The 140,588-nt window shown below is 44.2% G+C and overlaps 2 protein-coding genes across 9 annotated transcripts; one reads left to right on the plus strand and one right to left on the minus strand.

Annotated features, from left to right (window-relative positions):
• Positions 1–21,499: 21,499 nt before the first annotated feature.
• On the plus strand, positions 21,500–67,299 carry LOC130290404 (cytochrome P450 2G1-like). Of its 2 annotated transcripts, XM_056538000.1 has the most exons (9): positions 21,500–21,792; positions 25,670–25,832; positions 54,411–54,560; positions 56,475–56,635; positions 58,392–58,568; positions 61,126–61,267; positions 62,299–62,486; positions 62,772–62,913; positions 66,586–67,297. In XM_056538000.1, exons 1-9 carry the CDS (start codon positions 21,604–21,606, stop codon positions 66,765–66,767), a joined length of 1,494 nt encoding a protein of 497 aa, XP_056393975.1. In that variant the 5' UTR covers positions 21,500–21,603; the 3' UTR covers positions 66,768–67,297. The 2 variants fall into 2 exon arrangements, with proteins under 2 accessions (XP_056393975.1, XP_056393976.1); XM_056538001.1 differs by lacking the exon at positions 54,411–54,560 and having other exon boundaries at positions 66,586–67,299.
• Positions 67,300–96,866: 29,567 nt separating this feature from the next.
• On the minus strand, positions 96,867–140,169 carry LOC130290413 (cytochrome P450 2G1-like). Of its 7 annotated transcripts, none has more exons than XM_056538034.1 (10): positions 139,835–140,168; positions 130,561–130,784; positions 121,898–122,012; positions 120,348–120,497; positions 117,372–117,532; positions 115,812–115,988; positions 115,537–115,672; positions 112,415–112,602; positions 111,001–111,142; positions 96,867–97,413 (listed from the first exon to the last, which is right to left on the minus strand). In XM_056538034.1, the coding sequence occupies exons 2-10, from the start codon at positions 130,732–130,734 to the stop codon at positions 97,232–97,234; spliced, it is 1,425 nt and encodes a 474-aa protein (XP_056394009.1). In that variant the 5' UTR covers positions 130,735–130,784; positions 139,835–140,168; the 3' UTR covers positions 96,867–97,231. The 7 variants fall into 7 exon arrangements, with proteins under 7 accessions (XP_056394009.1, XP_056394005.1, XP_056394006.1 ...); XM_056538030.1 differs by having other exon boundaries at positions 96,868–97,413; positions 121,898–122,060; positions 139,835–140,167; XM_056538031.1 differs by having other exon boundaries at positions 96,868–97,413; positions 121,898–122,060; positions 130,561–130,781; positions 139,835–139,977.
• Between the last annotated feature and the right edge of the window lie 419 nt (positions 140,170–140,588).

Raw genomic sequence — 140,588 nt, forward strand, 5'->3', positions numbered from 1 at the left:
AAACTTAATGTACAAGACATATATAGACATCCGATAATCAAAGGTTGAAAAAACATACATGTTTTGCTGAAAGTGCAAGTAGTGCAGTGACTGTGATCCAAAATACCGGGTGTAGCCGTGTATGCCTTCCGGGGTCCCGCCACGAGGTTTCCTGATCTCAGGCGCCAAAGCGCCGTGTGTGCAATGTGCATCGTAGCAGAGGAGAAGTACTTCCGGGTCGGGAGAACGCGTCCTCGTATCCATAGAAACCCGACTCCGGAGTGAGCCGTAGCCAGCGCATGCTCAGAGAGGTCTGTGTGTCCGTACAAAATATACAAGCGCTTGTTGTAGAGAGTTCGTCTGAGGTAGGTGTAATCATAATGTATACACAAGAAGAGGTGTCGCTCCTGGGGACAGCATTATCGGATGTCTATATATGTCTTGTACATTAAGTTTTTGTATTATTGATTGCACAATATATCAGGATCGCTTTTGTTTATGTATGTAAATCATGTATATTTCTATGTCACATGACCCAGTGGGCGGTCTATAAATACCCACCTGTATCACTATTATTCACTTGAAAAAGCCAGTGTGAGACTGGTGAAACGTTGTCTATGCACATGATGGAATAAAATCACCTTCTTTGCTACATGTGGAGTGCTGCATCGTATTTACTTATCTGGATTAAGGAACCGGAAGGACCCAGGTTCCAGATATGCGGGCACCCCGAATTTTTTCTTTTTTACCCTGGATTTTGGTTGTGCCGTTTTTATTTGCATTGGATTTGAAGGTCGACAAACGAGCACCCTCATCTAAGAACCCTAACATGGATATAAACACAGAGACTGCTTCCGCTCCACCTTCCACCGATGTGTTTTCCTATAGCAAGGTTGATGCAGACCGCATTATGGGGAGTTTACCCAGCGACGCTTCTTTTGTACACAATCCATCCAAAATTGATCTCAGGAGGACCTACGAAAGTGAGACCAAGAAACTACTATCTGTCCAACTTCATTTGTCTACTATGAGCGAATACTACAGATCAAGAAAGATACCTAGAGGTATGAGAGCTCAACCTAGAGCTAATGCATTTACAAATGATTCTGACTACCGGACCTGCTATGAAGCTATCTCGAACAAATACTCTCTAGACCTCATACTACTAAACATAGAATTCCTCCAGCGAGATCTAACATCCATCAAGAACAAAATTTCAGAAGTGGAAACAGCTCTGAAAGCTTCTCTGACCGAGGAGGAATGGAGAGAACTATCAGAAAAACAACAAGCATTTTTACTTAAACAACGAACCCAAATCGAGGAGACCAAGAGACACAAATGGTTTTGTGATTGTCAGGACTACACCAGCGGACATATCTATACATGGGAAAATTTATCCACCACCAACAAACGATACGCCAATAGGAATAAAACAGAGGTACATGAAGATACAGAATCAACTAAAGCTGGACATCACCAAAGGAACCAGGAATCTTTTTTAGTGAATACGCCGTCCGTCGGGGGCGGCCTAGACGAGGAGGACGCAAACACCACAGGAGCAGGAAAAACAAGGGCACAGAGAGCTGGTCGGGCACAGAACCACAAAAGCACTCAACAGAGGAAGAAACAATAGAAAACGACACAGAGACTGTGGTAAATATCTCCTCATATATCCTTTCTAAAGAACAACTGTTATTGTTATCTAAAGGGTTAAGTTTTTGTCCAAGTACATACAATGATTGGTTCCAACTTGAAATGGATTTTGTAAGCTTTATCCGCAGGTTAAAACTCAAGGTGTGGTTTGATTCACATCCTGTGGAAAACCTTGGTGGACTATCTGTCCCTAACCAGGGTCCCCACAGGTTTGAATTCAAACAGTATAACCTACCTTCTTGTAGTGATTTTCAGCCTCCGGTTGAATCACACTCCATTGCCACATTTATAGACTGTGTTAAAAGAGACTTTGCACACATTAAAGACCAGCAGACTAGACTCAAACATCCTAATTTGACTCATGAGGAACTCATGGCTATGCAACAACTTGTCCATGACCACAATCTTATCATTAAACCGGCCGATAAGGGCGGTGGGATTGTGGTCATGGACAGGAGTACATACCTCAAAGAAGCATATAGACAGTTGGGTGATGAAGAGGTCTATAAAACACTGAAATATGATCCCAAAAATGATATGCAACAGAAAATCAACACCATATTAGAACAAGCATTGACTAATGACGTAATTGATGTTAAGCTTAGAGAATTCTTACAAGTGGAATTTCCCGTGACCCCAGTGTTATATCTACTGCCCAAGATACACAAACGATTAATTGATCCCCCAGGGAGACCGATTGTCTCAGGGAGGAACTCTCTATCTAATCACATTTCCATCTTTTTAGATAAAGTTCTTAGACCATTAGCAACAAACACTAAATCCTATTTGAGGGACACGATGCATTTTCTATCTATCATTCAAAATATTTACATTCCAGATCGTACAATTATTGCTTCCTTTGACATTGTATCTTTATACACGTCCATACAACATGATAGAGGCATTAGAGCAGTCCAGAAAGGACTGAAAAAACTCCATCTCAATTCACAACAATCCACCTTTGTCATGCAATTACTCACTTTTGTCCTAGAAAACAACTATTTTATCTTTAATGACAAATTTTACATTCAGTTACGTGGGACCGCGATGGGGAGTAACGTGGCACCCACGTACGCTAACATTGTGATGGCAGAATTTGAGGAGGATGTCGTCTTTGTATCCCACCACTCCAGGAAACTCCTGGGGTGGTGGAGGTACATCGACGACATCTTCTTCATCTGGACAGGTAATACAGATGAGCTTACGGATTTCCACAACTTTCTCAACAGTGTTGACCCTAATCTTCAATTTACATTATCTCATTCAGACAATACAGTGAATTTTTTAGACACCAAAGTTTCCATCTCCAACAACAAATTAACTACAGATCTCTATCACAAACCCACGGATTGCAATACTCTATTAAAATTTGAATCGTCACACCCTAGGTCTATGATATCTTCACTGCCATATAGTTAATTATTGAGAGCCAGTCGTATCACGGACACGGACAGTAAATTTGATGCGGCCGTCAATCAAATGGTCAAACAATTTAGAGATAGGGGCTACCCTAGAAGGATTATCTCCAAACATGTACAGAAGGTTAAGACAGAAAGACACACAGGCAAACCCAATACGTACAAGAAAGACCAATCCCTTAGGATACCATTCATTTCCACCTACAATGAAGTCTCCAACAATATATCTAGAGCTATTAAGAAACACTGGCATTTGGTCAAGGACAGCTATCCCCATATTAGGGAATTCCAGATTCCCCCACTCATGTCTTATCGCAGAGCACGCAACCTTAGAGACCATCTGGTCAAAGCTGATATCTCGGGACCAGGTCAACAACAGAAATACTTCTCTACAAAAACTAAGGGATGTTTTCCCTGCCTCCGCTGCATTACATGCAAATACTTACAGAAAGGAACAACATTCATACATCCCAAAACACACAAAGAATACCCCATTAAATTCTATTTAACCTGTGACAGCGACCATGTAGTATACATTCTTTGGTGTCCGTGTAAATTCTTATATATAGGCGAAACAAAAAACGACTTTCGGACAAGATTGAATCAGCACAGGTACTCTATCAGAAAAAAACGTGTGGACCTCCCTGTGTCCAAACACTTCATTGAAGCTGGACACACGGAGGCCGATCTCAAATGCATGATTGTAGACCATATTCCTCCCCCCAAAAGAGGGGGTGATAGAATAGCTCTCCTACAGGTCAGAGAACTCAAGTGGATCCACAATCTGAATACACTCAAACCCAATGGGCTCAATGTAGAGTTCACTGTGCTACCCAAAATGTTGAAGCGTTAATGGGTCTAGCCTCATATGTTGGGATACATCTACCCTGCTTAGGTGAATAGTGATCAATTCTTATCATTAATTTTTTATTATTAATTTCTCTTTTTTCTCCTTTAGTTCACATGCCTTCCGGGTACCTGCCTTGATGTCAAGCCGCGCCACAAGCCTCAATTTTTATACCATCGCACTCTGACTTTGACTCTTCCACCCCTGTGGAGACAGCATTTGACCATCCCTGTATACACTCTTCTCTTTGGGTAATTGACATGACTCCCCCTCCGTGCACCAATTTCTCCTTCCGTCCCCTGTGCCCTTCTGTGGACCTATGTATTCACAACTTATTTAGTGACAACTGATACTCCAGTATGTAAGAGTTGCATGCAGGGGCAAACTGATACAGGTCCCTGGATAGCGTGGGTCTTAGGGGTTACAGGACAGTTAACTACCCTATATACAGTTTGGGTACTGTCACAGGTGCAGGGTCAGTCCATGTCCATGGACAACACCCATAAGACACCCCCCGAAGTATGATCCGATACGCACAGGACCTTGTAATCCATGCCCCATGATGAATGATTGCGCTTGGCGGAGTTATTTGGTTACTCTAATATCTTTTTTCCTTCTCCAGTGATGTGCTTTACAGACCACCACCATACGGATATCGGTCCAAATACACCGATGCAAGTCTGGTCCACAGACGAGGACGAATCGTTAGCTCCGGTTCATGCACACCGGTAATCATGATATTTATGGAGAGTGGAGTTGGCCCATGCACGCCGACTGGAGTGAGTCATTACCCATTGGTCCATTTTCTTTACTTTATCTATATAGTTTGCTAACTGACCAGTCGGTTACCATGGGCAACCACAAGTTAGTGATTCCTCACTATCTGGCTCCTGCATCGAGAGAATGAGGACCAGCGACTGCAAACTGCTTTCTCTTCTGATACATCTATACATTCTACTGTGCTGTATGGTGCTGTCCCCAGGAGCGACACCTCTTCTTGTGTATACATTATGATTACACCTACCTCAGACGAACTCTCTACAACAAGCGCTTGTATATTTTGTACGGACACACAGACCTCTCTGAGCATGCGCTGGCTACGGCTCACTCCGGAGTCGGGTTTCTATGGATACGAGGACGCGTTCTCCCGACCCGGAAGTACTTCTCCTCTGCTACGATGCACATTGCACACACGGCGCTTTGGCGTCTGAGATCAAGAAACCTCGTGGCGGGACCCCGGAAGGCATACACGGCTACACCCGGTATTTTGGATCACAGTCACTGCACTACTTGCACTTTCAGCAAAACATGTATGTTTTTTCAACCTTTGATTATCGGATGTCTATATATGTCTTGTACATTAAGTTTTTGTATTATTGATTGCACAATATATCAGGATCGCTTTTGTTTATGTATGTAAATCATGTATATTTCTATGTCACATGACCCAGTGGGCGGTCTATAAATACCCACCTGTATCACTATTATTCACTTGAAAAAGCCAGTGTGAGACTGGTGAAACGTTGTCTATGCACATGATGGAATAAAATCACCTTCTTTGCTACTTGTGGAGTGCTGCATCGTATTTACTTATCTGGATTAAGGAACCGGAAGGACCCAGGTTCCAGATATGCGGGCACCCCGAATTTTTTCTTTTTTACCCTGGATTTTGGTTGTGCCGTTTTTATTTGCATTGTATCTGTATACATACACATGTCACTTCCGTGACATGTATGAGAAGCGCGCATTATTCATGCGCCTCTGACGGCACAGCAAGGACCAATCAGGTACATTTTAAGATACACACAAAGACGCATGACTATGATGTCAGGACAACACACCTCTTTCCTGACTGCCACTTTATTACGGTGTTTCCTATTGGCTACCTCTATCTATTTATACCTAACTTCCTCTGACCAGAGACACGCCCCCTGACGAAGCGACACGCGAAAACGCGTTCGGGGTAGGTGAGCTGTCCCATGATAGGGTGCATGACCAGAGTTTGCTTGTAATTATTGTTTTTTCTACCCTGTCATCTGACTTTATATTAACTACTGTTCCTTATGGTCTCATACCTATATACATTATATTATGTGCTTTCATGTTTTTATTATCCTAATAACTAAGTTATTATATTAGCTTGCTCTTTCTGAGTGTTGCTGTGTAAGACGGGGCGTGAAAGAGGAGTTTCAAAAACTGTGATTATCTGTTGTGCGGAGTGAATCTGTGGAGTGGGTGCGACTGCCTATAGGCCACATTCATATTTTGGGTAAGTTTTTCTCTTTTGCACATAGTGGGATAACTGTTAGAGTTTAAACACCCTTTTTCATTTTTTTTTTTTTTTTTTTTTTTTTCTCTGTTCCACCTCTAGGGGGAGGAGGAGTAGATTGGGCACAGGTGTATAAATCTTAGCTTGGGACTCTTATTGAGAGCTTGCTCTTTCTGAGTGTTGCTGTGTAAGAGGGGGCGTGAAAGAGGAGTTTCAAAAACTGGAGTTTGAAAGCAGGAGGTTGAGATCGCTGTGAGTTTTAATTTTTGAACCCACAAGGTCTACAAAAAATTTTAAGTGTAATTTTGACTGTCTGTTTTGCCCTATACATTTGTGAAATCCCCATAATTAGATGGCCTCCATGTTGGAAAATGCAGTCCAATGTACATCCTGTTCAATGTATGCAATCCTTGAACAACAGTTTGAGGGTGCATATTGTTGTGCGAGATGTGTGCTAGTTGTCCGTTTGGAAGCCCAGATCCTGCATCTAGAGGGGCGACTGGCAACAATGAGAAGCATTAACAACACGGAGAGGAGTCTCGTGCTCACTGAGCAGGCACTCTCGGGAATAGAGGTGGGGGAGGACAGTGGGACGGAGTTGCAGGACAGTCAGGCAGTTAGCTGGGTTACAGTTAGAAAGAGGGGTAGGGGAAAAAGTGTCAGGGAGGCTAGTCCTGAACTGGCACACCCCAACAAGTTTGCCCGCTTGGCAGATGAGGGGGATGCCATTACAGAGCTAGCAGAGCTGCAGCAGGATACCGCCTCTGACCGCCAGGGGGGTGTCTGCTCCAGTAAGGAGGGAGGGAGGAGTACAGGGCAGGCCAGACCGGTACTAGTGGTGGGGGACTCAATTATTAGGGGGACAGACAGGGCAATCTGTCACAAAGACCGGGATCGCCGAACAGTGTGTTGTCTGCCTGGCGCACGAGTTCGGCACATCGCGGATCGGGTTGACAGGTTGTTGGGCGGGGCTGCAGAGGACCCAGCAGTCATGGTACATATTGGCACCAATGACAAAGTAAGAGGTAGGTGGAGTGTCCTTAAAAATGATTTCAGGGACTTAGGCCGCAAGCTTAAGGCAAGGACCTCCAAGGTAGTCTTTTCTGAAATACTACCAGTACCACGAGCCGCACCAGAGAGGCAGCGGGAGATCAAGGAGGTAAACAAGTGGCTCAGAAGCTGGTGTAGGAAGGAAGGGTTTGGGTTCATGGAGAACTGGGCTGACTTCGCTGTCGGTTACCGGCTCTACTGTAGGGACGGGCTGCACCTCAATCTGGAGGGTGCAGCTTTGCTTGGGGAGAAGATGGCTAGAAGGGTGGAGGAGTGTTTAAACTAGGGACTTGGGGGGAGGGAACCTACAGCAAAGAGGGGGAAGATAGTGTAGATAGAGAGGTGGGAATTATAAATGTACCTGGGGGTGGAGCGGAGGGAGGGGTTAGAATAGTTAATAGGAATAAGCTTCATAGGAAAATAAAACTTACACCCTTGAATCCCATTAACCCCAATAACATAAAGGATGGAAATGTAAAGTGTATGTTCACAAATGCCAGAAGCCTAGCAAATAAAATGGGGGAGCTTGAGGCCTTGATACTGGAGGAACATATTGATATAGTTGGGGTCACTGAGACATGGCTGGACTCCTCGCATGACTGGGCTGTCAATCTGCAGGGGTTTACATTGTTTCGCAAGGATAGAATGAACAGAAAAGGTGGTGGAGTCTGTCTGTATGTAAGAAGTGGTATGAAAGTCAGTGTGAACGATGCCATAGTGTGTGATGATTCTGAGGATGTGGAATCATTGTGGGTAGAATTACAAAAGGAGGGAAATACTGAAAAAATAGTATTTGGTGTAATCTACAGACCCCCTAATATCACTGAAGAGATAGAAGTTCGGCTTCATAAACAAATAGAGAGGGCCGCCCGGGCAGGTACAGTGGTAATAATGGGAGATTTTAACTATCCAGATATAGATTGGGGTCCGGGGTTGGCTAAAACTACAAAGGGGCGACAATTCCTAAATTTATTGCAGGATAATTTTATGGGCCAGTTTGTGGAGGACCCAACAAGAAGTGATGCCTTGTTGGATCTGATCATTTCCAACAACGCAGAGCTGGTTGGTAATGTAACTGTGCGGGAAAACCTTGGTAATAGCGACCACAATATAGTTACTTTTGACTTAAAATGTAGAAAACAAAGACAGGCGGGGAAGGCAAAAACATATAACTTTAAAAAGGCAAATTTCCCTGGGCTGAGGGCTGCACTACAGGACATAGACTGGGGGGAGGTGTTGTCAAATACTGATACAGAAGGTAAATGGGACATCTTTAAATCAACTCTAAATAACTATACAGCTAAATATATACCAAAGGGGAACAAATATAAACAATTAAAACTAAATCCTACATGGCTGACACATGATGTTAAAAGAGCAATAAACAACAAAAAAATTGCCTTCAAAAAATACAAATCTGATGGGTCAGCTATAACATTTAAAAAGTACAAGGAGCTTAATAAAATCTGTAAAAATGTAATAAAAACAGCAAAAATTCAAAATGAGAGACAGGTGGCCAAAGAAAGCAAAACTAATCCTAAATATTTTTTTAGATATATAAATGCAAAAAAACCAAGGACAGAGCATGTAGGACCCCTTAATAATGATAATGGGGAGGTTGTCACAGGCGATCAAGAGAAGGCGGAGCTACTGAATGGGTTCTTTAGTTCTGTATACACTATGGAAGAAGGAGCTGACATTGGCCAGGTCAGTGCTGGTAACACATCATATAATGTATTGAACTGGCTTAATGTAGAGATGGTACAAGGTAAGTTAAGTGATATAAATGTAAGCAAATCCCCAGGACCGGATGGACTACACCCAAGAGTTCTTAGAGAGGTAAGTTCAGTAATATCTGTACCCTTGTTCATGATATTTAGAGATTCTCTGGTGTCTGGTATTGTGCCAAGGGACTGGCGCAAGGCGAATGTGGTGCCAATCTTCAAGAAGGGCTCTAGGTCTTCCCCAGGAAACTATAGACCGGTAAGTTTAACGTGCATTGTGGGTAAATTGTTTGAAGGACTTATAAGGGATTACATACAGGAATACATAGGGGATAATTGTATTATAAGTGATAGCCAGCATGGGTTTACTAAGGATAGAAGTTGTCAAACCAATCTAATTTGCTTTTATGAAGAGGTGAGTAGAAGCCTTGACAGAGGAATGGCTGTGGATATAGTGTTTCTGGATTTTGCTAAAGCGTTTGATACTGTCCCTCATAGACGTCTGACAGGTAAGTTAAGGTCTTTGGGTTTGGAAATTTTAGTTTGTAACTGGATTGAACACTGGCTCATGGATCGTACCCAGAGAGTGGTGGTCAATGATTCGTACTCTGATTGGTCCCCGGTTATTAGTGGTGTACCCCAAGGTTCAGTACTGGGCCCGCTGTTGTTTAATTTATTTATCAATGATATAGAGGATGGTATTAACAGCTCTGTTTCTATCTTTGCAGATGACACCAAGCTTTGTAGCACAGTACAGTCTATAGAGGATGTGCATAAGTTACAAGATGACTTGGATAGACTAAGTGTCTGGGCATCCACTTGGCAAATGAGGTTCAATGTGGATAAATGTAAAGTTATGCATCTGGGTACTAATAACCTGCATGCATCGTATGTCTTAGGGGGGATTAAACTGGCAGAGTCACTGGTAGAGAAGGATCTGGGTGTACTTGTAGATCACAGACTACAGAATAGCATGCAATGTCAGGCTGCTGCTTCCAAAGCCGGCAGGATATTGTCATGTATCAAAAGAGGCATGGACTCAAGGGACAGGGACATAATACTCCCCCTTTATAAATCATTGGTACGGCCTTACCTGGAATATGCTGTTCAGTTTTGGGCACCTGTCCATAAAAGGGACACTGCGGAGTTGGAAAGGGTGCAGAGACGCGCGACTAAACTAATATGGGGCATGGAACATCTTAGCTATGAGGAGCGATTAAAGGAGTTACAATTGTTTAGTCTTGAGAAGAGACGTTTAAGGGGGGATATGATAAACGTATATAAGTATATTAATGGCCCATACAAAAAATATGGAGAAAAACTGTTCCATGTTAAACCCCCCCAAAGGACGAGGGGACACTCCCTCCGTCTGGAGAAGAAAAAGTTTAGTCTCAAGGGGCGACACGCCTTCTTTACCGTGAGGACTGTGAATTTATGGAACGGTCTACCTCAGGAACTGGTCACAGCAGGAACAATTAACAGCTTTAAAACAGGATTAGATACATTCCTGGAACAAAATAAGATTAATGCTTATGAAGAAATATAAAATCTCATCCCTTCCCCAATATCGCGCCACACCCCTACCCCTTAATTCCCTGGTTGAACTTGATGGACATATGTCTTTTTTCGACCGTACTAACTATGTAACTATGTAACTACCGTATATACTCGAGTATAAGCCGACCCGAGTATAAGCCGAGACCCCTAATTTCAACCCAAAATCCCAGGAAAAGTTATTGACTCGAGTATAAGCCTAGGGTGGGAAATACCTCATCCCCCCCTGTCATCATCCAGACCCGTCATTAACATCCTCATCATCCCCTTGTCATCATCCCACACATCCCCCCTTCATCATCCCCTTGTCATCATCCCACACATCCCCTTATCATCCCACACATCCCCCCTTCATCATCCCCTTGTCATCATCCCACACATCCCCTTATCATCCCACACATCCCCCCTTCATCATCCCCTTGTCATCATCCCACACATCCCCCCTTCATCATCCCCTTGTCATCATCCCACACATCCCCCCTTCATCATCCCCTTGTCATCATCCCACACATCCCCTTATCCCACACATCCCCCCTTCATCATCCCCTTGTCATCATCCCACACATCCCCTTATCCCACACATCCCCCCCTTCATCATCCCCTTGTCATCATCCCACACATCCCTCCTTCATCATCCCCTTGTCATCATCCCACACATCCCCTTATCATCCCACACATCCCCCCTTCATCATCCCCTTGTAATCATCCCACACCCCCCCCTTCATCATCCCCACCCCCCTTCATCATCCCCACACCCCCCCCCCTTCATCATCCTCTTCTCATCATTCGCCCTCAGTGGTCTTCAACCTGCGGACCTCCAGAGGTTTCAAAACTACAACTCCCAGCAAGCCCGGGCAGCCATCGGCTGTCCGGGCTTGCTGGGAGTTGTAGTTTTGAAACCTCCGGAGGTCCGCAGGTTGAAGACCACTGCGGCCTTCAACATGCGGACCTCCAGAGGTTTCAAAACTACAACTCCCAGCAAGCCCGGGCAGCCATCGGCTGTCCGGGCTTGCTGGGAGTTGTAGTTTTGAAACCTCCGGAGGTCCGCAGGTTGAAGACCACTGCGGCCTTCAACATGCGGACCTCCAGAGGTTTCAAAACTACAACTCCCAGCAAGCCCGGGCAGCCATCGGCTGTCCGGGCTTGCTGGGAGTTGTAGTTTTGAAACCTCCGGAGGTCCGCAGGTTGAAGACCACTGCGGCCTTCAACATGCGGACCTCCAGAGGTTTCAAAACTACAACTCCCAGCAAGCCCGGGCAGCCATCGGCTGTCCGGGCTTGCTGGGAGTTGTAGTTTTGAAACCTCCGGAGGTCCGCAGGTTGAAGACCACTGCGGCCTTCAACATCATCCAGCCCCCTCTCACCCCCTTTAGTTCTGAGTACTCACCTCCGCTCGGCGCTGGTCCGGTCCTGCAGGGCTGTCCGGTAAGGAGGTGGTCCGGTGAGGAGGTGGTCCGGGCTGCTATCTTCACCGGGGGCGCCTCTTCTCCGCGCTTCCGGCCCGGAATAGAGCCGTTGCCTTGACAACGACGTATCTGCGTCGTTGTCAAGGCAACGTGACTATTCTGAGGCCGGGCCCGAAGCGCTTAGAAGAGGCCTCCCCGGTGAAGATAGCAGCCCGGACCACCTCCTCACCGGACCACCTCCTTACCGGACAGCCCTGCAGGACCGGACCAGCGCCGAGCGGAGGTGAGTACTCAGAACTAAAGGGGGTGAGAGGGGGCTGGATGATGTTGAAGGCCGCAGTGGTCTTCAACCTGCGGACCTCCGGAGGTTTCAAAACTACAACTCCCAGCAAGCCCGGACAGCCGATGGCTGCCCGGGCTTGCTGGGAGTTGTAGTTTTGAAACCTCTGGAGGTCCGCAGGTTGAAGACCACTGCGGGTGGGGGAGTTCACTCGAGTATAAGCCGAGGGGGGTGTTTTCAGCACGAAAAATCGTGCTGAAAAACTCGGCCTATACTCGAGTATATACGGTATATTGAAGGAGGCCATTTATCATCTATATCCTTTTTCATATATTGGGGACATTCTCATTGCTTTCACAGTATGTGTTTTATGACCACCGACCTCCTATCCCCTCCTCCTATCCCATCCTCCTATCCCGACCTCCTGACCAAACCTCCTATCCCTTCCTCCTATCCCGTCCTCCTATCTCGAACTCCTATCCCAACCTCCTATTCCATTCTCATATCCCGTCCTCATATGTCGTCCTCATATGCCGTCCTCATATCCTGACTTCCTATCCGACCTCCTGACCCAACCTCCTATCCCTTCCTCCTATCCCGTCCTCCTATCTCGACCTCCTATCCCAACCTCCTATTCCATCCTCCTATCCCGTCCTCATATCCCATCCTCCTATCTCGACCTCCTATCCCGACCTCATATCCCGACCTATCCCGACCTGTAATATGTGTACCAGGTATTGAAATATCTCCAGCCGTACGGAAGTTATGTGGGAACATACATTTTCCATTGATTTGCATGGGACTTTAAACAAAAACCCCGACCCTCACAAATGGGGGTAGTTAAGGATTAAATTAACTATCCTATATTTTAAGTGGACATATAAGTAACATGTGACCAAGTATTATCGAAATATCTCCAGTTGTTTGGAAGTTATGCAGTAACATATATTTCCCATAGACTTGTATGGGACTTTAAACAAAAACCCCACAGCTGAAAATGGGGGTGAGTAAGGGTTAAATCACCTATCCTATGTTTGTTGTTGACATATAAATAACATGTGACCAAGTTTCATGTTAATATCTTTAGCTGTTTGGACGTGATGCTGGAACATACATACATGCACACACACACATTGGCCTTCAATTACTACTAGCTGAGTACCCGGCATTGCCCGGTTTTTCCTTCCTCATCCTTGTTGGGGAGGAAAATCAACAAAAGAAGAAGCTTTTGACTTCATATCCCATCCCCATATATTGTTGTCATATCCCAACCTCCTATCCCGTCCTCCTATCTCGACCTCCTGTCCCGACTTCCTATCCCCTCCACCTATCTCGACCTCCTATCCCGTCCTGATATCCCCACCTCCTATACCGACCTCCTATCCCGTCCTCCTATCTCCACCTCCTATCTCCACCTCATATCCTGACCTCCTAATTCGACCTCCTATCTCAACCTCCTATCCCATCCTCCTATCCCCTCCTCCTATCTCGACCTCCTATCCCGATCTCCTATCCGTCCTCCTATCTCGACCTCCTATCCCGTCCTAATATCCTGACCTCCTATCCTGACCTCCTATCCTGTCCTCCTATCTCCACCTCCTATCCCGTCCTCTTATCCTGTCCTCATATCCCGTACTCCTAACTCGACCTCATATCCCAACCTCCTATCCCGTCCTCCTATCTCGACCTCCTATCCCGTCCTCCTATCCCATCCTCCTATCTCCATCTCCTATCCGTCCTCATATCCTGACCTCCTAACTCGACCTCCTATCCCGTCCTCATATCCTGACCTCCTAACTCGACCTCCTATCCCACCCTCCTATCTCGACCTCCTATCCCGTCCTCCTATCCCATCCTCCTATCTTGACCTCCTATCCTGGCCTCCTATCCCGACCTCCTATCCCGTCCTCCTATCTCCACTTCCTATCTCCACCTCCTATCTCCACCTCCTATCCCGTCCTCTTATCCCGTCCTCATATCCCGACCTCCTAACTCAACCTCCTATCTCGACCTCCTATGCCGACCTCTCTCCCGTCCTCCTATCTCGACCTCCTATCCCGTCCTCCTATCCCGTCCTCCTATCCCGACCTGCTATCCCGACCTCCTATACCGACCTCCTATCCCATCCTCCTATCCCGTCCTCCTATCCCGTCCTCCTATCTCGACCTCCTATCCCGACCTCCTATCCCGACCTCCTATCCCGTCCTCCTATCCTGTCCTCCTATCTCGACCTCCTATCCCGACCTCCTATCCAGTCCTCCTATCTCGACCTCCTATCCCGTCCTCATATGCCGACCTTGTTTCTATGTACGATTAAGGGTGATTAACACCTGAAATGTGTCACGTAAAACTGCACATTCTGCACTGGACCATTGTTCCTTTCTTCTGTTTGGGAAATGTTGTCTTTGAAAATTGGCCGGTTCGTTTTGGCCCGATCCTGGTAACACAGCGCCAATGCCATGTGAGGATAGGAGAAGAAATGAAGAACACATGGCACCATTTAAGAGTAGCAGCAGAAAGTAGGAATACAAATATGATGTCTGTGTACTCCAGAATTCTTTGCAACTAAGAAAATCACATGGCCTTAAAGGGGTACTACGCTACTCAACATTTGGAACAAACTGTTCCGAACACTGGAGCTGGCGCTGGGAGCTTGTGACATCATAGCCCCCACCCCTTCATGATATCACGCCCCCACCCTCTCAATGCAAGTCTATGGGAGGGGCGTGACAGCCGCCACGCCCCTCCCATAGACTTGCATTGAGAGGGTGGGATGTGACATCATGATGGGGCGGGGCTATGACGTCACGAGCTCCCGGCTCCAACGTTCAGAACAGTGCTTACCAAACGCTGAGCAGTGGAGTACCCCTTTAAGTTTGCCAATAATGGCTTGCATACAGCTTTCAGCCAATTAGGAGCTAGTGTAGGCATGGGTCAAAGTCAGAAAAAAATCTAGGTGTACAACTGCAGCTGCCACTTTAGGGAGAGGAGTTGAAAAAAGTCTCAGTAATGTACAGTGTGTTTGTTTAGACTATAGAGAAGCACTGTATTCCATTATTACACTACCAAAGCATTATAGAAGCTGCAGAGTGGGCTTGTGGGATGCCTGTTTATTTTGGCAGGGTCAGAAAAACATCTATTAGTGTTCAAAACCCAGAGGAAGAAAACACTCCCTGCTAAATACTGAAGCACTATACATATAGCAGCTGCATTGTGGGCTGCATATGTGTTGTCTGGGGAAGGCAAAATCTGTGTAAAGTGTGCCAGTTTTATGTGTGGTACACTAAGAGGAAGTGTGCAAACAAGGGTTTTGTGTCACATTTGGACACAGTTGTTGAAGCACAACTGTGTCCAACTGTGATTTTGAGTGTGACTCCATATCCAGACCTCCATGGGTTGATAAATTTGATTTCCATTGATAATTTTTGTGTGATTTTGTTGTCAGCGCATTCAACTATCTAAAGACGAAAGTATTTCATACGATTAGTTCATTCATTCAGATCTAGGATGTGTTAGCTTAGTGTTCCCTTTATTTTTTGGAGCAGTGTATATTCTTTTTTTTTTCTAAACTGTCGGGGATACACCCCTTTTCTGGGGCCACACCCCTTTTTCATATTGATCATGCCCCTTTCTCAGGTTATCTGAGTAAAACAGAGAGTTGATCAAATAACCTTTAGTAAAAGCATCGTGTATTTGTTGTAGATTGAAGGCAAAGAGACATAATTGAAGGAATTTGGTAATGCGGTGTTGTAGGTTTTCTTCAGACCATGTATTTTGTGGTGCGGCATCTAAATGTGCTAAATTCCGTTCCCGGCTAGCTCAGTGGGCTGATCGGGATTGCAGCGGCAAAACCGCGGCATCCCTATCAGCTAAGAGGATGCCAGGAGGACTCTTACCTTCCTCCCTGCTGTCCAATCTATAACATGCAATTTTTAGATTGCATTCACTGATCAATGCTTCTCCTTAGGAGAGCATTGATCATTTTTATATGGAGAAGCATTGATCAGTGAATGCAATCTAAATATTGAATGTTATAGCCTTCTAGGGGAATAAAAAAGTGTAAAAAATGTTTTTTTTTTAATTAATAAATGTGATTTAACCCCTTCCCTAATAAAAGTTTGAATCACCCCCCTTTTCCCATTTTTCAAATAAACTAATGTAAAAAAACAAACATAAACATATGTGGTATCGCCGCGTGCGTAAATGTCTGAACTAATAAAATATAATGTTAATAAAGAGTACCTGTCATAATCTTGTTAAATTTTATAATCCTTCCAGTTCACTTCACCCATCATGATAAACCACCCTCTGCCTTTATTTTTTTATTATTTATTTGTTTTCTACCTTGATACTGCTCTGTATTTTCTGCTCAGTCTCAGTCAGATTTACAGACTGGGAAGGGGCATTCCCCAGCAGGCGTGACATCATCTGAAGCCATACAGTTGAGGACTTCCTCCCTCACTTTGCTACAAACAGCCCAGAGCAGTTCAGTGTGTGATGAGCTATGATTGGCTAAGGCTGCATACACACCCCTCAGCACTCCAAACTGCATTTCCAGGTAAGCAAGAGTCCAAAGTCTGTGCAAGAGATGGGGGAAATGTGCTCTGGACAAGTAGGGAGACATCTAGTGGCAGCTTTTTTAAACACAAATAAAACATAGAAAACTACATTTTTTTTAAACAAAGTACATTAGAAAGATTTTTCATTTACCATAAGGAGTGCAATAGCAAACATTAGTTTTACTGAGAGTGCCTATTTAAATTACACAGTGAAAGGCAAAAGCGTAAAAAAAAATTCCAAAGTCCATAAATGCAAATTTTTTGGTCAAAAGAAACAAAATAAAATAAAACGCGATCAAAAGGTGCCATTAAAATAAAAATAGTCCCAATAAAACCTACAGATCCCTTTAGAAGAGGACACTTTTAAGCATACAGTGATCCCTCAGCATACGATGTAGATACGTGGTTTGAGCAAAAAAATTGAATTTGTTCGGTTCCAGCGCTACTGGGAAGTGATATTAAAGAAGTACTTGAAGCTGCCGTAGGTTACACAGGACTTTCTTTATTCGGTATTAATGGTAACAGGACAACGCATTTCAGCGCATTCCAGCACCTTCCTCAGGTCCACTTAAAATGCTGATAAAGATACATAGCAGAGTATATGCTTATAGTAAAGATAAGAATTTTTAGGACTAAACTCTATATACAGTGTATCCGTATCAGCGTATATGCCAGAAATCTATAATGTCATAATATCATGTAGAGCAGTTTTTCACTTTAAAAAAATGTATCTATCATTATGCTAAAAAAAAAAAAATTCTGATATAAATAAGCATTATAATTAAAAGGACCGCTTATAAAATTATTCTGCAGAAACAGTAAAATATACATATAAAACAAGATTTGTGGACTTTAATATAAGTGGGCTAAAAATATCATGAGCCGATAAGGCACTTTAGCCATCATGTGGTATAAAAAAACAAGTCAATAAATAACACATTGCTTCAATAGAATATCTGTAGTGGTAATCATAAGGTCATAAGTGGGGCCAAAAAGTTACCCTCACCTTTCTTTCTCCTAGAACTAACTAAGTTGCTACACCAGAAAGCGCCCCTGATTTTTCTTTTTCTCTTTGCCCTCTATCAGCATACGATGGTAATTTGTTCCAAATGAACCATCGTTACTTGAATCCATCGTATGTTGAGGGATCCGTGCAATAATAATATAGAAAGGTATACTCACATGTCCCTTCCGCTCCAGACCGCTGCGCGGGATCGTCGCTGTCATCACGTCCCCGGGGTGTCCTCGCTGCTCCGGACCATCACCGCTGCCCTGGATCATCGCTCTCCATCGCCGTCATCACATCTCTGCACATTCTGCTCCTATTGGATGACGGGACGGCGTGCGCGGCGACATGATGATGGCGGAGAGCGAGGGCCATGCATCGGAGCCTGAAGAGGACGGTCCGGAGCGGCGGGGACAGGTGAGTGATCAGATCAGCCATTTATGTGATGGCACCGACAAAAAAAAGCATCGTATGTTGAAATTATTGTATGTCGGGGCCATCGTAAGTCAGGGGATCACTGTACTAATTTTCGTACAAAAAGTTAGAATTTTTTAAAAGTAGTAAAATAAATAAAAAAAGCTATATAAATCGGGTATCATTTTAATCACATGGACCCACAAAATAAAGCTAAAGTATAATTTTTACCGAAAAGTGCACTGTGTAGAAACTGAAGCCGCCAAAATTTGCAAAATTGTGTTTTTTTCTTTTTTTTCGATTTTGCCCTACAAATAATTTTTTGTTTGTTTCACTGTACATTTAGAGGTAAAATTTTTGCCATATTGGATTGCATAATATTCTGCAAATATAGTTTTCACTAAAATAACTGGTCAAAACAATGTAAAAATTAGCACCATAAGGGGTCAAAACAATTGTGTGCTAGCCATGCTGCTTGGCCACCTGTATCGCTGCTTGCTGCTTTATTTACAAAGTACAATTGGTGATGCAAAAAACAAGCCCTCAAACTGGTCTTTAGATGGAAAAATAAAAAAGTTATGGCCGACATTTATCATTGTAGGTGTAAGTGAAGCATTTATCATTGTAGGTGTAAGTGAAGCATTTATCATTGTAGGTGTAAGTGAAGCATTTATCATTGTAGGTGTAAGTGAAATATTTTTCTACACCTTTTTTTGTGTGCTGTAATGTGTAGGAGCACCACATTTATTAGATGGTTGCAGAACATTTGATACATTTTGTGCAGGTCCCATTTTCTGAAATTTCACCAAAAAGCTAAGCTAAGTCTGGGCTGGTGTAGTTTAGAGACTTTTCAGTGGCTTTGCTCCTTTTTTGTGCCTTTTCACAAAAAGGCACAGTTCATAAAACCCTTTTATATCATATGTATCTCCAAAATCAGTGGATTGCAACTCAACAGAAATGTGTAAACCCAAAGACGGAAAAAAGGCGCAAAACACCCTACTTGCGGATTTTTTGCTCCTTTTCTGGACACAAAAAACAGTCTAAAGACAATGATAAATGTCGGCCTAAGTCTATTAGAAGGTGAGGAGTTAAAAAACAAAACCTCAAAAAAAAAAAAAAAAAAAGGCTCAGTCCTGAAAGGGTTATTGTATTGACTCTGCAATAATAGAAGCCAGAGTACCGTATATACTCGAGTATAAGCCGACCCGAGTATAAGCCGAGACCCCTAATTTCAACCCAAAATCCCAGGAAAAGTTATTGACTCGAGTATAAGCCTAGGGTGGGAAATACCTCATCCCCCCCTGTCATCATCCAGACCCGTCATTAACATCCTCATCATCATCCCCTTGTCATCATCCCACACATCCCCCTTCATCATCCCCTTATCATCCCACACATCCCCCCTTCATCATCCCCTTATCATCCCGCACATCCCCCCTTCATCATCCCCTTATCATCCCACACATCCCCCCTTCATCATCCCCTTATCATCCCGCACATCCCCCCTTCATCATCCCCTTATCATCCCACACATCCCCCCTTCATCATCCCCTTGTAATCATCCCACACCCCTCCGCCCCTTCATCATCCCCACCCCCTTTCATCATCCCCACACCCCCCCCTTCATCATCCTCTTCTCATCATTCGCCCTCAGTGGTCTTCAACCTGCGGACCTCCAGAGGTTTCAAAACTACAACTCCCAGCAAGCCCGGGCAGCCATCGGCTGTCCGGGCTTGCTGGGAGTTGTAGTTTTGAAACCTCCGGAGGTCCGCAGGTTGAAGACCACTGCGGCCTTCAACATCATCCAGCCCCCCTCTCACCCCCTTTAGTTCTGAGTACTCACCTCCGCTCGGCGCTGGTCCGGTCCTGCAGGGCTGTCCGGTGAAGAGGTGGTCCGGTGAGGAGGTGGTCCGGGCTGCTATCTTCACCGGGGGAGCCTCTTCTCCGCGCTTCCGGCCCGGAATAGAGGCGTTGCCTTGACAATGACGCAGAAGTACGTTGGCAATGAACGCACCTCTGCGTCGTTGTCACGGCAACGTGACTATTCTGAGGCCGGGCCCGAAGCGCTTAGAAGAGGCCTCCCTGGTGAAGATAGCAGCCCGGAACCACTATCCCACCGGACCACCTCCTCACCGGACAGTCCTGCAGGACCGGACCAGCGCCGAGCGGAGGTGAGTACTCAGAACTAAAGGGGGTGAGAGGGGGCTGGATGATGTTGAAGGCCGCAGTGGTCTTCAACCTGCGGACCTCCGGAGGTTTCAAAACTACAACTCCCAGCAAGCCCGGACAGCCGATGGCTGCCCGGGCTTGCTGGGAGTTGTAGTTTTGAAACCTCTGGAGGTCCGCAGGTTGAAGACCACTGCGGGTGGGGGAGTTCACTCGAGTATAAGCCGAGGGGGGTGTTTTCAGCACGAAAAATCGTGCAGAAAAACTCGGCTTATACTCGAGTATATACGGTATGCTGATCCTTTATTACCGTCTGGCCGGGCACTGAATTACAGTCAGCTTCCAGTATTTTTGAATCCCACTGGCCAAGCATTTCACCTGTCTCCTCTGATGGTTTAGTCTGTGATATGAATACATTTTGGCACTTTGATCGTGGTGGTCTCGCAGCTGTAACCCCCGCGATCTGTGTGCAGCACCCGGCGTTCTTTTAGAACTTTGGGTGAAGGCCTGGGGGGTAGTGACATAAAAGCCATGCCCCTCGTGATGCCATGCCACGCCCCCTCAATGCAAGTCTATGGGAGGGGGCGTGGTGACCATCACGCCTCCTCCCATAGACTTGGATTGAGGGGGCGTGGTGTGACATCATGGGGGGCTTGGCCATGACATCACGACCCCCCCGCCGCCCACTCCAAGCGTTCTGAACAAAATGTTCAGAAAGCTGGGGCAGCCGAGTACCCCTATAAGGGAAAGCAGGGATCCATCCCATATCCAAAAGTCATGCACAAGAGAAACATTTTTATAGTATATTGTGTTTACAGTATATTGTGTTTACAGCATATGTGAGAGGTGTGTGAAGCATATGAGCTTTGTGTCCTTTGTTGTCCACCTGATATAAATTTTGTGTTCTTGCCATCCTGCAGTATTTCACAATTTTAAAGAAAATAGCAATTTCCTACAAATGTACCAACAAAATGTGGTGGTTTGGATTCTTTTCTCAGATTTATACAAGTGCTTTCAGATTCATTCCCTTCCCATTCCTTATTTTTGTAGGTGCCCCATCAGACTCATTTATACTATTTTGTACATCACAATTAGCATTTTTGTCTATGCCTCCCCCCAAAGCCTGGAATGTAACCTCCATTAGTACCTCCCTTTTCCTATCTGTTCTTGTAAGAATTGGCAGTGAGTAGGAGGCGGATAATGGAGGACTCTGGTCTCTTGGCTCCCTTCCATGTAAACACAAAGACTGCAGCTCCGTTAACTGTGATCTACACGTCTAATGCCGACAGACATGGAGCCAGGATGCTGCACAATTCTGTTCTCTGCTATCCTGGGTGTTATAATATTTTATTTGCTATGGACTCACCTTTATAGGAGGCACAGGCTTCCCCCAGGTCCAACCCCTCTCCCACTAATAGGAAACTTGTTGGAGGTCAGAAATGGACAGACGGCAAAGACACTAATGGAGGTCAGTATTTATTTCCTTAAGAGATTACTTTTGTACTTACCTGGATATCCTCAAAATAAAAACCTAGGCCAGGGCCAACCTCTAGATGACGCTATTTATCGGCACACTCGTGGCCACCGTTATTTATAGTGAACACTAGTTCAAAATTTCTAGTTTACTACTTATGGTGAATACTTTAGTTTATTACTTTTGGAGAACACTCTACCTAACTCTGTGTTAAAGGGAACTCTGTGGTGATTACATAAGTGTGGGGGGGACGACTTTCTGCATTGTATATGGGGGAACTCCCTTTTTAGCTTAATGTACGTGAAGACATTTTCTGGCATTCCCTTCAAGATACTGTTTATGTAAATGTTGTCACTTTTATGTCGGAATCAGCATTTCTAGAGTAGAAGTTTGTGTTGTTGGGGCGAATAGGACATACTGCCAAAGAGGGTGCTCTACAAAACCATGGGAAAGCTGGATCTAGAGAGAGCCCGCATGTGGGTATGGGCCACATAAACCAGTCACTGTGTGGTTGTATTATTTATTCACTGTATTGTGGTAGTATTTAGTTGTTCAAACACATTGTATGTAGCCATCTTCTAATCCATATTCGATTTTCAAAACAACTAATCTGTGTAGGAAAAGCAACACTTTATTAGACTATATATCGATAATTCTCATTATTGAGAACATTGAGTATGTTTTTCTGTACAGCATTGACCTTCATGTATCTGTTCTGGACTGTTGACCCCAAACCACCTGACATGGCCCTTTTACCTGTGTGTGACCCCAGTTCTTCCTGGCCCCTGTTTACCCCTCCAGCAGGAGCATAGCTATAGAGATAGCAGTTGCTCCGGGGCCCTGGTGCATAAGGGGGCCCCAAAGCACATCTGCCCCATAAGAGAACAAGTATTTTAATTGGCATATGGGGCCCTGTTTGGGCTAGCCATGAATCACACCCACATATCCACACCTGCTTGGCCTAGAGACCTGGAACCCTCTAGCAGCAGAAGGTCACTTTCCACAACCTGTATCGGGAAAGAGGGTGAAAACCTTCTCTCTTGGCCAAAAGCGAGTCCACACCTGTTGCCTTATTACAGTTCTCTTTCCTCCTCCTCCTCCTCCTCCTCCCAGGAGCCGCTCTCCATGGAAATAAATGCAGAGAAGATAAGACTTTGAGGATTCACTTTCTTTCCTTTTATTACCATCATATTGATGCCTGTTGAGAAAGGCCCTTGTGGCTGAAACGTCCAGACTAGGTTTATCATCCATGGATGTAAAGTTGTTTGCATGATATACGGTTGGTGTGCAATTGTTTCCCCTATTGCATGTACTTTAGACAAACCAATCAACAACAACACCTGTCAAGAGTGGAGTGCACACTTAGTATCTCTGGTGTGTATGATAGGAGACAGGCAGTATGTGGATGACACAGCAGGGGTAGTGTCTAGTCCGCATCCCAAACCCCAGCTCCTCAGTCTTGTTTGCAACTGAGAGGCAGCCCCCACTTCTTAGTATGTTAGCAGCAGTCACTCTCTAGTGTTCTCCATTGTGTCACATGCTTTGGAATCTTCAGTCCTCAGTCATACGGTCATTGGAACCCAGAGACATTACTCCTTATTAGCTTTAAAGGGGTACTCCACTGCCCCAGCATTCGGAACATTTTATTCCAAACAATGGGTGCGGGCTGCGGGGGTCGTGATGTCACGGCCATGCCCCTTGTGATGTTACAACGCCCACACCTAGCATTCAGAACAAAATGTTCCTAATGCTGGGGCAGTGGAGTACCCCTTTAAAGACAGACATTTCCTTCACCAACCTCTCCCAATATAAAACTATTATAACATGGAAAAACTTGCCTCAATATTTGAAAATATTTTCCAGGGACACTTTAACTTTGACAATGAAGGTGTGGTTTACTATGGGTGGGGTTTATTGTAGGTGGGGTTTGTAAATCTGTGGCTTGTCATACAGTGTATTTTTGTTCCCTTGAATTTTCTTCACTGTAAGGACCCCCTCGCCGTAGGTAGGACCTACGATACATATACAGCACTCTGTGAGTGGCCCAATTCTTTGTAAAAATGTAGCTCTTCCCCCCTGTTCTCTCATGCCCATGTTCCCACTAGACGACTAACATGGCATCCTATGAAGGAGCATGCAATAATATACGTCAGTCTGATTCCTCTACAGGGTTACATTGAACTTAAAAAGTACCTGTCACCAAATAAACTTTTCTAAACTATCTCAGGCTATGTTCCCTGACTACTCCTAACACTTCTCCCACCCTTAAAAAAAATGTCAAAGCATTAAAAATCTCTGCATCATACCTTTATTCTTGTTAACATAGTGCAATATCCCAGCAGGAGAAAGTGGGTGTTTCACAGAAGGCATGACATCACTGAAGCCTGCTGGGGGACCACTTCCGCCCTCACATGGTTGCAGCGCTGTGATGAATAGAAGACATCAGGCTCTGTGCAGCAGATTTCAGTCTGTATATCTTTCAGTGAGGCTCTGTGCATCTTTCAGTGAGGCTATGTGCAACTGTCAATCAAGCTCAGTGCAGAGAAACACTTCCTGAGTTTGGACTCCTGCCAGGACGGGAGGAGACCAAAGTCACTGTATTCATTGCGGCAGTGAACAGAACAGAGCCACCCATTGGATGTTTTTTCTATTACATTTTAAACATATTATTTATGTTGATAATTTTATAAGCAAGTGAATGGGAAAGTGTTTGCTAATTACACAAGTAACAATATATTAAAAGTTTTATTTGGTGACAGGTACTCTTTAAGCAAGGAGCGCAGGCACAGTGGAGAAGGCAAAGTTAGGTGGCTTGTTACATGCTCTGCCATAGGGGGTCATCTTATGGATGGGGAAGTTGTCCAGCCAGCACATGGGCATGGGATAATGGGGGGTGGAACTACATTTTTATAGAGAATGGGGCAGCAGACAGAGTGCAGTATACAGGTATACACAATTGTCCAGTTGGGATGTTTTAATTGCCCGGTACAGGGTTCCAAATCCTGAAAGTGTCCCGATATAAACAGGACAATTGATCAACCTGGTTGATAGTAATATCCATGGTATAAAATTACCGGTATTTTTCTTATGTCTATGGTTATTATTTAATTCTTCTTTCCACTTCTGAATGTTTACAATCTACATTCCTTAAATCCTGCACATTTATTTCAGTGTAACAGCAACATATCATTGTTTATGGTCACAATCTGCTGCCTCTGAAAGCATTAACCCCTTTACTACACTGAAAATTAAAATCTTTGCCTTTTTATTTTTTCCTTCTCCAGAACTCTTTTATTTTTCTATCCACAAAGCCATATTTTTTTTAAAGGGCCCCACTCTACTTTGTAACAACACCCTTTGTTTTGCCATAAAATATATTGTTTTTACGCCATCCGGTGTGCAGTAAAATTGACATGTTATCATTATTTGTCAGGTCAGTACCATCTCAACAATACCCAGTTTGCATAGTATTTGGTATGTTTTTTATTTATTTATTATTATTTTTGCTATTTTTGAAAAACGACAAACTTTTTTTTTTTATTAAATGTCTTTAAATTGCCTTACTCTATTCTGACCCCTATATAACTTTTTTTTTAGTTTTCTATCTATGGAGCTGAATGAAGGCTCAATTGTAGCACTTTGATTTGAAGTTTCCATTGTTTCTCTTTTTTGGGTAGGATTTTATGATCTCTTTTTATAAAAAAAAAAAAAACACAATGTGTGTTAGTATTTTAGACAGCCTGTATCAATATCAAGATTCTGGCAGCCTAGCCTAATATTGTAATCACTTCTATAAATCATCACTACATTCACACATATATATTTCATTCCAGTGTTTCTGAATGCCTCATATTGTCCCTCTTCTTTGCAGCTGGGTAAGAAGTATGGCTGTGTATATACCTTTTACTTTGGGCCTCACCCTGTTGTTGTGTTCTGTGGCTATGAAGCTGTCAAGGAGGCTTTGGTGGATCATGGAGAAGACTTTATAGGTCGTGGTAGACAGCCCACCGTGGACAGAGTCTTTCAAGGATATGGTAAAAAGTCACTTTATTTTAGCATAAAAATAGAAAAATGTAACATTATTAGCAGGATGTATCCAGACATTGAAGTAGTGACTGTGTGGTAGCCACAGGTTGTTAGAATACCTGATCTCTTTGTGATGCCAGGGCACTGTTATCCTATACACGATCCGAGGTTGGAGACAGCTTCTCCTGGGCCAGACACTGGGAGTAAATGAACACGCTGATGTCAGGTTACGGATAACTGTCTTTACTGAGCTTGCTTGCTGATGGTATCACACCTACAGCTGGCTTTAGGTGAGAAAGTGCAGCGTAACCCCTTGGGAGCCCTGTTGCCTTGCTGGGACTTGTGGTGCTTACACCAAACAGATTAATACTGACTTGTGAGACAAAAGGATAAATCCTGGTAGCTAGGGTCCTGTCAAGGTACTGAAGCCTTCTCCGCAGGGGTTCCACCTTGTGAGTAATCCTTGCAGGATGACCAGTTGAGATTAGATTTGAGCTAGGCCTCTCTTCAGAGCACATGGCACACACACCTGAACCAAACTGTAGCTGAGACCGAATTGAACTCTGGGTAACTCCTCCTCTTACTGGACTACACAGAGGAGACTTTGGGGGTTCCCATTGGCAGGCAGGGTTACATGGGGTTCACTGCTCTCATTTAAGGGTACAGTAACACAGAAAATACCTACACATATATCAGTAACAGAATTAATGGGGTACTCCGGTGCAAAACTTTTTTTTTTTTTTATTCGACTAGTGCCAGAAAGTTAAACAGATTTGTAAATTACTTCTATTAAGAAATCTTAAAGGGGAACTCCGGTGGAAATTTTTTTTTGACAAATCAACTGGTGCCAGAAAGTTAAACAGATTTGTAAATTAGTTCTATTTAAAAATATTAACCCTTCTAGTACTTATCAGCTGCTGTATACTACAGATATACTACAGAGAAATTTGTGAATTTCTTTTCTGCCTGACAACAGTGCTCTCTGGTGACACCTCTGTCCGTATCAGGAACTGTCAGGTTAGAAGCAAATCCCCATAGAAAACCTCCTGTTCTGGACAATCCTGACATGGACAGAGGTGTCAGTAGAGAGCACTGTTGTCAGGCAGAAAAGAAATTCACAAATTTCTCTGTAGTATATCTGTAGTATACAGCAGCTGATAAGTACTAGAAGGGTTAAGATTTTTAAATAGAAGTAATTTACAAATCTGTTTAACTTTCTGGCACCAGTTGATTTGTCAAAAAAAAATTCCACCGGAGTTCCCCTTTAACCCTTCCAGTATTTATCAGCTGCAGTATACTACAGAGGAAGTTGTGCAGTTCTTTCCAGTCTGACCACAGTGCTCTTTACTGACACCTCTGTCCATGTCAGGAACGGTCCAGAGCAGTAGAGGTTTTTAAGGGGATTTTCTCCTGCTCTGGACAGTTCTTGACATGGACAGAGGTGTCAGCAGAGAACACTGTGGTAAGACAGGAAATAAATTCATAATGAAAAGAACTTCCTGTGTAGTATACAGCAACTGATAAGTACTGGACGGATTAAGAATTTTTAATAGAAGTAATTTAATTACTATAGAGGTCATTTTATATATACATTTGAGTTCTACAAATATATCATATGTTTTGGATTCTCATTGCCTCACTAGCACAGAACATCGCATCTTCATAATAAGCTGCATTACATACAAAACTTATCAAAGTCACAATTTTTTGCACTTTGAATATACTATTTATACAAATTTCAATCTTTTATATTGTAAATAGGGAACCATATATTTTTTCTCATAGCAGCAAATAGGGCATCTACTACCTTGAAAAGCGCTGTGTAGCTATATTCATTATTTGTCTTTTATCAACTGTTCCATAATATATATTTATTATTGAAATTACTTCAGGCAGGAGTAGGGGCAGTTCAGATATAAGCAACATGGGAGCAAAGAGGCAACTTACATGTGGGGCCCACTCACTGTGTGCAAAGTGGATGGGGATTGTGTATAAGCCTGGGGATGTAGGGTATGGGGAGTGTAGCTGTGCGGTTATTAAAGGGTGCTTGTTAACCCTTGCTATTCGTGATGCCAGGGTGAGGGCTCCTCAAAAATGCTTTTCCTACCACCGCCCTTCCCAGGAACGATAGGGAGGTAGATAATAATAGATTGTCCACAACCGGAAAGTTTTCTGTAACAGTATAAATTTTTACTGAAGATTTTCTGTAAGCTTCAACAATATAACAGTCTCTTAGCATAAGAACGGCTTTCTCTGGAAATTGACAATGGTTGGGACTTTAGCACTTAGAGTCTTTCTACACAATGCATTGTTCCACTGTGCAGTAGTCACGCTATTATTAGCGGGGATGTAGATTTGAACTCACAGTTTGGTTCTGCTGAGGCCGGTAGGTGGTTAGGCCTAGCGTGTCTTTGAAAGTTGCGTAGAACCATCCTGTTAGTCCGGCATCCACGAGACCAGCAACCCAAGAGAGCAATAATTGGACGCAGCTCCCTTATATGGGCGGGGGCTGGAGGTAAGTACTATACATTCCTTTAGAACATAGCTATAATTATTAATATATACATTTATAAGCATTAAAGTTAGACTTAAGGAGAGGCGACTAGGGGCTGTCCCACCTGAACGTCGTTACTCTGACTTTGGGGACCTCTACACTAGGTACGGTATGCAATACGTTACCGGGACACCACAAATGCCTAATAAAACATATCCCTTGTGCTTTTTTTAAACTACATCTGTATCCTCTCATGTAGTTGAATACAATGGTGGAACAATGAGCTATCAGATTACTTCCCCACCACCATATACTCTCATAGGCTGTACACACATTGGGCCTGCCAATATAGAGGCATTATATCATAAATTCCTATGCCGTTCACTAACAGTTAGGTCATAGGCCTTTGGTGTAAACTTCTCTCTTCATTGTGGAGGGGGATTGGATGAATATCCAGGGTCACATTTATTTTATGGAGAAACTATTATGTGAGCAGAGTACTAGGGGAGCACTATTATGTGATCAGAGTACTAGGGGAGCACTATTATGTGAGCAGAGTACTAGAGGAGCACTATTATGTGAGTAGGGTACTAGGGGAGCACTATTATGTGGGCAGAGTACTAGAGGAGCACTATTATGTGAGCAGAGTACTAGGGGAGCACTATTATGTGAGCAGAGTACTAGGGGAGCACTATTATGTGAGCAGAGTACTAGAGGAGCACTATTATGTGAGCAGGGTACTAGGGGAGCACTATTATGTGAGCAGAGTACTAGAGGAGCACTATTATGTGAGCAGGGTATTAAGGGAGCACTATTATGAGAGCAGAGCACTAAGGGATCACTATTATGTGAGCAGAGTACTAAGGGAGCACTATTATGTTACCAGGGTACTAGGGGAGCACTATTATGTGAGCAGAGTACTGGGGGAGCACTATTATGTGAGCAGAGTACTAAGGGAGCACTATTATGAGAGCAGAGTACTAAGAGAGCACTATTATGTGAGCAGGATACTAGGGGAGCACTATTATGTGAGCAGGGTACTAGGGGAGCACTATTATGTGAGCAGGGTAGTAGGGGAGCACTGTTATGTGAGCAGAGTACTAGGGAAGCACTATTATATGAGCAGAGTGCTAAGAGAGCACTATTATGAGAGCAGACTACTAAGGGAGCACTATTATGTGAGCAGGATACTAGGGGAGCACTATTATGTGAGAGAAGTACTGGGGGAGCACTATAATGTGAGCAGAGTACTGGGGGAACACTATTATGTGAGCAGGGTACCAGGGGAGCACTATTATGTGAACAGGATACTAGGGGAGCACTATTATGTGAGCAGGATACTAGGGGAGAACTATTATGTGAGCAGAGTACTAGGGGAGCAATATTATGTGAGCAGGGTACTAGGGGAGCCCTATTATGTAAGCAGGGTACTAGGGGAGCACTATCACGTGAGAAGAGTACTAGGGGAGCACTATCATGTGAGCAGGGTAATAGGGGAGCACTATTATGAGAGCAGAGTGCTAGGGGAGCACTATTATGTGAGCAGGGTACTAGGGGAGCACTATTATGTGAGCAGGGTACTAGGGGAGACCTATTATGTGAGCAGGGTACTAGGGGAGCACTATTATGTGAGCAGGGTACTATGGGAGCACTTTTATGTGAGCAGGGTACTAGGGGAGCACTATTATGTGAGCAGAGTACTAGGGGAGCACTATTATGTGAGCAGGATACTAGGGGAGCACTATTATGTGAGCAGGATACTAGGGGATCATTATTATGTGAGCAGGATACTAGGGGAACACTATTATGTGAACAGGATACAAAGGGAACACTATTATGTGAGCAGAGTAGTAGGGGAGCACTATTATGTGAGCAGAGTACTAGGGGAGCAATATTATGTGAGCAGGGTACTAGGGGAGCACTATTATGTGAGCAGGGTACTAGGGGAGCACTTTTATGTGAGCAGGATACTAGGGGAGCACTATTATGTGAGCAGAGTACTAGGGGAGCACTATTACGTGAGTAGAGTACTAGCGGAGCACTATTATGTGAGCAGTGTACTAGGGGAGCACTATTATGTGAGCAGGAAACTAGGGGGAGCACTATTATGTGAACAGGATACTAGGGGAAGACTATTATACAAGCAGGGTACTAGAGAAACACTATTATGTGAGCAGGATACTAGGGGAGCACTATTGTGTGAGCAGAGTGCTAGGGGAGCACTATTATGTGAGCAGAGTACTATGAGTGCACTATTATGTTAGCAGTGTACTAGGGGAGCACTATTATGTGAGCAGAGTACTAGGGGAGCACTATTATGTGAGCAGAGTACTAGGGGAGCACTATTATGTGAGCAGAGTACTAGGGGAGTAATATTATGTGAGCAGAGTACTAAGGGAGCACTATTATGTGAGCAGTGTACTAGGGGAGCACTATTATGTGAGCAGGAAACTAGGGGGAGCACTATTATGTGAACAGGATACTAGGGGAACACTATTATACAAGCAGGGTACTAGAGAAACACTATTATGTGAGCAGGATACTAGGGGAGTACTATTATGTGAGCAGAGTACTAAGGGAGCACTATTATGAGAGCAGACTACTAAGGGAGCACTATTATGTGAGCAGGATACTAGGGGATCATTATTATGTGAGCAGGATACTAGGGGAACACTATTATGTGAGCAGAGTAGTAGGGGAGCACTATTATGTGAGCAGAGTAGTAGGGGAGCAATATTATGTGAGCAGGGTACTAGGGGAGCACTATTATGTGAGCAGGGTACTAGGGGAGCACTTTGATGTGGGCAGGATACTAGGGGAGCACTATTATGTGAGCAGAGTACTAGGGGAGCACTATTACGTGAGTAGAGTACTAGCGGAGCACTATTATGTGAGCAGTGTACTAGGGGAGCACTATTATGTGAGCAGGAAACTAGGGGGAGCACTATTATGTGAGCAGGGTACTAGGGGAGCACTATTATGTGAGCAGGGTACTAGAGAAACACTATTATGTGAGCAGGATACTAGGGGAGCACTATTGTGTGAGCAGGGTACTAGGGGAGCACTATTATGTGAGCAGGGCACTAGGGGAGCACTATTATGTGATCAGAGTACTAGGGGAGCACTATTATGTGGGCAGAGTACTAGGGGAGCACTATTATGTGAGCAGGGTACTAGGGGAGCACTATTATGTGAGCAGGGTACTAGGGGAGCACTTATATGTAAGCAGGATACTAGGGGAGCACTATTGTGTGAGCAGAGTACTAGGGGAGCACTATTATGTGAACAGAGTACTATGGGTGCACTATTATGTTAGCAGTGTACTAGGGGAGCACTATTATGTGAGCAGAGTACTAGGGGAGCACTATTATGTGAGCAGAGTACTGGGGGAGCACTATTATGTGAGCAGAGTACTAGGGGAGCAATATTATGTGAGCAGAGTACTAAGGGAGCAATATTATGTGAGCAGGGTACTAGGGGAGCACTATTATGTAAGCAGGGTACTAGGGGAGCACTATTATGTGAGCAGGGTACTAGGGGAGCACTATTATGTGAGCAGGGTACTAGGGGATCACTATTAGGTGAGCAGGGTACTAGGGGAGTACTATTATGTGAGCAGGATACTAGGGGAGCGCTATTATGTGAACAGGGTACTAGGGGAACACTAATTTGTGAGCAGGGTACTAGGGGAGCACTATCACTTGAGAAGAGTACTAGGGGAGACCTATTATGTGAGCAGGGTACTAGGGGAGCACTATTATTTGAGCAGAGTACTAGGGGAGCACTATTATGTGAGCAGGATATTAGGGGAGCACTTTTATGTGAGCAGGGTACTAGGGGAGCACTATTATGTAAGCAGGGTACTAGGGGAGCACTATTATGTGAGCAGAGTACTAGGGGAGCATTATTATGTGAGCAGTATACTAGGAGAGCACTATTATGTGAGCAGGGTACTAGGGGAGCACTATTATGTGAGCAGAGTACTAGGGGAGCACTATTATATAAGCAGGGCACTAGGGGAGCAATATTATGTGAGCAGAGAACTAGGGGAGCATTATTATGTGAGCAGGATACTAGGAGAGAACTATTATGTGAGCAGAGTACTAGGAGAGCACTATTATGTAAGCAGGGTACTAGGGGAGCACTATTATGTTAGCAGAGTACTAGGGAAGCACTATTATGTGAGCAGAGTACTAGGGGTGCACTATTATGTGAGCAGAGTACTAGGGGAGCACAATTATGTGAGCAGGATACTAGGGGAGCACTATTATGTGAGCAGGATACTAGGGGAGCACTTTTATGTGAGCAGGGTACTAGGGGAGCACTATTATGTGAGCAGAGTACTAGGGGAGCACTATTATGTGAGCAGGATACTAGGGGAGCACTATTATGTAAGCAGGGTACTAGGGGAGCACTATCCCGTGAGAAGAGTACTAGGGGAGCACTATCATGTGAGCAGGGTACTAGGGGAGCACTATTATGAGAGCAGAGTACTAGGGGAGCCCTATTATGTGAGCAGGGTACTAGGGGAGCACTATTATGTGAGCAGGGTACTAGGGGAGACCTATTATGTGAGCAGGGTACTAGGGGAGCACTATTATATGAGCAGGGTACTAGGGGAGCACTATTATGTGAGCAGGGTACTAGGGGAGCACTATTATGTGAGCAGAGTACTAGGGGAGCACTATTATGTGAGCAGGATACTAGGGGGAGCACTTTTATGTGAACAGGATACTAGGGGAACACTATTATGTGAGCAGGGTACTAGGGGAGCACTCTTTCGTGAGCAGAGTACTAGGGGAGCACTAATATGTGAGCAGGGTACTAGGGGAGCACTATTATGTGAGCAGGGTACTAGGGGAGCACTATTATGTAAGCAGGGTACTAGGGGAGCACTATTATGTGAGCAGAGTACTAGTGGAGCTTTATTATGTGAGCAGGATACTAGGAGAGCACTATTATGTGAGCAGGGTACTAGGAGAGCACTATTATGTAAGCAGGGTACTAGGGGAGCACTATTATGTTAGCAGAGTACTAGGGGAGCACTATTATGTGAGCAGAGTACTAGGGGTGCACTATTATGTGAGCAGAGTACTAGGGGAGCACTATCATGTGAACAGGGTACTAGGGGAGCACTATTATGTGAACAGGATACTAGGGGGAGGACTATTATGTGAACAGGATACTAGGGGAACACTATTATGTGAGCAGGGTACTAGGGGAGCACTATTATGTGAGCAGAGTACTAGGGGAGCACTAATATGTGAGCAGGGTACTAGGGGAGCACTATTATGTGAGCAGGGTACTAGGGGAGCACTATTATGTAAGCAGGGTACTAGGGGAGCACTATTATGTGAGCAGAGTACTAGGGGAGCATTATTATGTGAGCAGGATACTAGGAGAGCACTATTATGTGAGCAGGATACTAGGGGAGCACTATTATGTGAGCAGAGTACTAGGAGAGCACTATTATGTAAGCAGGGTACTAGGGGAGCACTATTATGTGAGCAGAGTACTAGGGGAGCACTATTATGTGAGCAGGGTACTAGGGGAGCACTATTATGTGAGCAGAGTACTAGGGGAGCATTATTATGTGAGCAGGATACTAGGAGAGCACTATTATGTAATCAGGATACTAGGGGAGCACTATTATGTAAGCAGGGTACTAGGGGAGCACTATTATGTAAGCAGAGTACTAGAGGAGCACTATTATGTGAGCAGAGTACTAGGGGAGCACTATTATGTGAGCAGGATACTAGGGGAGCACTATTATGTGAGCAGGATACTAGGGGAGCACTTTTATGTGAGCAGGGTACTAGGGGAGCACTATTATGTGAACAGGATACTAGGGGAACACTATTATGTGAGCAGGATACTAGGGGAGAACTATTACGTGAGCAGAGTACTAGGGGAGCAATATTATGTGAGCAGGGTACTAGGGGAGCCCTATTATGTAAGCAGGGTACTAGGGGAGCACTATCACGTGAGAAGAGTACTAGGGGAGCACTATCATGTGAGCAGGGTACTAGGGGAGCATTATTATGAGAGCAGAGTACTAGGGGAGCACTATTATGTGAGCAGGGTACTAGGGGAGCACTATTATGTGAGCAGGGTACTAGGGGAGACCTATTATGTGAGCAGGGTACTAGGGGAGCACTATTATGTGAGCAGGGTACTAGGGGAGCACTTTTATGTGAGCAGGGTACTAGGGGAGCACTATTATGTGAGCAGAGTACTGGGGGAGCACTATTATGTGGGCAGAGTACTAGGGGAGCACTATTATGTGAGCAGGGTAATAGGGTAGCACTATTATGTGAGCAGGGTACTAGGTGAGCACTATTATGTGAGCAGGATACTAGGGGAGCACTATTGTGTGAGCAGAGTACTAGGGGAGCACTATTATGTGAGCAGAGTACTAGGGGAGCACTATTATGTGAGCAGGATACTGGGGGAGCACTATTATGTGAGCAGGATACTAGGGGATCATTATTATGTGAGCAGGATACTAGGGGAACACTATTATGTGAACAGGATACTAGGGGAACACTATTATGTGAGCAGAGTAGTAGGGGAGCACTATTATGTGAGCAGAGTACTAGGGGAGCACTATTATGTGGGCAGAGTACTAGGGGAGCACTATTATGTGAGCAGGGTAATAGGGTAGCACTATTATGTGAGCAGGGTACTAGGGGAGCACTATTATGTGAGCAGGATACTAGGGGAGCACTATTGTGTGAGCAGAGTACTAGGGGAGCACTATTATGTGAGCAGAGTACTAGGGGAGCACTATTATGTGAGCAGGATACTAGGGGAGCACTATTATGTGAGCAGGATACTAGGGGAGCACTTTTATGTGAGCAGGGTACTAGGGGAGCACTATTATGTGAACAGGATACTAGGGGAACACTATTATGTGAGCAGGATACTAGGGGAGAACTATTACGTGAGCAGAGTACTAGGGGAGCAATATTATGTGAGCAGGGTACTAGGGGAGCCCTATTATGTAAGCAGGGTACTAGGGGAGCACTATCACGTGAGAAGAGTACTAGGGGAGCACTATCATGTGAGCAGGGTACTAGGGGAGCACTATTATGAGAGCAGAGTACTAGGGGAGCCCTATTATGTGAGCAGGGTACTAGGGGAGCACTATTATGTGAGCAGGGTACTAGGGGAGACCTATTATGTGAGCAGGGTACTAGGGGAGCACTATTATATGAGCAGGGTACTAGGGGAGCACTATTATGTGAGCAGGGTACTAGGGGAGCACTATTATGTGAGCAGAGTACTAGGGGAGCACTATTATGTGAGCAGGATACTAGGGGAGCACTATTATGTGAGCAGGATACTAGGGGATCATTATTACGTGAGCAGGATACTAGGGGAACACTATTATGTGAACAGGATACTAGGGGAACACTATTATGTGAGCAGAGTAGTAGGGGAGCACAATTATGTGAGCAGAGTACTAGGGGAGCAATATTATGTGAGCAGGGTACTAGGGGAGCACTATTATGTGAGCAGGGTACTGGGGGAGCACTTTTATGTGAGCAGGATACTAGGGGAGCACTATTTTGTGAGCAGAGTCCTAGGAGAGCACTATTACGTGAGCAGAGTACTAGCGGAGCACTATTATGTGAGCAGTGTACTAGGGGAGCACTATTATGTGAGCAGGAAACTAGGGGGAGCACTATTATGTGAACAGGATACTAGGGGAACACTATTATACGAGCAGGGTACTAGAGAAACACTATTATGTGAGCAGGATACTAGGGGAGCACTATTGTGTGAGCAGGGTACTAGGGGAGCACTATTATGTGATCAAAGTACTAGGGGAGCACTATTATGTGGGCAGAGTACTAGGGGAGCACTATTATGTGAGCAGGGTAATAGGGTAGCACTATTATGTGAGCAGGGTACTAGGGGAGCACTATTATGTGAGCAGGATACTAGGGGAGCACTATTGTGTGAGCAGAGTACTAGGGGAGCACTATTATGTGAGCAGAGTACTATGGGTGCACTATTATGTTAGCAGTGTACTAGGGGAGCACTATTATGTGAGCAGAGTACTAGGGGAGCACTATTATGTGAGCAGAGTACTGGGGGAGCACTATTATGTGAGCAGAGTACTAGGGGAGCATTATTATGTGAGCAGAGTACTAAGGGAGCAATATTATGTGAGCAGGGTACTAGGGGAGCACAATTATGTAAGCAGGGTACTAGGGGAGCACTATTATGTGAGCAGGGTACTAGGGGAGCACTATTATGTGAGCAGGGTACTGGGGGATCACTATTAGGTGAGCAGGGTACTAGGGGAGTACTATTATGTGAGCAGGATACTAGGGGAGCGCTATTATGTGAGCAGGATACTAGGGGAGCGCTATTATGTGAGCAGGGTACTAGGGGAACACTATTTTGTGAGCAGGGTACTAGGGGAGCACTATCACTTGAGAAGAGTACTAGGGGAGCACTAGTATGTGAGCAGGGTACTAGGGGAGCACTATTATGTGAGCAGAGTACTAGGGGAGCAATATTATGTGAGCAGGGTACAAGGGGAGCACTATTATGTGAGCAGGGTACTAGGGGAGCACTTTTATGTGAGCAGGATACTAGGGGAACACTATTATGTGAGCAGAGTACTAGGGGAGCACTATTATTTGAGCAGAGTAATAGGGGAGCAATATTATGTGAGCAGGGTACGAGGGGAGCACTATTATGTGAGCAGGGTACTAGGGGAGCACTATTATGTGAACAGGATACTAGGGGAACACTATTATGTGAGCAGAGTACTAGGGGAGCACTATTACGTGAGTAGAGTATTAGCAGAGCACTATTATGTGAGCAGTGTACTAGGGGAGCACTATTATGTGAGCAGGAAACTAGGGGGAGCACTATTATGTGAGCAGGATACTAGGGGAGCACTATTGTGTGAGCAGGGTACTAGGGGAGCACTATTATGTGAGCAGGGCACTAGGGGAGCACTATTATGTGAGCAGAGGACTAGGGGAGCACTATTATGTGGGCAGAGTACTAGGGGAGCACTAATATGTGAGCAGTGTACTAGGGGAGCACTATTATGTGAGCAGGGTACTAGGGGAGCACTATTATGTGAGCAGGATACTAGGGGAGCACTATTGTGTGAGCAGAGTACTAGGGGAGCACTATTATGTGAGCAGAGTACTATGGGTGCACTATTATGTTAGCAGTGTACTAGGGGAGCACTATTATGTGAGCCGAGTACTGGGGAAGCACTATTATGTGAGCCGAGTACTGGGGGAGCACTATTATGTGAGCAGAGTTCTAGGGGAGCAATATTATGTGAGCAGAGTACTAAGGGAGCAATATTATGTGAGCAGGGTACTAGGGGAGCACTATTATGTAAGCAGGGTACTAGGGGAGCACTATTATGTGAGCAGGGTATTAGGGGAGCACTATTATGTGAGCAGGGTACTAGAGGATCACCATTAGGTGAGCAGGGTACTAGGGGAGTACTATTATGTGAGCAGGATACTAGGGGAGCGCTATTATGTGAGCAGGGTACTAGGGGAGCACTATTTTGTGAGCAGGGTACTAGGGGAGCACTTTTACTTGAGAAGAGTACTAGGGGAGCACTATTATGTGTGCAGGGTACTAGGGGAGCACTATTATGTGAGCAGGGTACTAGAGGAGGACTATTATGTGAGCAGAGTACTAGAGGAGAACTATTATGTGAGTAGAGTACTAGGGGAGCACTATTATGTAAGCAGGGTATTAGGGGAGCACTATTTTGTGAGCAGGGTACTAGGAGAGCACTATTATGTGAGCAGAGTACTAGGGGAGCAGTATTATGTGAGCAGGGTACTAGGGGAGCACTATTATGTGAGCAGGGAACTAGGGGAGCACTATTATGTGAGCAGGATACTAGGGGAGCACTATTATGTGAACAGAGTACTAGGGGAGCACTATTATGTGAGCAGAGTACTAGGGGAGCAATATTATGTGAGCAGGGTACAAGGGGAGCACTATTATGTGAGCAGGGTACTAGGGGAGCACTTTTATGTGAGCAGGATACTAGGGGAGCACTATTATGTGGACAGGATACTAGGGGAACACTATTATGTGAGCAGAGTACTAGGGGAGCACTATTATTTGAGCAGAGTAATAGGGGAGCAATATTATGTGAGCAGGGTACGAGGGGAGCACTATTATGTGAGCAGGGTACTAGGGGAGCACTATTATGTGAACAGGATACTAGGGGAACACTATTATGTGAGCAGAGTACTAGGGGAGCACTATTACGTGAGTAGAGTACTAGCAGAGCACTATTATGTGAGCAGTGTACTAGGGGAGCACTATTATGTGAGCAGGAAACTAGGGGGAGCACTATTATGTGAGCAGGATACTAGGGGAGCACTATTGTGTAAGCAGGGTACTAGGGGAGCACTATTATGTGAGCAGGGCACTAGGGGAGCACTATTATGTGATCAGAGTACTAGAGGAGCACTATTATGTGGGCAGAGTACTAGGGGAGCACTATTATGTGAGCAGTGTACTAGGGGAGCACTATTATGTGAGCAGGGTACTAGGGGAGCACTATTATGTGAGCAGGATACTAGGGGAGCACTATTGTGTGAGCAGAGTACTAGGGGAGCACTATTATGTGAGCAGAGTACTATGGGTGCACTATTATGTTAGCAGTGTACTAGGGGACCACTATTATGTGAGCAGAGTACTAGGGGAGCACTATTATGTGAGCCGAGTACTGGGGGAGCACTATTATGTGAGCAGAGTTATAGGGGAGCAATATTATGTGAGCAGAGTACTAAGGGAGCAATATTATGTGAGCAGGGTACTAGGGGAGCACTATTATGTAAGCAGGGTACTAGGGGAGCACTATTATGTGAGCAGGGTACTAGGGGAGCACTATTATGTGAGCAGGGTACTAGAGGATCACTATTAGGTGAGCAGGGTACTAGGGGAGTACTATTATGTGAGCAGGATACTAGGGGAGCGCTATTATGTGAGCAGGGTACTAGGGGAGCACTATTTTGTGAGCAGGGTACTAGGGGAGCACTTTTACTTGAGAAGAGTACTAGGGGAGCACTATTATGTGTGCAGGGTACTAGGGGAGCACTATTATGTGAGCAGGGTACTAGAGGAGGACTATTATGTGAGCAGAGTACTAGAGGAGCACTATTATGTGAGTAGAGTACTAGAGGAGCACTATTATGTAAGCAGGGTACTAGGGGAGCACTATTTTGTGAGCAGGGTACTAGGAGAGCACTATTATGTGAGCAGAGTACTAGGGGAGCACTATTATGTGAGCAGGGTACTAGGGGAGCACTATTATGTGAGCAGGGAACTAGGGGAGCACTATTATGTGAGCAGGATACTAGGGGAGCACTATTGTGTGAGCAGAGTACTAGGGGAGCACTATTATGTGAGCAGAGTACTATGGGTGCACTATTATGTTAGCAGTGTACTAGGGGAGCACTATTATGTGAGCAGAGTACTAGGGGAGCACTATTATGTGAGCAGAGTACTGGGGGAGCACTATTATGTGAGCAGAGTACTAGGGGAGCATTATTATGTGAGCAGAGTACTAAGGGAGCAATATTATGTGAGCAGGGTACTAGGGGAGCACAATTATGTAAGCAGGGTACTAGGGGAGCACTATTATGTGAGCAGGGTACTAGGGGAGCACTATTATGTGAGCAGGGTACTGGGGGATCACTATTAGGTGAGCAGGGTACTAGGGGAGTACTATTATGTGAGCAGGATACTAGGGGAGCGCTATTATGTGAGCAGGATACTAGGGGAGCGCTATTATGTGAGCAGGGTACTAGGGGAACACTATTTTGTGAGCAGGGTACTAGGGGAGCACTATCACTTGAGAAGAGTACTAGGGGAGCACTAGTATGTGAGCAGGGTACTAGGGGAGCACTATTATGTGAGCAGAGTACTAGGGGAGCAATATTATGTGAGCAGGGTACAAGGGGAGCACTATTATGTGAGCAGGGTACTAGGGGAGCACTTTTATGTGAGCAGGATACTAGGGGAACACTATTATGTGAGCAGAGTACTAGGGGAGCACTATTATTTGAGCAGAGTAATAGGGGAGCAATATTATGTGAGCAGGGTACGAGGGGAGCACTATTATGTGAGCAGGGTACTAGGGGAGCACTATTATGTGAACAGGATACTAGGGGAACACTATTATGTGAGCAGAGTACTAGGGGAGCACTATTACGTGAGTAGAGTATTAGCAGAGCACTATTATGTGAGCAGTGTACTAGGGGAGCACTATTATGTGAGCAGGAAACTAGGGGGAGCACTATTATGTGAGCAGGATACTAGGGGAGCACTATTGTGTGAGCAGGGTACTAGGGGAGCACTATTATGTGAGCAGGGCACTAGGGGAGCACTATTATGTGAGCAGAGGACTAGGGGAGCACTATTATGTGGGCAGAGTACTAGGGGAGCACTAATATGTGAGCAGTGTACTAGGGGAGCACTATTATGTGAGCAGGGTACTAGGGGAGCACTATTATGTGAGCAGGATACTAGGGGAGCACTATTGTGTGAGCAGAGTACTAGGGGAGCACTATTATGTGAGCAGAGTACTATGGGTGCACTATTATGTTAGCAGTGTACTAGGGGAGCACTATTATGTGAGCCGAGTACTGGGGAAGCACTATTATGTGAGCCGAGTACTGGGGGAGCACTATTATGTGAGCAGAGTTCTAGGGGAGCAATATTATGTGAGCAGAGTACTAAGGGAGCAATATTATGTGAGCAGGGTACTAGGGGAGCACTATTATGTAAGCAGGGTACTAGGGGAGCACTATTATGTGAGCAGGGTATTAGGGGAGCACTATTATGTGAGCAGGGTACTAGAGGATCACCATTAGGTGAGCAGGGTACTAGGGGAGTACTATTATGTGAGCAGGATACTAGGGGAGCGCTATTATGTGAGCAGGGTACTAGGGGAGCACTATTTTGTGAGCAGGGTACTAGGGGAGCACTTTTACTTGAGAAGAGTACTAGGGGAGCACTATTATGTGTGCAGGGTACTAGGGGAGCACTATTATGTGAGCAGGGTACTAGAGGAGGACTATTATGTGAGCAGAGTACTAGAGGAGAACTATTATGTGAGTAGAGTACTAGGGGAGCACTATTATGTAAGCAGGGTATTAGGGGAGCACTATTTTGTGAGCAGGGTACTAGGAGAGCACTATTATGTGAGCAGAGTACTAGGGGAGCAGTATTATGTGAGCAGGGTACTAGGGGAGCACTATTATGTGAGCAGGGAACTAGGGGAGCACTATTATGTGAGCAGGATACTAGGGGAGCACTATTATGTGAACAGAGTACTAGGGGAGCACTATTATGTGAGCAGAGTACTAGGGGAGCAATATTATGTGAGCAGGGTACAAGGGGAGCACTATTATGTGAGCAGGGTACTAGGGGAGCACTTTTATGTGAGCAGGATACTAGGGGAGCACTATTATGTGGACAGGATACTAGGGGAACACTATTATGTGAGCAGAGTACTAGGGGAGCACTATTATTTGAGCAGAGTAATAGGGGAGCAATATTATGTGAGCAGGGTACGAGGGGAGCACTATTATGTGAGCAGGGTACTAGGGGAGCACTATTATGTGAACAGGATACTAGGGGAACACTATTATGTGAGCAGAGTACTAGGGGAGCACTATTACGTGAGTAGAGTACTAGCAGAGCACTATTATGTGAGCAGTGTACTAGGGGAGCACTATTATGTGAGCAGGAAACTAGGGGGAGCACTATTATGTGAGCAGGATACTAGGGGAGCACTATTGTGTAAGCAGGGTACTAGGGGAGCACTATTATGTGAGCAGGGCACTAGGGGAGCACTATTATGTGATCAGAGTACTAGAGGAGCACTATTATGTGGGCAGAGTACTAGGGGAGCACTATTATGTGAGCAGTGTACTAGGGGAGCACTATTATGTGAGCAGGGTACTAGGGGAGCACTATTATGTGAGCAGGATACTAGGGGAGCACTATTGTGTGAGCAGAGTACTAGGGGAGCACTATTATGTGAGCAGAGTACTATGGGTGCACTATTATGTTAGCAGTGTACTAGGGGACCACTATTATGTGAGCAGAGTACTAGGGGAGCACTATTATGTGAGCCGAGTACTGGGGGAGCACTATTATGTGAGCAGAGTTATAGGGGAGCAATATTATGTGAGCAGAGTACTAAGGGAGCAATATTATGTGAGCAGGGTACTAGGGGAGCACTATTATGTAAGCAGGGTACTAGGGGAGCACTATTATGTGAGCAGGGTACTAGGGGAGCACTATTATGTGAGCAGGGTACTAGAGGATCACTATTAGGTGAGCAGGGTACTAGGGGAGTACTATTATGTGAGCAGGATACTAGGGGAGCGCTATTATGTGAGCAGGGTACTAGGGGAGCACTATTTTGTGAGCAGGGTACTAGGGGAGCACTTTTACTTGAGAAGAGTACTAGGGGAGCACTATTATGTGTGCAGGGTACTAGGGGAGCACTATTATGTGAGCAGGGTACTAGAGGAGGACTATTATGTGAGCAGAGTACTAGAGGAGCACTATTATGTGAGTAGAGTACTAGAGGAGCACTATTATGTAAGCAGGGTACTAGGGGAGCACTATTTTGTGAGCAGGGTACTAGGAGAGCACTATTATGTGAGCAGAGTACTAGGGGAGCACTATTATGTGAGCAGGGTACTAGGGGAGCACTATTATGTGAGCAGGGAACTAGGGGAGCACTATTATGTGAGCAGGATACTAGGGGAGCACTATTATGTGAACAGGGTACTAGGGGAGCACTATTCTGTGAGCAGAGTACTAGGGGAGCACTATTATGTGAGCAGGATACTAGGGGGAGCACATTTATGTAAACAGGATACTAGGGGAACACTATTATGTGAGCAGGGTACTAGGGGAGCACTCTTACGTGAGCAGAGTACTAGGGGAGCACTATTATGTGAGCAGGGTACTAGGGGAGCACTATTATGTGAGCAGGGTACTAGGGGAGCACGATTATGTAAGCAGGGTACTAGGGGAGCACTATTATGTCAGCAGAGTACTAGTGGAGCATTATTATGTGAGCAGGATACTAGGAGAGCACTATTATGTGAGCAGGGTACTAGGAGAGCACTATTATGTAAGCAGGGTACTAGGGGAGCACTATTATGTTAGCAGAGTACTAGGGGAGCACTATTATGTGAGCAGAGTACTAGAGGTGCACTATTATGTGAGCAGAATACTAGGGGAGCACTATTATGTGAACAGGGTACTAGGGGAGCACTATTATGTGAACAGGATACTAGGGGGAGCACTATTATGTGAACAGGATACTAGGGGAACACTATTATGTGAGCAGGGTACTAGGGGAGCGCTATTATGTGAGCAGGGTACTAGGGGAGCACTATTTTGTGAGCAGGGTACTAGGGGAGCACTTTTACTTGAGAAGTGTACTAGGGGAGCACTATTATGTGTGCAGGGTACTAGGGGAGCACTATTATGTGAGCAGGGTACTAGGGGAGGACTATTATGTGAGCAGAGTACTAGAGGAGCACTATTATGTGAGTAGAGTACTAGGGGAGCACTATTATGTAAGCAGGGTACTAGGGGAGCACTATTTTGAGAGCAGGGTACTAGGAGAGCACTATTATGTGAGCAGAGTACTAGGGGAGCACTATTATGTGAGCAGGGTACTAGGGGAGCACTATTATGTGAGCAGGGAACTAGGGGAGCACTATTATGTGAGCAGGATACTAGGGGAGCACTATTATGTGAACAGGGTACTAGGGGAGCACTATTATGTGAGCAGAGTACTAGGGGAGCACTATTATGTGAGCAGGATACTAGGGGGAGCACTTTTATGTGAACAGGATACTAGGTGAACACTATTATGTGAGCAGGGTACTAGGGGAGCACTCTTTCGTGAGCAGAGTACTAGGGGAGCACTAATATGTGAGCAGGGTACTAGGGGAGCACTATTATGTGAGCAGGGTACTAGGGGAGCACTATTATGTAAGCAGGGTACTAGGGGAGCACTATTATGTGAGCAGAGTACTAGTGGAGCATTATTATGTGAGCAGGATACTAGGAGAGCACTATTATGTGAGCAGGGTACTAGGAGAGCACTATTATGTAAGCAGGGTACTAGGGGAGCACTATTATGTTAGCAGAGTACTAGGGGAGCACTATTATGTGAGCAGAGTACTAGGGGTGCACTATTATGTGAGCAGAGTACTAGGGGAGCACTATCATGTGAACAGGGTACTAGGGGAGCACTATTATGTGAACAGGATACTAGGGGGAGGACTATTATGTGAACAGGATACTAGGGGAACACTATTATGTGAGCAGGGTACTAGGGGAGCACTATTATGTGAGCAGAGTACTAGGGGAGCACTAATATGTGAGCAGGGTACTAGGGGAGCACTATTATGTGAGCAGGGTACTAGGGGAGCACTATTATGTGAGCAGAGTACTAGGGGAGCATTATTATGTGAGCAGGATACTAGGAGAGCACTATTATGTGAGCAGGATACTAGGGGAGCACTATTATGTGAGCAGAGTACTAGGAGAGCACTATTATGTAAGCAGGGTACTAGGGGAGCACTATTATGTGAGCAGAGTACTAGGGGAGCACTATTATGTAAGCAGGGTACTAGGGGAGCACTATTATGTGAGCAGAGTACTAGGGGAGCACTATTATGTGAGCAGGATACTAGGAGAGCACTATTATGTAAGCAGGGTACTAGGGGAGCACTATTATGTAAGCAGAGTACTAGAGGAGCACTATTATGTGAGCAGAGTACTAGGGGAGCACTATTATGTGAGCAGGATACTAGGGGAGCACTATTATGTGAGCAGGATACTAGGGGAGCACTTTTATGTGAGCAGGGTACTAGGGGAGCACTATTATGTGAACAGGATACTAGGGGAACACTATTATGTGAGCAGGATACTAGGGGAGAACTATTACGTGAGCAGAGTACTAGGGGAGCAATATTATGTGAGCAGGGTACTAGGGGAGCCCTATTATGTAAGCAGGGTACTAGGGGAGCACTATCACGTGAGAAGAGTACTAGGGGAGCACTATCATGTGAGCAGGGTACTAGGGGAGCATTATTATGAGAGCAGAGTACTAGGGGAGCACTATTATGTGAGCAGGGTACTAGGGGAGCACTATTATGTGAGCAGGGTACTAGGGGAGACCTATTATGTGAGCAGGGTACTAGGGGAGCACTATTATGTGAGCAGGGTACTAGGGGAGCACTTTTATGTGAGCAGGGTACTAGGGGAGCACTATTATGTGAGCAGAGTACTAGGGGAGCACTATTATGTGAGCAGGATACTAGGGGAGCACTATTATGTGAGCAGGATACTAGGGGATCATTATTATGTGAGCAGGATACTAGGGGAACACTATTATGTGAACAGGATACTAGGGGAACACTATTATGTGAGCAGAGTAGTAGGGGAGCACTATTATGTGAGCAGAGTACTAGGGGAGCAATATTATGTGAGCAGGGTACTAGGGGAGCACTATTATGTGAGCAGGGTACTAGGGGAGAACTTTTATGTGAGCAGGATACTAGGGGAGCACTATTATGTGAGCAGAGTACTAGGGGAGCACTATTACGTGAGTAGAGTACTAGCGGAGCACTATTATGTGAGCAGTGTACTAGGGGAGCACTATTATGTGAGCAGGAAACTAGGGGGAGCACTATTATGTGAACAGGATACTGGGGGAACACTATTATACGAGCAGGGTACTAGAGAAACACTATTATGTGAGCAGGATACTAGGGGAGCACTATTGTGTGAGCAGGGTACTAGGGGAGCACTATTATGTGAGCAGGGCACTAGGGGAGCACTATTATGTGATCAGAGTACTAGGGGAGCACTATTATGTGATCAGAGTACTAGGGGAGCACTATTATGTGGGCAGAGTACTAGGTGAGCACTATTATGTGAGCAGGGTATTAGGGGAGCACTATTATGTGAGCAGGGTAGTAGGGGAGCACTATTATGTGAGCAGGATACTAGGGGAGCACTATTGTGTGAGCAGAGTACTAGGGAAGCACTATTATGTGAGCAGAGTACTATGGGTGCACTATTATGTTAGCAGTGTACTAGGGAAGCACTATTATGTGAGCAGAGTACTAGGGGAGCACTATTATGTGAGCAGAGTACTAGGGGAGCAATATTATGTGAGCAGAGTACTAAGGGACCAATATTATGTAAGCAGGGAACTAGGGGAGCACTATTATGTAAGCAGGGTACTAGGGGAGCACTATTATGTGAGCAGGGTACTAGGGGAGCACTATTATGTGAGCAGGGTACTAGGGGAGTACTATTATGTGAGCAGGATACTAGGGGAGCGCTATTATGTGAGCAGGGTACTAGGGGAACACTATTTTTTGAGCAGGGTACTAGGCGAGCACTATCACTTGAGAAGAGTACTAGGGGAGCACTATTATGTGAGCAGGGTACTAGGGGAGCACTATTATGTGAGCAGGGTACTAGGGGAGACCTATTATGTGAGCAGGGAACTAGGGAAGAACTATTATTTGAGCAGAGTACTAGGTGAGCACTATTATGTGAGCAGGATATTAGGGGAGCACTTTTATGTGAGCAGGGTACTAGGAGAGCACTATTATGTAAGCAGGGTACTAAGGGAGCACTATTATGTGAGCAGAGTACTAGGGGAGCATTATTATGTGAGCAGGATACTAGGAGAGCACTATTATGTGAGCAGGGTACTAGGGGAGCACTATTATGTGAGCAGAGTACTAGGGGAGCACTATTATATAAGCAGGGTACTAGGGGAGCAATATTATGTGAGCAGAGAACTAGGGGAGCATTATTATGTGAGCAGGATACTAGGAGAGCACTATTATGTGAGCAGAGTACTAGGAGAGCACTATTATGTAAGCAGGGTACTAGGGGAGCACTATTATGTTAGCAGAGTACTAGGGGAGCACTATTATGTGAGCAGAGTACTAGGGGTGCACTATTATGTGAGCAGAGTACTAGGGGAGCACTATTATGTGAGCAGGATACTAGGGGAGCACTATTATGTGAGCAGGATACTAGGGGAGCACTTTTATGTGAGCAGGGTACTAGGGGAGCACTATTATGTGAACAGGATACTAGGGGAGCACTATTATGTGAGCAGGATACTAGGGGAGAACTATTATGTGAGCAGAGTACTAGGGGAGCAATATTATGTGAGCAGGGTACTAGGGGAGCCCTATTATGTAAGCAGGGTACTAGGGGAGCACTATCACGTGAGAAGAGTACTAGGGGAGCACTATCATGTGAGCAGGGTACTAGGGGAGCACTATTATGAGAGCAGAGTACTAGGGGAGCACTATTATGTGAGCAGGGTACTAGGGGAGCACTATTATGTGAGCAGGGTACTAGGGGAGACCTATTTTGTGAGCAGGGTACTAGGGGAGCACTATTATGTGAACAGGGTACTAGGGGAGCACTATTATGTGAGCAGGGTACTAGGGGAGCACTATTATGTGAGCAGAGTACTAGGGGAGCACTATTATGTGAGCAGGATACTAGGGGAGCACTATTATGTGAGCAGGATACTAGGGGATCATTATTATGTGAGCAGGATACTAGGGGAACACTATTATGTGAACAGGATACTAGGGGAACACTATTATGTGAGCAGAGTAGTAGGGGAGCACTATTATGTGAGCAGAGTACTAGGGGAGCAATATTATGTGAGCAGGGTACTAGGGGAGCACTTTTATGTGAGCAGGATACTAGGGGAGCACTATTATGTGAGCAGAGTACTAGGGGAGCACTATTATGTGAGTAGAGTACTAGCGGAGCACTATTATGTGAGCAGTGTACTAGGGAGCACTATTATGTGAGCAGGAAACTAGGGGGAGCACTATTATGTGAACAGGATACTAGGGGAACACTATTATACGAGCAGGGTACTAGAGAAACACTATTATGTGAGCAGGATACTAGGGGAGCACTATTGTGTGAGCAGGGTACTAGGGGAGCACTATTATGTGAGCAGGGCACTAGGGGAGCACTATTATGTGATCAGGGTACTAGGGGAGCACTATTATGTGGGCAGAGTACTAGGGGAGCACTATTATGTGAGCAGGGTAATAGGGGAGCACTATTATGTGAGCAGGGTACTAGGGGAGCACTATTATGTGAGCAGGATACTAGGGGAGCACTATTGTGTGAGCAGAGTACTAGGGGAGCACTATTATGTGAGCAGAGTACTATGCGTGCACTATTATGTTAGCAGTGTACTAGGGGAGCACTATTATGTGAGCAGAGTACTAGGGGAGCACTATTATGTGAGCAGAGTACTGGGGGAGCACTATTATGTGAGCAGAGTACTAGGGGAGCATTATTATGTGAGCAGAGTACTAAGGGAGCAATATTATGTGAGCAGGGTACTAGGGGAGCACTATTATGTAAGCAGGGTACTAGGGGAGCACTATTATGTGAGCAGGGTACTATGGGAGCACTATTATGTGAGCAGGGTACTAGGGGATCACTATTAGGTGAGCAGGGTACTAGGGGAGTACTATTATGTGAGCAGGATACTAGGGGAGCGCTATTATGTGAGCAGGGTACTAGGGGAACACTATTTTGTGAGCAGGGTACTAGGGGAGCACTATCAATTGAGAAGAGTACTAGGGGAGCACTATTATGTGAGCAGGGTACTAGGGGAGCACTATTATGTGAGCAGGGTACTAGGTTAGACCTATTATGTGAGCAGGGTACTAGGGGAGCACTATTATGTGAGAAGGGTACTAGGGGAGTACCATCATGTGAGCAGGGTTCTAGGGGAGCACAATTATGTGAGCAGAGTACTAGGGGAGCACTATTATGTGAGCAGGATACTAGGGGAGCACTATTATGTGAGCAGGATACTAGGGGATCACTATTATGTGAGCAGGATACTAGGGGAACACTATTATGTGAACAGGATACTAGGGGAACACTATTATGTGAGCAGAGTACTAGGGGAGCACTATTATGTGAGCAGAGTACTAGGGGAGCAATATTATGTGAGCAGGGTACTAGGGGAGCACTATTATGTGAGCAGGGTACTAGGGGAGCACTTTTATGTGAGCAGGATACTAGGGGAGCACTATTATGTGAACAGGATACTAGGGGAACACTATTATGTGAGCAGAGTACTAGGGGAGCACTATTATGTGAGCAGAGTACTAGGGGAGCAATATTATGTGAGCAGGGTACTAGGGGAGCACTATTATGTAAGCAGGGTACTAGGGGAGCACTTTTATGTGAGCAGGATACTAGGGGAGCACTATTATGTGAGCAGAGTACTAGGGGAGCACTATTACGTGAGTAGAGTACTAGCGGAGCACTATTATGTGAGCAGTGTACTAGGGGAGCACTATTATGTGAGCAGGAAACTAGGGGGAGCACTATTATGTGAGCAGGATACTAGGGGAGCACTATTGTGTGAGCAGGGTACTAAGGGAGCACTATTATGTGAGCAGGGCACTAGGGGAGCACTATTGTGTGAGCAGAGTACTAGGGGAGCACTATTATGTGAGCAGAGTACTATGGGTGCACTATTATGTTAGCAGTGTACTAGGGGAGCACTATTATGTGAGCAGAGTACTAGCGGAGCACTATTATGTGAGCAGAGTACTGGGGGAGCACTATTATGTGAGCAGAGTACTAGGGGAGCAATATTATGTGAGCAGAGTACTAAGGGAGCAATATTATGTGAGCAGGGTACTAGGGGAGCACTATTATGTAAGCAGGGTACTAGGGGAGCACTATTATGTGAGCAGGGTACTAGGGGAGCACTATTATGTGAGCAGGGTACTAGGGGATCACTATTAGGTGAGCAGGGTACTAGGGGAGTACTATTATGTCAGCAGGATACTAGGGGAGCGCTATTATGTGAGCAGGGTACTAGTGGAGCACTATTTTGTGAGTAGGGTACTAGGGGAGCACTTTCACTTGAGAAGAGTACTAGGGGAGCACTATTATGTGTGCAGGGTACTAGGGGAGCACTATTATGTGAGCAGGGTACTAGGGGAGGACTATTATGTGAGCAGAGTACTAGAGGATAACTATTATGTGAACAGGGTACTAGGAAAGCACTATTATGTGAACAGGATACTAGGGGGAGCACTATTATGTGAACAGGATACTAGGGGAACACTATTATGTGAGCAGAGTAGTAGGGGAGCACTATTATGTGAGCAGAGTACTAGGGGAGCAATATTATTTGAGCAGGGTACTAGGGGAGCACTATTATGTGAGCAGGGTACTAGGGGAGCACTTTTATGTGAGCAGGATACTAGGGGAGCACTATTATGTGAGCAGAGTACTAGGGGAGCACTATTACGTGAGTAGAGTACTAGCGGAGCACTATTATGTGAGCAGTGTACTAGGGGAGCACTATTATGTGAGCAGAGTACTGGGGGAGCACTATTATGTGAGCAGAGTACTGGGGGAGCACTATTATGTGAGCAGAGTACTAGGGGAGCAATATTATGTGAGCAGAGTACTAAGGGAGCAATATTATGTGAGCAGGGTACTAGGGGAGCACTATTATGTAAGCAGGGTACTAGGGGAGCACTATTATGTGAGCAGAGTACTAGGGGTGCACTATTATGTGAGCAGAGTACTAGGGGAGCACTATTATGTGAACAGGGTACTAGGGGAGCACTATTATGTGAACAGGATACTAGGGGGAGCACTATTATGTGAACAGGATACTAGGGGAACACTATTATGTGAGCAGGGTACTAGGGGAGCACTATTATGTGAGCAGAGTACTAGGGGAGCACTAATATGTGAGCAGGGTACTAGGGGAGCACTATTATGTGAGCAGGGTACTAGGGGAGCACTATTATGTAAGCAGGGTACTAAGGGAGCACTATTATGTGAGCAGTGTACTAGGGGAGCATTATTATGTGAGCAGGATACTAGGAGAGCACTATTATGTGAGCAGGTTACTAGGGGAGCACTATTATGTGAGCAGAGTACTAGGAGAGCACTATTATGTAAGCAGGGTACTAGGGGAGCACTATTATGTTAGCAGAGTACTAGGGGAGCACTATTATGTGAGCAGAGTACTAGGGGAGCACTATTATGTGAGCAGGATACTAGGGGAGCACTATTATGTGAACAGGATACTAGGGGAGAACTATTATGTGAGCAGGATACTAGGGGAACACTATTATGTGAGCAGGATACTAGGGGAGAACTATTATGTGAGCAGCGTACTAGGGGAGCATTATTATGTGAGCAGGGTACTAGGGGAGGACTATTATGTAAGCAGGGTACTAGGGGAGCACTATCACGTGAGAAGAGTACTAGGGGAGCACTATTATGTGAGCAGGGTACTAGGGGAGCACTATTATGTGAGCAGAGTACTAGGGGAGCACTATTATGTGAGCAGAGTACTAGGGGAGCACTATTATGTGAGCAGAGTACTAGGGGAGCACTATTATGTGAGCAGAGTACTAGGGGAGCACTATTATGTGAGCAGGGTGCTAGGGGAGCACTATTATGTGAGCAGGGTACTAGGGGAGCACTATTATGTGAGCAGGGTACTAGGGGAGCACTATTATGTGAGCAGAGTACTAGGGGGGCACTATTATGTGAGCAGAGTACTAGGGGAGCACTATTATGTGAGCAGAGTACTAGGGGAGCACTATTATGTGAGCAGAGTACTAGGGGAGCACTATTATGTGAGCAGAGTACTAGGGGAGCACTATTATGTGAGCAGGGTGCTAGGGGAGCACTATTATGTGATCAGGGTACTAGGGGAGCACTATTATGTGAGCAGGGTACTAGGGGAGCACTATTATGTGAGCAGAGTACTAGGGGGGCACTATTATGTGAGCAGAGTACTAGGGGAGCACTATTATGTGAGCAGAGTACTAGGGGAGCAATATTATGTGAGTTGAGTACTAGGGGTGCACTATTATGTGAGCAGAGTACTAGGGGTGCACTATTATGTGAGCAGAGTACTAGGGGAGCACTATTATGTGAACAGGGTACTAGGGGAGCACTATTATATGAGCAGGATACTAGGGGAGCACTATTATGTGAGCAGATTACTAGGGGAGCACTATTATGTGAGCAGAGTACTAGGGGTGCACTATTATGTGAGCAGAGTACTAAGGGAGCACTATTATGTGAGCAGGGTACTAGGGGAGCACTATTATGTGAGCAGAGTACTAGGGGAGCACTATTATGTGAACAGGGTACTAGGGGAGCACTATTATATGAGCAGGATACTAGGGGAGCACTATTATGTGAGCAGAGTACTAGGGGAGCACTATTATGTGAGCAGAGTACTAGGGGTGCACTATTATGTGAGCAGAGTACTAAGGGAGCACTATTATGTGAGCAGAGTACTAGGGGTGCACTATTATGTGAGCAGAGTACTAGGGGAGCACTATTATGTGAACAGGGTACTAGGGGAGCACTATTATGTGAGCAGGATACTAGGGGAGCACTATTATGTGAGCAGAGTACTAGGGGAGCACTATTATGTGAGCAGAGTACTAGGGGTGCACTAATATGTGAGCAGAGTACTAAGGGAGCACTATTATGTGAGCAGGGTACTAGGGGAGCACTATTATGTGAGCAGAGTACTAGGGGAGCACTATTATGTGAGCAGAGTACTAGGGGAGCACTATTATGTGAGCAGAGTACTAAGGGAGCACTATTATGTGAGCAGGGTACTAGGGAAGCACTATTATGTGAGCAGAGTACTAAGGGAGCACTATTATGTGAGCAGAGTACTAGGGGAGCCTCATACGAGGCCAGAAGAAGCGCAATCAGCGCAAAACCATCTGGCAGTCACCTCAGAGTTCCCTGCAGGCATCTGACACTGGAGATGTCCGTGGAAGCCGATGTAGCAGAGTCGTCCTATTGAATCCTAGTCAAGAGTGCGGGTAATCGCTTTTCTCTTTGAGTTTACTATTAGTTATAGGAGCACCAGGGGCAACAGAAGGCACTGTATTCAGTAAAGTATTAGGATGGTACTGTTAATTGGGCAATAGTGTTGCTCGTGAATATTCGCAATCCGAATTTTATTCACGAATATCGCATATTCGCGAATTCGCGAATATTTGCGAATATAACACCTTATATTCGCAATTACGAATATTCGTTTTTTGTTTTTTTTTGCACAGTACACATCACAGTGATCATTAGTGTTGAGCGGCATAGGCCGTATTCGAATTCGCGAATATTCGCAAATATATGGACGAATATTCGTCATATATTCGCCAAATTCGCATATTGGTAATATTCGCGTTTTATTTTCGTATATGCGAAAAATTCACGCATACGAAAATTAGTATATACAAAATTAGTATAAGTGAAAATTCGCATATATGAAAATTAGCTTGTGCAAAATTTCGCATATGCGAAAATCCGCACGCCAGTCTCACACAGTAGTATTAGAGCCTTCTGTACACCACACAAGCTGGAAGCAGAGAGAGAGATGATCACTGTGATTAAAAAAAAAAGTAATAATAATATTCGTAATTACGAATATATAGTGCTAATTTTCTTATATGCGAATTTTCGCTTATGTAAATTTTCGCATATGTGATTTTCGCTTATGCAAATTTTCACATATGCTAATTTTCTTATATGCGAATATTTTTTTATGTAAATTTTCCATATGCGAGAATTAACGCGAATATTACGAATATGCAAATTTACCAAATATATGACGAATATTCGTCCATATATTCGCAAAATATCGCAAATTTGAATATGGCCTATGCCGCTTATCACTATTGGGCATCAGAATTAGAGGTTGTATAGAAGGTGAAAAATAGATGGGGAAGCCCAAGTATCTGGGCAGCAAACTCTTAAAAGACGAGGCTGAAAGAGGTCTTAATGGTGGTCCTGGCCAAATAAAGATAAAAAAGGGAAAGTAGAAGAGACTGTGAAAGAAATAAAAAATGAAGCTACGATGAGGCTCAAGTCAGCACAAACACCAAATATGGTGACATTGCATTTATGCGAGAGAATAGAAGGAACTCCTCATTATTGTTTGCAGGTCTAATACCAAGTGAAGGAAATCGGTGGCGGCAGCTCAAGCGCTTCACCCTCACCACACTCAGGAATTTTGGAGTGGGTAAGAGGACTATCGAGGACCGGATTAAAGAAGAATGTGGTTTCCTAGTGGAGGAGCTCACATCATACAAAGGTGAATGACTCTGTGTTATGACGCTATATTATGTCTTATGTCAATGGTCTTCAAACTGTGGCCCTCCAGATGTTGCAGAACTACAACTTTCCGCATGAAAGGACAGCTAAACGCTATCGGGCATGCGAGGAGATTACATGCAACATCTGGAGGCCCACAGTTTGGAGACCAATGTACTATGCAGATCTCTTTTGACATGTATGGTAGAAATATTTGAAGTGATACACATCAATTAAAGGGGTTCTCCGGTGGAAATGATTTATTTATTTATTTATTTTCAAATCAGCAGGTTTCAGAAAGTTAGACAGATTTGTAAATTACTTCTACTAAATATTACTTCTATTCAATACTTCTATAAAAAGAATAAATCTTAAACTAATATTAAGATAAAAATCTCAATCCTACCAGTACTTATCAGCTGCTGTATACTACAGAGGAAGTGTGTAGTTATTTTCAGTCTGACCTTAGTGCTCTTTACTGACCCCTTTGTCCGTGTCAGGAACTGTCCAGAGTACAAGCAAACCTCTCCTGCTTTTGACATTTCCTTACATGGACAGAGGTGTCAGCAGAGGGCACTGTGGTCAGACTGGGAAGAACTACTCAACTTCCTCTAGAGCATATAGCAGCTGATAAGTAGTGTTGAGTAGTGTTGAGCGGCATAGGCCATATTCGAATTTGCAATATTTTGCGAATATATGGACGAATATTCCTCATATATTCGCAAAATTCGCATATTCGCGTTTTATTTTTCGCATATGCAAAAATTTGCATATGCAAAAATTTGCATATGCAAAAATTTGCATAAACAAAAATCGCATATGCGAAAATTCGCACGCCAGTCTCACACAGTAGTATTAGAGCCTTCTTTACACCACACAAGCTGGAAGCAGAGAGGGGTGATCACTGTGATGTGTACTGTGAAAAAGGAAAAAAAAAAAATATTCGTAATTGAGAATATATAGTGCTATATTCGCGAACATTCGTGAATTCGCGAATATGCGATATTCGTGAATAAAATTTGCATTGCAAATATTCGCGAGCAACACTAGTGTTGAGCGGCATAGGCCATATTCGAATTTGCGATATTTCGCGAATATATGGCCGAATATTCGTCATACAAATTCGCTAAATTCGCAAATTCATAATATTCGCGTTTTATTTTTGCATATGAGAAAATTTGCATAGAAAATTAGCATATGCGAAAATTTGCACGCCAGTCTCACACAGTACTATTAGAGCCTTCTTTAGACCACACAAGCTGGAAGCAGAGAGGGGTGATCACTGTGATGTGTACTGTAAAAAAAAAAATAATAATAAAATAAAAAACGAATATTCGTAATTACGAATATATAGTGCTATATTCGCAAATATTCGCGAATATGCGATATTCGCGAATAAAATTCGCATTGCTAATATTCGTGAGCAACACTACTGTTAAGTACTGGAAGGATTAAGATTTTTTTTAGTAGAAGTAATTTAAAAATCTGTTTAACTTTGTGGAACCAGTTGAGTCGGAAAAAATAGTTTTCTACCGGAGTATTCCTTTAAACTGTTCTTGGTTGAACAAGACACCAGCATTATGCTTGACCTAGCTGACAAACAGCAAACGACCAGTTCATTGACACAGCTTATTGTTGAAGAGACTAGACAGGTTTGGAGAAATATGGCTGCTTTCTTTTAAAACCAGCGCCACAATTGTTAACAGAATTTGTACGGTACTGCAGATCATTTACTTGAATGGAACTGATCTGTCATAACAGATACAGCCAATGGACAATTGGAGGCCTGATGTTGGGGGTAAGCAGTCATTATTTGCTAAGCCTATGCGATTCCTTTCACAATGTATTGATCTTACATAGAACCTACTAGACTAATCCAAAAAGTTATAACAAGGATACCATGTTTTGTTCCCAGGGCGCCAGTTGGACCCAGCCATAATAATCACCAAGGCGGTATCCAATGTCATCAGTTCGGTCGTGTTTGGCAGCCGCTTCCAATATGAGGATGCTGGGTTCCATAGAATGCTGGATATTTTTTATGAAACGTTTGAGCTCATGAGCTCCATCTGGGGGCAGGTACAATAACAGATCATCCGGTTCATGTGTTCACATCTATATGATTTGTTCACAATATATGTATTTGTAAGTCACTGACCTTAGGTATTTATTTTCCTTTAAGTCTATTTAAGTTACCATATTTTTCGGCATATAAGACGCTCCGGCATATAAGACGCACCTAATTTTATAGGATAAAAATCTAGAAAATAAAGATTCTGAACCAAATACAATGTAAAGTATAGGACAGTGATCTTCATCCTGCGGACCTCTAGATGTTACAAAACTACATCTCCCAGCATGCCCGGACAGCCGTTGGCTGTCCAGGCATGCTGGGAGTTGTAGTTTTGCAACATCTGGAGGTCCGCAGGTTGAAGACCACTGGTATAGGAGGTAATACTCACGTGTCCCCGCCTCCCCGGACCCGTCACTGCTCGTCACTGTTGCCCTGGATGTCGCCCTCCATCGCTGTCGCCACGTCCCCGGGGTGTCCCTGTTGCTCTGGAACGTCTCTGCTGCCCGGTATCCTCGCTCGCCATGACATCGCTAGGCACGCCGCTCCTATTGGATGACGGGACGGCGTGCGCGGGGATGTGATGACGATGAAGGAGAGCGCTGGCCATGCAGGGGATCCCGGCACGGAACAGACACTGAGGAGGCAGGTAAGGTCCCTCCCGGTGTCCTGTAAGCTGTTCGGGACGCCGCGATTTCACTGCGGCGTCCCGAACAGCTCAACTGAACAGCCGGTTTAGTTTTATTTTCGCTTCAGACGCGGCGGTCAGCTTTGATTGTCGCATCTGAAGGGTTAATACAGGGCATCACCGCGATCGGTGATGTACTGTATTAGCCGCGGGTCCCGGCCGTTGATGGCCACAGGGACCGCCATAATAGGGGTCTATTCGCCATATAAGACGCACCAACTTTCCCCCCCCCCCCCCAGTTTTGGGGAAGAAAAAGTGCCTCTTATACGGCGAAAAATATGGTAAGTTAACATAAAATACAAGTTCACAAGTTCAAGCAGAACAAATCCTGTTTGCCAAGTAGCCATGCTCAGGTTTTTGTCAGCTCTTTCCAATTGTCCATCCCTTAAAAAAGAAAAAAAATGTTTTTAATTACCTCCACCTCAATTCCTGCGCTGATTCCCCATTCTGCCTGCAGTCAGCATTCCAGTGTTACACGTGGTGGCTATCACATGACACAAGAGCGCCTACCAAACATGTCCGCTGCTGTACTCCAGAGGACTGACAGAAGACGCTGATGCTGAACACCCAAGGACCAGAGAAAGAACGGGGTTATCAGCGTGGGAATGGAGGTGGAGGTAAGTAAAACAGTTGTTTTTTTGTTTTTTCTCTTTTTGGTTGTCTACCCACCAATTTGGGAGGGACTGGCCGACTGTTTAATGTGTATGGGGACCTCCTGACTCTTCCCCCGACAAATGATGTTGGTGGAGAGAAGGATAGGGCATGTTGAATTTAAGCTGCCCGATTCTTTTGTTCTTGGAGAAATAATTTGCGATGGCTTACCCCTCTTTATTCAGAGCTAACAAACACTTGGCCGAAATCTTATGTCAAGAGGGATTGGGAAAGAAACCAGTTGGCAGAATGAATGTTTGGCTAACACCTATCCCATTATGATTATAGGTTATTGCCAGCCTTGCCCTCCAGTGTAATCGGCACAAGCTTATAAAGCGTCAGAATAGTAATAGGTTACTGTATGATGACAGATTCAGGACGTTGGTTCCATTTAAACTAGTTCAATAGACAATTGCATGTTCCAGATACAAGACATGATCCCAATGATAATGAATCACCTCCCTGGACCTCACCAGAAGATCGTCACATTATTGGAAGAGCTGAATGATTTTATTACGGAGCGAGTGAAGCTGAACCAAGAGACGTTGGATCAACAAAATCCTCGGGACTACATTGACTGCTTCCTCGTGAAAATGCAAGAGGTATCTAAAACAATCTAAATGTGAGGCAAGGTTCTTGGTTATGTTATATCCAACAATTAAGAGTTTGGGCAGAAGACTATGATTAAGTTTCTTGGGCAGAAGGTTTTTTTTACATACCACTTGAGCCAAATAAGCCTTGGTAAGGGGAAATCTGAAGTTCTGCTTTTACCCCTGTGCTTACAGTGCTGTACCGGTACATTGCTGCGATGACATCAGCACAGAATACACCACCACAATTGTAAGCTATGATATGAGGCTGACATCCTGCTAGAATGGCTGGGATCTAAGATAACTCTGCTTTCAAGCATTTAACCCTAGATACTATGGTCAATATTGACAGATATCAGGGTGCCAATGAATTTCCATGATAGCTAGAAATTCCACAGACATGCTATCTGTATTTGTTTATTACCCCCAGCCAAAAAGGGAGGCATTGCTGCTTTACTCTTCTGTTTGAGATCATTAAAAGTCAAGCAATATATGATATGGAAGTGAAAATGGCACCATTGAAAATACAACTCATCCAGAAAAAATCAAGCCTTCATACGGCTATGACAAAACTAATTTGTATCTATTATTTACATTTTTAAACTTTTAATGTGAATATTGGAATTTTTTTTTATGTCCTCTAAATATATATATATATATATATATCAAAAGTTTTGATCAGTCAAGGTCTGAGTGTTCAGACACGGACCAATCATGAGAACGTGTCGGGAGAGCTCTGTGTTTAGTGCATTCTCTCCCGGATCGTTGTCACCTGACCTAGTTGGACTTACCATGTAGGTGTATGGTGTGTCCAGGTCTTATAGACACAGAGCGGTCAGAGCAGCAAGCAGAAGGCCAGCTCTCTCCCTGCTCTTTGTAGCCATCAGTCGAGGGTCTGAACACAACCAATAAAATCTTTTGACATATCCCCAAGGCATATTAAAAGTTTTCATTAATTGACAGGTATGTTTTAAAAAGTTTTTGGCTCTGAGAATGCAGCTGTAAAAAAAAAGAAATAACAAAAAAAGAATTACTACGTCCCAAAATGAGCTACGTCTTTAGGGGTCCTCGATATAATGCTTTTCCAACAGCTTATCTTATTTTTCTTCTAATTTCTTAAAATGTCCTTACAAACCCAACAGATAAGCACTGCTCTTTCTACAACTTAAAGGGGTACTCTGCTGGAAAACTTTTTCTTTTTTTTTTTTTTAAATCAACTGGTGCCAGAAAGTTAAACAGATTTGTAAAGTACTTCTATAAAAAAATCTTTAGCAGAGTGTTCCCCTTATGGGAAATCCATTCGAAACAGTGATAACATGGAGAAAGGGACATCACGGGCATATACTCATTTGGTTTCCATTAAAAAACCACATCTCTATTTCAAGTAGTCTGGAAAAAAGATTTAGGCCACAGCTTTTCAGTAGAAGAATGGTATTTTGTTTTTAGTCTGCCATCACTTGGATATTTCTAGGAAAATAATGTATAGATCACATTGGGTCCCTAAATATTGCTGGAGGTGCAAGCTAGAAGTGGGCTCTTTTCTCCATATGTGGTGGGAGTGTCGAGAAATTCTAAAATATTGGAAACTGACTTTTCCTCGATTTAGTAGTATTGTAGGCCGCTTTATAAATGGGAGCCCAGAAGGGGCATTATTATCTTTAACAACCAATACTTTACCTAATTCTGAATTAACAGTAATAACACACATTTTGTTTGTGGCTCGCTCCCAGATAGCACGGAGATGGAAAACAGATGCAATCCCTAAACATTGTCCATAGGAATTATAAGATGGAGGTCTTAGTGGCACAAAAAATGCTATCTACCACATTACATGAACAAAGATGGAGATTATGGGAGGAGTTTAGAAGTAATACTGAAATTCTATTGTATTAGGTAATTCAAAAATATAATGGAGTAGCTAGGAATAAACTAAGAATGGAATAACCTCTAGTTTATGTAGTATGGAAGAGATCGGTATTCGTTTTGTGTATAATTGGTATGTCTTCAAAATAATAAAAAGAGACTTTGGAAAGGGAAAACTAATTTTTTATCCAGGAAGTTCTTTTCTTTTTGAATTTCTTTTCTGTCTGACCACAGTACACTCTGCTGACACCTCTGTTCAAGTCAGGAACTGTCCAGAGCATGAGCAAATCCCCATAGCAAACCTCTCCTGCTCTGGACAATTCCTGATATGGACAGTGGTGTCAGCAGAGAGCACTGTGGTCAGACAGAAAATAAATAAAAAAAGAAATAAACGTCCTGTGGATCATACAGCAGCTGATAAGTACTGGAAGGATTAAGATTTTTTAATAGAAGTATTTTATAAATCTGGCACCAGTTGATTTAAAAAAAATATGTTTTCCAGTGGAGAACCCCTTTAAATAAAGATCAGAAACATTCTAGAACATGCCAGTATTTATATCAATATATGAAAAGCCAGCGCTCCTGTCCATAGGTGACTGTTCTATTCCAGAACCTCTATAGTTCCTTACTTCCAACTTAAAAGTTGAGACTTCCTAATCTATCTGTACGTAGTTGACTTCTAATTCTGGTTTTCTTGTAATTTTAGGAGAAGGACAATCCTGAATCCGAATTTAACATGAGGAATCTAATTCTAACCCTTAACAATCTATTTTTCGCTGGTGGGGAGACTGTGGCCACAACATTAAAACATGGATTTCTTGTTCTTCTTAGGTATCCGGATATACAAGGTATCTGTAAATCCTGAATAAATAAAAAAAAATTTTCACACATTGCAATATTGAGCTATCCTTAGGTTAAAGGGGTACTCCTCTGCTTCATTGTTCAGAACATTTAGTTCCGAACGCTGAGTGAGGGTGCCGGGGGCTCGTGATGTCACGCCACGCCCCCTCAATGTAAGTCAATGGGAGGGGGCGTGTTGGCCTCGAACTGATTACCTTAGTCTACAAATGCGCCAGATTTATAAGCATGGTGCATGTTGTTTGATAAATTTGTTGCACCAATAGACTGTCTAGTCTAAGTTTGCTCTGTCCATTTTATTGTTAGACCAACCAGTAGTTGATTTAAAAAAATTGCACCTAAATTCTGGTGTTATTGATGTTCAAAGTCACACTAAGGGTACGTTCCCACCTGGCGTATTTGCTGCTGCGTATTTTATTTCCTATTTCCCCAAGTCAATGGGTAGGAGAATACGCAGCAGCAAATATGCAGCAAAATACGCCAGGTGGGAACGTACCCTAAAACCACAACCCTTTTCCAGAAAACAGTGCTCACTTTCTGCTTACCCACCTTGCCGGGTTCAGCTTTGTTTTGCCCCAGTGCCTCTGTTTACTTACCCTGATGACACACTCTCCCCACTTTGCTGCTGATGTTCTGGACCAGCTGCCGCCTCAATGATTGATTGCAGCAGGTTCCGAATGTAACGAATGGATTAGATTAAAGGGGTACTTCGCAGTATCAGGTATCCAAAGGAGAGGGGATAAGATGTCTAGGGGCGGAGTACCCCTTTAACAGTGGAACTGGGGTGGACCGGGTGTAATGGAGCATCAGTGGCCACTACAGGAGAAATGAAGTATGACATAGCACTCAATGAATTCAATTGATTGGACACAGCCATGCTCAGTCCTCCAGTGCAGGAGTTGTAAATTGTACAGTTCTCCTGTATGTGATGTCTTCACATCCAAATGGACAATCATTTTAGCATCAGCATTAAATAGAATTGCCTTAAAATTCAAAAGTAACATCCTTATTTTTTTTTCAGCTAAATTACATAAAGAAATAGATGATGTGATTGGACGCAATCGGCAGCCAAATACCGATGACCGGAGCAGGATGCCATACACAGACGCTGTAATCCACGAGATCCAGAGATTTAGTAATGTGATCCCCATGAACGCACCACATTCTGCTACCAGGGACACAAACTTCAGAGGTTACACTATCCCCAAGGTATCAGGTGGAATGATAATATAGATGGCAGACTTTATTTTATTAGAATACATGTATGACTTGGTGCGTTTAGGATCAAGGGGCCAGGGTGCAGGGTGTATAGATACGCCCTGTGTCAACTATGGGTTAATACAAATATTTGCCGCCAGCACATTACAGCCTTCTAAATAATCTGTATTGGGTCTTGTAAGTAGGAATGAATGACCTTGACTGATAATACAAGGTTACGATAGTTAGGTAATATGCTGGCCAGAAGTCATGTCTTTCCTCATTGGTATCTTCTAGGGAACGGGCATCTGCGCCTTGCTGTGTTCTGTGCTTCAGGATCCTACATATTTTGCTACTCCAGAAAAATTTAATCCTGAACATTTTTTGGATTCTGAGGGAAATTTTAAGAAAAATGACGCATTTGTTCCATTTTCTCTAGGTAAGATCAATATTCTATGTATTATTTTTCTTAAAAAAAATCTTTTTATAATATATATGTTTTAAGCAATTGATCATACAATGCAAAAAGTATTCAGATGAAAGCACAAGGTAAAATAGAAGCATTAGAAGGCTCGTGTATCTACTCAAAAATCAGAGTTATTGTCACATAGGCGAACTGCAGACATAGCATACAGCAAAAAGGAAACCAATCACAAACAACATTTATACCTTTGGTTAGGGTTCGGAGGTGGGGAGAGGTGGGGCGGGGGAGGTTTCCACTCGGATGACTTCCTACAATGAAAAGTTTTTGGGAATGGGGGGGCGGTGTCCAAACCCCATAAATGTTATCCAATAGAGCCAAATTCCTTAAAATGTCTTATTGGAGCAATGTTCCTACAATTTCTATTTCTACTTATCTGTAAATGTAGTTTTATGACTATCCAGTGATGGGCGGGATTATACAGTCAGGGGATGTGAATGCATTACTTTGAGGGGAGTGTATGCCTAATACACACCCCCTTGACTGTAATCCCTCCTATCATCTGTAACTCCCATTATTAAAATGGTCATTGTGGAAATGGTAAGCAAAAAAAAGAGAAGATTAGTAATGGTGCCAGTAGAAGGGGAGGGGGGGGGAGGGAGGGGAGGGGGGATTGGGGTAAGGGAGGGTAATAATAATTTGCTTTAATGTGACATTTTGTGATTGGTAATTTTTGTGAAAAACATAATAAAACTTTATAATAAAATAAAAAGGAGGTGTCCCATAGGTCACCCTTAGGTCACATGGTCACTGACACCTCACTGGATTACAATCACATGACATCAGGTTAATCACATGTCACTATTCTTAAAGCTTTAACACATTACAGGCATATTACAGGAGATAACACACATACAAATGAATATGCAAAGGGAACAGATGCAGGGGGGGGGGGGGGGCAGGGGAGGCTGCCTGACAGGGCAGCAAGGGTACAGGGTTGCGACTCCTGTACTGGGCCACCACATTTACACCTCTCAGCTCCTCCTCGATTGGCATACAGAGCCCTGTACATTAAGAAGGTGAAGACAAACAAGCAGGTTGCCAGGTTGAGACACTTGAGCCGCTCGGTTCCACCTCCTTGACACTTGGATGAGAAAAATAAAGATTTAATAAGTTTGGCAACCACTATCAGCTCCAGGAAAGGTATAGATTGCTTTTATACCTTAACAGCTATCCAACGGTGTCTGGCAGCAAATACAGCTGACAGATTTCCAAAAAAAATTTGTAAATATGGGACCTTAATGCAATGTAATCTATTAATTTGTATTTTTTCATAAGCATGAAATACATGATTTAAAAAAAAAAAAAATAATTACTTCCCGCCCATCTGACCATTAGCTGAACTCTTAGACAAACTCCAATCCCTCATATCTCAGGAACGGGAGGTCATATAAAAAAAAAAAAACTGTAAAAAGTTGGAGGCGTGGTTTGGCCACCAAGGTGACTGGCCACATAAAAGAACAGCTTCTGCAGTAACACCTCATTTATAGTAATTTACTACTGTTAGTGACTGGCCAAAATCCACATCCACTCTTTTCTCACTCCAATCCCAATTTCCCCTAGATTGGCAAACCTCAACCATCTCTTCAAGTTCACTTACCTCTCCTCTACACTTTTCAGTACTAATTCTCCCCTAATTGCTCAATCTTTATCATCCACAATGTAATCTTTCTGTTCCTGTCCACAAATAAAAGCTAAGCTTCTTTCATATGGATTGGGTGAGAGCCTAGAATTGTGGGGAATAAAATGATGTCGCACAGATCGGTTTGTGGGCTTGGTCTCCCTCATCTTGAAGACTATCACAGAGCATATGCACCTGACCAAATGCAACATTGGTGGTCCGATAACCCAGAAAAACTCTGGGTGTGGCTAGAGGTTTCATGTTGTAACAACTACTCTCTACAAGCTAGAATGGTCGCCCAGATATTTGGTGTTAAACCCATATGTATCTCACTGCCATCTCTACTTCGGATTCAACTTGGGTGTATATTTTGAAGAAGAGACTGACTTCCCACCCATGTCCACTGGCTAATATATCCCTGGACTGTCTGTTATCCACCATAACTGACCTAGATTTATGACTTTGGTCCCAACTTGGGACTACTTCCCTCTAGGACCACTAACCCAATAAAGAGTTCTATAAATGCCTCCAAATTAGAAGCCTCTTTACCAAGGACTTCTCAAACAAATCCTTAATTTTCTGATGGACCTGGAAAGTCTATGAGAGCTTTATCCTTTTACTTTTACAGCTATCTTAATGATAAAACAAGCTGTCTCTCCTTTCTTTTTCCTGGTCAGCTGGGAAGATGAACTTCATGTCACCTTAAAGGGGTACTCCCGTGGAAAACTTATTTTTTTAATCAACTGGTGCCAGAAAGTTAAACACATTTGTAAATGACTTCTATTAAAAAAATCTTAATCCTTCCAGTACTTTTTAGGGGCTATATACTACAGAGGAAATGCTTTTCTTTTGGGATTTCTCTGATGTCATGACCACAGTGCTCTCTGTTGACCTCTGCTGTCCATTTTAGGAACATTCCAGTGCAGGAGAAAATCCCCATAGCAAACATATGCTGCTCTGGACAGTTCCTAAAATGCACAGCAGAGAGCACTGTGGTCATGACATCAGAGAAATCCAAAAAGAAAAGCATTTCTTCTGTAGTATACAGCCCCTAAAAAGTACTGGAAAGATTAAGATTTTTTTAATAGAAGTAATTTACAAATCTGTTTAACTTTCTGGCACCAGTTGATTTAAAAAAAAAAAAAAGTTTTCCATGGGAATACCCCTTTCATTCCTGCTTGATGGACCAAAGCCTTTAAGCATTACCAAAAGATGTTCAAATGTACAAATCATCAAGAAGCAATAGCTAAATCCATTTTCCGGTGGTATTATACCCCTTCCAGTTTGCACCATGTGGACCCTCGATGTGCTGGTGAAGCTGTGGGAATGTGGGAACACTTTTCCATATTCTATGGGATAGCCCAGTCATCAGGCCTCTATGGCAAGGTGTTCAGCTAATAATCAATCGTCTCTTTGGTGTCTAAAAGGATTTCCCTGCTCAAACAGCATTTCTTCTCAAAGACCTAGAGAAACTCCCAGCCACTGCTAGAACAGTCGTGGCACATTTAGTCATGGCAACTAAGATGCTCGTAACCAGATATTGGAAGAAACCACGCCCCCTCCCATAGACTTGCATTGAGGGTGTGTGGTGTGGCATGATGTAAGGAGGGGGGGTGGCTGTAACATCACGACCCCCGCAGCCTCTATACAGCATTTGGGAAAAAAATTCCGAACGCTGGGGCAGTGGAGTCCCCCTTTTATAAATGTGAATTAACCCCTTCCCTAATAAAAGTTTGAATCACGTCTCTTTTCCCATAAAAAAATAGAATTTTAAAATTATAACATTAATTAAACCGCACAGTCAATGGTGTATACGTAAAAAAATATAAAATACTAAAGTCCAACATTGCTTATTTTTGGTCACTTTGTATAGGCTAAATGTATAAGAAACCAATAAAAAGTGCAATCAAAATAAAAATGGTACCAATAAACTCCTGTACTGGGACACCACATAACATTTCTAGGAAAAGTATTCTGTATAAATTAAACTTTCTCTTTCTTTCCTACAGGAAAGAGGTCCTGCCTTGGAGAAGGTTTGGCCCGCATGGAGCTCTTTCTATTTCTTACCTCCATTCTACAGAATTTCAAGCTGACTTCACAGACACAGTTTACAGACTCTGATATTTACCCCCGAATGGCTGGTTTCGCCAATGTTCCCATTCTTTATGAGATGTCCTTTTTGCCACGTTGACTTTAAGACTATGTTCAGACTACGGAATATTCCCACGGAGAACCTACGTGCGTACATTCCGGACACTGTGGGGTTCGGGATCCGGCACGGAAATTCTGCCGTGTGAACATGGGCTAAGAGTTTATGAGGATTATTTGCTTCCCACACAGTTGGAACTACCTGTCCATATGTAAGAAGTTAATGTGTTAGGATCAGGGCTCAAGTCCTGCAGGAATGTGTAGGAATCGAGTTTCTGCATTTTTTCCAACAGCAGGATCACCATTCCCATTAGCAGGAGTCCTGCAGGACCAGCCCTCGATTGGAAATCGTGGTTGAGTTCCCTCCCTCTTTTTCCCAGGACTTGACCCCTGGTTAGGACCTTGTCCTTCTTGGAAATTCTTTATGAGCAGTACAAGAGCAAAGACAGTTTTGGAAAATGAAGTCTTGTTGAGTATACCATTTTCTAATACACGTGTAGTATTAAAGGGGTACTCCCGTGGAAAACTTTTTTTTTAATCAACTGGTGCCAGAAAGTTAAACAGATTTGTAAATCACTTCTATTAAAAAATCTTAATCCTTCCAGTACTTTTTAGGGGCTGTGTACTAAAGAGAAATCCAAAATGCATTTCCTGTGATGTCCTGACCACAGTGCTCTCTGCTGACCTCTACTGTCCATTTTAGGAACTGTCCAGAGCAGCACATGTTTTCTATGGGGATTTTCTCCTGTGCTGGACAGTTCCTAAAATGGACAGCAGAGGTCAGCAGAGAGCACTGTGGTCATGACATCAATAGAAATGCATTTCTTTTTTGGATTTCTCTTTAGTATACAGCCCCTAAAAAGTACTGGAAGGATTATGATTTTTTTTAATAGAAGTGATTTACAAATCCGTTTAACTTTCTGGCACCAGTTGATTTGATTTAAAAAAAAAAGTTTTCCATGGGAGTACCCCTTTAACTCTGCATAGATTTTAAAATCTCTGCCTGCAGTCGTTGAATGGAACATGGAAAAAGAACATTCAATCAAGTGATGAACATACAGCTGCTCAACTTGTTGCAGTGATCAGGGCCAAATCTTGTAAGGCGCTGTGCACCCATGTGATCATCACATGACCAGGGCAGCTAATAAGAAGGAATCCAATCAATAACAACAATCAGAGATCTAGAAAACCCATAAGAATATTGAAAACTCAGTGGTGATTTTTATTGTACAGTTTGATTTGTTAAAACTGTTTTACTGTTTAATAAAGCTTTTCCCCATGATGGATTGATATTAACACGAAAACAAGGCACAAATACTTTTGTCATATATTTTCTTTTCAATTTCCTTATACTTTCATATGACTGTACTATATGTTATATTTAGGGGTATTTATTTTTTTGCTTGCAAAAGTCACACAAAAAGTTGCACATGTGCCTAAGCAATTTTTTGTGTGACTTTTGTGGGTAAGCATGGGGGGGCGGGGAGATTTATCAAAGCCTTTGTAGAGGAAAAGTTTCCCAGTTGCCCATAGCAACCAATCAGATCGCTTCTTTAATTTTGCAGAGGCCTTGTTAAAAATGAAAAAAGCGATCTGATTGGTTGCTATGGGCAACTGGGAAACTTTTCCTCTGTACAGGTTTTGATAAATCTCCTCCAAAGTACCAAAATGCAACTCCCCCTAAAAAAGTCACAAGTGTAAGCCAGGTCAGAGTGTACACAGGTGGTGTTACAAAATGGGGTTCTAAAGTCATTTATTGATTTTTGCTTATGTGTGATAAAAAAAAAATTAGTATTCTAAAGGGATTTATTGTTTTTTGCTATTGTGAGAACAATGTATCAACCCCTGTGATAGAATGATAAATATGTCACACATAAGCAAAACCAAAGCAAGAATAAAATGACTTCAGAACTCACTTAGGCGGCATTCACATCTCGTTTTTGCAATACTGTTGCCGTATCCAGTTTCTGTTAAAAAAACGTATGTCACCGAACCGGACCGAAACGTATGCAAACGTATGTAACCGTATATGCCTCCTCACGTTTTTAAACTGTATATGGTTTAAAAACGGATATACGTTTGCATATGTTTTAATACGTTTTTCTTGAAAAAAAATATATACGGTTTTAAAGTTTGTCAACATTTAAAATAAAGTTCTTCTTTTTATTGAATTTCCCAAAAAAAAAAAAAATGAAAAAAATGAAAAAACGTATTGTGCAAACCGGATGTAACCGTATGCACATACGGTTACATACGGTTACCATAGAACTCCATTTTAAAATAACTGTATACAGGTTGGATATGGTTTTTGACCGGGACACAAAACCATAGTACACTATACAACCGTACACAACCTGATGCTACGGTTGGCTTACGGTTTACAATGAAATGTCTATGTATACGGTTTGCACTACGGTTCGATACGTTTCTTTTTATCAAACCGGATACGGCAACTGTATTCCAAAAACGAGGTGTGAATGCAGCCTTACCAAAGCAACAATGATAAATGTCCCTCCAAATATCTTAGGTAGCTGTCAGTCAGAAGCTTATTTGGCTGACAGCTATCTCTACAGGCCCTTTCATACACATGCACACTCAGCTCATCCAAGCATGCACATGTTCTCAATAGGAATAGTGGAGATAGTGCCTTCCGACACCTCTTGTGGCAGCTTATCAATCCAAGAACAAAAGGATCAGGCATGTGGAAATGTTAAAATTCAACTGCATGATCCTTATTGTCCCCACCATCTGTTATCAGATGGGAGTCGGAAGGTTACCAGACTAGTCAGCTGGTCCTGTGGATATTCATGTAATGTGTATGACCGGTTTGTATTGCAATAGCTGCACAATGCTTGGATAGCTGAGGGGATCCCCAGAACATTGTGTCCTCATCATTCTATTCTTACCATTAAACAAATAACAGCAAGTAGTGGGGCCCCAGGGGAACATGGTGGTAGGGCAGGGGTCCGCTGGAGCCTATAGCCCCTCTCATTTAGGAGCAGGAATGCCTCAGGTGTCACGTGTGGCTGGAGTGGACAGTTAGGCCCCAGTGTTTCCCAAAAGCTGCCACATTGATTGTAAAATAAAGTAAATTCAGGTGACGCTACATGAAACCATACAAGATGTACTGTACTGGGACACTGCGGTACGCTAGTGACACGCCATCTCTTGCTCTGCTTGGAATATCACTATTCATTATGGAAATGTGTCAGTATGTATTGTATGATAAGCCCCATAATAAATGAACTTTTCTATACACAGAGTAATCTATTCTCAGAGTCTTAAATGCCAAGTTCATCTAACAGGAACTCTTCAGTATTGGTTACCCCACACAAAAAAACTAAATACATCACCCAATTTTACACAGTGTAAACCTGGCCTTATATTTACTGTGTGAAAAACCACTTTAAATAAATAAAATGAAAATGTTCGATATGCTGATTTTCAAACCATCTCACCCAGTACACAATGGCCTTGATTTACTATTGTAAACCCGACATGTTCTGTTGTGCGCCAGATTCTGGTGCATTTCACCAGAAATTCAGTCTGCGACAAAATATGTGCCATAATTTGCACCAGAATAAAAAAAAAAAAAAAAAAACAACTCTCCATCTTCGAGAAAACCCGAAAATGGGGCATGGCCGCCATATGAAGGGGAGTGTGGTCATAAAAAGGGGACGTGTTCCCAATTTTTTCAAAAAAAATCCCAACATATTTACTAAGGTTTCCCCAGAAAGATACAGGAAAACTTCAAAGATCAGAGCATGCATAAAAAAAATAAAAAGCAAACCTTAGTAAATACCGTGGAAAATATCTGTTGGGAAAAAATACCCGGCAAAGAAAACTGCACTCCACTCTTAGTAAATCAGGGCCAATGTGACAGCTGCCATTACATCCCATGACTGACCTCAGACCACTTCTCCACTGATACTGGGCGGGTAAAAGGCCATGATAAGCTACAGGCCAAATTGACAAATCATGGGACAAACAGTGAGCTCAGCAAAATGTTCAAAGGATTTAGGTTCAATCTAGAATCGATTTTAATATTTACTCTTATAATCCTATTGTGAAATAAATTAATGTTAGCAGAAAAGTAAACCTAGTTTCATACAAGCCTCTGCCCTGATATGCCAATAAACGATGGCCTAGCAAATCTGGGACTAGCCGACAAGTGTCAGTGTTTTTGGTTTTTTTTCAAAATATATCTTTATTAACGTATTAATAGTGCAGCATAACAAGAGCACTGTAAGTGATCCTTAAACGGTATTACAGAAGTCATATAAACAGCATAAAACAGGGACTAAGCGTCATGGGACATAGAGAGCAAGAGCATAGCAATGGAAAACGATTGATAACGTGGTAACTCACACACTCTCATTTAACGTCTACAATACAGAGGTGACCAGTCGCGTCAACAGTGAGTGTCTTCTTTATTAGCAGTACCAAAGGTGAAACTAGAGTGTGTCTGTCTGTCAGTGGCAGATGTCAGTCACGACAGGACGCGTCAGTCAATGGTCTACCTTGGGTCAACAGTGCATTCTTGAGTGCGAGACAAGAGAGGGAGGGAATAGAAGGAGATGGAAGAAGGAGGGAGAAAGGGAAAGACTAGATCAACATTCAAAGAGTACTTATCCTGCGGCACGATACGATACATGTGGAAGTGAATCTATCCAATTGACCACGTGAGTCTGCGACTGACTCCTCCGTCCTATGTATGTATGAAACCTCTCAAAGCCAGGACGAAATGGAGGGGGTGTGGGGTGTGGACGATTTCCACAGGCGGGGGATCACAGTCCTAGCAGCCAAGAGTAAGAAATGGAGCAAGCGGACCGAGGCCCTCGGTATGGTGGATGGGAGAATCGACAAGAGGAGGACTTTGGGTGTCTTAGGGATGTGAGTCTTCAACACCTTTTCAACAATATCCCACAGCTGGGACCAGAAGGAACTCAGCGCTGGACAATCTAGCCAGACGTGTGACATGGTGCCTCCCCGCCGTCCACACCGTCAGCAAGCGTCGGATAGATGCGGGCAAGAAGAGATGGAACACGGTACCAATGTGTCATTATCTTATAGTTTGTCTCATGCGCTTTAGACGAGATGGAGGACCGGTGACACCACGCAAACGCCTGTTTCCATTCCTCCTCAGAGATGGAGCAGTTAAGTTCCCTCACCCATGCAGAGCAATGGGGCATCGGTTCTGTAGTTAGGCTATCCAGTAGCATTACATATAGGGTGCTGACAGTACCACGCAGAGGTGATGTGGAGGTGCACAAATGCTCAAACGGTGTAAGGACCCTATGCAGATCTAATTTTGTCTTATTAGTCTCATAAAAGTGTTTGAGTTGTAGGTATTGAAAAGTGTTAGACGCGGAGACGGGAGTTTCACCCATAATGTCCGTGAGAGGTTTCAGACCCGTCAAGGATAGCAAGTCATGTATCGTCGGTGCGGAGGTCCTGCATAGCGACAGAAAGCTCGATGAGGATAGAGCCGGAGGAAACAGCGGGTTACCAAAGAGCGGGGATAGAGGACTAGTGGTCGGAAACATGGACATCCGAGAGGAGTACATCTTATGGGCCCAAATTACAGAGGCCGCCACTGGTGGGATATTCAAAGACCCATGTTTGGTCCAAGATTTAACAGGGAGCCACAACACCGCCCGTAGATAAATCCCCAACATATCGTGCTCAAAGGTCACCCACCGTTTCTCGTCTCTATGGTGAAAACTGTCTAACACTCTGCTGAGGGTCGACGCCAAATAGTATGCAGAGAAATCCGGGAGGGCCAGACCGCCGTCACGTTTACGGCTAATTAGTATGTGTTTAGCCAAACGAGGGTGACGGTGCGTCCACACAAAACCAGTTTGGATAGCAGTAACCTCTCTAAAAAAAGGAACGGGGCAAGAGCATCGGGATTCCTGAAAATAAGTATAGGAGGCGGGGGAGGATATTCATTTTAAACGCATTCACTCTCCCCAGCCAGGAGAGGTCGCCACGTTCCCACCTGGTCAAGTCCGAGCGCAGCATCTGTAAAAGGGGGGGGGGGAAGTTAAGTTTGTACGTATCAGCCAGATCAGCAGGTACCTGGACACCTAGGTATTTAAGGGAGTGCGATTGCCACTTAAATGGGTACGATGTTTTCAGGGCTTGGAGAATATATGTTGGGGTGGATATGTTTAGTGCCTCACATTTGGATGTTTTTAATTTGTAATAGCTATAACTAGCAAGTCTTCGGATCGTGGCAATCAGAGAGGGTAAGGACACTTGCGGGGAGGAGAGGAATAGTAGCAAATCGTCGGCAAAGGCCGAGCATTTGTAGTGGCAGGGCGGCACCAATATCCCCTTTATGTCAGGATTCCGTCTGATATCAATAAGGAGGTGTTCCATGCAGAGCACGTATAAGAGCGGAGACAGGGGGCAACCCTGCCGCGTGCCATTACAAATGGGAAAGGGCGGGGAAAGTTGGCCATTTACTTGTATCTGGGCCTGGGGGTTAGAGTATAGAGCCATTATACGGGCCATCATAGCATCACCAATGCCAATCTGAGAGAGCGTCATTTTTAAGAAGTCCCAATCCACCCGGTCGAAGGCCTTCTCCGCGTCCAGAGACAAGAGCAATAAGGGGATGTTATACTTCCTCGCATAATGTACGGTAGAGAAAGCACGTAGGGTATTGTCCCTTGCCTCGCGTCCGCGGACAAAGCCCACCTGGTCCAGGTGGATGAGTGAGCCCAAGTGGTCAGCCAGCCTGTTCGCCAATAGTTTCGCAAACAGTTTGGCGTCAATATTGATAAGGGATATAGGCCTGTAGCTGGGGCAGAGAAGGGGGTCCTTGCCCTCTTTCGGGATGACCGTAACATAGGCTCTCAAAAGGAGGGGGGTAGTGGGGAGTCCTGCAAAACCACATTAAACGTGGCAAGGAGGGGTTTTAGCAGTTCTGGTTTAAGGGCCTTGTAGAATTTACTGGTGTATCCGTCAGGTCCAGGACTCTTACCCGACGGTAATGCTGAGATCGCATCATCAAGTTCTGCAATAGAGAAGGGAGCTTCTAATGATTGGACTACATCAAGGGGGAGCCTAGGCAACGCAGTGGAGTCTAAGTATTGCTGTAGGGAAGGGGTAGAAAGGGATCGTGCAACCAGAGCAGGAGGTTTAGGGAGACTATACAGCTCAGTGTAGTATTTGTGGAAGGCAGACAATATGTCCGGGGTCAGATGGGATACAGAGTCTGTGGTCGTTCTAATCGCTAGGATATATGTGGACGTGCGCTTCTTTCTAATAGCTGAGGCAAGAAGGCGACCCGACTTATTGCCCCACTCATAGAAGACTTTCAATGTGAGTTGTTTATAATATCGATGTTTGGAGTTCAAGACTTCTAGCAGTTCATGCCTATCTCTGATCAAGTCTCTGTAGACACTGTCCAGTTGAGAACGCTTGTGTTGTGTCTCTAGCTCACAAATGGATTGCATCAAAGACCTGAATTTCAATCCAGCCTCCCTCTTAAGCCGTGCCCCGTGCCTCATTAGAACCCCTCTAAGGATACCCCTCTAGGGTCTTCAGCGTGATGTTCCTCAAATTGTGCAGCAGAGTCTTTGAGCTCCTGGAGGCAAAGTGCATCCAGCAATAGCGATTCATTAAGCTTCCAAGAGGCATGGGGTTTGGCAAAAGAGGAGAGGGAAAAAGAGCAGAACACAGGTGCGTGATCCGAATGGGTGACCACTCCAATAGAGGTGGAGGAGACGGATGGCAGTAGGTGGTGTTGCAGGAAGATATAATCAATCCTACTGTAGGAGTTTCTAGGGTGGGAGTAAAATGTGTAGTGCCTATCTTGGGGGTGTTGTGTCCGCCAAGTGTCGTTGAGTTGGAGGGAGTGGAGTTTGAGACGTAGTGCTCGCAGTTTGCTGTGAGATATGGTAGAGTGGCCTGTGGAGGTGTCACAAGAAGGAAAAAGGGGGACATTAAAGTCCCCACACAGTATGAGATTACCCGTGGCAAAGTTTGCTAAGGCGTCAATCGTCTGAATTAGGAAAGGTACTTGAGAGCAGTTGGGAGCATATATCGAGGCAACTGTAAAGCAGTGTCCCAATAACATGAAATTGATAAAGGCGTATATAGCATGTGGATCAAGCAATGTAGAGATGACCTCAACTGGTAGAGATCTGTGGAAGGCGATAGAGACCCCCTTCGTCCTGGCTTCCTGATTGGTGCTGTGGTACCACTTAGTGTAGTATCTAGTACTCATAGGAGGGAGGTGGCCTTCCTTGGAGTGGGTTTCTTGAAGTGTAAGAATGTGTACTTTTTGTCTATGTGAAGCATATAAGATCTGCGCTCTTTTTTCTGGAGTATTAAAGCCCTTCACATTAAGTGAAGCAACCTTAACGTCAGTGCCCATGATCAGTATTAGTATAGCTGGGGAACTTACTCAGGTTCTCAAGGCGTCTCCAGACGTCCGCTCCGCAGGGAAGAGAATGGTATGTTGAAGTAGGTGATCTAGAAAAGAAAGAGATAGGAGAAAACAACATGAGGAACAAGAAAAAAAATCGAGCACACGCACAGACACATATGCATGGGGACTAAAGAAGGTGGCCATAAGGGCCAGAACACAAGCCAGAACCAGTCTGGGCTCGGACCTAGTGGGGGAAACATCGAAGAGGCGATGGCCAGGGGCCACATGTTTCACGGTACATGTCATCAATATATGCATTATAACTAGGACGCACAGGGGACCTGGGCCTAATGAACACCTATGGGTAACCTTGCAACCTAAGTAAAGCAAGGACAAAATTAAGTCAGGGCTATAGGTACAAACGGGTAAGCAACCCTTTGATATCAGATGGGAGGGAGGCAACAACGAATGCCGTGTAACATACTAAGGGAAGTAGGGGGGGGGGAGGGTGTTAGGTAGTCATTAGTAGCTGGAGACCGGTCAGCTAAACATAACACCAAACAGCAAGGGAAAACTGTCTAAGAGAAATATACTATCATCTCAAAACAAAAGAGAACTGGGTATGAAGAATGATGCAAATTGGTCAGTGTCAGAGTTCCGCATTTGAGGACTCCCAGGAAGGCTCACAGGACTTGAATAAGGGAAACCTCAGGTGGCTGGATGCGAAAGTTCATGTCTTTCTCTTCTGACTCAGAGACAGTTGGCCGGCATGAGGTGGTGTTCCCCGTCCCTGGCTGTGTTTGACGCACGGCCTGCGGGACTGATGAGGTAAACTGGAACAGTCCTTCCCACTTCAGCAAAGGAACCGGTGGCAGCTTGAAAGTGCGTAGAAAACTAGGCATATCTTCCGGGCGACATAAGGTCGCTGTGGTAGAACCATGTCTAGCAGTCAGCGAGAATGGGAACCCCCACCTGTATAGTATTTTGGCATTCTGGAGAAGGGTCAGGAGGGGTTTCAGAGCTGCTCTCAGGCGCAACGTGCGGATTGATAAGTCCGGGAACAGTTGGAGAGCCGCCCCATTATAGGCGAGATTCTTGAGAGTCCGTGCTTTACGCATTATTTCATCCTTTTGGGCGAAGTGGTGTACACGGCAGATGACGTCTCTTGGTTTATTGGGATCGGGGCTTTTAGCTTTGAGCGCGCGATGAGCTCTATCTAATTCAATCGGATGTTCAGGCGGCTTTTGAAAAATGTTGTTAAATAGTCTCTGCAATGTAGGCGACAGTTCCTGTGGGAGCACCGATTCAGGCAAGCCTTTGATGCGGATGTTATTGCACCTGTTCCTGTTATCTATATCATCCAGGTGTTCAACGGTCGCAGCTTGCTGCAGGGATAGACCTTTAGTAGATTCCCGTAGGGACTGCACTTGCGCAGTCACAGAAGATTTAAAGTCCTCAAGGGATTGAACCCTAGTCTGCAGAGAGGAAATATCTTTTTTGACGGGTTGTAGGTCTTTTTGCCAAGCCGATTTAAGGTCTGCTGCCAGGGAGAACATATCCGCCTTCGTTGGTAGTAGAGCTAATAGCGCCTGAAGTTCAGGGTGACTCTTTAAAGTGTTAGCAGCCATTTCAGGCATCGGCAATGGGGGGGTTGTTGGATGCTGAGCAGATGGTAGCTCAGAGTCTTCCCTATGATGATATGAGGGAGATCTAGGTTGTCTAGGTGTAATCCTCGCGTTTGGGCTGGAGTCATCTGAAGAAGAATAGTCAGATCCATGTCGCCGGGCGGCAGAGAGTTTTGAGGGTGTCTTAAAGAGTTTCTTTTTTGCGGGGGGACTTGCTCCCCAGTAGTCCGGGGTGTCAGTATCGTCCGAGGACTCACATGAGTCTCTATCATAGTTTGGGTCATTAGCTTCCATTTCCGAAGCCCAGTCCAGAACATCTCTTGGGGGGGTCCTGGGACCGGGTGGACAGCAGGGGACACAGCAGGAGACCGGGTAGCAGGGTGGGGGGACAAAGCAGGTGAAGTCCCAGCAGACAGGGAGGGAGACTGTTTTGAGGCCCTGGGGAGTGTAGCAGAAGCAGGTAGAAGAGCCTGAGTCGGGATGGATGGATCAGCTGCCTGGTGCAGTGCTGGGGCAGAGCCAGAGGTGGGTTGTGCAGGAGCCACCTAAGAATGTGGGGCAGGGAGGTCGGGGAAGTCGCTCTGGTCCCACAGATTCCCTGCTGCATGGGGTGGTGTAGGGGGTCCCAGCTTCATGTCAGGGGCACCTTGACTGGGAGAGACCGGTGGGGGGGGTCCCGCTGTCAGGGACTCGCCGCGCGCGCTTGCGGCGCTGGGGCTTTTGAGTGGGATGAGGGGGTGTCCGGAGGCGACAGTGCGCCTAACAATACTTGCTGTCCCTGGTGGGCCGCGGCAGGCTGCTGCATCCTCGGCTTCCCGTCTGGCACTGGAGGGTCCCGGCGGTCAGCAGGCGGTGTGCGTCCCTCCATGGCTGCGGTCTCCTGTAGCTGCGCAGCGAAGACTTCAGGCAGAGGCGCACTTCCGGTTTGGGGCCCAGCAGAGAAGTTGTGTACCGGCGCAGACTTCCCCCGGGCAGTCTGCAGCTTCTGAGGCTTAAAAAAGTCCGGGATCAGTAGGGGCACCGTCACGGAGGGTTTAGAGGGCTTCTTAGGCTTTCTGTGTCTTTGGTTGCCTCCCATAACACAGTGAATTAGCCCAAATTCAGGAGGCCCAGGCAGGAGCTCCTAGGGAACACGTCCTCCGTCCAGCGCGTCAAGCCACGCCCCCCAAGTGTCAGTGTTTTTATATCATAACCTCCTCTGTTGTCCTTACTACAGACAAGCAAATCATTGGAAATTCATTTCAGTGGAATCGGCTGCTTCAGATTTGCACAGGAGCAGGGACTTCTTTCAAAAGACCAGAGACTCTGCTCTTGTAGGTACTGAGTAAGAAGGTAAAGGTGGCATGAAGGCCCAACGGTGGCATCTGTGCTTACACCCCAGCATGGGGCACCTTGATTGGCACCAAAAAATCTTAGAGTTGATGTTTTCACCATTTGCCAGATGAGAGCAGGTTCACACTAGGCACATAGGACACAGGAGTTTGGGGAATGGTATACTTCCTGCAACATTATCTAGTGATGGTTTGGGGAAGCTTATCTTTGGAGGGTTGCACAAACCTTCAAGCGATAGCCAATGATACACCGAGGAAATCCTCAGAGACAAACAAAGATGCAATAGTGCAAGACCCAAGGGCAAAATATATAATATTTGATAAAGTCCCAACCTCTGTGTCTGAGTAAGGGGATTTAGGGGTCATTATATCAGAAGACTTAAAGGTAGGTGGACAATGTCATAGAACAGCAGAGAATGCTAGCAGAATGCTTGGGTGTATAGGGGGAGGTATTATCAGCAAAGGGAAGTGCTTGTACCGCTGTACAGGACACTGGTGAGACCTCACTTGGAATATTGTGCGCAGTATTGGAGACTATCTATGTACAATGTATATGGATACATTCAGAGAAGAACGACTAAACTAGTACATGGATTGCAGGATAAAACTTAACAGGAAAGGTTAAAGGACCTTAACATGTATAGAAGAAAGAAGAGACAGAGGGGAGATGATAGATACTTTTATATACATAAAGGGAATCAACACGGTAAAAGAGGAGAGGATATTTAAAATAAGAAAAAGAAGACACTGTTTTATATTAGAGGGGCAAAGATTTCTGCAGTAATAACAGGAAGTATTACTTTACTGAGAGAGTAGTGGATGCATGGAATAGCCTTCCTGCAGAACTGGTAGCTGAAAATACAATGAAGGAGTTTAAGCATGCATGGGATAAGCATAAGGCTATCTGTTACGCCTAGCGCTCCGGGTCCCCGCTCCTCCCCGGAGCGCTCACGGCGTCTTTCTTCCTGCAGCTCCCCGGTCACTCCCGCTGACCGGGAGCGCTGCTCTGTCATGGCCGTTGGGGATGCGATTCGCACAGCGGGACGCACCCGCTCGCGAATCGCATCCCAGGTCTCTTACCCGTTCCCGTCTCCTGCGGTCATGTGCTGGCGCGCGCGGCTCCGCTCTCTAGGGCGCGCGCGCGCCAGCTCCCTGAGACTTAAAGGGCCAGTGCACCAATGATTGGTGCCTGGCCCAATTAGCTTAATTGGTCCCCACCTGTTCCCTGGCTATATCTAGTCTCCTCCCTTGCACTCCCTTGCCGGATCTTGTTGCCTTAGTGCCTAGTGAAAGCGTTCCCTAGTCTGTTCCTAGTCCGTGTTCCTGACCTCCTGCCGTTGCCCCTGACTACGATCCTTGCCGCCTGCCCCCGACCTTCTGCTACGTCCGACCTTGCTTCTGCCTACTCCATTGTACCGCGCCTATCTTCAGCATCTTCAGCAGCCAGAGAGGTAAGCCGTTGCTAGTGGATACGACCTGGTCACTACCGCCGCAGCAAGACCATCCCGCTTTGCGGCGGGCTCTGGTGAAAACCTGTAGTGGCTTAGAACCGGTCCACTAGCGCGGTCCTCGCCATCCCTCTCTGGCACGGAGGATCCACTACCTGCCAGCCGGCATCGTGACAGTAGATCCGGCCATGGATCCCGCTGAAGTTCCTCTGTCAGTGGTCGCTGACCTCACCACGGTGGCCGCCCAGCAAGCCCGACTGATCGCCCTTCTAACCCGTCAGCTGTCGGAAATGTCCACCATTTCGCACCAACTTCAGTCGCAACTTCTCCAGCAATCTTCTCCTCCGCCAGCTCCTGCACCTCCTCCGCAGCGAGTGGCCACTCCTAGCCTCTGCCTGTCCTTGCCGGACAAATTTGATGGGGACTCTAAGTATTGCCGTGGCTTTCTTTCGCAATGTTCCCAGCACTTGGAGATGATGTCGGACCAGTTTCCTACTGAGAGGTCTATGGTGGCTTTCGTAGTCAGCCTTCTGTCTGGAAAAGCCCTGTCATGGGCCGCACCGCTCTGGGACCGCAATGACCCCGTCACTGCCTCTGTACACTCCTTCTTCTCGGAAATTCGAAGTGTCTTTGAGGAACCTGCCCGAGCTTCTTCAGCCGAGATTGCCCTGCTGAACCTGGCCCAGGGTGTTTCTTCCGTTGGCGAGTACGCCATTCAGTTCCGTGCTCTTGCTTACGAGTTGTCCTGGAATAGTGAGGTTCTCTGCGCGACCTTTAAAAAAGGCCTATCCAGCAACATTAAAGATGTTCTGGCCGCACGAGAGACTCCTGCTGACCTACATGAACTCATTCATCTAGCCACTCGCATTGACATGCGTTCTTCCGGATGGCGTCTGGAGCTCCGCCTGGATATGGACTTTGTTCGCACGAAGCGTTTTTTCTCTCCGGCTCCTCTCTCCTCTTGTCCTCTGCAATCTGTTCCTGTGCTTCCCGCCGCGGAGGCTATGCAAGTTGACCGGTCTTGCTTGACACCTCAAGAGAGGACACGACGCCGCATGGAGAATCTTTGCCTGTACTATGCCGGTACCGAACACTTCCTGAAGGATTGTCCTATCCGTCCTCCCCGCCTGGAAAGACGTACGCTGACTCCGCACAAAGGTGACACAGTTCTTGATGTCAACTCTGCTTCTCCACGCCTTACTGTGCCTGTGCGGATATCTGCCTCTACCTTCTCCTTCTCTACTATGCTCTTCTTGGATTCCGGATCTGCAGGAAAATTTTTTTTGGCCTCTCTCATCAACAGGTTCTACGTTCCTGTGACCAGTCTCGCCAGACCCCTCTACATCTATTGTTTTTACAATAAAAGATTGGACTGTCCCGTACGTTTCCACACAGAACCCCTCCTAATTTGCATCGGACCTCATCACGGAAAAATTGAGTTTTTTTTCCTCAGGTTCTTTGGCCCCAAGAAGAGGGGGAGACCCAAGGGGGGGGGTACTGTTACGCCTAGCGCTCCGGGTCCCCGCTCCTCCCCGGAGCGCTCACGGCGTCTTTCTTCCTGCAGCTCCCCGGTCACTCCCGCTGACCGGGAGCGCTGCTCTGTCATGGCCGTTGGGGATGCGATTCGCACAGCGGGACGCACCCGCTCGCGAATCGCATCCCAGGTCTCTTACCCGTTCCCGTCTCCTGCGGTCATGTGCTGGCGCGCGCGGCTCCGCTCTCTAGGGCGCGCGCGCGCCAGCTCCCTGAGACTTAAAGGGCCAGTGCACCAATGATTGGTGCCTGGCCCAATTAGCTTAATTGGTCCCCACCTGTTCCCTGGCTATATCTAGTCTCCTCCCTTGCACTCCCTTGCCGGATCTTGTTGCCTTAGTGCCTAGTGAAAGCGTTCCCTAGTCTGTTCCTAGTCCGTGTTCCTGACCTCCTGCCGTTGCCCCTGACTACGATCCTTGCCGCCTGCCCCCGACCTTCTGCTACGTCCGACCTTGCTTCTGCCTACTCCATTGTACCGCGCCTATCTTCAGCATCTTCAGCAGCCAGAGAGGTAAGCCGTTGCTAGTGGATACGACCTGGTCACTACCGCCGCAGCAAGACCATCCCGCTTTGCGGCGGGCTCTGGTGAAAACCTGTAGTGGCTTAGAACCGGTCCACTAGCGCGGTCCTCGCCATCCCTCTCTGGCACGGAGGATCCACTACCTGCCAGCCGGCATCGTGACACTATCCTTCATATAAGATAGAGATAGGTATAAGGCTATCCTTCATATAATATAGTGATAGGTATAAGGCTATCCTTCATATAAGATAAAGATAAACATAAGTCTATCCTTCATATAAGATAAAGATAGACATAAGGCTATTCTTCATATAAGATAAAGATAGGTATAAGGCTATCCTTCATATAAGATAGGGATAGACATAAGGCTATCCTTCATATAAGATAGAGATAGGTATAAGGCTATCCTTCATATAAGATAAAGATAGGCATAAGGTTATCCTTCATATAAGATAGGGAGATGTATAGCAAACTCTGAGGAGGATAGGAATTCTGGCGCTGACCAAGGAGAAGACAATAGAGCCAGGTGTGTAGCGAACAGATTTAATCCAATGCGACGCGTTTTACCGCACTTGCGCTGTTTCATCAGGCATAACAAACACAGGGAGGGGTTTATATATCAGTCTTTGGGTTGAGAAAACCAATTATCTATTTTTTCTCGAGTTTCGTTGATGGATTTATGATTTCGCCCCTTCAGAGGCTATTATTTTGAGTAACTATACTTGAGATGGCAAGCAACTTTCTTCAGTCTCTGAATACGGAAGGTTGGAACGAGGAAGCAAGAGAGGTCTTCTCAGAGAAAGAATTCATTCAAACTAACAAATCTATTCCAACACTTACTACTATCTTTAAAGAACTATATATAACATACAAAGATAAACTGAAATCTTGGTGGGAGGTCAAGTCCTTGGAAAATTATATTCTTAACAATATTGTCCCAAAAGGCCTTAGAATTTCTATAATTCCAGCAGTACGATCCAGGACTCCACGATTGATGACAAAATGGGAAAAAGAAGCCACCTCTGCATCTATTAGATTTATGCAGCTCCTTTTAGAGGAAGAAAAGATCAATTTAGACACAGTTACAAACAATTTACAAGACCTGATTAAAACTGCCAATACCCTGAGAAGTGATCCAGACTTTACCAAAAAAGAGGGAGAATTACAGAACAATATAGAAAAATACAAATTTGTGTTGAAAGAACGGAAACACAAACAATTTAAAAGAGATCTCACAGAATTTAGGGATAATCGGGCCTATACCTTCATTGGACAGGAATCCAAAAGAATTACCAAGACTGACATTTCCTCCTCAGAAGCGGAACTATCGGACTCTGAGGACAACTACCACGGAATTAGAGGAATTAACAGATAATCAGATTATTAATCTCTCCGCACACATTCTTACAGACCATGAACCAGCCGTACTGAATAAAGGTTTATCATTTGTACCGACTGCTATACCCAAAATATTTGACTGGATTAAAGATATTCATCTTTTTGGCCGAAAATTGAAATGGAAAAAATTATTTGAAAAAAAAGGATACATGTACATGTACTACCTTCGGTATTGCTCCATCAGATCTTGAGGGAGTAGCTACACTCATTGTTATCAGAAAGTGATAGGGTCCCAGGAGAGGGCCCATTTACAAATCTAAAACTCAAAAGTGCACAGTTCCCACCGGTGGGAGATCATGATTGCATCGACAGTTTTGTCGATATAGTCTGTCAAAACATTGAGCATACTCTCTCTAATTTCCAAATACCAAGTTATAATCTATCAAGATCTGAATCTTTGGTGCTAGAATCTCTCAAAAATAATACCGACAAAATTATCAAACCTTCTGATAAAGGAGGCAATTTAGTGATAATGAATCAGGACCAATATATTCAAATGTATCTGGATGTACTGAACGACAATACAACCTATCGAATCCTAGACTCAAATCCAACTATGAAATATCACAAGGAATTAAAAAATATCCTCCTAGAAGCGAAATCCTCTAAACTAATTGATGAGAATGAGTTCTCTTTCTTGCTTCCTCTCCACCCACGGACATCTACCTTTTATGGACTACCAAAGGTACATAAAGGGCTATCACCCCTTAAGTGTCGCCCAATTGTGTCGGGCATAGACAACCTGACTCAAAATATAAGTATCTATTTGGACAAAATTTTAAGACCGTTTGTCCTGAGTTTACCGTCGTATACAAGAGATACGACTGACCTACTACTAAAATTGGACGGTATTACTCTAGAACAAAATCACTGCTTGTGTACGAACGACGTGGAAGCTCTTTATAGCTCCATTCCCCACACATCAGGATTGGAGGCGGTAGACTTCTACCTCAAAAGTAGAAGTTTACATTTGACACCTCATAACAAACTAATTATGACATTGTTATAATTCATCCTGACGCATTATTTCTTTCTGTTCAATCGTAAAGTATACCACCAACTCAGGGGCACGGCAATGGGGTCCCCAGTGGCCCCCACCTATGCCAACATGCTCCTGGGTTGGTGGGAGGAGACTGTTATCTTTAGCGACCACTACTCAATGTACCATGATTCCATCATACTTTGGGCACGCTATATTGACGATATAGCAATCATTTGGTCCGGAACATCCGAGTCCTTTCACCATTTCATTAATGACATTAATGTGAACAACATAGGCGTAAGGTTTACACATGAGATTAATAAAAAATCCCTACATTTTCTCAACGTCACATTGGAACGTAGTGAAGATGGAACCATCCATACTAAAGTATAAAGAAAACCAACCGTAGGAAATAACCTACTCAGGTGGGAAAGTCATCATCCTGTACCCCTAAAAAAGGGTATCCCTAAAGGGCAATATTACCGTATTTGATGAAATTGCTCATCAGACAAAGCCTTTAGAACAGAGGCCAGTGACCTTAGGTCATGCTTTAGACAAAGAGGATATCCTGACAGATTTCTGAAACAAGCATATCAAAATGCATGGACAAAAGATAGAAATAGTCTCCTTAAATCTAAGGACAGGATCCAGGATGAGATGACCCCCCCACGCATCATTGCCACATTTGATGCTGCAGCGGCAGACATCAGATCAATAATCAATCACTACTGGCCTATCTTGAAATCTGACCCACTGGTAGGGAAATTAATTGAGGATAGAGCAATAGTGACGTATAGAAGGTCTCAAAACCTACAGGACCTATTGGTCCATAGTCACTTTTCCACTCCGAAGCAACCCTCGTGGCTCAATCAAAATATTAAGGACACCTATAGATGCGGTGGCTGTAAAGCCTGTGACTATATTAAAGTCTCGAAATCCTTCAAACGCTATACTGATGATCATGTCTATACAAATCGGAATTATGGTAATTGTAAGACAATGGGTGTCATTTACTTAGCTTCCTGTACCTGTCCCAAGGGATACGTCAGCAAAACAAGCAGGCAGCTCAGACGACGTATCCTTGAACATAAAGGGGACATAAAAAACAAAAGGGATAAAACTTTATCCAACCATATGCATCTTTTCCATCCAGATTCCCCTCTCAATTTAACATTCCAAATCATTACCACAGTCCAATTGGACAGTAGTGGTGGGGACTTAGATAAAAAAAACTTCTACAAACAGAGACCAAATGGATCTATCAGCTGAAAACCTATGTCCTCTTTGGACTTAATGATGCGATTTCATTTGCATCATTTATTTAAAGTTTCTCCCAACACTGTTTCAGAGACCAGGGGGCCTAACATCCCCCCCCCCCTCCACTTATCTTCTTAAGTTGCCTGCCGCCTCTATCATATGGTCCCAGTGTGTTTGAACAAACAGTCTATATAAACCAATAATTCTCCATGTTTCAAAAAAAATAATTATTTTATCTTTGTGATAAATATGTGAATCATTAATGGCCTTTATTACATTTTTATCTATCATGTATTATTTTTTCTTATCGGTTTATTAATTTTTATAAAGTATCTCCCATACTGTTAACCAATACTTCCCTGCTATTATCACTCTCATTACATCTAATTGAGACGATTCTTTATTAACATCACGCCGGTTTGCGTTCCACAATGATGTGATGTTATGCTGCGCTCCATGGTCTAAAATCTGCATTTTGTCAAAGGGGCCATTATTTGATATGGACCGCGTTTGTTTGCGGTCCACTGTGACCGGAAGTAACGTCCCGCTGCAATCCATACACTAAGAGAAACCTCTATATGGGCTGCGTCCATTTGCGGTCCATCTAACCATAAGCTACATCCCGCTGCGTTCCACACATTGGAAGCAGCGTCACAACAGGGATCTGTGATCTCCATTCACTTGCGGTTCATCCTACCGGAAGTGAGGTCTTTTCTGCGTTCCTCATACCGGAAGCAGCGTCACATTAGGCGTCTGGGATCTCCATTTAAGCGCTGGGTGAGCTACTGTACCCAGCGGCGTGTTGGGGCTCACCATCTTCGGCAGCAGACATCGTACTTCTATCCAATAAGGTTTGTGAGATAGGCTATATCAGGCATCTTATTGACTGCATTCCCTCACAGTTTCCTATATTCAACTATTATCGGCATTACTTTTCTCCAGTTACCTGGGACTTACCTTGGGCTGCCGGTGCCCTGCTTCATCTTTGTACATGCTGACTCTATTTACCTGCTGGGGACAGGTTAGTGGAACCGGCTTTCAATTATATAATATATTTTATATTTTTTATTGATAAACATGGAGAATATTCTTTGACTTTGTTCTTAATTTTGGGTTCACAGTCACTAACCGCATCTGGATCCAATATAAACTTGATCTTGGTCTATATAGGATATACAATTTACACAGGTCTCTATATCAGGGTAGGCATTTTTTTTAATATCCTACTTTTTTTTGGTTCCACATTTTGCATGCATATTATACATACTGTGTCTATTTTATTCCTTTTAGACTAAATTTTGCTCTGTGGCCTCTCATCGCCTATTACCTGCTATGGTGCTTACCACAATCCAATAACTGTGGTAAGATAAATTTCACAATTTTTTCACTCTATGATTATCTTTTGAGACCAGACATCTTATGTTCCGTAATTTATTCCACAGCATGAACTTTGTTCCATGGAGTGAACCAAGAAAAAAAATTTGAAAGACCATTTCTTTGTTACTAAATTGGCCTGTGCATGATATCTTACTATATACCTAATATGTTTGATATTCTACTGTATATCCTATACCTCTAGTGTCTTTGTCCATCTATACTTTGACATCTAGATACTGACATCATCACGACATCTATTCTATTGTGACTGTTCCTGACCACTGAGACCCACTTATATCTATCTCAGTCTATCTGAATACATCCTTTTGATGTTAACTGTGTACTAAGTGTTAATCCACTAACGCTCTAATGTACTAAACCTTCTTATCACTGTATATATTTGTTGTCCTCTTGTCCCCTGATGAGCCTATGTATCCACATTAGGCGAAACGCGTTGGTAAAAGAGGCTAACTTATCTAAATATATTTTGTGTATTGTCTCTATGTTCCCTGCCCCTATCCACACTTAGTTTAGGAGCCCATCTAGATAGGTAGGGTTCCTAGTGTAGGCACTCACCTGTACCCTAATCCCCTTCCCATTGTTAGTTAAAACTTTTTGTAATTTTTTATATCCAAGTAAAGCATTGTTTGATATTCAGGCCTTATTGGTGATTTTCGCTCGTGATACATATTATTTATATTCACCAAGGGATATTCTTATTGGTCTTTGGGTTGAGAAAACCAATTATCTATTTTTTCTCGAGTTTCGTTTATTTAGGATATTTGGCAGACTAGATGGGCCAAATGGTTTTTGTCTGCCAACACATTCTGCCTCTATGTTTCTACAGTGCTGTGTGCCCTGGGTTCCTCCGGGTACAGGACAATGCTTGGTCTCAGGTTGAGGGAGTTCCAGAAGAACAAAATCTTTTATGCCCTTGACTGACCTTCATGTTACATTTCAGTGTACATTATGTTTTTGTTATTGTGTGGGGGACCATAAGTTGACAGGCATCTGAACTTCCTCCCGGCAATTCAGTGACAAAGGAGCAATGTCCAACTTCAACTTTTATTGCAATGATATGCTAAAACTGAGAAACAGTAAGATAATGCACTAAGGTTGGGTTCACACTGCCCCCCCCCCCCCATTTAACATACAGTATATGTTTTATACACTTCATAAGGTATAATGTATACAGGAGAATCTGTTTCCTATTGACTTACATTATAAAAGACAAGAATGTAGATGTAGTTTTTTCTCCGTATATAAAAGCATAGTTTGTGTTTTTTATATACAGCAAAACCAAATGGAGTGTACCGAAAACAGTAAAAAGGAAACAAAACGTTGTGTGTGTGAACCTAGCCTTAACCCCTTAAGGACTCAGCCCATTTTGGCCTTAAGGACTCAGACAATTTAAGTTTTTACGTTTTCATTTTTTCCTCCTCGCCTTCTAAAAATCATAACTCTTTTATATTTTCATCCACAGACTAGTATGAGGGCTTGTTTTTTGCGCGACCAGTTGTCCTTTGTAATGACATAACTCATTATATCATAAAATGTATGGCGCAACCAAAAAACACTATTTTTGTGGGGAAATGAAAACGAAAAACGCAATTTTGCTAATTTTGGAAGGTTTCGTTTTCACGCCGTCCAATTTATGGTAAAAATGATGTGTGTTCTTTATTTTGAGGGTCAATACGATTAAAATGATACCATTATTACATACTTTTATATTATTGTTGCGCTTAAAAAAATCACAAACTTTTTAACCAAATTAGTACGTTTATAATCCCTTTATTTTGATGACCTATAACTTTTTTATTTTTCCGTATAAGCGGCGGTATGGGGGCTCATTTTTTGCGCCATGATCTGTCCTTTTTTTTTATACAACATTTGCATATAAAAAACTTTTAATACATTTTTTATAATTTTTTTTTAATAAAATGTATTAAAAAAGTAGGAATTTTGGACTTTTTTTTTTTTTCGTTCACGCCGTTAACCGTACGGGATCATTAACATTTTATTTTAATAGTTCGGACATTTACGCACGCGGTGATACCAAATATGTCCATAAAAAAATTTTTTTACGCTTTTTGGGGGTAAAATAGGAAAAAACGGACGTTTTACTTTTTTATTGGGGGAGGGGATTTTTCACTTGTTTTTTACTTTTACTTTTACATTTTTAAAAAAATTTTTTTACACTTGAATAGTCCCCATAGGGGACTATTCATAGCAATACCATGATTGCTAATACTGATCTGTTCTATGTATTGGACATAGAACAGATCAGTATTATCGGTCATCTTCTGCTCTGGTCTGCTCGATCACAGACCAGAGCAGGAGAAGCCGGGAGCCGAACGGAGGAAGGAGAGGGGACCTCCGTGCAGCGTTATGAATGATCGGATCCCCGCAGCAGCGCTGCGGGCGATCCGATCATTCATTCAAATCGCGCACTGCCGCAGATGCCGGGATCTGTATTGATCCCGGCACCTGAGGGGTTAATGGCGGGTCCCTGGCTGCGATCAGCAGCCGGGATCAGCCGCGCATGACACGGGCATCGCTCCGATGCCCGCGGTTATGCTTAGGACGTAAATGTACGTCCTGGTGCGTTAAGTACCACCGCACCAGGATGTACATTTACGTCCTGCGTCCTTAAGGGGTTAAAGGGGTACTCTGGTAGAAAACATTTTTTTTATTTTTTAAATCAACTGATGCCAGTAAATTAAACAGATTTGTAAATGACTTCTCTTTAAAAATCTTAATGTTTCCAGTACTTATCAGCCGCTGTGTACTACAGAGGAAGTTCTTTTCGATTTACTTTTCAGTCTGACCACAGTGCTCTCTGCTGACACCTCTGTCTGTGTCAGGAGGTGTCATCAGAGAGCACTGTGGTCAGACAGAAAGGACATTTAAAATGAAAAGAACTTCCTGATAAGTTCTGGGATAAGGATTAAGATTTTTAAATAGAAGTAATTTACAAATCTGTTCAACTTTCTGGCACCAGTTGATTTAGAAAATAGTTTTCCACCGGAGTACCCCTTTAATCAGGTATACTGACAATACTATAGAAAGCAATGCAGACACAGACATGTGCGTTCATTAGAAGTTACCGTATTTTTCGTCATATAAGATGCTCCGGCATATAAGACGCACCAAATTTTATAGGATAAAAATCTAGAAAATAAAGATTCTGAACCAAATACAATGTAAAGTATAGGACAATGATCTTCAACCTGCGGACCGGCATACTGGGAGTTGTAGTTTTGCAACATCTGGAGGTCCACAGGTTGAAGACCACTGGTATAGTAGGTAATATTCACGTGTCCCCGCCGCTCCGGACCCATCACCGCTCATCACCGCTGCCCTGGATGTCGCCCTCCATCGCTGTTGCCGCGTCCCCGGGGTGTCCCAGTCTCTCCGGAACGTCTCTGCTGCCCAGTATCCTCGCTCTCCGTCGCCGCTTTGATGTCACTACGCACGCCGCTCCTATTGGATGACGGGACGGCGTGCACAGCGACGTGATGACGAGGAAGGAGAGTGCTGGCCATGCAGGGGATCCCGGCACGGAGCAGAAACCGAGGAGGCAGGTAAGGTCCCTCCCGGTGTCCTGTAAGCTGTTCGGGATGCCGCAATTTATCCGTGGCGGTCCCGAACAGCCCGACTGAACAGCCGGGTAACTGTTATTTTCGCTTCAGACGTGGCGGTCAGCTTTGATCGCCGCGTCTGAAGGGTTAATACAGGGCATCACCGTGATCGGTGATGTCCTGTATTAGCCGTGGGTCCCGGCCGTTGATGGCCGCAGGGACCGCTGCCATAGGGGTGTATTCGCCGTATAAGACGCACTAATTTTTCCACCACAGTTTTGGGGAAGAAAAAGTGCGTCTTATACGGTGAAAAATACGGTACATATAACAAAGCTACAGCATATAAGAAATAATGAGCATCCAGAAGTATATACACAGGAATATACACAGGGGCATGCTATCTTATTTGTAATAAGCATGGCCCCTAGCTGCTAAATATAAAATGGGAAATAACAATAGAAAATATAAAAAAGATCAATATGCATTAAGATGCAACTCTATAATGCTGGATAGTTGCTTGAATGTACTAGCAATGAGGATGACTTTACATGCTGAATACTCTGAAAATAATTTTTCAGGTGAATTTAATAAGAGCGGCATTCCACATGTGGCCTTTAAGCCATATTCTGGATACTACATATGAGATGAAAAAAAGAAAAAAAAAACACATACTTACCTACCACACTTCTTGGGGGCCACTTGTGTAGTCTGACCTGATCCCCCACTGAGTGTTCCAGCTGCTACTTCTGAGACGGACTCATCTATGCAGTGACGGAGCGCTCAGCCAAACACCAGCTGCAGAAGTGCCCCTCCTTAGTCAGTGACCGGCAGAGGGGGCTGTCACTGCCAAGATGAGTCCATATCAGAAGTAACAGCCCGAGCATTCAGCGGAGGACCGGAAGACATCCCAGGGGGACCCCAAAGGGAGCATGGTAGGTAAGGATGTTGTTTTTTTTTTTTTTTATATATATATGTAGTACCTGGGATATCCCTTTAAGGCCACATGTAAAATGCTGATCTAATTACATTCCCCTTATGACCCTGATAACAACATCATGTTTGCCTATAGCAGCCATCTTCTTCATTTTACAGAAGTTCTTTTTCAGAGTCAATTGAGTTAATGGCAGTAACAGCAGAATAGGATGTTTTTAGTACCTGGAATACTCCTTTAAATGATGACCCCTGCCAGTTTGGAGCTGGTGTAGATTTCAGCCACAATTTACACTTATTCTCCGGGGTAAATAGTAGTACATTTGGCCTGTGCTGGAGGTCACGCCTCTTTGCTTGATGCAGCGTCCACTTTACATCAAGCCCCGCCCATTCAGTGAGCTTGGTACACAAAGTGAGTGTTTACGCAAATGTTTTGTGACTTTTTTTCTGACGTTTACACCAGGAACATGGATGATAAATCCCACCCACAGACTACATATACAACGGACAGCCTGTGCAGACATCTGTGGACGAAAACAAAGAGAGGTCTCCAGCTTCCCAGAAAAGTTTGTGAACACTTAGACTTTTATTCTGTCATTTAATAGGTGGAGTTACAATGTAATAGATGCATCAGTAACCAAAATAAAATTCTGACGTGTTTCAAGCTTTTAAAAGCTCTTACTCATGGCACTGTATACAGAACAGAAGAACATACCTGAATCACAACTATCACAATAACTTAATGTACTTTTTATTGAATATTTGCTAGAAGTATTCATTTTTTTCTTTGCCCATACCGTGTCTTATGTGTGTCTAATATTATAATTCGATAATGATATTGATGTCTTTTGATAGACATTGATATGGTTTGATTCTTTTACATATTCTATTTCACATATATCTTTTCTCCTCACCTTCTTTGAATTATCTAGGGTTTCTGGCAGTCATGTGATAGCTCATTTCACCATAGACGTACTCCTTGTTTGCGCCGATGGGCGTATTGTTTTACCTGGAACCAGGTCATTCAGGAATATAAACATGTTCTTTTCTATTGTATACAGTGCCATGAGTAAGAGTGTCAGGAATGGGCAGGGAAGGAGTGCACACTATTCTCGCCCGCTCCCCTGTCCCTGCCTACTTACGTACCTGCCCTAAACGACAGGTCCGTAACCACGAAGACAGTCCCTTCCTATATACATGAGGGGCGTAATTGTCAAAATAATAAACTACAAAGACACAGACTAGGTCCGGGGACAGTAGGGACAGACAGACTAACAAAGGAAGCCTTAACACTCACACAATAAGTCCAATGTCAACTATCCGCATCTGAAGCCAGGAGATGTCACAGTACAAAGTCGCTAATACCAGAGAGAATAGTCAGAGAGAGGAGCCAAAGGTTCAGAAAACCAGATATAACAAATTCCAAAGACAGCTAGCTAGAGTACAAACTGAGCTCTATAGCAAGCACTGACTGGGAGTAGACTGCCAGCTTATATGGAGCCAGAACAGGTGCTGCAGTCAGCTGACCAGTCCAGACAGCCGGGCATAACCCAGCAACAAAAAAAAAAACAAAGAAGCTGTCAGAACTTTTTAACCCTATAGGTTCTGACAAAGAGCCTATAAAAGCATGAAATGCATTAGCGTTTCAATACATATACTGATGTATCTATTACATTGTTGTAACTCAACATTTTAAATGACTAAATAAAAATCTAAGTTTTAACATACTTTTCTGGAAAGCTGGAGCACATTTACCCTGCATTTAAATGAATATGTACTGTTACATGGTCAGGCCAGATCCCTTTTGGAGCAGACTCACTTACACATAGAGGGAAGGTCCAGAGCTGGAGACCCTTCTCTGTGACATAAATGTCCCATATATATCCTATAGGTCATATGCACAGGGGTTGTCCTGAAGAGACATCTCTTTTATTTGGGTCTGGTTTTATTGACAAGTAAAGTAACTTTTAGAGGCAGTAAATGGTTAAGTAACAAACACAGTATACACTTTGGTTTCTCATCCACCCTAACAAAGGGAAGACTGGATTCTGGTTTCTATTGACATAGTTTTTAAGAGGATTAGGAATGTCTTGGACAGAACCCAAAAACAAGTTCTAAATGAAGTAGCTTTAGTGCTTGTCTGAGCAAGTCCTACATGCAGCCAATCTCTAGAAAAAGGGAAAAAGGGTTCCTTCTCAGGAGCTGTGTCTTCTATATGCGGTGGGTGCTGGCTGTATCTTAAAGCTGACTCTTGCATGGAACTGCCGGCATCAATAGTGATCACTACATGCAGAGAGTCAACTGACGGGTGGCACGTCTGTTAGGCATTGACAAAATTACAGGGTGCCAATCAGATATCACGCTGGAGGCAATTCACTATAAAAGCTATATAATGATGATAGAAGTCTCCTTGGACTACTAAAATAGTAAAAAAAAAATTACAAAAATGTTTTTAAAATAAAATAAAAAACTATCGAAATTAAAGGAGAAGTATTATACCCAAAGTGTTTTCCCCTATCCGTGGGGGGTATTAAAGTAGAAGTATTTTGCTCAAAATCTTATTTCCAATCTGTAGGATGGGGGATAAGTTTTAGATTGTGGGGGATCCGACCACTGGGACCCCCCGCGATCTACTGGTCAGGGCCCATATTTCATATCTCTTTTTAGGGGAGAGCCGAACAAAGCAAAACAGCTCTCCCATAGAGATATATGGAGGGAGCGTGTCAGCCGACGATTTGTGCAGCGATTGGCACACCCCTTTCCAGGGGAGAGCAGGGGGCCCAAGTAGGAGATCACCGGAGTGATATTAGTTTCAAGTTTTAGATTCAAGTTTTAGATCACCCCACTCTAAAACTTGAATAATTTTTTTGGGCATGATATATCTCCCCCATTTTAAAACAGTTTCTAAAATGATCAATGGTTTTAAGACAATTTTTTTTCCTGTCTATAGTTTTTTCAAGTATGTAAAGAGTTAATCCCTTAATATAAAAAGGTGAATCCCACTCAATCCGATATGCCTGAGGAAGTGGTCAGCAGGCATTGTGAAACGCGTTACATTGTGGGTAACATAAATGATAGTTTCCCTCTCTCCAGCATCTACTGATAATCTGCATTTCTTTTAGGAGGATTTTATTGGATTGGGGTTGAAGAGGCATATCTCTTTTATTTTTTTGTTCCGCAGAGCCATGTGAGGACTTGGTTTTCGTGTGACCAATTATAATGACACATTTCATTTTTTTTAATTCAAGTTTTATTGAATTTTAACAAGGGAGGAAGAGGAGTAACAAGTGGTGGTACAAAGTCAGTCATGTACAAATGTATAATGACGGGAACTAAGACAAGCACAGTCGGAATATGCAAAGTTTGTTAGCAGAAACAATATGATAAAACACAAATACAATGTCGTTGATACGACTCACTACACAGAAATCAGAGAAAGAGAAGCAAATGAAAGTCATCAGAATACCAACATCATAACACATCAGATAAAATAATAAACAGCATGACAAACCCAGTACAAAGCACTAATAACAAGAGAAAAAGCTGATACACCAAGAAGGCTAAAGACAGGAAAGACAAGCATAACCCAAAAAAAAGATGGTGGAGGAAAGAAATAAAAGTCTCAAGCAACAAGTAGGAAACTGTATATGCCCGAGTGAATGAAATCAAGCCACGGCTTCCAAGGAAGCTCTTGAAAGAGAGAACTACCATTAGAGACCAGTTTAGCAACTTTTTGGGGAGTTTTGTTTTTACACAGTGTAACACCTTACGATAAAAACAACATGTTCTCTTTATTCTGTGGGTTGATACAATTAAAATAGTACCCATCTTTACACGCATTTCTATTATTGTACTTGTAAACTTTTTCATCCGAATAAGTATGTTTTAACCCTTGAGGAAGCAGGATGTACAGGTATGCCCTGGGCAACTGGGCATACATGTACGTCCTGTTTCCCGCTGTGGCTATTGAGCAACTGTAGGATCAGTTGCAGTTGCAGGATGGCAACTGCTCACATCATAAACCACAGGTCCAGGCTGCTATCAGCTGGCAGGGACCAGCCGGTAATAGCGATCATCAGCTATCAAGCGGATGTCTGCCATTAACCCCTCATATGCCGTGATCTACAATGATCATGGCATCTGTGGCAATGCAGTGGTTTGGGTGGCTGATCTGATCACTGGCGGCAAATTTTTTTACACTCTTTTTCGTAAAAAATGGAAAAAGGGGTTATTAAAATTTTCTTGACTTTAAGTTTTCCTTCCAAATTGTGGGGATTAGATTGGTGGTCAGTGGAAGGCAGTGCCTGATATCTTTCCAACACTTTTGTTTTTGCTGCAATTTAAATTTTATTCACCCTTTTTAAAAACTTTTTTTTTTTACCATTTTATTTTTAATTCCCCCATAGGGGACTATAGGCATAACACTGATCAGTGATATTGGCAATCTATTGTGGGCAAACTATACAAGACGATTTCTGAAACGGCAGGAGGCAGGTGAGGAGACCTCCAGCTGCATTTTTCAGTCATCGAATCTCATGCGTGCTGATGAGGTAATCCAAGCACTGCAACTGCTTTAGATGCCGTGATCAGTAGTGATCATGGCATTTGAAGGGTTGATAGCTGGCATCAGCGTGATTGCTGTTGTCTGCCACTAGCGGCAAGGGCCTGGCTGCTGATACCAGTTGGAAACTGCCACCTACGAAACAAGCTACTGCACTTGCTTCATAGTTGGTATGTCCCTTAGGATGTAAATGTACTTCCTGGTGCGTTAATCAACATGGTACCAGGACGTACATTTATGTCCAATGTTCTCAGGCTGCTGCAAACAGGCCGGAGGAGCCAGAAAAGCCATATGTAAGTATATAGAATAACTACTTAATTATGAAGAAATAAAAAAGTTGTTGCTCTTAGAACATGAGGAGTTACAAACACAGCAAAAGATGCTGATGGGAAAGGGGTTAAAGGGGTACTCCCTTGGAAAACATTTATTATTTTTTTTAATCAACTGGTGCTAGAAAGTTAAACAGAATTGTAAATTACTTCTAGTAAAAAATCTTAATCATCTTAATCCTTCCAGTACTTATCAGCTGTTGTATGCTACAGAAGAAGTTCTTTTCTTTTTTAATCTCCAGTCTGTTTGACCACAGTGCTTTCTGCTGACACCTCTGTGCATTTTAAGAACTGTCCGGAGCAGGATAGGTTTGCTATGGGGATTTGCTTGTACTCTGGACAGTTCCTAAAATAGAGAGAGGTGTCAGTAGAGAGCACTGTGGTCAGACAGAAAGGAAATTCAAAAAGAAAACAACTCTGGAACATACAGAAGCTGGTAAGTACTGGAAGGATTAAGATTTTGAAATAGAAGTAATTTGCAAATCTGTTTAACTTTCTGGTACTAGTTGATTTAAAAAAAAAAAAAATGTTTTCCAGGGGAGTACCCCTTTAAAGGGGTACTCCACCCCTGGCATCTTATCACCTATCCAAAGGATAGGGGATAAGATGTTAGATCGCCGCGGTCCCGCTGCTGGGGACCCCGGGGATCGCCGCTGCGGCACCCCGCCATCATTACTGCACAGAGCGAGTTCGCTCTGTGCGTAATGATGGGCGATACAGGGGCCGGAGCTTCGTGACGTCTATGCTCCGCCCCTCATGACATCACAGCCCGTCCCCTTAATGCAAGTCTATGGCAGGGGGCGTGACAACCGCCACGCCCCCTCCCATAGACTTGTATTGACAGGGGCGGGCCGTGACGTCACGAGGGGCGGAGCCGTGACGTAACGATGCTCCGGCCCCTGTATTGCCCGTCATTACGTGCAGAGCGAACTCGCTCTACGCAGTAATGATAGCGGGGTGCTGCAGCAGCGATCTGATCTGACATCTTATCCCCGATCCTTTGGATAGGGGATAAGATGTCTAGGGGCAGAATACCCCTTTAATAGATGTGGTCCAGCTGCTCTTGTGCACTAAGCTGTTTTTCAGCATTCTGGCTGCTTTTACCACAGAAGTCAAATTATTTACGGTATGGCTTTCTATGGATCCGCCACTCTTATCATGTGAAAGCTGGATGATAGTGACATCATTCTATTGGATTTTACATTAATATTTATGACTAACAGAACTTTGGTATTTTTCCAGGAGTAGTCACTCAACGCGGGATGAAAGAAACCTGATACTGAGTTGGCTGAGTACCAAACCCATTCATTTTAGGTGCAATGTCTTCTTCTGAAAAGGTCTCCTTGGAAGATAACCGGAAGTTCTGCAATATCACGGTGATGAAGATGAAAAGTTCCATCCGTGCCAGACCTTCACCAATACAGGCCCTTTTCCCTGTAAGGTAAAATTAAGTACTGTATGTTTTTATTAAGTCTCTTTAAAGGGGTACTCCGCTGCTCAGCCTTTGGAACAAACTGTTCCGAACGCTGGAGCCGGGAGCTCGTGATGTCATAGCCCCCCCCTCATGATGTCACTCCCTGCCCCCTCAATGCAAGTCTATGGGAGGGGGAGTGACAGTCGCCACACCCCCTTCCATAGACTTGCGTTGGGGGGGGTGACATCATGAGGGGGCGGGGCTATGACATCACGAGCTCCCGGCTCCAGCGTTCGGAACAGTTTGTTCCAAAGGCTGAGCAGCGGAGTACCCCTTTAAAGCTCAGTTCACATGTATTGGCTGTAAAATTTATATGAGGATTTCCGCAGGTAAAATCTGCAGCAGATTTCAGCACAAGAAAGTGACAATGCAGGAAACTGGTGAAGAACCATATGACACATATAATATTATCCATATCAGCATAGTCTATCAGTAAACCAGTTTACAGTAGTATGTAGATTACAGTAGTATATAGATTACAGTAGTATATAGAATACAGTAGTATATAGAATACAGTAGTATATAGATTACAGTAGTATATAGAATACAGTGGTATATAGAATACAGTAGTATATAGATTACAGTAGTATATAGATTACAGTAGTATATAGAATACAGTAGTATGTAGATTACAGTAGTATATAGAATACAGTAGTATATAGAATACAGTAGTATGTAGATTACAGTAGTATATAGATTACAGTAGTATATAGAATACAGTAGTATATAGAATACAGTAGTATGTAGATTACAGTAGTATATAGATTACAGTAGTATATAGAATACAGTAGTATATAGATTACAGTAGTATATAGAATACAGTAGTATATAGAATACAGTAGTATGTAGATTACAGTAGTATATAGATTACAGTAGTATATAGAATACAGTAGTATATAGAATACAGTAGTATGTAGATTACAGTAGTATATAGATTACAGTAGTATATAGAATACAGAAGTATGTAGATTACAGTAGTATATAGATTACAGTACTATATAGGCCATTTGATTTAGAATTATATTATTTTGGCCCAAATGAATACAGTGGTCCCTCAACATATGATATTAATTGGTTCCAGGAGAACCATCATATGTTGAAACCATCATATGTCGAGTACATATGTCTATGTAAAAATGGTAATTGGTTCTGGGGCCTCGGAACCATTGTATGTTGAATACATATCTCTATGGGAAACTGCTAATTGGTTCTGTGATGACCATTGTATGTGGAGTGTATGGGGAGTGTTTAACAAACCAGGGTGCCTCCAGCTGTTGCACAACTACAACTCCCAGCATGCATGTACAGCCATTGACTGTCTGGGCATGCTGGGAGTTATAGTTTTGCAACAGCTGGAGCCACACTGATAGGGAAACATTGATGTATGGGGTGTATAGTGTGTATATGTATTGTATGTGATGTGTGACATCGCATACAGTACTGTACAGTGCTTTAAATACCTTCAGGGGGGACAGAATGTCCTCCATTATGATCCTGCCGACTACAGCTCTATAGGAAAGGAAGGGGAGGGCAGCCAGCAGTTCATTGGATGCCTGCAGCAAGATGCTGCAGGCTATTGGCTATGGCTGCACTGGGGGGGAGGGGCTTACACGGAGCTCTCAGTGGAAGCCTGTATGAGTTAGCAGGACAGCATGTGAGTAACAGGAGGCAGAACGGGGCACACGGGGACATTAAACAACTATCTGTCAGTTGCTGAAGTTGTCAGCGCTGTCAGATAGCTGTTTGTACGATGGCCCCGACACACAGCAGCATCATATGTCGATGCTGCCTTCAACATACGATGGGCTCTGAGAGGCCATCATATGTTGAAATGATCATATGTCGGGGCCATCATAAGTCGGGGGGTCACTGTACCTGAAATTAGTTTTTAGTAGTCTGGGTTTTACTACAGCGCTCAGTAACTTTATCTTGGCACTGCCATGTGATGGCACCTTTGCCACAAGTCAGTTACTAAAAAGGTCTCAAAAATGAAGATTCGAAAAATCTGTAAAAAAGAAAAGACAGCAGAAGAGATTCAGTAGAATACAACCCTAGGTCACAGCACACATGGAGGCCCAGAATAATATTCAACATGTGTTTTTATTTCCATTCCCCATAATAACTAGTTCTGTACCTGTACTTCAGCAATAGCCCAAACACATATGTATAACATTGCCTGAAAGCCATGTATAACACTGTTAGGAGGGTATATATCGACTTCTGAGCTATTTTTAACCCCTTAAGGACTCAGGGTTTTTCAGTTTTTGCACTTTCGTTTTTTCCTCCTTACCTTTTAAAAATCATAATCCTTTAAATTTTCCACCTAAAAATCCATATTATGGCTTATTTTTTGCGTCGCCAATTCTATTTTGCAGTGACATTAGTCATTTTACCCAAAAATGCATGGCGAAACGGAAAAAAAAATCATTGTGCGACAAAATCGAGAAAAAAAACGCCATTTTGTAATTTTGGGGGCTTTCGTTTCTACGCAGTGCATATTTCGGTAAAAATTACACCTTATCATTATTCTGTAGGTCCATACGGTTAAAATGATACCCTACTTATATAGGTTTGATTTTGTCGCACTTCTGGAAAAAATCATAACTACATGCAGGAAAATTTATACGTTTAAAAATGTCATCTTCTGACCCCTATAACTTTTTTATTTTTCCATGCACAGGGCGGTATGAGGACTAATTTTTTGCGCCGTGATCTGAAGTTTTTATCGTTATGATTTTTGTTTTGATCGGACTTTTTGATCACTTTTTATTCATTTTTTAATGGTATAAAAAGTGACAAAAAGATGCTTTTTTGGACTTTGGAATTTTTTTGCGCATATGCCATTGACCGTATGGTTTAATTAATTATATATTTTTTATAGTTCTGACATTTACGCATGCGGCGATACCACATATGTTTATTTATTTATTTTTTTACACTGTTTTTTTTTTTTTATGGGAAAAGGGGGGTGATTCAAACTTTTATTAGGCAAGGGGTTAAATGACCTTTATTAACACTTTTTTTTAACTTTTTTTTCCCATAGGGACCTATAACACTGCACACACTGATCTTTTACACAGATCACAGGCGTGTATTAACACGCCTGTGATCAGTGTTATCGGCGCTTGAGTGCTCCTGCCTGGATCTCAGGCCGAGGAGGCAGGTAAGGGCCCTCCCGGTGTCCGGTCAACTGTTCGGGACGCCGCGATTTCACCGCGGCGGTCCCGAACAGCCCGACTGAGCAGCCGGGTCACTTTCACTTTCACTTTAGAAGCGGCGGTCAGCTTTGACCGCCGCTTCTAAAGGGTTAATACCGCACATCGCCGCGGTCGGCGATGTGTGGTATTATCCGCGGGTCCCGGGCGTTGATGAGCGCCGGGACCGACGCGATATGATGCGGGATCGCGGCGCGATCCCGCTTCATATCGCGGGAGCCGGCGCAGGACGTAAATATACGTCCTGCGTCGTTAAGTGGTTAAAGGGGTACTACGGTGGAAAACATTTTTCTAAATCAACTGTTGCCAGAAAGTTAAACAGATTTGTAAATTACTTCTATTTAGAAATATTTACCCTTCCAGTACTTATTAGCAGCTGTATGTTACAGAGGAAATTCTTTTATTTTTTAATTTCTTTTTTGTCTTGTCCACAGTGCTCTCTGCTGACACCTTTGTCCGTGTCAGGAACTGTCCAAAGCAGCATAGGTTTGCAATGGGGATTTTCTCCTGCTCTGGACAGTTCCTGAAATGGGCATCAGGTGTCAGCAGAGAGGACTGCAGACAAGACAGAAAAGAAATTCAAAAATAAAAGAATTTCCTCTGTAGCATACAGCTGCTAAAAAGTACTGAAAGGGTAACATTTTTGTAATAGAAGTCATTTACAAATCTGTTTAACTTTCTGGCAACATTTGATAAAAAAAATTTTTTTCCACTGGAGTACCCCTTTAAAGCAAAGTTAATTTCAAAGTTACGGCAACATGTGCTTCTATGGGTAAACAGATGGTTAAAAAATTCTCCCTTTTTGGAAGTAGCAACAGGTTTCGCGCATGGAAAATGAAGAAGCAATGGCTTTTTGCAATGTGAAAAATGATTCCAATTTTGGGCAACTTTTTCACAATTTGTGTAAAACAAAACAAAAACACTAAACTGCCAATTAAAACAGAACAGATGCAGAATGCAATCATTTTATACATGTGGTCCTACTCCTATCTGTGTTGTTCACTGCTCATTGTCCCTCACAGAGATCTTCTCCTATCACCTACTATCTCTAAAATGGCTGCTCAAGCTATGTGCGTAGGCTTTTATAGTATCTTTGACATCAGCCATAGGCTATGTTCACACGGCAGAATTTCTGAGCGGAATTCCGCTGCAGCAGAGTCCCATTCCCATTGATTTCAATGGGATTCTGCTGCACTGTGCACATGGCGGAATTACCAGGGCTGCAGCATCTGCCGCGAAAATTCTGATTCCATCGTCCACAGAAAGAACAGACATGTCTATTCTTTCTTAATGAAACAAAAAGGTCCTTTTAGATAGAAAATCTCTATATGTATTTCTTGTTTTCTGTCTACGTTTCTGCCATAATATCAGAATCCTCTATTTACAACGTTGTATACCTAAGAACACAACTAGAGTTCATGATTCTATACAAATACCAATGTTATTATACATAAAATCTATTAACAACACATTATATAAAATATTACAGGCAGGAATTCCTAGATGATGTTCATAAAAATGGTGAGTATTAGTATTAGTATGATACCATTACCATGATATATACCCTTGTATTAACTATGTACTCATCATAATCCTGTATTAGTCTCTGTCAGCCCATATCTAGTAGTATAGACTTGGTAATATATAGTGAACATGTAAATATAAACACTGGTTTAATAATATCCAACTCGCTAGGTAACTGGTATCTTACCCATAATGGATCTGTGCTCATAGACCACTGCTACCCCTACAGCTGTTTCGGTTCCTTCCTCAGGGGGCACAATTCTTTCTGTGAATTCCGCTCAGAAATGCATTGCCGTCCATGAGATGGCGCATTTGAGTGGTTCTAGCGCCCACTAGAGTGTTCAGCCGTGTGAACATGGCCTTATACTGCCTCCTGAACTGCATTATGGGATTTCCTGAGGTCATGTGATCCTTCCTCCTTTTTTGCATGTGGCTGACGTTATTATAGCAGGTTCTGACATACGGAATCGCCCAAAGTTCGAGTTTTAGCAGAACCAAACTTATAGCAAAGTTCTGAAACTCAGGTTCTACAGGTTCAGTTCATTCATGTCTAATTATAAAGTAGCATCTAAGGGTTAAAGCAGATGAGCCACAAGTTGGTAAACCATAATACTTCACAAATCCAGGACACCACGTGCTGAAGTGTATGGAACGTGAAAATTCAATTCATAGTGCCTACTTAAAAAATTGGTGAAATAGGAATGTTACGCCGAGCGCTCCGGGTCCCCGCTCCTCCCCGGAGCGCTCGCAACATCCTCGCTACGGCAGCGCCCCGGTCAGATCCACTGACCGGGTGCGCTGCGATACCGCCTCCAGCCGGGATGCGATTCGCGATGCGGGTGGCGCCCGCTCGCGATGCGCACCCCGGCTTCCGTACCTGACTCGCTCTCCCTCGGTCCTGTCCCGGCGCGCGCGGCCCCGCTCCCTAGGGCGCGCGCGCGCCGGGTCTCTGCGATTTAAAGGGCCCCTGCGCCACTGATTGGCGCAGTGGTTCCAAATAGTGTTTTCCCCTGCACTCCCTCGCCGGATCTTGTTGCCCTTGTGCCTAGTGAAAGCGTTCCCTTGTGTGTTCCTAGCCTGTGTTCCAGACCTCCTGCCATTGCCCCTGACTACGATCCTTGCTGCCTGCCCCGACCTTCTGCTACGTCCGACCTTGCTTTTGTCTACTCCCTTGTACCGCGCCTATCTTCAGCAGTCAGAGAGGTTGAGCCGTTGCTAGTGGATACGACCTGGTTACTACCGCCGCAGCAAGACCATCCCGCTTTGCAGCGGGCTCTGGTGAACACCAGTAGTAACTTAGAACCGGTCCACTAGCACGGTCCACGCCAATCCCTCTCTGGCACAGAGGATCCACCTCCTGCCAGCCGGCATCGTGACAGTAGATCCGGCCATGGATCCCGCTGAAGTACCTCTGCCAGTTGTCGCCGACCTCACCACGGTGGTCGCCCAGCAGTCACAACAGATAGCGCAACAAGGCCACCAGCTGTCTCAACTGACCGTGATGCTACAGCAGCTACTACCACAGCTTCAGCAATCATCTCCTCCGCCAGCTCCTGCACCTCCTCCGCAGCGAGTGGCCGCTTCAGGCCTACGACTATCCTTGCCGGATAAATTTGATGGGGACTCTAAGTTTTGCCGTGGCTTTCTTTCACAATGTTCCCTGCACTTGGAGATGATGTCGGACCAGTTTCCTACTGAAAGGTCTAAGGTGGCTTTCGTAGTCAGCCTTCTGTCTGGAAAAGCTCTGTCATGGGCCACACCGCTCTGGGACCGCAATGACCCCGTCACTGCCTCTGTACACTCCTTCTTCTCGGAAATTCGTAGTGTCTTTGAGGAACCTGCCCGAGCCTCTTCTGCTGAGACTGCCCTGCTGAATCTGGTCCAGGGTAATTCTTCCGTTGGCGAGTACGCCATACAATTCCGTACTCTTGCTTCTGAACTATCCTGGAATAATGAGGCCCTCTGCGCGACCTTTAAAAAAGGCCTATCCAGCAACATTAAAGATGTTCTGGCCGCACGAGAAATTCCTGCTAATCTACATGAACTCATTCATCTTGCCACTCGCATTGACATGCGTTTTTCCGAAAGGCGTCAGGAGCTCCGCCAGGATATGGACTTTGTTCGCACGAGGCGTTTTTTCTCCCCGGCTCCTCTCTCCTCTGGTCCTCTGCAATCCGTTCCTGTGCCTCCCGCCGTGGAGGCTATGCAAGTTGACCGGTCTCGCCTGACACCTCAAGAGAGGACACAACGCCGCATGGAGAATCTCTGCCTGTACTGTGCCGGTACCGAACACTTCCTGAAGGATTGTCCTATCCGTCCTCCCCGCCTGGAAAGACGCACGCTGACTCCGCACAAGGGTGAGACAGTCCTTGATGTCAATTCTGCTTCTCCACGTCTTACTGTGCCTGTGCGGATATCTGCATCTACCTTCTCCTTCTCTACTATGGCCTTCTTGGATTCCGGATCTGCAGGAAACTTTATTTTGGCCTCTCTCATCAACAGGTTCAACATCCCGGTAACCAGTCTCGCCAGACCCCTCTACATCAATTGTGTTAACAATGAAAGATTGGACTGTACCATACGTTACCGCACGGAGCCCCTCCTAATGTGCATCGGACCTCATCATGAAAAAATTGAGTTTTTGGTCCTCCCCAATTGCACTTCCGAAATTCTCCTTGGACTACCGTGGCTTCAACGCCATTCCCCAACCCTGGATTGGTCCACAGGGGAGATCAAGAGCTGGGGTACCTCTTGTTTCAAGGACTGCCTTAAACCGGTTCCCAGTACTCCCTGCCGTGACCCTGTGGTTTCCCCTGTAACCGGTCTCCCTAAGGCCTATATGGACTATGCTGACGTATTTTGCAAGAAACAAGCTGAGACTCTACCTCCTCACAGGCCTTATGACTGTCCTATTGACCTCCTCCCGGGCACTACTCCACCCCGGGGCAGAATTTATCCTCTGTCCGCCCCAGAGACTCTTGCTATGTCTGAGTACATCCAGGAAAATTTAAAAAAGGGGTTTATCCGCAAATCCTCCTCTCCTGCCGGAGCTGGATTTTTCTTTGTGTTCAAAAAAGATGGCTCCCTACGTCCTTGCATTGACTACCGCGGACTTAATAAAATCACGGTAAAGAACCGCTACCCTCTACCTCTTATCTCTGAACTCTTTGACCGCCTCCAAGGTGCCCACATCTTTACCAAACTGGACTTAAGAGGTGCTTATAATCTCATCCGCATCAGGGAGGGGGACGAATGGAAAACGGCATTTAACACTAGAGATGGACACTTTGAGTATCTGGTCATGCCCTTTGGCCTGTGCAACGCCCCTGCCGTCTTCCAAGACTTTGTTAATGAAATTTTTCGTGATCTCTTATATTCCTGTGTTGTTGTGTATCTGGACGATATTCTGATTTTTTCTGCCAACCTAGAAGAACACCGCCAGCATGTCCGCATGGTTCTTCAGAGACTTCGAGACAATCAACTTTATGCCAAAATGGAGAAATGTCTGTTTGAATGTCAATCTCTTCCTTTCCTAGGATACTTGGTCTCTGGCCAGGGACTACAAATGGACCCAGACAAACTCTCTGCCGTCTTAGATTGGCCACGCCCCTCCGGATTCCGTGCTATCCAACGTTTTTTGGGGTTCGCCAATTATTACAGACAATTTATTCCACATTTTTCCACCATTGTGGCTCCTATCGTGGCTTTAACCAAGAAGAACGCCAATCCTAAGTCATGGCCTCCTCAAGCGGAAGACGCCTTTAAACAGCTCAAATCTGCCTTTTCTTCTGCTCCCGTGCTCTCCAGACCTGACCCATCTAAACCCTTCCTATTGGAGGTTGATGCCTCCTCAGTAGGAGCTGGAGCGGTTCTTCTACAAAAAAATTCTTCTGGGCATGCTGTTACTTGTGGTTTTTTTTCTAGGACCTTCTCTCCGGCGGAGAGGAACTACTCCATCGGGGATCGAGAGCTACTGGCCATTAAATTAGCACTTGAGGAATGGAGGCATCTGCTGGAGGGATCAAAATTTCCAGTTATTATTTACACCGATCACAAGAATCTCTCCTATCTCCAGTCTGCCCAACGGCTGAACCCTCGCCAGGCCAGGTGGTCTCTGTTCTTTGCCCGGTTTAATTTTGAAATTCACTTTCGCCCTGCCGATAAGAACATTAGGGCCGATGCTCTCTCTCGTTCCTCGGATGCCTCGGAAGTAGAGCTCTCTCCGCAACACATCATTCCTCCTGACTGCCTGATCTCCACTTCTCCAGCCTCCATCAGGCAAACTCCTCCAGGGAAGACCTTCGTTTCTCCACGCCAACGCCTCGGAATCCTCAAATGGGGTCACTCCTCCCATCTCGCAGGCCATGCGGGCATCAAGAAATCCTTGCAACTCATCTCTCGTTTCTATTGGTGGCCGACTCTGGAAACGGATGTTGTTGATTTTGTGCGGGCCTGCACTGTCTGTGCCCGGGATAAGACTCCTCGCCAGAAGCCTGCTGGTCTTCTTCATCCTCTGCCTGTCCCCGAACAGCCTTGGTCTCTGATTGGTATGGACTTTATTACAGACTTACCCCCATCCCGTGGCAACACTGTTGTTTGGGTGGTCGTTGATCGATTTTCCAAGATGGCACATTTTATTCCTCTTCCAGGTCTTCCTTCAGCGCCTCAGTTGGCAAAACAATTTTTTGTACACATTTTTCGTCTTCACGGGTTGCCCACGCAGATCGTCTCGGATAGAGGCGTCCAATTTGTGTCAAAATTCTGGAGGGCTCTCTGTAAACAACTCAAGATTAAATTAAACTTTTCTTCTGCTTATCATCCTCAATCCAATGGGCAAGTAGAAAGAATTAACCAGGTCCTGGGTGATTATTTACGGCATTTTGTTTCCTCCCGCCAGGATGACTGGGCAGATCTTCTTCCATGGGCCGAATTCTCGTACAACTTCAGAGTCTCTGAATCTTCTTCCAAATCCCCATTTTTCGTGGTGTACGGCCGTCACCCTCTTCCCCCCCTCCCTACTCCCTTGCCCTCTGGTTTGCCCGCTGTGGATGAAATAACTCGTGATCTTTCCACCATATGGAAAGAAACCCAAAATTCTCTCTTACAGGCTTCATCACGCATGAAGAAGTTTGCTGATAAGAAAAGAAGAGCTTCCCCCATTTTTTCCCCCGGAGACAAGGTATGGCTCTCCGCTAAATATGTCCGCTTCCGTGTTCCCAGCTACAAATTGGGACCACGCTATCTTGGTCCTTTCAAAATCTTGTGCCAAATTAATCCTGTCTCTTACAAACTTCTTCTTCCTCCTTCTCTTCGTATTCCTAATGCCTTTCATGTCTCTCTTCTTAAACCACTCATCATCAACCGTTTCTCTCCCAAACTTATTTCTCCTACTCCTGTCTCCGGTTCTTCAGACATCTTCGCCGTAAAGGAGATACTGGCCTCCAAAAAGGTCAGAGGAAAAACTTTTTTTTTAGTGGACTGGGAGGGCTGTGGTCCTGAAGAGAGATCCTGGGAACCTGAGGACAATATCCTAGATAAAAGTCTGGTCCTCAGGTTCTCAGGCTCTAAGAAGAGGGGGAGACCCAAGGGGGGGGGTACTGTTACGCCGAGCGCTCCGGGTCCCCGCTCCTCCCCGGAGCGCTCGCAACATCCTCGCTACGGCAGCGCCCCGGTCAGATCCACTGACCGGGTGCGCTGCGATACCGCCTCCAGCCGGGATGCGATTCGCGATGCGGGTGGCGCCCGCTCGCGATGCGCACCCCGGCTTCCGTACCTGACTCGCTCTCCCTCGGTCCTGTCCCGGCGCGTGCGGCCCCGCTCCCTAGGGCGCGCGCGCGCCGGGTCTCTGCGATTTAAAGGGCCACTGCGCCACTGATTGGCGCAGTGGTTCCAAATAGTGTTTTCCCCTGCACTCCCTCGCCGGATCTTGTTGCCCTTGTGCCTAGTGAAAGCGTTCCCTTGTGTGTTCCTAGCCTGTGTTCCAGACCTCCTGCCGTTGCCCCTGACTACGATCCTTGCTGCCTGCCCTGACCTTCTGCTACGTCCGACCTTGCTTTTGTCTACTCTCTTGTACCGCGCCTATCTTCAGCAGTCAGAGAGGTTGAGCCGTTGCTAGTGGATACGACCTGGTTACTACCGCCGCAGCAAGACCATCCCGCTTTGCGGCGGGCTCTGGTGAACACCAGTAGTAACTTAGAACCGGTCCACTAGCACGGTCCACGCCAATCCCTCTCTGGCACAGAGGATCCACCTCCTGCCAGCCGGCATCGTGACAAGGAATAATGATAGGAAGCTGTTTTTCAAGGTTTGGATTTAGCTGTTTATTTTTCTGTTAAGGGTAACAGGCTTGAGACCCCAATCACATTTAAAACATTTTCACTGTGGCAAAAGTTTTGGGAAGGTTTGTTCCTGTTTTATCATGACTTCTGGGCACGAAGGAAACTCCATAAAGACATTGGGGCAGATTTATAATTGACATCAGAATTCTGCTGTAATTTCTGCCAAAAACTGTTCACATTCTTTAGGAATTTTAGACACTTTTGTCTCTCGCTCACTTTCCTAGAAGAGTAAAGGCTGAGGGGTCCAAAAAACTGCTGCCCTTATATTAACACTCATAGTCTTGGGATAAGATCTCCATTAAAGAAGTAATCTGACAAAAAAATAAAAAAGGTTTTCAAATTAATTGGTGCCAGGAAGTGAAACTAATTTGTAAATTACTTCTAATTAAAAATCTTAATCTTTCCAGTACTTATCAGTTGCTGTATACTACAGAGCAAGTTGTGTAGTTCTTTCCTGTCTGACCCCAGTGCTCTCTGTTGCCCCTTTGTCTGTGTCAGGAACTGTCCAGAGCAGGATAGGTTTGCTATGGGGATTTGCTTCTGTTCTGGACAGTTCCTGACATGGACAGAGGTGTCAGCAGAGAGCACTGTGGTCAGACAGAAAAGAACTACACAACTTCCTCGTACAGCAGCTGATAAGTACCGGAAGGCTAAAGATTTTAAATAGAAGTTATTTACAAATCTGTATAATTTTCTGGCACCAATATGAATATATTTAGTTTTTCACGGGAGTAACCCTTTAAGGTCATATAGGTGTGATGTTAAGGTGCACTCATACTGGGAAAAAGCTTATTGGATTTTAACATGCCTGATTGTTTTTGACTGGAAATAAGTTGGTCCAGAAGTGATGGGGAGTGTCTTGTCTCCCACCTTCCATTGAAACAAACACGTACACTTAGCTTATTTGCAGGTCCCTATACACATACATAAGTGTAAAGTTGACGGAAAACTATGATTTTGGCGATGCTGGTTGACCATCTAAAGTGTATGAGGGGGTCTACCAACTCTTCCTTCCAAAATGGTGATGGGGGAGAGGAAAATCAAACATTTTAGATTTTAACTGCCCATGTTGTTTGTTTTCGAGGAGATGATTCTCCAGAGCTGTCTTGCACTGGCTTACTTTCCCTCTCTTTTCAGAACACATTAACGCTTATCCAAGATAAACTTTATATTTATGGAGTGAACAGGAACAAACTTTTGGCCAACAGCTATTGAAGGTGTATGTGCATCTTAAGGCTAAGGTTCCACTTTTTGGAATACTGCCACTGCAGTTTTTGAGCCAAAGTCAGAAGTGGATCCATAAGGGAGGAGAAGTGTAAGTCCTTCCTTTATATGTCCTATTCCTTTTGAATACACTTCTGGCTTTGGATCAAAACTGCAGTGGCAGATATCCAAAAACTGCCATAAAAAAAAGCAAGTGGAAACAACTGTGGACAGGTGTGGTGCTGTTTTTGAAAGAAATCAGCTCTGTTTTTCTATTCCTGGATAACCCCTTTAATGGGGTACTCCGGTCCTAATACATCTTATCCCCTATCCAAAAGATAGGGGATAAGATGTCTGATCGCGGGGGTCCCACCGATGGGGATCCTTGCAATCTGTCATTCCGCATCCATCTTTGGATGCAATGGAGGCTTTGAGTGTGAAGCGTAACGACGGGGCCGCAGTATCGTGACATCACAACTCCAACCCCGTGTGACGTCATGCCCCGCCCCCTCAATGCAAGTCTACGGGAGGGGGCATTTGGACAGGGGATAAGATGTATTAGGGCCGGAGTACCCCTTTAAGTGTGGATGTTTATGGTGAGTTGAAGGAGAGGACTTTTGTCTACAGGTTTTTTTCCCAATATGTTTTTGAAGCTAGACTTAATGCATTTTTTGTGAGACAATTTCTCAAAAATTTCTCAAAGAAGATCCATGGTTGCCAGAAACCATCACTTTTGTTTTTTATGACATTTCCTGCCTGCTGGGAGTTCCCACCAGCACTAAATTTCATTGGAAAAAGGAGAAGAAGAAGAGAAGTGTAGTGGGGACCAGAACGTAAGTAGTGGGGGAGTGGTGGGTGTGAGTATTCTGTTTTTTTTATTATTATTATTTACACATACTCTATATACATTTTTTGAGACAAATAATTTTGTTCTTTAATCCTACTTTACATTAAATTCTTCCTTTAATTTTTTGCAATTGAAAAACTATATTATGAGATTTAGTGAAAACAACGCATCCCACTTTTAGTTCACACAATATTGAATAATTATGGCAATGTAGCAGAGTTAAGTTTACTTTCTACAATGTGCTCAATATCGTAGAGCAGCATTACTGGTTTTCTGATATATAAAATATTTTGCTCTACTGTATATGTTTATATTATACCAGTAATTGCCTGTGACCGCTGACTAACTTAACTTATTAATATTGTCATACAATACATGTATATTTATTGTAAACCTATTGCTATTAACATGTGACAGTACCTGCCGAAAATGCCATAAATGCCTCATTCTTCGTAAAATTCCCATCGATATCCAAGAAGTGGTTGGGATTAAATCTATTGGGTGTAGCAAATTGCTTGGCGTCGCGATGAACAGAACACAACATTGGATAGACATCCATACCCTATGTGCCAAAAATGAAACAGACTCGGTGTTTTTAGTGGATTCCTATAGTATGCACATTAAAAAAATTAGATAAACCAGATAAGGTTACCTGCAAACGGAAATCCTATGATACTAAGGCCAGGTTCACATTGGCATTGGACTCCGTCGGCAATTCCCTCAAAACTGCAGGAGTTTTTTTTTACTACCAAACTCCAGTAAACTACGGATCCTCATTGGACTCCATTCAAGTAAATGGGGTCCATTGAGACCTGGCAATTTTCGTTGTGCTCGTCCCATTTCAGGGCCCGTTGTGCACAAGGAAGAAGTGTAGAACGGACCCTGAATGAGTCGGATGTAAATGGCAGTGTGAACTTAGCTTAAAAGGGTACTCCGCTGATAGACATCATATCCCCTATCCAAAGGATAGGGAATAAGATATCTGATCGTGGGGGTTCTGCTGCTGGGGCTCCCCATGATCTCCTGCAGCACCCGGCGTTCTAAAGAAATGCCGGGTTCCTGCGGCAGTGGCCCTGATGTCACGACCACGCCTCTTGTGATATCACGCCATGCCCCCTCCATTCATGTCTATAGAAGGGGGCGTGTCTGGCGACACGCCCCCTCCCATAGACATGAATGGAGGGGGCGTGTCGTGATGTCACTAGGGATATGACCGTGACATCACGACCACGGTCTCCGGCTCCAAGCTTTCTGAACAAAATGTTCAGAATGCTGGAGCACCACAGTAAACCTTTAGAGGGGTACTCCCCTGGAAAGCTTTTTTTCTTTTGATTTGTAAATGACTTCTATTTAAAAATCTTAATCCTTCTAGTACTTATCAGCTTCTATTTGCTCCACAGGAAGTTATTTTCTTTTTGCCTTTTCAGTCTGACCACAGTGCTCTCTGCTGACACCTCTGTCTATTTTAGGACCTGTCTGGAGAAGGAGAGGTTGTCTATGGGGATTTGCTCCTGCTCTGGACAGTTCCTAAAATGAATAGAGATGTCAGCAGAGAGCTCTGTGGTCAGACAGAAAGGAAATTCAAAAAGAAAAGAACTTCCTGTGGAGAAAATAGAAGCTGATAAGTGCTAGAAGGATTAAGATTTTTAAATAGAAGTAATTTACAAATATGTTTAACTTTCTGGCACCAGTTGATTAAAAAAATAATAATAATAAAATGTTTTCCAGGGGAGTACCCCTTTAAGCAACTTAGATGCAAGGTGGAAAGCAAGCAAGGTGGTTTTGTGAACTAGCCTAAAAAGGGTTAATAAATAAATGGTATCACAAGGCCTACCTTTGGAATGGTAAATCCTCGGAATTCTGTGTCTCTTTTGACTGCATGGGGAAGGCTCAGAGGAGCAACATCACAAAACCTCTGGATCTCATGAATAACAGCGTCTGTATATGGCATCTTGCTTCTGTGTTTGACATTTGGGAAGGGATTTTCTCCAATCACTGTGTCGATTTCTTCTTGGAGTTTGTCTGTAATATGTTAGATATGGTTTATCTTCGTGTTATGAGACTTGTATTTATTATTTATTATTATTAGTTATCCAATAGCTATCCATGGTCTTGTAAATAATTGTATCAAATAATACAATACAAAAAATTTCGGGGTATACGATACAAAAAAGTTGAGGGGATCAAAAGCAAAAAAAAAAAAAAAAGATTCCAATTTTGGACTTTTTTCACTTTACTATACCCCTATGTTCAGAGACAGTACACAGTCTAGAGGGGAGTTTATCAAGAATAGTGTAGGTGAATCATTCTTTATACACCTATAATTTGCGCATTGGTAATGTGTATTTGCGCCAAATTTATTAAATTTTCGAACGGCATGTCATACGTTTTTTTTACAACTTTTGAAATTACCCTTCGGTACACCACTATGTATGGTTCCTCCTCTGAGAATTTTTAATGCATTGCGCCAAACTGTGCGACTTTTACCAAAATGTTGTCCACAGCCAGTTTTGTAAGCCAGGTCTGGGCTTGAATAGACTTACGACAAATTGAGGACTTTGTGATAAATTGTGAGACAAGTCGCACATGATTAAAGGGGTATTCCAGGAATTTTTATCTTATTTTTTTTATATATCAACTGGATCCAGAAAGTTAAACAGATTTGTAAATTACTTCTATTAAAAAAATCTTAATCCTTCCAATAATTATCAGCTGCTGAAGTTGAGTTGTTGTTTTCTGTCTGGTAACAGTGCTCTCTGCTGACATCTCTGATTGCCTCAGGAACTGCACAAAGCAGAATAGGTTTGCTATGGGCATTTGCTTCTACTCTGGACAGTTCCCGAGACACGTGTCATCAGAGAGCACTTAGACAGAAAAGAACTACTCAACTTCAACAGCTCATAAGTACTGAAAGGATTAAGATTTTTTAATAGAAGTAATTAAAAAATCTGTTTAACTTTCAGGAGCCAGTTGATACATAAAAAAAAGTTTTTTTCCTGGATAACTCCTTTAATTCATGACCACTGCAAAAAGTTAACCAGGTACACATTTTTAGGAAAGTCTTCTAAAGCAAAAGTTGCAATAAAAAGACTCTAAACAGCAACTGGGAAAAATCATGCGACAAATCAACACCCCAAAATGGTAAAATGAATGATAAATTCCCACCAAGGTGCTTGTTGTTGCCCTTATCTGACAAAAAAAAAAAAAAAAAAAAAAACATAAATTTTAAGATGAGCAGAGAAGAGCAGGATGACCCCGTCCATTGAACAGTTTTCATTGATTGGTGATGTTTTTGCTTAGTACTCATGCACTTTCTTTTAATTATTTGGATCAATTTTTACTTTACCTTTGGTCTATCCACCACACAAACTATACCTAGAACCCTGCAATGGAAGGGCAGGGATTGGGTAATACAGGAAGTTGAATTCAAATAAGCCAAATAATAAGCCAAACCCTGCTTCATGACTGCTTGAGACAGCTTTTATAGGGGTACTCCACTGACCAGCGTTCGGAACATTTAGTTCAGAATGATGTGTATGCGATGTGCGGTCGGCCACACCCCCTTGTGACATCATGTCACGCCCCCTCAATACAAGTCTATGGGAGGGGGCGTGGCGACTGCCACGCCCCCTCCCATAGACTTGCATTGAGGGGGTGTGTTGTGACATCACAAGGCGGCGTGGCCAACCCCCGCAGAGTGTGCACACAGTGTTCAGAACTAAATGTTCAGAACCCTGGCCAGTGGAGTACCCCTTTAAATCAGCAGGGCCATGTAGAGTTTCTTCATTTTCCAAGACCCTGTTATCTTATAACAGTAAAAAAGTTTTCCTTGCCTTTTCTAGCTTGTAAAAATAAATCCAAATTAGGTGTCCTATTAGTTTTTGCTTGTTAGAATGTAAAAAAAAATCCTAACTGTGATATCTGTATGAAAGAAAAAAAATAATCCTTATGACCTGGCGCTGCTGCCTTGGTGGTACAGGATGGAATCCAAAGATCCAGGGGTACTTCTTAGGCTACATTCACACTGCTGTTTGTCTCCGGCAGTGTGAAGCCCGTTATTTTAGGATCGCTTGCACCGTCTATTTCTCCTGCTATTCTCTCTGAAAATAGCAGCAACCGATGGAGCACATTGACTATAATGGTGTCCATCAGGACCCGTTATTGTTCGTTATAGCTAGTGATGAGTAGCAGGGGCCATATTCGTATTCGCAATATTTCATGAAAATATTGACGATTATTCGTCTTATGTTCGCGAATTTGCATATTCGCTATGTTCGAAAATTTGCATGGGAAATTTGCATGGAAAATTAGCATAAAAATTAGCATGTGAAAAAATAAACACAAAAAAAACTAATATTCATCATTACAAATATATAGTACTATATTCCAAATATTAATGAAATGGCGAAGTGACGATATTTGTGATAAAAATTTGCATTACGAATATGACATCATGCCCGCCCCCTGAACGAAAGACTATGGGAAGGGGGCGTGACAGTGGTCACGCCCCCTTCCCATAGACTTTTGTTGAGGGGGCGGGCGTGACATCATGAGGGGGCGGCCTCGAATATGGAAGCCCGCACACAGCGTTAGGAGTAATAAACTTCCGGGCGCTGCGAGCCGAGCTCCAGAAGGCAGGGCAGCGGACAACCCCTTTAAAATGTTTATTTTAGAAAACAATAACACGTTTTGGGGTCACCTCTCCCTCCTTCAGATTGTTTATGGTACATACTGGATCCAATCAGACATATATACAGTGAAACATGACGCCAAAACCAATGGGTGGAGCCACAAGAAAAAACAAAAACAGTTGTATGGCAAATAAATAACAGGTAGTTTCATAAATGCACAGTAAAAAAAAAAAAAACTCTACAGCGGATGTAGGGTATACAAACATTTGAAATTTGTACAAACGATAAAAGTCCAAGATAGATATGTGGTATGAGTACAGCATACCTTGTATGTCAGTATACTTCAGTAGGACTAAGAACCCATGCCGTAAGGTGGTACTGACAGTTTCAGTCCCAGCAACAAACAAGTCAAGTATTGTCATCAGCATATTCTCGGTGTTGAAGCTTGGGTTTTCTTTCTCCTTAAAGGTAATCATATGTATCTTAAATTAGACATTTTTAACTTAGGTGCGGGTTCCCAAAATGCTGCATTATATTTGGTGCCTAAAAACTCTGAGTAAACCATTAGTGGTGTTTACTGTATATATAGAAGTATTATACCTCTTGTTGTCTGATGAGAAAACAGTCAATGAAGTCCCTGGGGGAGTTGGGATCCAATGATTCTTTGTTCCTTTTGACTCTTTCCGAAACAAATTCCATGAGCCGAGTTAAGTGTTGGGTTATCCTCTGATGAGGGCCTGGAATATACTTCATTATTGCTGGAAGCATGGCCTGCAGCTGGGTGCCCGGGAAAGTATAAAATGTTTTTTCTTGTTCAGAACCCCTCAAAACGTATTAAAAAATAGAAGAACTCTTAGTTAACATGACAACATTTATTTGCCAGATTGGCCATCAATGGTGTCATACTTGGAGTTCCCCCTATTTTCCATAACAAGCCACATACAAAACCAAGCAGTAGCAGCCTGATGTTGCCAGAGTGGCGAAGGCCAATGGCCTTCGCCACTCTGGCAACATCAGGCTGCTACTGCTTGGTTTTGTATGTGGCCGGTTATGGAAAATAGGCTGATAATAACAAACTACTACTGCCTAGTCCCAAAGCATCATTTTTTGATGCTCGAGGCTTGACCGTACCTGGCTCTTCCCAGTACCCCTGGCGCTGGTGGGTACCAGGTTGTTAATAGGGGGTTAGTGCTAGCCATTTTACGGCCTAATTTTAAGCTGCTAGGTATGTTATGGGGGAGCAGAGGGTAGAGCAGAGCCGAGACGAAGTTGACTGTGCACTACTTTGGAATTTCGGCATTGCTCTACTGTACCCTCTGCTCCCCCATGATGTAGGCAGCTTGGCTGCATCATAGGGGAGTGAAGGATACAGCAGGGCCGAGCTGGAGTAGCAGAGTTGTGCACAGTGATCACTGAACAACCCTAAACATGTTAGAAAATTAAGCTAAACTACACAGATTTGGTTGACCTATATATGATACGCATGGGCACTAAGAGAATCTCACACTCTAGAGGACTTAGCATGTCTGGGCAGTTCGTATAAAGCATATTTATTTCAATGTCAGTTTCTAGCTGATTCCAATAGATCCCATAAGCAGGCACCTTGTGATTAGTGTTGAGCGGCATAGGCCATATTCGAATTCGCGAATATTCGCGAATATATGTACGAATATTCGTCATATTCGCGAATATTCGCATATTCGTAATATTCTTGTTTTATTTTCGCATATGCGAATATTCGCGTGTGCGAAAATTAACATATGCACAAATTCGCATATGCGAAAACTAGCATGTGCAAATTTTCGTATATGCGAAAATTCGCGCGCCAGTCTCACACAGTAGTATTAGAGCCTTCTTACACCACATAAGCTGGAAGCAGAGAGGGATGATCACTGTGATATGTACTGTGAAAAAAAAAACAAAAAAAAAACGAATATTCGTAATTACGAATATATAGCTCTATATTCGCGAATATTCGCGAATTCGCGAATATCGCATAAAATTCGAATTGCGAATATTCGCGAGCAACACTACTTGTGATCAGCTTATCTTCAGGAGAAGTGTCCAATAAACCAATTTTTTTTTCTTTAAATCTATTTCAATCGTGTAGCTAAAAATGCAGCACAAAAATGATGTTAAAAATATGCTTATTCCACATACCTGACCCCAACCACCACTCATATCTCTTGACATAGCGTTGAGCAATCTCAAAAGAACGTGAAAGTTCTCATCATGGTACTCGAAACGATCCCCAAAAACTATGGAACAGATGACATTTGATGCGCACTGACCTAGGATTCTGGTTGGGTCAATGGGTTTACCTTTAGAAAAAAAAAACACATTCAAAAAAGGATGAAATTAAATTAATATAATGACATTATTCTTACATTGAGTCTAGTATACAACAAAGTGCTCTTTTGTTGGGGACAGGCTTCTAACCTCCGGGGCTCTGCTGCTTGTCCTAGTGTATGTATGCTGGCTCTGTTATATTTCTAGGGCCAATGTATGCCCCTTTTCATATTCCCTACCAATCTCACATGGCTGGGCCATTCGGGCAGGGTCACATGGGGCAATTCCGCAGCCTATTTCATGCTGCGGATTCACCGACCGCAGTCATTAAGGGACTGCGAGCTCCCGGCTGTGGTTGGGTAGCTCTGTGTTTCCACTTGTAGCAGCAGATTTCTACAGAGGGAAATTAGTCACCACTAGTGTTGCTCGCGAATATTCGCAATTCGAATATTATTCGCGAATATCGCATATTCGCGAATTCGCGAATTTCGCGAATATAGCGCTATATATTCGTAATTACGAATATTCGTTTTTTTTTTTTTTTCTTCACAGTACACATCACAGTGATCATCCCTCTCTGCTTCCAGCTTGTGTGGTGTAAAGAAGGCTGTAATACTACTGTGTGACACTGTCGTGCGAAAGTTCGCATATGCGAAAATTAACATATGCTAATTTTTGTATATGCTAATCTTCGCATATGCGAATTTCCGCGGATGCTAATTTTGTATGTGCAAATTTTCACACAAGTTAATTTTCGCGTATGCGAACTTTCGCGTATGCGAAAATAAAACGAGGATATAACGGATATGCGAATATTCGCGAATATATGACGAATATTCGTCCATATATTCGCGAATATTCGCGAATTCGAATATGGCCTATGCCGCTCAACACTAGTCACCACCAGCTGACACACAGAGCTATCGGCCACAGCCCGGAGTCCCCCTCGGACTGCCGTGAGTGTGCCCCATGTAACCCTGCCCTTATCAAGGAACCCCTTTCTGCCATCTGTGCCTGAGCAATCAGGTTCTATTACTATAGTGATCTACAAAGTTGTGTTTCTTCTGCTTCTTCCCTGTTTGAATCGGCTTGATATTTACCCACTCCTCTGTCTACCTTCTACCTTGATCTGTGCTTGTGACCTGACTCTGACTGAACTCCACCAGACCGGACTAACTGTCTGAACGACTATGGCTCTGCCACATCATTTTTGTATCACACCATATAGGGGGAGATTTATCTTTTCAGAGGACTTGTTAAGAATGTAACTAGTAAGCCCATTGCTATGGGCAACTGGGCAACTTTTCCTCTGCACAGGGTTTGATAAATCTCCCCATATATCCATGTCCGTAGCTTCCAACAGTGACAACGTTCTGGGTAGTAACCCACAGCAAAAAAAGGTAGGCCTGTCACCCCGGCCACTCCTTTGGTTTAGACAAATTATTTTGTTAGAAACCACCCCATTATCATAGATGTTCAACTTCACTGAACCTACATGTATTTCTATGTAGGAGTAACATCCTTCCAGTGCCACTCATTGCACAGGAGAATAAACTGGTATTTAATCTCACAGTGGAATGTAATAATATACATTGTGGGCCATTTGGTAACACAACTTTAAGTTTATTGCAAAATTATACTTCTTACATAGAAGAATTCAATACCGGCACTAGTAACCTATTTAAACGGCTCATATGTCAGAGTGCTATCAGTGGGGGATGCTCAGGTGTGTTCCTGCGGCTGTTGGTGTTCGTGGTGCAAGCGTAAAAACAGAGAAGAGACAGTCCGTACTAGTATAGGAGAAATAATACGCTGCACTCACCAGACTTCCAACGAAAGTGTCTTTTTTATTCATATAAGATAAAACACGCCAGCAGGTACAGCGGGAGAGTGGGCACACAGACAAGCACGGGGAGTGGCGACGGACCGTTGCGTGCTCGTAGCACTTCCTCAGGCCTGAGGAAGTGCTACGAGCATGCAACAGTCTGTCGCCACTCCCCCCGCTTGCCTGTGTGCCCGCTCTCCTGCTGTATCTGCTGGCGTGTTGTATCTTATATGAATAAAGAAGACACTTTCGTTGGAAGTCTGGTGAGTGCAGCGTATTATTTCTCCTATACTAGTTATTGCAAAATTATGTTGCATAAGGATAAGAATTCTCCGCTTTGGACATTACGGCCCACATTTATCATTGTAGGTGTAAGTGAAGCATTTATCATTGTAGGTGTAAGTGAAGTATTTTTTTACACCTTTTTTTTGTGTGCTGTAATGTGTAGGAGCACCAAATTTATTAAATGGTCAAAGAGCATATGATACATTTTGTGCAGGTCACATTTTCTGAAATTTCTCTCTTCACATAAACCAAAAAGCTATGCCAGGTCTGGGATGGTGTTGTTTTTGCGCCTTTTTTGTGCCTTTATACAAAAATCCCTTCTATATCATGTGTATTGCCAAAATCAGTGGATTGCAACTCAAAATCAGCAGAAATGTGTAAACCAAAAGGCTAAAAAAAAAGGCGCAAATAAACCCAAAAAAACAGTCTAAAGACTATGATAAATGTGGGCCTACCTCTTTATCAGAAATGCCTATTGACAATAAGGGATAAGATGTCTAGGGGTGGAGTTCCCCTTTAAGCTTTACTCGATGTCCTCAAAAATCAATGGGTTGCCTGTATAATGCAGAGTAGCACAGGTCCTTCAGACACTCATATTTGCTCTCCTTACTGGTCAAAAGATGAGGATACTGAACAGAAGACATCCCCCTTCCCCTTTAGAACAATTCAAAGCTAATGTTTCCATTTTACAAGCATGTTGGATATCTGGGTTTTCCCCACTAAGTCCCATGATATACCTTTAAGGCATTTGAGTTCTGCTACCAGACACACTGCCTCTTCTTGGATCCTTTCTTCAAGGCTTCTTTTCCCCATTCCAAAGTTTTTTAAGGTTATAAAAGAAAATCTTCTAAGTTGTTTCCATGTCTCCCCATTGCTAAAGCCAACACCTGTAACAATAGGTTATTATACATTCAGTTAGACATTTGAACATGTGGGTGAAACTGTGCTGATCTTTTACCTTCCACCTACCTTTCACTTACTTAAAGGGGTACTCCGGTGGGAAAAAATGTTTTCAAATCAACTGGTCCCAGAAAATGATACAGATTTGTAAATTACTTTCTGAATTACTTACTAGAGTAAAAACTTAAGTCTGACACAGACAGAAGAGGCAGCAGAGAGCACTGTGGTCAGACTGGAAAGAACTACACAACTTTCTCTGGAGCATACAGCAGCTGATAAGTACTGAAAGGCTTACAATGTTTAAATAGAAGTAATAATAATAAGTTCCTTTGAAAGCATTTGTTTTCCACTGGAGTACCCCTTTAAATAAGCATTGTTTTCTGTTTGTGTTTTTTTGCCCACATCATACACACTTACTATCACTGGTCCTATAAGCACAGCTACATCTGTATGTTTCATTACAGTAACTAGGTCATGTGATCACTAGTCTGATCTTCCAACTTCCCTGTGTCTAATGTGTCAGGGCAGGATGTCAGTCTTAGGTTCCAACTTCCTGTGAAGTACAGAATTATATTATCACTTACTAGATCTCTCCCAGTAACCCTCAGATCCCTCCTCTTCCCTCCCAGCTTCATCTGCTATCTCTATGGGAATAGGATATAAAGTAGTAATAGACCTCTCCTGAAGTGTTCACACATTGCATTTCTTCCTGATGTTTTTCTGTTTTTACCATGTTTTTCCCAATAGTCTATGCTGCACTATATACTCTAAGTGACAAAAAAATATATATATATCCTGGACTCCTTCTTTAATGTATATGGATGCATGACATAAGACTTTAAAGGGATACTCTGCCCCTAGACATCTTATCCCCTATCCAAAGGATAGGGGATAAGATGTCAGATCGCAGGGGTCCCGCCGCTGGGGACCCCCAGGATCTTGGCTGCAGCACCCCGCTGTCATTACTGCACAGAGCAAACTCTGACGGGGGTAATGACGGGCAATACAGGGGCCGGAGGATCGTGACATCAGGGCTATGCCCCTCGTGACATCACGGCCCGCCCCTCAATACAGGTCTATAGGAGGGGGCGTGTCGGCCCCCTCCCATAGACTTACATTAAGGGGCGGGCTGTGATGTCACGAGGGGCGGAGCTGTGACGTCACGATGCTCTGGCCCCTGTATCGCCTGTCATTACGCACAGAGCGAGTTTGCTCTGTGCAGTAATGAAAGCAGGGTGCTGCAGCTGAGATCCCGGGGGTCCCCAGTGGCGGGACCCCAGCGATCTGGCATCTTATCCCCTATCCTTTGGATAGGGGATAAGATGTCCTGGGGCGGAGTACCCCTTTAAAGCTTTAAAATATCTACTCTAGGCTACATTAAACCTACCAACTCCACCAATGAATTCATCGACGGTTGGGAGATTTCCACGGTTTCCAAATTCTTCTGCATGGTCAACAAGGGCCTCCTTCACGGCTTCGTAACCATATAGCATGACCACCGGCTTAGAACCAAAATAAAGAGTGTAGACGGAGCCGTATTTCTTTCCAAACTAAATAAATAAATAAATCTGAATTGAAATGGCTGTGGGTTAAGGGGTTCTCTGGGAAAATAAAACTTACCCCCTGTCCACAGACAGGGCCGGCGTTAGGGCAGGGCAACCTGGGCAGTTGCCCAGGGCCTCCATCCAAAAGAGGGCCCTCTGAACATATTTACTTCCATACTCACAATACTGTATTTTGCCGCGATTTGCAGAAAATCACAGTAAAGTCTCTGCATTTTTACCGCGATTTTTTGCAAATCTCGGCAAAATACAGCCAGGGAAGGACTTGTCATTTTTCAGGCACTGCGAGGACCGATTACAACCCTGACTGGCAGCAGCTATGGGACCCATGGCCGCACTTACATCCCTATGCCCTACGGCCTGAGGCTGGTTTAGACCTGCAGGAGCGCGTTGATGACATCACAGGTCCGACACAGGCAGCAGGATGTAATCTCTTCATTGCGCCCTCTGTGTTGGATCTCAGAGGTCACCAGCGTGTTCCCCCTGTCTCATACACTGCAGGTCTAAACCAGCCTGTGCAGTCTGTGGGGAGACACGAAGAAGAGTGGAGTGCTGAGGAGAGCCTGTAGAGCAAGAGGGGGATGACAACTCTTCTCCCTCTGCTCTTTACAAGTTACCCAGTGCTATCATCCTGTCAGCTAACACGGGCCCCGCTGAGGAGGAAAGAAGTGTGAGGACTGTCTGTGCCCCGATGCCAGTGGCTGTAGGGCTGGTTTGCAATTATTTCCAGGACTGTTTTTTATTCCCAGTCCAGCCCTGAATAAAAAATAAAGCCCAAAAGCTGTCCGGGCTGCACAGAGCCCAGAGACAGCACACACACTTAATTTGGATCTTCTAGGACCTTTGGTGACGTCATCAGGACTCTAAGCCAATAGGAGTCATCCCAGGTCTTGGAAGATACATAGTTTGTCTGTGTATACTGTCTATCGGTTTAACAAACATAGGAGAGTAGAAGGTGACAGGGGAAAGGATGGGGGTGGGGGGGCCATGGGGAGCAGTGTATAGTCACACCTTAGAAATGGGGAGTGTGATTTAATATTTCAACCCCTCAGGACACAGCCGGGTTTTATTTTTGCATTTTCCTCCTCATCTTCTGAGAGTCATAACTCTTATATTTCCATCCACAGACCCATATGAGGCTTGTTTTTTTTGCGCGACCAATTGTACTTTGTAATGACATCACTCATTTTACCATAAAATGTACATCGAACCCAAAAAAATTATTATTTTGTGGGGAAATTAAAAAGAATACCACAATTTTGCAGTTTTTTGGGGGTATAATTTTTTAGCAGTACACTTTGCATTAAAAAGTCCATATTTTCTTTATTCTGTAGGTCAAAATGATTAAAATGACACCAATGGTTGCATGCTTTACTATTATTGTACTGGTTTTTAAAAAAAAAAACTCATACTTAAAAAAAAAAAAAAATCATTATGTAAAATTGCCCTATTCTGACCCCTGTTATCTGTAGTTTTTATTGGTTTCAGAAGTAGTTTTATTTACTGAAATAAATGACGTGACCAAAAAGCAGAAATTTGAGGTTGTTTGTTTCTTTTTACGTTTACACCGTTCACTGTACGGGATCATTAACCTCTTAAGGACTCAGGGCGTACCTGTACGCCCTGAGCCCGGTCTCGGTGTGAAAAACGGGGTCACGCAGTGACCCCGCATCACACCGGGTCGGTCCCGGCTGCTAACGATAGCCGGGACCCTGGGCTAACAGGGCGCGCATCGATCGTTGTGCCACGCGCTGTTAACCCTTCAGACGCGGCGATCAAAGTTGACCGCCGCGTCTGAAAACGAAAGTAAACTCTTCCCGGCAGCTCAGTCGGGCTGATCTGAACATGGTAATAAAATCGCGATGTTCCGATCAGCTGGGACGCAGGCGGAGGTCTCCTTACCTGTCTCCCTGGCGTCGGATCGTCGATTGATTTCTCCAAGCCTGAGCTACAGGATTGAGCAATCAAGCCCCTATCTGACTGATCCGTGCAAAGCTATGGCTTTGTAGAGATCAGCATAGGAGATCAGTGTGTGCAGTGTTATAGGTCCCTATGGGAGCATAAGAGATCAGTGTGTGCAGTGTTATAGGTCCCTATGGGACCTATAACACTGCAAAAAAAAAAAGTGAAAAAAAAAGTTAACAAAGGTCATTTGACCCCTTCCCTAATAAAAGTTTGAATCACCCCCCTTTTCCCATAAAAAAAACTGTGTAAATAAAAATAAAAATTAATATTTGTGGTATTGCCGCGTGCGTAAATGTCCGAACTATAAAATTATATCATTAATTAAACCGCACGGTCAATGGCGTACGCGCAAAAAAATTCCAAAGTCCCAAATAGCGTATTTTTGGTCACTTTTTATATTATAAAAAAATGAATAAAAAGCGATCAAAAAGTCCGATCAACACAAAAATGGTACCGATAAAAACTTCAGAAAACGTCGCAAAAAATGAGTAATCATACCGGCCCTTACGCGGAAACTGAAAAAGTTACAGGGTTCAGAAGATGACAATTTTAAACGTATAAATTTTCCTGCATGTATTTATGATTTTTTTCAGAAGTGCGACAAAATCAAACCTATATAAGTAGGGGATCATTTTAACCGTATACAGAATAAAGATAAGGTGTCATTTTGACCAAAAAATGCACTGCGTAGAAACGGAAGCCCCCAAAAGTTACAAAATGAAATTTTTTCTTCAATTTTGTCGCACAATGATTTTTTTTTCGTTTCGCCGTGGATTTTTTGGTAAAATAACTGATGTCACTGCAAAGTAGAATTTGTGGCGCAAAAAATAAGCCATCTTATGAATTTTTAGGTGCAAAATTTAAAGCGTTATGATTTTTAGAAGGTGATGAGGAAAAAATTAAAATGCAAAAACGGAAAAACGCAGAGTTCTTAAGGGGTTAACATTATATATTATTTTAATCGGGCACCAAAAGCCACAAGAAGACCAGGTTCAGAGGATGGGAATAGGGGAGCGGTGAAAGGTTAAAGTTTATTATTTTTATTCTGGCAGGCCGGACATAGTGGATGAAATTTTATTTACTGAAGTTCTCCTTCAGGGTACGTTCACACAGTCGTAACTAGCAGCTGGTTTCCCACTGCAGAAAAACCTGTGCGGGTTACGCTACCACTCATTTTAACGGGTCTGCAAACCTGCCACTATTACGGACGGTCCATGTGCCCAAACAAATGCATGCTAGCGTAACTCGCAGTGGAAACCTACTGCTAGTTACAAACATTTGAACGTTCTCTTAACCCCTTCAGGACCAAGCCCATTTTGGCTTTAAGGACCAGAGCGTTTTTTGCACATCTGACCACTGTCACTTTAAACATTAATAACTCTGGAATGCTTTTAGTTATCATTCTGATTCCGAGATTGTTTTTTTCGTGACATATTCTACTTTAACATGGTGGTAAATTTTTGTGGTAACTTGCATCCTTTCCTTGTGAAAAATCCTAAAATTTGATGAAAAATGTGAAAATTTTGCATTTTTCTAACTTTGAAGCTCTCTGGTTGTAAGGAAAATGTATATTACAAATAAAAAAAATTTTTATTCACATATACAATATGTCTACTTTATGTTTGCATCATAAAAGTGACAAGTTTTTACTTTTGGAAGACACCAGAGGGCTTCAAAGTTCAGCAGCAATTTTCCAATTTTTCACAAAATTTTCAAACTCACTATTTTTCAGGGACCAGTTCAGGTTTGAAGTGGATTTGAAGGGTCTTCATATTAGAAATACCCCACAAAAGACCCCATTATAAAAACTGCACCCCCCAAAGTATTCAAAATGACATTCAGTCATCATTTTAACCCTTTAGGTGTTTCACAGGAATAGAAGCAAAGTGAAGGAGAAAATTCACAATCTTCATTTTTTACACTTGCATGTTCTTGTAGACCCAATTTTTGAATTTTTACAAGGGGTAAAGGGAGAAAATGTATACTTATATTTGTAGCCCAATTTCTCTCAAGTAAGCACATACCTCATATGTCGGCGGGCACATACCTCAAGTGTTCGGCGGGCACAGTAGAGGTCTCAGAAGGGAAAGAGCGACAAGGGGATTTTGGAGAGTACGTTTTCCTGAAATGGTTTTTGGGGGGCATGTTGCATTTAGGAAGCCCCTATGGTGCCAGAACACCAAAAAACCCTCACATGGCATACCATTTTGGAAACTAGACCCCTTGAGGAATGTAATAAGGTATAAAGTGAGCCTTATTACCCAACAGGTGTTTCACGACTTTTGCATATGTAAAAAAAATATATATTTTTTTCACTAAAATGTGTGTTTCCCCCCAAATTTCAAATTTTTCCAAGGGTTAATAGCAGGAAATACCCCCAATATTTGTAACCCCTTCTCTTCTGAGTATGGAGGTACCCCATAAGTTGACCTGAAGTACACTACAGGCGAACTACAATGCTCAGAAGAGAAGGAGTCATATTTGGCTTTTTGAGAGCAAATTTTGCTCGGGGGGCATGTCGCATTTAGGAAGCCCCTATGGTGCCAGAACAGCAAAAAAAACACATGGCATACCATTTTGGAAACTAGACCCCTTGAGGAACGTAATAAGGAATAAAGTGAGCCTTAATACCCCACAGGTGTTTCACGACTTTTGCATATGTAAAAAAAAGTAATAATTTTCCACTAAAATGTGTGTTTCCCCCCAAATTTCACATTTTTGCAAGGGTTAATAGCAGAAAATACCCCCCAAAATGTGTAACCCCATCTCTTCTGAGTATGGAGGTACCCCATAAGTTGACCTGAAGTGCACTATGGGCGAACTACAATGCTCAGAAGAGAAGGAGTCATATTTGGCTTTTTGAGAGCAAATTTTGCTCGGGGAGCATGTTGCATTTAGGAAGCCCCCATGGTGCCAGGACAGCAAAAAAAAAAACACATGGCATACCATTTTGGAAACTAGACCCCTTGAGGAACGTAACAAGGGGTACAGTGAGCATTTGCCCCCCACTGGTGTCTGTCAGATCTTTGAAACAGTGGGATGTACAAAATTTTTAATTTGCACAGCCCACTGTTCCAAAGATCTGTCAGACACCAGTGGGGTGTAAATTCTCACTGCACCCCTCATTACATTCCGTGAGGGGTGTCGTTTCCGAAATGGGGTCACATGTGGGGTTTTGTTTTTTTTGCGTTTGTCAAAACCGCTGTAACAATCAGCCACCCCTGTGCAAATCACCTCAAATGTACATGGTGCACTCTCCCTTCTGGGCCTTGCTGTGCGCCCCCAGAGCACTTTGCGCCCACATATGGGGTATCTCCGTAGTCGGGAGAAATTGCGTTATAACTTTTGGGGGGCTTTTTTCCCTTTTACCTCTTGTGAAAATGTAAAGTATAGGGCAACATCAGCATGTTAGTGTAAAAAATTAAAATTTTTTACACTAACATTCTGGTGTAGACCCCAACATTTCCTTTTCATGAAGGGTTAAAGAAGAAAATACCCCCCAAACTTTGTAACGCAATTTCTCCCAAGTTCGGTGATACCCCATATCTGACCCTAAACTGTTGCCTTGAAATACGACAGGGCTCCAAAGTGAGAGCGCCATGTGCATTTGAGGCCTAAATTAGGGATTTGCATAGGGGTGGACATAGGGGTATTCTACGCCAGTGATTCCAAAACAGGGTGCCTCCAGCTGTTGCAAAACTCCCAGCATGCGTGGACAGTCAACGGCTGTCCGGCAATACTGGGAGTTGTTGTTTTTCAACAGCTGGAGGCTCTGCTTTGGAAACAGTGGTGTACCGGACATTCTTATTGGGGGAGGGGGGCTGTGTAGGGGTATGTGTATATGTAGTGTTTTTAACTTTTTACAGCGAGTTCCCCTGCGCAAGATTTGCTGCATCTCAAACAAACTTGCAGCGAGAAACCCACTGTAAAAGTCTCGCCCATGTGAATGTACCCTGTACATTCACAGGGGGGGGGGGGGGGGGAGGGTGCACCAGCTGTTGCAAAACCACAACTCCCAGCATGCATGGTCTGTTAGTGCATGCTGGGAGTTATAGTTTTGCAACAGCTGGAGGCACACAGGTTAGGAAACACTGAGTTAGAAACAGACAATGTTTCCCAACCAGTGTGTCTCCAGTTGTTGCAAAACTACAACTCCCAGCATGCCCAGACAGCTGAAGGGCATGCTGGGAGTTGTAGTTCGACAACATCTGAAGGGCCAGATGTTGCCGAACTAAAACTCCCAGCATGCCTGGACAGTCAGTGCATGCTGGGAGTTGTAGTTTTGCAACAGCTGGAAGAGCACAGATTGGAGACCATTATACAATGGTCTCCAAACTGGGGCCCTCCAGATGTTGCAAAACTACAACTCCCAGCATGCCCAGACAGCCAAAGGCTGTGTAGGCATGCTGGGAGTTGTAGTTTTCAGACTCCTAGAAGCAGCAGTGAAGATCTTCACTGCTACCTCTGAGGACCATATACTCACCTGCCGGTCCCGTCGCTGCTCGTCCACGTGGCCGGTCCCGCGCTGCTCCTCGGTCCCGCCGCTGGTTCGGGTAAGGCTGCCGGTCCCCCCCGTGTTCCCCCACCTATGCCGCGAGCCCCCGCAGCCATCGTCCCCCGTTCTGCCCAACTTCCAGGGGCGGGCAGTGCGGGGGATCTGAACTTTCACCCTAGATCACTGTGATTGGTCCACAGGGACCAATCACAGTGATCGCTGACCAGGACCATCAATGGATGGTCCTGGGGGTGAAGCAGAAGTTGTCCCCTGCTGGAAACAGCGGGACTTCTGCCAGTTAACCCGTGCGATGCTGCATCGCCGGGTTAACTGAATGTCATTTATAAACGTCGGGATGCGCGAACGCACTGCACAACCCGGCGTTTATATATGACATTCTGCGGGAAGGGGTTAAACAAATAAAATATTTACTATAGGTCTTAGATTTGGACCCTGATGCGTTTGTGTTATGGCCTTAGATGCTTTTCCCCTCATTGGGATCTCAGGCCATATTCACATGGTGCGTGATCAGGAACCTAGTGCTGTGTATGCTGCATCACAAAACAGAGGAAACCGGAAACCAGGAAAATCTTTGGTCATGCAATTCGGGGCCCCATATTTAATTTTGCCCAGGGCCACACTTAGGCTAGGTTCAGACTATGGAATTTCCGACAGAAATTCAGTCGTAAAATTTCCATCAGAAATTTCGCTTGCTAAAATGTATAGTGTAGTGAATGGTTTTCCGTTCACAAATTCACACTTCGGAATTTGTGAAGCGGAAAATTCGCTTAGTAAATCCGCTCTTTCTTCAGGCGGAATTCCTCGCGGAACACATTGCAGTCTATGGGAGACTGCAGTGCCTGCGCGGTCCTAGCGCTGACTTATTTAGTCGGCGCAGGCGGAACTCAGAATCTCCGGGCGGAAATTTTCTCTACACACAGTGTCCAAAAAAAGTTACATGGAGTCACCCTCACCTGGTGTCCAAAGGAGCAGGTAATCCTGGTACATGTAAAGTGTACAGAACATGTAATACCTCCCTGTACTGTAGGGGGCGCGACCAGACATCAGTCAGTGCATACACTTCAGTAATACAGGTAAAGAGTACAGAACATGTAATACCTCCCTGTACTGTAGGGGGCGCTACCAGACATCCGGCAGTGCATACACTTCAGTAATACAGGTAAAGAGTACAGAACATGTAATACCTCCCTGTACTGTAGGGGGCGCTAGCAGACACCAGTCAGTGCATACACTTCAGTAATACAGGTAAAGAGTACAGAACATGAAATACCTCCCTGTACTGTAGGGGGCGCTACCAGACATCAGGCAGTGCATACACTTCAGTAATACAGTTAAAGAGTACAGAACATGTAATACCTCCCTGTACTGTATGTAGGAGGCGCTACCAGACATCAGTCAGTGCATACACTTCAGTAATACAGGTAAAGAGTACAGAACATGTAATACCTCCCTGTACTGTAGGGGGCGCTACCAGACATCCGGCAGTGCATACACTTCAGTAATACAGGTAAAGAGTACAGAACATGTAATACCTCCCTGTACTGTAGGGGGCGCTAGCAGACACCAGTTAGTGCATACACTTCAGTAATACAGGTAAAGAGTACAGAACATGTAATACCTCCCTGTACTGTAGGGGGCGCTACCAGACATCAGTCAGTGCATACACTTCAATAATACAGTGGTTTTACCAGTGAATGTTCTTCCAGACATTGACACATTTCACAGATCTGGACTGTCTGTAACATTGCATGTTGAGTCTGGTTTCAACTTACAATGGTCCAGAAAAGACCATTGTATGTTGAAACTTTTGTATGTTGAGGCCATTGTAAGTTGAGGGATCACTGTATACTATTTGGTATGGTACAAATAAAGCTATCTTGATCAGTTCCTGGGTTGCAGTAAAGGTTAGCCTGATGAGAGAAGCAAGAGCTCATCCCATAAACATTTACTTTATTATTCTAGTAGTTATTGAATGTAAAGAAAAACATTTAAAAAAAAAAAACTGACCTCCATTAAAGACTTGATCATTTCTCCTCTCTTAATCTGCAAGACATTTCCAAAGATGGGTATAGGGCGAGGCCCCGGGGGTAGATTACTATGAGTTGAGCTCCATATTGGGTAGATGAACAAACAGAAGATGGTAAAAAGAAGAACCAAGGTTCCCAGCCATGCGATCTCCATGTTTTCTTGTGTTCTGACCTTGTTCTAATATAATGTTTGCAGAGGAACTGCTGATAAAATACATCATTATCCTTTCTATAGTTCATTCTACTCAAAAGGAAAATAGCAGAGTGTCATAAGAACCATTTAAAGCATTTTTTCACTTAATTGACATAGCAATGAGAATTTTTTATGGTTCTATTTGAGTAAAATAGTCATAAATAATAACTGTAAAAAAAGTGACTTGTGGTATTTATGTACCGGGATTGGCCCTTGGCTAAAAGTGCCCCAGTAGCTTTCCGTATCCTGTGCAATAAAAGTTACCGACATTTTTATAGCACAACTGATTTCAACAAATCTATTGGTTTGACCCAAAGTTAAAAAACAAAATTTTTAAAGGGTACCTCTCATCAAAAAAACTTTTGATATATTATAGATTAATGTATGGAGAATAACTTTACAATTGCATGTTATTAAAAAATATGCTTCTTTCTATTTAATTTTCCACTTTGAAGAAATGACCACTAGGGGTCTCCCTACCAGTCCTGGCAGCAAGCATTTCAGACTCATGCTGGAGTCCTAAACACTACGAGCTGCCAGTCTGCTTTGTTCACAAAGGAGAACACTCAGAGCTGCCATCCTGCTTTGTTCACAGCCAAACAGGCTGTGAACAAAGCAGGCTGGCAGCTCTGAGTGTTTAAGACTCCAGCATGAGTCAGAAATGCTTGCTGACAGGACTGATCGGGAAAAATACAATAGAAAGAAGCATATTTTTCATTAACATGCTATTGGAAAGTTATTCAACATTCATTAATCTAAAATATATCAAAAGTTTATTTGATGAGAGGTACCCTTTAAGTTCCCCTTACCGTATTGATTCTGGGCCAGTCTCCCACCAGACCCACCCTGCCCCATCATCTGATATCACTGTTACGCCTAGCGCTCCGGGTCCCCGCTCCTCCCCGGAGCGCTCACGGCGTCTCTCTCCCCGCAGCGCCCCGGTCGGTCCCGCTGACCGGGAGCGCTGCACTGTCATGGCCGTCGGGGATGCGATTCGCACAGCGGGACGCGCCCGCTCGCGAATCGCATCCCAGGTCACTTACCCGTCCCGGTCCCCTGCTGTCATGTGCTGGCGCGCGCGGCTCCGCCCTCTAGGGCGCGCGCGCGCCAGCTCTCTGAGACTTAAAGGGCCAGTGCACCAATGATTGGTGCCTGGCCCAATTAGCTTAATTGGCTCCCACCTGCTCCCAGACTATATCTGATCACTGCCCCTGCACTCCCCTGCCGGATCTTGTTGCCTTGTGCCAGTGAAAGCGTTTAGTGTGTCCAAAGCCTGTGTTACCTGAATCCTTGCTATCCATCTTGACTACGAACCTTGCCGCCTGCCCCCGACCTTCTGCTACGTCTGACCTTGCCTCTGCCTAGTCCTTCTGTCCCACGCCTTCTCAGCAGTCAGCGAGGTAGAGCCGTTGCTAGTGGATACGACCTGGTTGCTACTGCCGCAGCAAGACCATCCCGCTTTGCGACGGGCTCTGGTGAACACCAGTAGCCTCTTAGAACCGGTCCACTAGCACGGTCCACGCCAATCCCTCGCTGACACAGCGGATCCACTACCTGGAAGCCGAATCGTGACAGTAGATCCGGCCATGGATCCCGCTGAGGTGCCGCTGCCAAGTCTCGCTGACCTTACCACGGTGGTCGCTCAGCAATCGCAGCAAATTGCCCAACAAGGACAGCAGCTGTCGCAGTTGACCGCCACGTTACAGCAACTTCTGCCTCTGCTACAGCAGCAACCATCTCCTCCGCCAGCTCCTGCACCTCCTCTGCAGCGAGTGGCCGCTCCTAGCCTCCGCTTGTCCCTGCCGGACAAATTTGATGGGGACTCTAAAGTCTGCCGTGGATTTTTGTCTCAGTGTTCCCTGCATATGGAGATGTTGTCGGACTTGTTTCCTACAGAACGGTCTAAGGTGGCATTCGTAGTAAGCCTTCTTTCAGGAAAGGCCTTGTCTTGGGCCACACCGCTCTGGGACCGCAATGATCCTGCCACAGCCACAGTCCAGTCCTTCTTCGCTGAAGTCCGGAGTGTCTTCGAGGAGCCAGCCCGAGCTTCTTCTGCCGAGACTGCCCTGTTGAACCTGGTCCAGGGTAATTCTTCAGTGGGCGAGTACGCCATCCAATTTCGTACTCTTGCTTCCGAGTTATCATGGAATAACGAGGCTCTCTGCGCGACCTTTAAAAAAGGCCTATCCAGTCGCATCAAGGATGTGCTGGCCGCACGAGAGATTCCTGCCAACCTGCAAGAACTCATCCATTTGGCTACCCGCATTGACATGCGTTTTTCTGAGCGACACCAAGAGCTCCGCCAGGAAAAAGACTTAGATCTCTGGCACCTCTCCCACAGTATCCGTTGCAATCTACGCCTGGGCCTCCCGCCGAGGAGGCCATGCAAGTGGATCGGTCTCGCCTGACCCAGGAAGAGAGGAATCGCCGTAGGGAAGAAAATCTCTGTCTTTACTGTGCCAGTACCGAGCATTTCTTGGTGGATTGCCCTATCCGTCCTCCACGTCTGGGAAACGCACGCACGCACCCAGCTCACGTGGGTGTGGCGTCTCTTGGTTCTAAGTCTGCTTCTCCACGTCTCACGGTGCCCGTGCGGATTTCTCCTTCAGCCAACTCCTCCCTCTCAGCCGTGGCCTGCTTGGACTCTGGTGCCTCTGGGAATTTTATTTTGGAGTCGTTTGTGAATAAATTCAGCATCCCGGTGACCCGTCTCGTCAAGCCGCTCTACATTTCCGCGGTCAACGGAGTCAGATTGGATTGCACCGTGCGTTACCGCACAGAACCCCTCCTGATGTCTATTGGACCCCACCACGAAAGGATTGAGTTATTCGTCCTTCCCAACTGTACCTCTGAGGTCCTCCTCGGTCTGCCATGGCTCCGGCTTCATTCTCCCACCCTTGATTGGACCACCGGGGAGATCAAGAACTGGGACTCTGCCTGCCATAGGAAGTGCCTCTCCCCCCCTCCCAGTCCCGTCAGGCAAGCCTCAGTGCCTCCTCATGGCCCCCGTCCTGGTGTCACACTGCCCCGTGCCAGGCTTCGCCCTCTGCCCTCCCTCCCAATTCCCACTCCTGCTGTGCTGCCTGCCGTTGAGGAAACCCTCCATTCTTTCCCGGTGTCCTCCTCCCAGGGGAGGCAGTTACCGGACAAAGAAAAGGGGAGACCTAAGGGGGGGGTACTGTTACGCCTAGCGCTCCGGGTCCCCGCTCCTCCCCGGAGCGCTCACGGCGTCTCTCTCCCCGCAGCGCCCCGGTCGGTCCCGCTGACCGGGAGCGCTGCACTGTCATGGCCGTCAGGGATGCGATTCGCACAGCGGGACGCGCCCGCTCGCGAATTGCATCCCAGGTCACTTACCCGTCCCGGTCCCCTGCTGTCATGTGCTGGCGCGCGCGGCTCCGCTCTCTAGGGCGCGCGCGCGCCAGCTCTCTGAGACTTAAAGGGCCAGTGCACCAATGATTGGTGCCTGGCCCAATTAGCTTAATTGGCTCCCACCTGCTCCCAGACTATATCTGATCACTGCCCCTGCACTCCCCTGCCGGATCTTGTTGCCTTGTGCCAGTGAAAGCGTTTAGTGTGTCCAAAGCCTGTGTTACCTGAACCCTTGCTATCCATCTTGACTACGAACCTTGCCACCTGCCCCCGACCTTCTGCTACGTCTGACCTTGCCTCTGCCTAGTCCTTCTGTCCCACGCCTTCTCAGCAGTCAGCGAGGTAGAGCCGTTGCTAGTGGATACGACCTGGTTGCTACTGCCGCAGCAAGACCATCCCGCTTTGCGGCGGGCTCTGGTGAACACCAGTAGCCTCTTAGAACCGGTCCACTAGCACGGTCCACGCCAATCCCTCGCTGACACAGAGGATCCACTACCTGGAAGCCGAATCGTGACAATCACTTTGACCATCACGTGGACATGCACAAATGGACAAAAGGTGAAGAACATATTAGAGATGAGCGAACTTACAGTATATTCGATTGGTCACCAACTTCTCGGCTCGGCAGTTGATGACTTATCCTGCATAAATGAGTTCAGCTTTCAGGTGCTCCTGTGGGCTGGAAAAGGTGGATACAGTCCTAGGAAAGATTCTCCTAGGACTGTATCCACCTTTTCCAGCCCACCGGAGCACCTGAAAGCTGAACTAATTTATGCAGGAAAAGTCATCAACTGCCGAGCCGAGAAGTTCGTGAGGAATCGAATTTACTGTAAGTTCGCTCATCCCTAGAACATATCAGTAAGGTAAATATGTTGTCTATTTGTTCCTTTTTTTTGATTTTTAAAGGGAACCTGAACATTTGGAGCAGAGCAGATTGGAATGTAGTTTTCAAGGATCGGTTCCAAGATAACTAGTAGTTAATTCATGTAAATCTCTGTTCATTCTGAGCTCTCGGTATGTGCACTTATACACAGATGTCTGTCAATCACTAAGAAGAACCGCCAAATTGAATACTTTCTCATCTTCCTGCTGCTGACTCCTCTGCCCCTGTTACTGTACCTGATTTGTAGATTCGGAGGTATCCAGGAAAGGGAGATGTGTCGCGCGGCAGCGCGACACATCTCCCTTTCCTGGATACCTCCAAATCTATATTTTGCACTTGGACACCTGGAGCCGCAGCAGCTGCCATCTAAGGAACTTGATCGAGGTTGTGCCTCTATTCGTGCAACTCGCACAGGTGAGTGCATTTTGATCGGTTTCCTTACTATCCCGCTATATCTGATTCCACCCAGCGGCGCGCACCCTGTGTCTTCTCGGACCTGATTTGTGGCACAGTATCGCCAGATACTTTACATCACATATCATTTTGTCATAATTGTAGTTACCCCACAAAAATCACCTGACACAGATAGCACCGCTGAAAACAAAAGTATCAGATACTGTAGATACTGCTCCAGAAACTATGGTGCCAAACAGATGGCGCCATATATTTTGTTGTAGATATCAATTTAGCCCCAGTCAGTAATATTGCACTATACGGTAATAGTTCCCCCCCTACTTTGTGGCCCACAAAGTAACAATGACACAAAGGGTGTAATTCGCAATCCTCATCTACATGTTTAAGGCTTAATTCATTGCCAGTTTTAACTTAAAGGGGTACTCTGGTGCTCCAGCGTTCTGAACTTTTTATTCAGAATGCTCAGAGCCGGAGGCTGTGATCATGATGTCACAGTCACGCCCCATTAATGTCTATGGGACGCCGACATGCCCCCTCCCATAGAGATGAAAGGAGGGGGCGTGGTGTAATGTCACGAGGGGCGTGGCCGTGACATCACGACCACTGACGCAGGAACCCAGCATTTGTTTAAAATGCCGAGTGCTGCAGGAGATCGGGACCCCCGCGATCAGACATCTTATCCCCTATCCTTTGGATAGGGGATAAGATTTCTTGCAGCGGAGTACCCCTTTAATCATTGCGAACCAAACTTAAAAAAAAAAAAGTTCTGCAAGTCCGGCAAACCAAACTTTCCAAAAGTTCGCCCAACTCCCAAGAGTGGAGTTGAGCAAATTTTTGAAAGGTTAACTGGACACTCAGAACTTTGTTAAAAAGTTTGGTTTGCGGAGAATTTGTTCAAACTGAACCGGCAATTAACCCCTTAAGGACGCAGCCCATTTGGGCCTTAAGGACTCAGACAATTTTATTTTTACGTTTTCATTTTTTCCTCCTCGCCTTCAAAAAATCATAACTCTTTTATATTTTCAACCACAGTCTAGGAGAGCTTGTTTTTTGCGCGACCAGTTGTCCGTTGTAATGCCATCACTCACTTTACCATAAAATGTATGGCGCAACTAAAAAACATACTATTTGTTTGGGGAAATTAAAAAGAAAACCACAATTTTGCAAATTTTGGAAGGTTTCGTGTTTTTTATTCTTTGGGTCAATACGATTAAAATGATACCCATGATAACATACTTTTCTATTACTGTTGCGCTTAAAAAAATCGCAAATACCCCTAAAATACCCCTATTTTGAAGACCTATAATTTTTTCATCTTTCCGTATACGTGGCGGTATGAGGGCTCATTTTTTGTGCCGTGATCTGTACTTTTTATTGATACCATATTTGCTTATATAAAACTTTTAATACTTTTTTATAAAAACATTTTGGAATAAAATGTTATAAAAATGAATCTATTTTTGCCTTTTTTTTTTTACGTTCACGCGGTTCCCCGTACGGTATCATTAACATTTTATTTTAATAGTTGGGATATTTACGCACGCGGCGACACCAAATATGTATATAAAATATTTGTTTTACAGTTTTTGGGGGTGTAATAGGGAAAATAGGACAATTTACGTTTTTATTGGGGGAGGGGGGTTTTCACATTTTTTTTACTTTTATTAATTTACTTTTTTACTTTTATTTTTACACTTTAAAAGTCCCCACAGGGGACTATTTATAGCAATCATTTGATTGCTAATACTGTTCAGTGCTATGTATAAGACATAGCACTGATCAGTATTATCGGTCATCTTCTGCTCTGGTCTGCACGATCGCAGACCAGAGCAGAAGACCCCGGGAGACGGCCGGAGCAAGGTGAGGGGACCTCTGGCCACCATGCTGGATGATTGGATCGCCGCGGCAGCGCTGCGGGCGATCCGATCATCCGTTCAAAGTAATGTGATGCTGCAGATGCCATGATCTGTATTGATCACAGCATCTGAGGGGTTAATGGCAGACATTCGCGCGATCGCGGATGTCCACCATTACGGGCGGGTCCCTGGCTACTATCAGCAGCCGGGACCTGCCGCGCATGACGTGAGCATCGCTCCGATGCTCACGGTTATGCATAGGACGTAAATGTACATCCTGGTGTGTTAAGTACCACCTCACCAGGACGTACATTTACGTCCTTCATAGTTAAGGGGTTAAATAAGCCTCAGTGTGTATAACACTGACTAAGAACTCTGTAGCCCTGTAGAACACTGCTAGGAATGTATTCAAGTAGTATTATATTGGTTTTAAAGGGGTACTCCAGTGGAAAACACTTTTTTTTATCAACTAGTGGCAAAAAGTTAAACAGATTTAAAAGATTTGTAAATTACTTCTATTTAAAAATCTTATTCCTTCCAGTACTTATCAGCTGCTGTATACTACAGAGCTAAACAAAAAAAAGGGGGGTATATACGAGCACTACTGCTGATTGGGCGAGGCCACACCAGTTAAGTACAACACAGGCTACAGGACAACAGACATTAACTGTTTTGTGGACCTGAGGAAGGCACATGCTAGTGCCGAAACACGTTGTCCTATTGCTTTGAATCTCAATAAGCTGTCCTGTGCTATAGTGGCATCCTGAATCCTTCTCCCAATCAGCAGTAGTGCTCGTATATAACCCCTTTTTTTATTGTTTAGCTATTTTCCGTCTCCACTATTTCCGTACCCATTGTGGTCACGGATAGGGGTTTCGAGCTGCACAACTGCCCGACCGCCCCCTCTTCAGACAGTTGTGCTGTCTGGGCATGCTGGGAGTTGTAGTTTTGCAACATCTGGAGGTCCGCAGGTTGGAGACCACTGATCTAGACAATAGATAAAGCTGAATGAAACCTGCTTATACTCACAATACCATATACAACATTGCTGGCAAACACTTGATAATACGGGATGAAGAATCTATTGTCTTCTCCTGATGGCTGCTTAGCTATATAAAATATTTCCTTCCTGGTGCAATGGTACAGAAGGATCATTTCAATGGAGCTGAGCTTCTATACCTGACATAACCCATGGAATGGTGTGGTGCTGTTCCTGGAAGAAAGATGCCATGGTTTCCTCATACTGAGCAACCAATTTCATGCACATGACTTAAATGGGAACTTCGCTAAGAAATATATATATATTTTTTTAAATCAACTGATGCCACAAAGTTATACAGATTTATAAATAACTTCTATTTAAAAATCTTAATCCTTCCAGTCCTTATCAGCTGCTGTATGCTACAGAGGAAGTTGTGTAGTCCTTTCCAGTTTGACCACAGTGCTTTCTGCTGCCACCTGTGTCCGTTTTTTAGGAACTGTCCACAGTAGGAGAGGTTTGCTTTGGGGATTTGCTTCTACTCTAGACAGTTCCTGACATGGACAGAGGTGTAAGCAGAGAGCACTGTGGTCAGACTGGAAAAAACTACACAACTTTCGCTTACAGCAGCTGATAAGTACTGGAAGGGTAAAGATGTTTACATTTTTTATTTACAAAATCTGTATAACTTTCTTGCACCAGTTGATTTGAAAACATTTTATTTCCACCGGAGTACCCCTTTAAATCAGTTTGGATTCTGCTGATATTAATAAACCGGAACTTGCTTGAAGTCTCTGTGTTAGGTTTTAGTGTTCGCAGGATCACGATAAGTAGAAGCCTTAAAGGGGGACTCCGGTGGAAAATACATCTTTTAAAATCAACTGGTGCCAGAAGGTTAAACAGATTTGTAAATTATTGAATCCTTCCAGTACTTAGCAGCTGCTGTATACTACAGAGGAAATTATTTTCTTTTTTATTTTCTTTACTGTCTGACCATAGTGCTCTCTGCTGACACCTCTGTCCATGTCAGGACCTGTCCAGAGTAGGAGAAAATCCCCATAGCAAACCTCTCCTGCTCTGGACAGTTCCTGACATGGACAGAGGTGTCAGCAGAGAGCACTGTGGTCAAACTGAAAAGAACTCCAGAAAGAAATACAACTTCATGTGGAGGATATAGCAGCTGATAAGTAATGGAAGTACTGAAAGGATTGTTATTATTATTAGTTTTTTTTTTACAGTTGATTTAAAAAAATAAATAAAAAAAAAAACATGTTTTCCACCGGAGTACCCCTTTAGCACATCGTGAACTATAGAAAACAAATGCATAGCAGACCATAAAGGCTCATTTAATAATAATGTGGCAAAAATATCCTACACACAAGACATATGATGTAAGGTAAAGAGTGAAAGGAGACGGTAGGGGTAAGAGTCCATACTGGAGTAAACCACTAAATGAATACAAGTAACATAGTATTAACCAGGGAAGGACAATGTATCAGACAGAAGGAGACCCTCAGAGGGGTAGACAGTTTCTGAATATAGAAATAAACCAGTCCTTACCTTAAACTTCACGGATCTGAGCAGACGTCTTCGAGGATCTTCTGGGAGGTTGACTTGTCTTTCTTATGTTCAGGAGTTCTGCAGGAATCTTCGAGCTGTTGTGCTTTAACTCTGTTGACAACTCTGCGTCACCTCAGATAACCCACAATCCATGAATGGAATTCACTGAACTGTTTAGAGATTCTACACAACGCTGCTGTGATGTGGAATGTGTTGCCTAGATTTTTTTTCCTGACTAGATACTGAAACATGTATTTTGTTTCTAATCTGTTTCTATTTTCTGATTGTATTTTATTTATTTTTTACATTTTAGTGGGGGCGTTCATCTTGCCTGAACTGTTTTTAACAGCGTTTAGAGATATGCTTTATTGCAGGACTTCTGGATCATAGACAACAATAGACCTGTTGCTTTCAGATGAATTGTGGACAGCACTGAACATTCTCTGTGACCTTTACAGAGGTCATTTTACAGGGAGGGGGGTGCTGAACTCCACTGTGTACAAAAAAGAAGATTGCAGCAGCACTCTTGGTCAAAAAATGGAGGCTCTTAGCGCACTTTTTGATCAAAACCTGTCCCCCTAGCCACCACGCGGAGGTGGCCTCATTTCGGATGGAACCTTACAAGCTCATGCCACGCACCTCTGCTGGGCATATGGCCTCTGGGTGACATGCAGGACCCACTATCAATTTAAAAATACTAAATTTTTCGACCAAGAGTGCTTTGTACACCTTGTATTTGCTAGTGTGCACCCAT

This window comes from Hyla sarda, chromosome 9, assembly GCF_029499605.1.
Source record: "Hyla sarda isolate aHylSar1 chromosome 9, aHylSar1.hap1, whole genome shotgun sequence".
Taxonomy (NCBI): Eukaryota; Metazoa; Chordata; class Amphibia; order Anura; family Hylidae; genus Hyla; species Hyla sarda.

Excerpts from the sequence above, each read along its gene's own strand:
- LOC130290413 (XM_056538030.1), bottom strand. The coding sequence starts at position 130,734 with ATGGAGATCGCATGGCTGGGAACCTTGGTTCTTCTTTTTACCATCTTC. Across the intron at positions 112,603-115,536 it reads GAAGTATACTGACATACAAG|ACAAACTCCAAGAAGAAATC; the intron begins GTATGCTGTACT and ends AACATATTACAG. Across the intron at positions 111,143-112,414 it reads GAGGATTTACCATTCCAAAG|GGTATGGATGTCTATCCAAT; the intron begins GTAGGCCTTGTG and ends TTTGGCACATAG.
- LOC130290404 (XM_056538000.1), top strand. The coding sequence starts at position 21,604 with ATGCCGACAGACATGGAGCCAGGATGCTGCACAATTCTGTTCTCTGCT. Across the intron at positions 58,569-61,125 it reads TCCTCGTGAAAATGCAAGAG|GAGAAGGACAATCCTGAATC; the intron begins GTATCTAAAACA and ends TTGTAATTTTAG. Across the intron at positions 62,914-66,585 it reads ATTTGTTCCATTTTCTCTAG|GAAAGAGGTCCTGCCTTGGA; the intron begins GTAAGATCAATA and ends TCTTTCCTACAG.